This window comes from Eriocheir sinensis, unplaced genomic scaffold (genome assembly GCF_024679095.1).
Source record: "Eriocheir sinensis breed Jianghai 21 unplaced genomic scaffold, ASM2467909v1 Scaffold233, whole genome shotgun sequence".
NCBI classification, from domain to species: domain Eukaryota; kingdom Metazoa; phylum Arthropoda; class Malacostraca; order Decapoda; family Varunidae; genus Eriocheir; species Eriocheir sinensis.
This window is the reverse complement of record NW_026111536.1, coordinates 289879-434057: the sequence shown is the minus strand read 5'-3', so window position 1 is coordinate 434057 and position 144179 is coordinate 289879.

Below are 144179 nucleotides of genomic sequence, written 5' to 3'. Positions count from 1 at the left end.
AAAGTAAATTTGTTTCAAAATATATATACGAATACGCATAAAATAACGTAGATTTCTATATAAATATATATATAAAATACACATGAAATTATGTAAATACGTATAAAAATATATATACAAAATACATATCTAGGTAAATTCGTGTCAAAATAAATAAACAAAATATCATGAAAAGAATGTGTATTTGTATGAAAATAAATAATAGATAATAAATTTGTATGAAATATATATGCAAGATACACATTAAATAATGTAAATATGTATAAAGAAATATATACTAAAAACAAATAGAATAATGTGAAATCGTATCAAAATAAATACACCGAATATTAAAAAAATAATGTAAATTTGTATGAAAATAAAGATGCAAAATTCCCATCAAATAGCGCATTTCTTATAAAAATATATATACCAAAATACACATAAAATATTTAAATTTGTATTGAAATAAATATACAAAATGCACATACAATAATGTAAACTTGTATTGAAGGAGATATGCAAAAATACATATAAAACAATGTAAATTTGTTTCAAAATATATATACGAATACACTAAATAACGTAGATTTCTATAAAAATATATATACAAAATACACATAAAATTAAGTAAATACGTATAAAAATAGATATACAAAATACACATAGAATAATGTAAAATTGTTTAAAAAAAATAAACAGAATATAAATAAAATAATGTAAATTTGTATGAAAATAAAAATGCAAAATACCTATAAAATAAAGCATATTTTTATAAAAATACATATACAAAAATACACAAAGCATAATTAAATTTGTATTAAAATTATTATACAAAATGCATATACAATAAGGTAAATTTGTATTGAAAAAATATGCAAAATACACATAAAACAGTGTAAATTTATTTCAAAATCTATATACGAATACTCATAAATCAACGTAGATTTCTATAAAAATATATATACAAAATACACATCAAATGATGTAAACACGTATAAAAATATATATATAAAATACACATTAAATAATGTAAATTCGCGTCAAAATAAATAAACAAAATATCAATAAAAGAATGTGTATTTGTATAAAAATAGATGTACAATATACTCATAAAATCACCTAAATTTGAATAAAACTATATAAAAAAATACACAAAAATAATTTTAGTTTGTATGAAAATAAATATACAAAATACACATAAAATTAGGTAAATTTGTATTGAAATACATTTACAAAATACACATAAAATAATGTAAATTTGAATGAAAATATATAAACAAATATACATAAAATAACGTAAATTTGTATAAAATATATATAAAAAATACACATTAAATAATGTAAATATGTATAAAAAAATATATACAAAACACAAATAGAATAATATAAAATCGTATCAAAATAAATACACAGAATATTAATAAAATAATGTAAATTTGTATGAAAATTATGATGGAAAATACCCATAAAATAACGCATTTTTTATATAAATATATATACCAAGACACAAATATATATACAAATACACATAAAATAACGTAGATTTCTATGAAAATAAATATACAAAATACACATAAAATGAAGTAAATACGTATAAAAAAGGTATACAAAATACACATAAAATAATGTAAACTCGTATCAAAATAAATAAACAAAATACTAATAAAAGAATGTGTTTTGTATAAATATAAATATACAAAATACAAATAAAATAACGTAAATTTATATAAAACTATATGCAAAAATACACAAAAGTAATTAAATTTGTGTGAAAATAGATATACAAAATACATGTGTATTTTGTATATTTATTTTCATACAAATTGAAATTATTTTTGTTTATTTTTTTATATATTTTCAAACAAATTTTCGTTATTTTATGTGTATTTTGTATGTTTATTTTTTCTACAAATATACGTTCTTTTATCTGAATTCTGTTTATTGAATTTGAAACGAATTTACCTTATTTTGTATATCTATTTTCATACAAATTAAAATACTTCTGTGTATTTTTGTATATAGTTTTATATAAATTTACGTTATTTTATGTGTATTTTGTATATTTATATTTATACAAATACACATTCTTTTATTGGTGTTTTGTATATTTATTTTGATGCGAATTTACATTATTTTATGTGTATTTTGTATACATTTTTTATACGTATTTAATTCATTTTATGTGTATTTTGTATATATATTTTTATAGAAATCTACGTTATTTTATGTGTATTTGTATATATATTTTGAAACAAATTTACATTGTTTTATATGTAAATATAAATATCTATTGCATATCTATTTTAATACAAATTTACCTTATTGTATGTGTTTTTTATATATTTATTTTAATACAAATTTAATTTTTTTATGTGTATTTTGGTATATATAGTAAGGTAAATTTGTATTGAAAGAGATATTCAAAAATACATATAAAACAATGTAAATTTGTTTCAAAATATATATACGAATAAACATAAAATAACGTACATTTCTATAAAAATATATACAAAATACACATAAAATGAAGTAAATACGTATAAAAAAATTAATACAAAATACACATAAAAATCGTATCAAAATAAATGAACAAAATACCAGTAAAAGAATGTGTATTTGTATCAATATAAATATACAAAATACACAAAAAATATCGTAAATTTGTATAAAACTATATACAAAAATACACAGAAGTAATTAATTTTGTATGAAAATATATATACAAAATACAGCTAAAATAAGCTAAATTTGAATTGAAATGTACATACAAAATACATAAAATAATGTAAATCTGTATCAAAATATTTATACAAATACATATAATAACGTAGATTTGTTTAAAAATATATAAACAAAATACACATTAAGTAATGTAAATACGTATAAAAAATATGTACAAAATACACATATAATCATGTAATTCGTATCAAAATAAATAAACAAAATAGCAATAAAATAATGTAAATTTGTATGAGAAAACATATGGAAATAACGCAAATTTCTATAAAAATATATGTACAAAAATGCACAAAAACATAAAGTAAATTTGCATAAAAATATATATACAAAACACACACTAAATAATGTAAATGCGTACATAAAATAACCTAAATTTGTATAAAACTATATACAAAAATACACAAAAACAATTTAAATTTGTTTGAAAAGAAATATACAAAATACACATAAAATTAGGTAAATTTGTATTGCAATACATATACAAAATACACATCAAATAATGTAAATTTGAATGAAAATATATAAACAAATACACTTAAAATAACGTAAATTTGTATAAAATATATATGCAAGATACACATTAAATAATGTAAATGTGTATAAAAAATATATACAAAAACAAATAGAATAATGTAAAATCGTATCAAAATAAATACACAGAATATCAATAAAATAATGTAAATTTATATGAAAATAAAGATGCAAAATTCCCAAAAATTATCGCATTTTTTATAAAATATTTAAATTTGTATTGAAATAAATATACAAAATGCACATACAGTAAGGTAAATTTGTATTGAAAGAGATATTCAAAAATACACATAAAATATTTAAATTTGTATTGAAATATATATACAAAATACACATAAATAAAGTAAATTTCTATTGAAATATATATACAAAATACATATAAAACAATGTAAATTTGTTTAAAATATATACACATAAAATAATAAATTTGTATAAAATATATATGCAAGATACACATTAAATAATGTAAATATGTATAAAAAAAAGTATATACAAAAAACAAATAGAATAATGTAAAATCGTATTGTAACGGTCCGAATGTGAATGAACGAGAGAATGTGAGTAAGTCAGTGAGTAACAAGAGTGAGTAAGTGTAAGAGTGCATGAATGAATGAGAGAATGTGAGTAAGTCGGTGAGTGACAGTGAGTAAGTGTGAGCGAGTGGGAGCGTGAGTGAGTGAAAGAGTGAATGGGTAGCTGAGGAATGTAAGTGCGTAAAAGGTTATGAGAAGATAACACGGCGAGCGAATGAGCGGATATATGAACGAGTTACTGAAATCCCTCATCTCGAAGCCTCGAACCCCTCTAAGAAACCAATAACTAGTTAGTTAGGTAGGGTTTGATTGTAATGCCGAGAGGGAGTCACGTGAAGAAGGGGGAGGAGCTTAGCGAGGAGGAGAGGCGAGAAGGCGAGGACAAGGAGACCCACGAGTCAGTGAGGAGGAAGGACGAGAAGCTGGGTAGACTTGAGGCGAGCACCACGGCAGCAAGGCAGAAGCTGGGTAGACCGGAGACGAGCACCACGGCAGCAAGCCAGAAGCTTGGAGAACGTACACACCACCCACGGCCTACTGTGTGAGGCGGGCTAGCAGGAGACGAGCAGCAGCCCTAGCAAGGAAAGGCAGCGAGTTGAGTAAGAGCGGTGTCCACCTCCACTCAGCCCCCGAAAGACCACCCACGGCCTGCGGGGTGAGACGGACTACAGGATGGGAACTTGTATGGCGGGGTAACCTGCCCCTCGACTGTCCTGGGGGCTCCAATACCACTGCCCCAAGCTGCTCCCTACATCAAAGGGCGCCCGCCTCTCCACACCACCCGAGCCGCTCCATCTCTACATCAAGCGGCGCCCGTCTGTCCATCACCAGGATCGCCCATTCCCATCGTGGACGTCCTCTGCCGAGCCAGACACTCACGCAGCTCCTCCTCCTCCGCATCCAGCAACTACAGAGCTAAGCATTCTGTGTATTCCCCAAATCTCCCTTGTGCCGGTAGTTAGCTAGTTTAGAGGCCTACAGCCTGTCGGTCATTCATTTTTTTTTTTTCATATTTTTTATTAGCACTCCGCTAACCTTTAAAGTAAACCAAATACATATTTATATCTAACCTTACTGAGTGTTATCATTTGGAGCCTGTTTTGCTGCTCATTGGAAATTACTGAACCATACACACATCCCCTCCATAGTACATAATCACCATCCAATTTCTTAATGCTGTCTCAAAAAGTGGTTCCCACGGAAATCCTCCCACCCTCCATAATTAACCACACAAGTAACGCCCTTCTGGTCACAAACTTCGGAACGAGTGTTCACTTGTCCTGAGGCCTTAACATCCGGGACCAGCGCTCGACAACTACCACGCTACCACATACCATTCACTACCCTAGTGGTTGTCATAATAAAAAGGGATGTAGCTTTCATTTATTTATTTAATTTAATTTATTATTATTTTTTCTCTATTTTCCACGCTACATATGGTGGCAGCGGTGGGATTTCCCTGTGAACCATTCCCCCCCCCCCCCCCCTTGTTAAAGCGGAAGTTAGGAGTGAAGTGGCTAGGTCAGTACAAGGTTAAAGAAATAATTAGAGATGGGGAGTGCCTATACATTAGAAAATGTCTTTAACGGAACTAAGATACAACAAGCGGCAGATAAAGTAACACCATATGGAGGACAAGAACAAATCCTCATAGAACAGGAGGAAGTAATAGTGCCACCGGTGGACAGTATCGATGAAGATGAAGTCGAACAACGTCCAACCAGAGAGAGAAGTCCTCCATGAAGGCTAAGTGAAGAAGTTTAGGTTGGCTCCTGGAAGAGATCTGTGCGGTGCAGGATAGTTGGTAATAGACCCTCCTTTTGTTGCAGTGCAATACGGCACTGGTAAATCTCTCCCGTATCCGGGGGTGGCGAAGCCCGATGAAACGTGGAGACCCAGAAGAGCATCGTCAACCCCACCAGTAATCTCTGGGACGACCTGGGCTCCCCGCGGAAGGTGTGGGAGTGGCTAGGAAGGCCATACCACGCCACCCCGGATGCCAGGGGAGGTGGGGGAGGAACCAACCTGACACCCCGCCAGGATGCCGGGTCCCGATGAGACCCCAGGGCACTCGTGCCCATACCAGTGGATAGCCATGATATTTTTTTTTGTTGTTGTTGTTGTTGGCCGCTGTTAAAGACTATTCTGTTGTAAGTTCTTGACTTAATCAAGGGATGGAATGTTTTGCATCTAGAAGTTTTACTGGTTTTTATCTAATGTTTTATATGATATAACAACGTTTTATATGGAGTGAGTAGTAATATGATTGTTTTTTAGACAGGTTACCCATGGGTTCAAGACTTTGAGAAAGGGATTTCAGTCTCAGGAAGGAGGGAGCCGTGTAACGGTCCGAATGTGAATGAACGAGAGAATGTGAGTAAGTCAGTGAGTAACAAGAGTGAGTAAGTGTAAGAGTGCATGAATGAATGAGAGAATGTGAGTAAGTCGGTGAGTGACAGTGAGTAAGTGTGAGCGAGTGGGAGCGTGAGTGAGTGAATGAGTGAAAGAGTGAATGGGTAGCTGAGGAATGTAAGTGCGTAAAAGGTTATGAGAAGATAACACGGCGAGCGAATGAGCGGATATATGAACGAGTTACTGAAATCCCTCATCTCGAAGCCTCGAACCCCTCTAAGAAACCAATAACTAGTTAGTTAGGTAGGGTTTGATTGTAATGCCGAGAGGGAGTCACGTGAAGAAGGGGGAGGAGCTTAGCGAGGAGGAGAGGCGAGAAGGCGAGGACAAGGAGACCCACGAGTCAGTGAGGAGGAAGGACGAGAAGCTGGGTAGACTTGAGGCGAGCACCACGGCAGCAAGGCAGAAGCTGGGTAGACCGGAGACGAGCACCACGGCAGCAAGCCAGAAGCTTGGAGAACGTACACACCACCCACGGCCTACTGTGTGAGGCGGGCTAGCAGGAGACGAGCAGCAGCCCTAGCAAGGAAAGGCAGCGAGTTGAGTAAGAGCGGTGTCCACCTCTCCACTCAGCCCCCCCCCCCCCCCCGAAAGACCACCCACGGCCTGCGGGGTGAGACGGACTACAGGATGGGAACTTGTATGGCGGGGTAACCTGCCCCTCGACTGTCCTGGGGGCTCCAATACCACTGCCCCAAGCTGCTCCCTACATCAAAGGGCGCCCGCCGCTCCCCCCACCCCGAGCCGCTCCATCTCTACAGCAAGCGGCGCCCGTCTGTCCATCACCCGGCTCGCCCATTCCCATCGGGGACGTCCTCTGCCGAGCCAGACACTCACGCTCCTCCTCCTCCGCATCCATCAACCACAGAGCTAAGCATTCTGTGTATTCCCCAAATCTCCCCTTGTGCCGGTAGTTAGCTAGTTTAGAGGCCTACAGCCTGTCGGTCATTCATTTTTGTTCATATTTTTTATTAGCACTCCGCTAACCTTTAAAGTAAACCAAATACATATTTATATCTAACCTTACTGAGTGTTATCATTTGGAGCCTGTTTTGCTGCTCATTGGAAATTACTGAACCATACACACATCCCCTCCATAGTACATAATCACCATCCAATTTCTTAATGCTGTCTCAAAAAGTGGTTCCCACGGAAATCCTCCCACCCTCCATAATTAACCACACAAGTAACGCCCTTCTGGTCACAAACTTCGGAACGAGTGTTCACTTGTCCTGAGGCCTTAACATCCGGGACCAGCGCTCGACAACTACCACGCTACCACATACCATTCACTACCCTAGTGGTTGTCATAATAAAAAGGGATGTAGCTTTCATTTATTTATTTAATTTAATTTATTATTTTTTTTTCTTCTCTATTTTCCACGCTACAGTATCAAAATAAATACACCGAATATTAATAAAATAATGTAAATTTGTATGAAAATAAAGATGCAAAATTCCCATAAAATAGAGCATTTCTTATAAAAATATATATACCAAAATACACATAAAATATTTAAATTTGTATTGAAATAAATATACAAAATGCATATACAATAAGGTAAATTTGTATTGAAAGAGATATGCAAAAATACATATAGAACAATGTAAATTTGTTTCAAAATATATATATGAATACAAACAAAAAAACGTAGATTTCTATAAAAATATATATACAAAATACACATAAAATTAAGTAAATACGTTTAAAAAATGTATACAAAATACACATGAAATAATGTAAATTCGAGTTAAAATAAATAAACAAAATACCAATAAAAGAATGTGTATTTGGATAAATATAAATATACAAAATACACATGCAAAATAAACATAAAATAAGGTAGATTTGTAATAAAATATATGTACAAAATACACATAAAATAATGCAAATTTATATGAAAATATATATACAAATACTCAAAAATACCATGAATTTGTATAAAAATATATATTCAAAATAAATATTAAATAATGTTAAAGCGTATAAAAATATATATACAAAGTACATATAAAATAATGTAAATTCGTATCAATATAAATCAACAAAACACCAATAAAATAATATATATTTGAATGAAAATAAATTTACAAAATACAAATAACATAACTAAAATTTGTATTAAAATATATACAAAAATACTTAGAAATAATTTGAGTTTGTATAAAAATAGTATACAAAATACACATAAAACTAGGTAAATTTCTTTTGAAATGTATATACAAAATAGCCATAAAATATTGTAAACTTGTGTCAAAATATATAAACAAATACACATAAAATAACGTAAATTTGTATGAAAAATATATACAAAATACACATAGAATAATGTCAATTCGTATCAAAATGAATGAGCAGAATATCAATAAAATAATGTAAATTTGTATGAAAATAAAGATGGAAAATACCCATAAAATAACGCATATGTTTATAAAAATACTGATACAAAAATACACATCGAATAATTAAATTTGTATTAAAATTAATATACAAAATGCGTATATAATAAGGTAAATTTGTATTGAAAAAATATACAACATACAAGTTTACTCATACAAATTTATATCATTTTATTGGTATTTTGTTTATTTACTTTGATACGAATTACATGATTATATATGTATTTTGTACATATTTTTTTACACGTATTTACATTATTTAATGTGTATTTTGTTTATATATTTTCATACAAATTTACCTTATTATATGTGTATTTGTATAAATATTTTGATACAAATTTACTTTATTTCATGTATTTTGTATATATATTTCAATTCAAATTTAGCTTATTTTATCTGTATTTTGTATATCTATTTTCATACGAATTTAGCTATTTTGTATATTTATATTTATACAAATACACATTCTTTTATTGGTATTTTGTTTATTTATTTTGATACGAATTTACATTATTTTATGTGTATTTTGTATACATTTTTTTATACGTATTTACTTCATTTTATGTGTATTTTGTATATATATTTTTATACAAATCTACGTTATTTTATGTGTATTTGTATATATATTTTGAAACAAATTTACATTGTTTTATATGAATTTTGCATATCTATTTCAATACAGATTTACCTTATTGTATGTGTATTTTGTATATTTATTTTAATACAAATTAATTTTTTTATGTGTATTTTGATATATATATTTTTATAAAAAAAATGCGTTATTTTATGGGTATTTTGCATCTTTATTTTCATACAAATTTACATTATTTTATTAATATTCTGTGTATATATTTTGATACGATTTTACATTATTCTATTTGTGTTTTGTATATATTTTTTTATACAAATTTACGTTATTTTACGTTATTTTAAGTGTATTTGTTTATGTATTTTCATTCAAATTTACATTATTTTATGTGTGTTTTGTATATGTATTTCAATACAAATTTACCTAATTTTATGTGTGTTTTGTATATTTATTTTCATACAAATTTAAATTATTTTTCTGTATTTTTGTATATAGTTTTATACAAATTTAAGTTATCTTATGTGTATTTTGTATACGAGTTTATATTATTTTATGTGTATTTTGTATGCATTTTTTTATACGTATTTACTTCATTTTATGTGTATTTTGTATATATATTTTTATAGAAATCTACGTTATTTTATGTGTATTCGTATATATATTTTGAAACAAATTTACATTGTTTTATATGTATTTTGCAGATCTATTTCAATACAAAATTACCTTATTGTATGGGTTTTTTATATATTTATTTTAATACAAATTTTTTTTTTATGTGTATTTTGGTATATATATTTTTATAGACAAAAAAAATGCGTTATTTTATCGGTATTTTGCCTCTTTATTTTCATACAAATTTACATTATTTTTTTAATATTCTGTTTATTTATTTTGATACGATTTTACGTTATTCTATTTGTGTTTTGTATATATTTTTTTTATACAAATTTACGTTATTTTAAGTGTATTTGTTTATGTATTTTCATTCAAATTTACATTATTTTATGTGTATTTTGTATATGTATTTCAATACAAATTTACCTAATTTTATGTGTATTTTGTATATTTATTTTCATACAAATTTAAAATATTTTTGTGTATTTTTGTATATAGTTTGATGCAAAGTTAGGTTATTTTATGTGTATTTTGTATATCTATTTTCATACAAATACACTTTCTTTTATTGATATTTTGTTTATTTATTTTGACGCGAATTTACATTATTTAATGTGTATTTTGTATATATATTTTTATACGTATTTACATCATCTCATGTGTATTTTGTATATATATTCCTATAGAAATCAACGTTATTTTATGTGTATTCGTATATATTTTCTGAAACAAATTTACACTGTTCTATGTGTATTTTGCGTATTTTTTGAATACAAATTAACCTTATTGTATATGCTTTTTGTATATTAATTTTAATACAAATTTAATTATTCTATGTGTATTTTTGTATATGTATTTTTTTAAAAAAATATGCTTTATTTTATGGGTATTTTGCATCTTTATTTTCATACAAATTAAAATTATTTTATTGATATTCTGTGTACTTATTTTGATACGATTTTACATTATTCTATGTGTATTTAGTAAATATATATTTTATACAAATTTACGTTATTTTATGTGTATTTGTTTTCATTTCATACAAATTTACATTATTTTACGTGTATTTTGTACATGTATTTAAATATAAATTTAACTAATTATATGTGTATTTTTTATATCTATTTTCATACAAATTGAAATTATTTTTGTTTTTTTTTGTATATATTTTTATATAAATTTTCGGTATTTTATGTGTATTTTCGGTATTTATTTTCCTACAAATAAACGTTTTTTATCGGAATTTTGTTTATTTATTTTGATACGAATTTACATTATTTTAGGTGTATTTGATATATATATTTTTATACTTATTTACATCATTTGATATGTATTGTGTATGTATATTTTCATAGAAATTTACTCTATTTTAATTGTATTCGTATATATATTTTGATACAAATTTACATTATTTATGTGTATTTTGCATATCTATTTCAATACAAATTTACTTTATTGTGTATATATATTTTTATACATTATTTAATGTTTATTTTGAATATATATTTTTATACTAATTCATGTTATTTTAAGTGTATTTGTATTTATATTTTCATACAAATTTATATTATTTTATGTGTATTTTGTACATTTATTTCATTACAAATTTACCTTATTTATGTTTATTTTGTATATTTATTTAATTCAATTTTAAATTATTTTATGTGTATATTTGTATTTGTATTTAGGTTATTTTATGTATTCTATATATATTTTCATCCAAAATTCCATTATTTTTTTGGTATTTTGTTAATTTGATTCGATATAAATTTAGATTATTTCATTGATATTTTGTATACATATTTTTATACGCATGTACATTATTTAATATGTGTTTTGTATATATATTTTTATGCAAATTTACATTATTTTATTGATATTCTGTGTATTTATTTTGATACGATTTTACATTATTCTATGTATATTTTATATATATTTTATACAATTGTACGTTATTTTATGTGAATTTGTTTTAATTTCATACAAATTTACATTATTTTATGTGTATTTTGTATATGTATTTCAAAACAAATTTACTTAATTTTATGTGTATTTTGTATATTTATTTTCATACAAATTTAAAATATTTCTGTGTATTTTTGTATATAGCCTGATACAAATTTAAGTTATTTTATGTGTATTTTGTATATCTATTTTCATACAATTACACATTCTTTTATTGATATTTTGTTTATTTATTTTGACGCGAATTTACATTATTTAATGTGTGTTTTGTATATATATTTTTATACGTATTTACATCATTTCATGTGTATTTTGTATATATATTCCTATAGAAATCAACGTTATTTTATGTGTATTCGTATATATATTTTGAAACAAATTTACACTGTTTTATGTGTATCTTGCGTATTTTTTCAATACAAATTTACCTTATTGTATTTGCATTTTGTATATTAATTTTAATACAAATTTAATTATTCTATGTGTATTTTTGTATTTGTATTTTTTAAAAAAATATGCTTTATTTTATGGGTATTTTGCATCTTTATTTTCATACAAATTTAAATTATTTTATTGATATTCTGTGTACTTATTTTGATACGATTTTACATTATTCTATGTGTATTTTGTATATATATTTTTTACAAATGTACGTTATTTTATGTTATATGTTTTCATTTCATAAAAATTTACATTATCTTATATGTATTTTGTATATATATTCGTATATATATTTTGAAACAAATTTACACTGTTTTATGTGTATTTTGCGTATTTTTTCAATACAAATTTACCTTATTGTATGTGCATTTTGTATATTTATTTTAATACAAATTCAAATATTTTATGTGTATTTTGGTATATATAATTTTATAAAAAATGCGTTATTTTATAGGTATTTTGCATCTTAGTTTTCATACAAATGTAAATTATTTTATTAATATTCTGTGTATATATTTTGATACGATTTTATATTATACTATTTGTGTTTTGTATATATTTTTTTATACATATTTTCATTATTTAATGTGTATTTTTATATATATTTTATACAAATTAACGTTATTTTAAGTGTATTTGTTTATATAATTTCATTCAAATTTACATTATTTTAAGTGTATTTTGTATATGTATTTCAATACAAATTTACCTAATTTTATGTGTATTTTGTATATTTATTTTCATACAAATTTAAATTATTTTTGTGTTTTTTTGCATAAACATATAGAGTAAATTTCTATGAAAATATATATTCAAAATACATATAAAATTATGTAAATAAGTATAAAAATATATATATCAAATACACCTAAAAAAATGAAAATTCGTATCAAAATAAATAAACAAAATTCCGATAAAAGAACGCATATTTGTAGGAAAATAAATATACAAAATACACATAAAATTACGAAAATTTGAATAAAAATAAATACAAAAAACAAAAAAATAAATTTCAATTTGTATGAAAATAGATATACAAAATACACATATAATTAGTTAAATTTGTATTTAAATACATGTACAAAATACACATAAAATAATGTAAATTTGTATGAAATGAAAACAAATTCACATAAAATAACGTACATTTGTATAAAATACATATACAAAATATACATAGAATAATGTAAAATCGTATCAAAATAAGTACACAGAATATCAATAAAATAATGTAATTTTGTATGAAAATAAAGATGCAAAATACCCATAAAATAAAGCATATTTTTTTAACAATACATATACAAAAATACACATAGAATAATTAAATTTGTATTAAAATTAATATACAAAATGCACGTACAATAAGCTAAATTTGTATTGAAAAAATATACAAAATGCACATAAAAGTGTAAATTTGTTTAAAAATCTATATACGAATACACATAAAATATCGTAGATTTCTATAGAAATATATATACAAAATACACATGAAATGACGTAAATACGTATAAAAATATATATATATATATATATATATATATATATATATATATATATATATATATATATATATAAAAATATATATATATTATATAAATATACAGAATATTAATAAAATAATGTAAATTTGTATGAAAATAAAGATGCAAAATAGCCATAAAATAACGCATTTTTAAAAAAAAATATATATACCAAAATACACATAAAATATTAAAATTTGTATTAAAATAAATATAAAAAATGCACATACTATGAGGTAAATTTGTATTGAAATAGATATGCAAAATACATATAAAACAATGAAAATTTGTTTCAAAATATATATACGAATACACATAAAATAACGTAGATTTCTATAAAAATATATACAAAATACACATAAAACGAAGTAAATACGTATAAAAAAATGAATACAAAATACACATAAAAATCGTATCAAAATAAATAAACAAAATACCAGTAAAAGAATGTGTATTTGTATAAATATAAATATACAAAATACACATAAAATATCGTAAATTTGTATAAAACTATATACAAAAGTACACAGAAGTAATTAAATTTGTATGAAAATATATATACAAAATACAGCTAAAATAAGCTAAATTTGAATTGAAATGTACATACAAAATACATAAAATAATGTAAATCTGTATCAAAATATTTATACAAATACATATAATAACGTAGATTTGTTTAAAAATATATAAACAAAATACACATTAAGTAATGTAAATACGTATAAAAAATATGTACAAAATACACATATAATCATGTAATTCGTATCAAAATAAATAAACAAAATAGCAATAAAATAATGTAAATTTGTATGAGAAAACATATACAAATAACGCAAATTTCTATAAAAACATATGTACAAAAATGCACATAAAATAAAGTAAATTTGCATAAAAATATATATACAAAACACACACTAAATAATGTAAATGAGTACATAAAATAACCTAAATTTGTAGAAAACTATATATAAAAATACACAAAAATAGTTTAAATTTGTTTGAAAAGAAATAAACAAAATACACATAAAATTAGGTAAATTTGTATTGAAATACATATACAAAATACACATCAAATAATGTAAATTTGAATGAAAATATATAAACAAATACACTTAAAATAACGTAAATTTGTATAAAATATATATGCAAGATACACATTAAATAATGTAAATGTGTATAAAAAAAATATATACAAAAAACAAATTGAATAAGTATTTTTGAATATCTCTTTCAATACATATTTACCTTACTGTATATGCATTTTGTATATTTATTTCAATACAAATATAAATATTTTGTGTGTATTTTTGTATATATATTTTTATAAAAAATGCGCTATTTTATGCGAATTTTGCATCTTTCTTTGCATACAAATTTACATTATTTTATTGATATTCTGTGTATTTATATTGATAGGATTTTACATTATTCTATTTCTTTTTTGTATATATTTTTTATACACATTTACATTATTTAATGTGTATCCTGCATTTATATTTTATACAAATTTACGTTATTTTAAGTGTATTTGTTTATATATTTTCATTCAAATTTACATTATTTTATGTGTATTTTGTATGTGTATTTCAATACAAATTTACCTAATTTTATGTGTATTTTGTATATTTCTTTTCATACAAATTTTAAATATTTTTGTGTATTTTTGTCTTGGAGATCGGCCCAACATTCTAGACCTCTTCCTTACCTCAAACCCTTCTGCTTATTCTGTCAAACTGTTCTCTCCGTTGGGCTCCTCCGATCACAATCTTATTTCTGCATCCTGTCCTATCGCTCCTGTACACCCTCTGGACCCACCGAAGAGGCGATGCTTCTGGCATTTTGCTTCAGCTCGGTGGGACGACCTGAGGATGTACTTTTCCGATTTCCCGTGGAATGATTATTGCTTCCAGGATAGAGACCCCTCTGTGTGTGCTCAGCGCATCACAGAGGTGATTGTCTCTGGAATGGAGGCATACATTCCTCGTTCTTTCTCTACTCCTCACGCTAAAAAGCCTTGGTTTAATCATGCTTGTTCTCGTGCTGTCAATGATAGAGAGGTAGCTCACAAAAGGTACCAGAGCCTTCAAACTAATGCTAATTATGAACTTTACATTTCTGCCCGAAATCGTGCCAAATCTATTCTCCGACTAACCAAAAATTCTTTCATTAATAAAAAATGTCAAAACCTTGCTTTCTCTAACTCTTCCCGTGACTTCTGGCATCTAGCCAAAAACATCTTCTCCAACTTCACTTCTTCATCTTTCCATCCACTCCTCAGTCCTGACGGCAACACTGCCGTCTCATCTATCTCTAAGGCTGAACTCTTCTCTCAAACTTTTTCTAAAAACTCAACTCTGGACGATTCTGGGCATATTCCTCCTACTCATCCCCCCTCTGACTCCTTTATGCCTGTTATAAAGATTCTTCAAAATGATGTTTTCTATGCCCTATCTGGCCTCAATCCTCAGAAGGCTTATGGACCTGATGGAGTGCCTCCTATTGTCCTTAAAAACAGTGCCTCCGTGCTGTCACCCTGCCTGGTCAAACTCTTTCGCCTCTGCCTGTCAACATCTACCTTTCCTTCTTGCTGGAAGTATGCCTTCATACAGCCTGTACCTAAGAAGGGTGACCGCTCCAATCCCTCAAACTACCGTCCTATTGCTTTACTTTCTTGTCTATCTAAAGCTTTTGAATCAATCCTTACCCGGAAGATTCAAAAGCACCTTTCCACTTCTGACCTTCTATCTGATCGCCAGTATGGGTTCCGCAAGGGGCGTTCTACTGGTGATCTCCTAGCCTTCTTAACTGACTCTTGGTCATCCTCTCTTAGCCGTTTCGGTGAAACTGTTGCTATTGCGCTGGACATATCAAAAGCTTTTGATAGGGTCTGGCACAAATCTTGGCTTTCTAAACTACCCTCCTACGGTTTCTATCCTTCTCTCTGTACCTTTATCTCCAGTTTCCTTTCTGACCGTTCTATTTCTGCCGTGGTAGACGATCACTGTTCTTCCCCTAAATCTATTAACAGTGGTGTCCCACAGGGTTCTGTCTTATCTCCCACTCCTTTTCTGTTGTTCATTGATGATCTTCTTTCCAAAACGAACTGTCCTATCCATTCCTACGCCGATGATTCCACTCTGCATTATTCAACTTCTTTTAATAGAAGACCCACCCTTCAGGAACTTAACGACTCAAGGCTGGAGGCTGCAGAACGCTTAGCCTCAGTCCTTATTATTATTTCCGATTGGGGCAAGAAGAACCTGGTGTCCTTCAATGCCTCAAAAACACAGTTTCTCCACCTATCCACTCGACACAATCTTCCAAACAACTATCCCCTATTCTTTGACAACACCCAGCTATCACCTTCCTCAACACTAAACATCCTCGGTCTATCCTTAACTCAAAATCTTAACTGGAAACTTCATATCTCATCTCTTACTAAATCAGCTTCCTCGAGGCTGGGCGTTCTGTACCGTCTCCGCCAGTTCTTCTCCCCTGCACAGTTGCTGTCCATATACAGGGCCTTGTCCGCCCTCGTATGGAGTATGCATCTCATGTGGGGGAGCTCCACTCACACAGCTCTTCTGGACAGAGTGGAGGCTAAGGCTCTTCGTCTCATCAGCTCTCCTCCTCATACTGATAGTCTTCTACCTCTTAAATTCCGCCGCAATGTTGCCTCTCTTTCTATCTTCTATCGATATTTCCACGCTGACTGCTCTTCTGAACTTGCTAACTGCATGCCTCCCCCCCTCCCGCGGCCCCGCTGCACTCGACTTTCTACTCATGCTCATCCCTATACTGTCCAAACCCCTTATGCAAGAGTTAACCAGCATCTTCACTCTTTCATCCCTCACGCTGGTAAACTCTGGAACAATCTTCCTTCATCTGTATTTCCTCCTGCCTACGACTTGAACTCTTTCAAGAGGAGGGTATCAGGAAACCTCTCCTCCCGAAATTAACCTCTGATTTTGGACACTCCTTTAACCTCTGTTCGGGAGCAGTGAGTAGCGGGCCTTTTTTTCTTTTTTTTTCTTTGCGCCCTTGAGCTGTCTCCTTAGCTGTAAAAAAAAAATATATATATAGTTTTATACAAATTTAGGTTATTTTATGTACGCATTTACATTATTTAATGTGTGTTTTGTATATATATTTTTATTCAAATTTAATCTATTTTATGTGCATTTTTGTACATATATTTTTTTAGAAATTTGCGTTATTTTATGTGTATTTGTATATGTTTTCTCATACAAATCTACATTATTTCATTGCTATTTTGTTTATTTATTTTGATACGAATGAAAATAGATATACAAAATATACATAAAATAAACAAAATTTGTATTGAAATATATATAAAAAATACATAAAATAATGTAAATTTGTATCAAGATATTTTAACAGATGCGCATAAAATAACGTAAATTTGTTTTAAAATATACAAAATACACATTAAATAATGTAAATATGTATAAAAAATATATACAAAACACAAATAGAATAATGTAAAATCGTATCAAAATAAATACACAGAATATTAATAAAACAATGTAAATTTGTAAGAAAATAAAGATGCAAAATACCCATTAAATAACGCATTTTTTATAAAAATATATATACCAAAATACACATAAAATATTTAAATTTGTATTACAATAAATATACAAAATGCACATACAATCAGGTAAATTTGTATTGAAATAGATATGCAAAAAACACATAAAACAATGTAAATTTGTTTCAAAATATATATACGAATACACATAAAATAACGTAGATTTCTATAAAAATATATATACAAAATACACATAAAATTAAGTAAATACGTATAAAAAATGTATACAAAATACACATAAAATAATGTAAACAAAATACCAATAAAAGAATGTGTATTTGTATAAATATAAATATACAAAATGCACATAAAATAACGTAAATTTATATAAAACTATATATAAAAATACACAGAAGTAATTAAATTTGTTTGAAAATAGATAAACAAAATACACACAAAATAAGCTAAATTTGAGTTGAAATATATATACAAAATACATAAAATAAAGTAAATTTGTATCGAAATATTTTTAACAAATACTCATATAATAACGTAGATTTGTATAAAAAATATATAAACAAAAAACACATTAAGTAATGTAAATACGTATAAAAAAATATGTAAAAAATACACATATAATCATGTAATTCGTATCAAAATAAATAAAAAAAAAACAATAAAATAATGTAAATTTGTATGAGAAAACATATACAAAATACACATAAAATAACGTAAATTTCTATAAAAATATATGTACAAAAATGCACATAAAATTAATTTGCATAAAAAAATATATACAAAATACACATTAGATAATGCAAATGAGTATAATAATATGTATACAAAATACCTATGAAATAATCTAAACTCGTATCGAGTTAAATTAAGAAAATACCAATAAAATAATATAGTTTTTGATGAAAATATATATAGAAAACACAAATAACCTAACAAAATAACCTAAATACAAATACAAATATACACATTAAATAATTTAAAATTGAATAAAATAAATATACAAAATAAACATAAAATAAGGTAAATTTGTAATGAAATATATGTAAAAATACACATAAAATAATTAAAATTTGTATGAAAATATATATACAAACACACATAAAATAACATGAATTTGTATAAAATTTGTATCAAAATATATACGAATACACACAATAAAATAACGTAAATTTTTATGAAAATGTATATATAAAATACACATAAAACAATTTAAATACGTAGAAAAATATATATACAAAATACACATAAAATAATGTAAATTCGTAAAAAAATAAATACACAAAATTCCAATAAAATAATGTATATTTGTAGGAAAATATATATACAAAATACAAATAAAATAACTAAAATTTGTATAAAAATATATAAAGTTACGTAAATACAAATACAAATATACACATAAAATAATTTAAAATTGAATGAAATAAATATACAAAATAATCATAAAATAAGGTAAATTTGTAATGAAAAATATATAAAAATACACATAAAATAATATAAATTTGTATGAAAATATATATACAAATACACATAAAATAACATGAATTTGTATAAAATTTGTATCAAAATAAATACGAATACACACAATAAAATAATGTAAATTTTTATTAAAATATATATAAAATAAATAAAATAAATTTGCATGAAAATAAAGATGCAAAATACCCATAAAATAACGCATTTTTTATAAAAATATATATACCAAAACACACATAAAATATTTGAATTTGTATTAAAATAAATATACGAAATGCACACACAATAAGGTAAATTTGTATTCAAATAGATATGCAAAATACATATAAATCAATGTAAATCTGTTTCAAAATATATATACGAATACACATAAAATAACGCAGATTTAACTAATTATATGTGTATTTTGTATATCTATTTTCAAACAAATTGAAATTATTTTTGTGTTTTTTTTTGTATAAATTTTAATACAAATTTTCGTTATTTTATGTATATTTTGTAATAATATTGTATATATAATATTGTAATAATTTAAAATTGTATTGAAATACATATACAACATACACATAAAATAATGTAAATTTGTATGAAATTAAAACAAATTCACATAAAATAACGTACATTTGTATAAAATATATATACAAAATATACATAGAATAATGTAAAATCGTATCAAAATAAACACACAGAATATCAATAAAATAATGTAAATTTGCATAAAAATATATATACAAAACACACATTAAATAATGTACATGCGTATGAAAATATGTATACAAAATACCAATGAAATAATCTAAATTCGTATCGAATCAAATTAACAAAATACCAAAAAAATAATGGAATTTTGGATGAAAATATATATAGAAAATACACATAAAATAACCTAAATACAAATACAAATATACACATAAAATAATTTAAAATTGAATGAAATAAATATACAAAATAAACATAAATAAGGTAAATTTGTAATGAAATATAACAACAAAATACACATAAAATAATATAAATTTGTATGAAAATATAAATACAAATACACATAAAATAACATGAATTAGTATAAAAATATATATTCAAAATAAACATTAAATAATGTATAAAAATATATATACACAATAAAGTAAATTTGTATTGAAATAGATATGCAAAATACACATAAATAATGTAAATTTGTATCAAAATATATATACGAATACACCTAAAATAGAGTAAATTTCTATGAAAATATACATACACAATACATATCAAATGCTGTAAATAAGTATAAAAATATATATATATCAAATACACCTAAAATAATGTAAATTCGTATCAAAATAAATAAACAAAATTCCGATAAAAAAAGTATATTTGTAGGAAAATAAATACCCAAAATACACATAAAATAACGAAAATTTAATAATAAAATAAAAAAATAATATCAATTTGTATGAAAATAGTTATACAAAATACACATATAATTAGTTAAATTTGTATTTAAATACATGTACAAAATACACGTAAAATTATGTAAATTTGCATGAAATGAAAACAAATACATAAAATAACGTATATTTGTATAGAATATATATACTAAATACACATAGAATAATGTAAAATCGTATCAAAATAAGTACACAGAATATCAATAAAATAATTTAAATTTGTATGAAAATAAAGATGTAAAATACCCATAAAATAAAGCATATTTTTTAAAAAAATACATATACAAAAATACACATAGAATAATTAAATTTGTATTAAAATTAATATACAAAATGCACATACAATAAGGTTAATTTGTATTGAAAAAATACGCAAAATTCACATAAAACAGTGTAAATTTGTTTAAAAAAAATATATACAAATACACATAAAATAACGTTGATTTCTATAGGAATATATATACAAAATACACATGAGATGATGTAAATACGTATAAAAATATATATAGAAAATACACATTAAATAATGTAAATTCGCGTCAAAATAAATAAACAAAATATCAATAAAAGAAAGTGTATTTGTATGAAAATAGATATACAAAATACACATAAAATAACCTAAATTTGCATCAAACTATATACAAAAATACACAAAAATATTTTAAATTTGTATGAAAATAATATACAAAATACATATAAAATTCGGTAAATTTGTATTGAAATACATATTCAAAATACACATAAAATAATGTAAATTTTAATGAAAATACATAAAGAAATACAGTTAAAATAACGTAAATTTGTATAAAAAAATATATACAAAACAGAAATAGAATAATGTAAAATCGTATCAAAATAAATACACAGAATATTAATAAAATAATGTAAATTTGTATGAAAATAAACAGGCAAAATACCCACAAAATAACGCATTTTTTTTATTTATAAAAATATATATACCAAAATACACATAAAAAAATTGAATTTGTATTAAAATAAATATATAAAAAACCCATACAATAAGGTAAATTTGTATTGAAATAGATATGCAAAATACATATAAAACAATGAAAATTTGTTTCAAAATAAATATACGAATACACATAAAATAACGTAGATTTCTATAAAAATATATATACAAAATACACATAAAATGAAGTAAATACGTATAAAAAAATGGATACAAAATACACATAAAATAATATAAATTCGTATCAAAATAAATAAACAAAATACCAATAAAAGAATGTGTATTTGTAATAAACATATAATTAGTTAAATTTGTATTTTAATACATGTTCTAAATACACATAAAATTATGTAAATTTATATGTGATGAAAACAAATACAAATAAAATAACGTACATTTGTATAAAATATATATACAAAATACACATAGAATAATGTAAAACCGTATCAAAATAAGTACACAGAATATCAATAAAATAATTTAAATTTGTATGAAAACAAAGATGCAAAATACCCATCAAAAAAAAGCATATTTAAAAAAAAAAATTACATATACAAAAATACACATAGAATAATTAAATTTGTATTAAAATTAATATACAAAATGCACATACAATAAGGTAAATTTGTATTGAAAAAATACGCAAAATACACATAAAACAGTGTAAATTTGTTTCAAAATATATATACGAATACACATAAAATAACGTTGATTTCTATAGGAATATTTATACAAAATACACATGAAATGATGTAAATACGTATAAAAAAAATAATATATATATATATATATATATATATATATATATATATATATATATATATATATATATATATATATATATATATATATATATATATATATATATAATACACATTAAATAATGTAAATTCGCGTCTAAATAAATAAACAAAATATCAATAAAAGAATGTCTATTTGTATGAAAATAGATATTCAAAATACACATGAAATAACCTAAATTTGTATCAAACTATATACAAATATACACAAAAATATTTTAAATTTGCATGAAAATAAATATACAAAATACACATAAAATTAGGTAAATTTGTATGGAAATACATATACAAAATACACATAAAATAATGTAAATTTGAATGAAAATACATAAACAAATACACTTAAAATAACGTAAATTTGTATAAAAAAATATATACAAAACACAAATAGAATAATGAAAAATCGTATCAAAATAAATACACAAAATATTAATAAAATAATGTAAATTTGTATGAAAATAAAGAGGCAAAATACCCATAAAATAACACATTTTTTTTATTTATAAAAATATATATACCAAAATACACATAAAAAAATTAGATTTGTATTAAAATAAATATATAAAAAACACATACAATAAGGTAAATTTGTATTGAAATAGATATGCAAAATACATATAAAGCAATGTAAATATGTTTCAAAATATGTATACGAATACACATAAAATAACGTAGATTTCTATAAAAATATATATACAAAATACACATAAAATGAAGTAAATACGTATAAAAAAATGTATACAAAATACACATAAAATAATGTAAATTCGTATCAAAATAAATAAACAAAATACCAATAAAAGAATGTGTATTTTTATAAATATAAATATACAAAATAGACATAAAATAACGTAAATTTATATAAAACTATATTCAAAAATACCCAGAAGTAATTAAATTTATATGAAAATATATACAAAATACACACAAAATAAGCTAAATTTGAATTGAAATATATATACAAAATACATGAAATAAAGTAAATTTGTATCAAAATATTTATACAAATACACATATAATAACGTAAATTTTTATGAAAATATATAAACAAAATACACATTAAATAATGTAAATACGTATGAAAAAATATGTACAAAATACACATATAATCATGTAGTTCGTATCAAAATAAATAAACAAAATACCAATAAAATAATATAAATTTGTATGAGTAAACGTGTATGTTGCATATTTTTTCAATACAAATTTACCTCATTATATACGCATTTTGTATATTAATTTTAATACAAATTTAATTATTCGATGTGTATTTTTGTATCTGTATTTTTATAAACATATGCTTTATTTTTTGGGTATTTTACATCTTTATTTTCATACAAATTTACATTATTTTATTGATATTCTGCTCATTCATTTTGATACGAATTGACATTACTTTATATGTATTTTTGTATATATTTTACATACAAATTTACGTTATTTTATGTGTATTTGTTTATATATTTTGACACAAATTTACAATATTTTATGGCTATTTTGTACATACATTTCAAAAGAAATTTACCTAGTTTTATGTGTATTTTTTATATCTATTTTCACACAAACTCAAATTATTTCTATGTATTTTTGTATATATTTTAATACAAATTTTAGTTATGTTATGTGTATTTTGTAAATTTATTTTCATTCAAATGTATATTATTTTATTGGTGTTTTGTTGATTTATATTGATACGAATTTACATTATTTTATATGTACTTTGTATATATATTTTTATACGCTTTTACATTATTTAATATTTATTTTGAATATATATTTTTATACAAATTCATTGTATTTTATGTGTATTTGTATATATATTTTCATATAAATTTACATTATTTTATGTGTATTTTGTACATATATTTTATTACAAATCTACCTTATTTTATGTTTATTTTGTATGTGTATTTTGTATATTTATATTTATCCAAATACACATTCTTTTATTGGTATTTTGTTTATTTGTTTTAAATCGAATTTACATTATTTTATGTGTATTTTGTATACATTTTTTATACGTATTTACTCAATTTTATGTGTATTTTGTATATATATTTTTATAGAAATCTACGTTTTTTTACTTGTATTCGTATATATTTTTTGAAACAAATTTGCATTGTTTTATATATATTTTTGCATATCTCTTTCAATACAAATTTATCTTATTGTATGTGCATTTTGTATATTTATTTCAATACAAATTTAAATATTTTATGTGTATTTGGTATATATATTATTATAAGAAATGCTCTATTTTATGGGAATTTTGCATCTTTATTTTCATACAAATTTACATTATTTTATTAATATTCGGTGTATTTATTTTGATACGATTTTACATTATTCTATTTGTTTTTTGTATATACTTTTTTTATACATATTTACATTATTTAATGTGTATCTTACATATATATTTTATACAAATTTATTATCTATTATCTATTTTCATACAAATACACATTCTTTTCATGATATTTTGTTTATTTATTTTGACACGAATTTACGTTATTTGATATGTATTTTGTATATATATTTTTATACGTATTTACATAATTTCATATGTATTTTGTATATATATTTCTATAGAAATCTACTATATTTTATGTGTTCGTATATATATTTTGAAACAAATTTACATTGTTTTATATGTATTTTTGAATATCTCTTTTAATACAAATTTACCTTACTGTATATGCATTTTGTATATTTATTTGAATATCTATTTTCATACAAATTGAAATTTATTTTTAATTTTATGTGTATTTTTTATATTTAATTATTCTATGTGTATTTTGTATATATATTTTATATAAAATGTATTTGTTTTCATTTCATACAAATCTACATTATTTTATGTTTTTTTTGTACATGTATTTAAATACAAATTTAACTAGTTATATCTGTATTTTGTATATCTATTTTGTATGTATATTTTCATAGAAATTTACTCTATTTTATGAGTATTCGTATATATATTTTGATACAAATTTACATTAATAATGTGTATTTTGCATATCTATTTCAATACAAATTTACTTTATTGTACCTGCATTTTGTATTTTTATTTTAATACAAATTTAATTATTTTATATGTATTTTTGTATATATGCTTTTATGCAAATATGCGTTATTATATGGATATTTTGCATCTTTATTTTCATAAAATTTACATTATTTTATTGATATTCTCTTTATTTATTTTGATACGATTTAACATTATTCTATGTGTTTTTTGAATATATTTTTTTATACATATTTACATTATTTAATGTTAATTTTGTATATATATTTTATCCAAATTTACATTATTTTATGTGTATTTGTTTATATATTTTCATACATATTTACATTATTTTATGTGTTTTTTGTATATATATTTTTCTACGTATTTAAATTATTTTATGTGTATTTTGTATATACATTTTCATAAATAAATTACGTTATTTTATTGTGTGTATAAGTATATATTTTGATACAAATTTTATTCAAATTCATGTTATTTAATGTGTATTTGTATATATATTTTCATACAAATTAATATTATTTTATGTGTATTTTTTCATATATTTCATTACAAATTTACCTTATTTTATGTTTATTTTGTATATTTATGTCATTCAATTTTAAATTATTTTATGTGTATATTTGTATTTGCATTTAGGTTATTTTATGTGTATTTTGTATATATATTTTCATCCAAAATTACATTATTTTATTGGTATTTCTTAATTTAATTCGATACGAATTTAGATTATTTCATAGGTATTTTGTATACATATTTTTATACTCATTTTCATTATCTAATGTGTGTTTTGTATATATATTTTTATGCAAATTTATTTAATGTTCATTTTTGTACATATATTTTTATAGAAATTTGCGTTATTTTATGTATATAGTTTTAAATAAATTTACGTTATTTTATGTGCATTTTGTATATTTATATTTATACAAATACACATTCTTTTATTGGTATATTGTTTATTTCCATTTATACGAATTTACATTATTTTATGTGTATTTTGTATACATTTTTTTATACGTATTTACTTAATTTTATGTGTATTTTGTATATGTATTTTTATAGAAATCTACGTTATTTTATGTGTATTCGTATATATATTTTGAAACAAATTTACATTATTTTATATGTATTTTGCATATCTATTTCAATACAAATTTACCTTATTGTATGAGCATTTTGTATATTTATTTTAATACAAGTTCAAATATTTTATGTGTATTTTGGTATCAATAATTTTATAAAAAATGCGTTATTTTATAGGTATTTTGCATCTTAATTTTCATACAAATTTACATTATTTTATTAATATTCTGTGTATATATTTTGATACGATTTTACATTATTCTATTTGTGTTTTGTATATATATTTTTATACATATTTACATTATTTAATGTGTATTTTGTATAAATATTTCATACAAATTAACGTTATTATATGTTTATTTGTTTATATATTTTCTTTCAAATTTACATTATTTTATGTGTATTTTGTATATGTATTTCAATACAAATTACCCTAATTTTATGTGTATTTTGTATATTTCTTTTCAGACAAATTTAAATTATTTTTGTGTATTTTTGTATATAGTTTTATACAAATTTAGGTTATTTTACGTACGCATTTACATTATTTAATGTGTGTTTTGTATATATATTTTTATCCAAAGTTACTTTATTTTATGTTCATTTTTGGACATATATTTTTATAGAAATTAGCGTTATTTTGTATGTATTTGAATATGTTTTCTCATACAAATTTACATTATTTTATTGATATTTTGTTTATTTAGTTTGATACGAATTACATGATTATATGTGTATTTTGTACATATTTTTTATACATATTTACATTACTTAATGTGTATTTTGTTTATATATTTTTAAACAAATATACGTTATTATATGTATTTTTATAAATATTTTGATACAAATTTATATTATTTTATGTATTTTGTATGTACATTTCAATTCAAATTTAGCTTATTTTATCTGTATTTTGTATATCTATTTTCATACGAATTTAATTACTTCTGTGTATTTTTGTATATAGTTTTATACAAATTTACGTTATTTTATGTGTATTTTGTATATTTATATTTATACAAATACACATTCTTTTATTGGTATTTTGTTTATTTATTTTGATACGAATTTACATTATTTTATGTGTATTTTGTATACATTTTCTTATACGTATTTACTTAATTTTATGTGTATTTTGTATATATATTTTTATACAAATCTACGTTATTTTATGTGTATTCGTATATATATTTTGAAACAAATTTACATTATTTTATATGTATTTTGCATATCTATTTCAATACAGATTTACCTTATTGTATGTGTATTTTGTATATTTATTTTAATACAAATTCATTTTTTCATGTGTATTTTGGTATATATATTTTTATAAAAAATGCGTTATTTAATGGGTATTTTGCATCTTTATTTTCATACAAATTTACATTGTTTTATTAATATTCTGTGTATTTATTTTGATACGATTTTACATTATTCTATTTGTTTTTGTATATATTTTTTTATACATATTTACATTATTTAATGTGTATTTTGTATATTTTAAAACAAATTTACGTTATTTTATGCGCATCTGTTAAAATATTTTGATACAAATTTATATTATTTTATGTATTTTGTATATATATTTCAATACAAATTTAGTTTATTTTATGTATATTTTGTATATCTATTTTCATTCGTATCAAAATAAATAAACAAAATAACAATAAAATAATGTAAATTTGTATGAGAAAACATATACAAATACACATAAAATAACGCAAATTTCTAAAAAAATATATGTACAAAAATGCACATAAAATAAAGTAAATTTGCATAAAAATATATATACAAAACACACATTAAATAATGTAAATGCGTACATAAAATAACCTAAATTTGTATTAAACTATATACAAAAATACACAAAAATATTTAAAATTTGTATAAAAAGAAATATACAAAATTCACATAAAATTAGGTAAATTTATATTGAAATACATATACAAAATACACATAAAATAATGTAAATTTGAATGAAAATATATAAACAAATACACATAAAATAACGAAAATATTTATAAAATATATATGCAAGATACACATTAAATAATGTAAATGTGTATAAAAAAATATATACAAAAAAGAAATAGAATAATGTAAAATAAAATAAATAAAATAATGTAAATTTGTATGAAAAGAAAGATGCAAAATTCCCACAAAATAGCGCATTTTTTATAAAAATATATATAACAAAATACACATAAAATATTTAAATATGTATTGAAATAAATATACAAAATGCATATACAGTAAGGTAAATATGTAATGAAAGAGATATTCAAAAATACATATAAAACAAAGTAAATTTGTTTCAAAATATATATACGAATACACATAAAATAACGTAGATTTCTATAGAAATATATATACAAAATACACATGAAATTATGTAAATACGTATAACAATATATATACAAAATACATATCTTGGTAAATTCGTGTCAAAATAAATAAACAAAATATCATGAAAAGAATGTGTATTTGTATGAAAATAAATAATAGATAATAAATTTGTATGAAATATATATGCAAGATACACATTAAATAATGTAAATATGTATAAAAAAATATATATACAAAAAACAAATAGAATAATGTGAAATCGTATCAAAATATTTACACCGAATATAAATAAAATAATATAAATTTGTATGAAAATAAAGATGCAAACTTCCCATCAAATAGCGCATTTCTTATTAAAAATATATATACCAAAATACACATAAAATATTTAAATTTGTATTGAAATAAATATACAAAATGCACATACAATAAGGTAAACTTGTATTGAAAGAGATATGCAAAAATACATATAAAACAATGTAAATTTGTTTCAAAATATATACACGAATACACATAAAATAACGTAGATTTCTATAAAAATATATATACAAAATACACATAAAATTAAGTAAATACGTATAAAAATAGATATACAAAATACACATAGAATAATGTAAAATTGTTTAAAAAAAATAAACAGAATATAAATAAAATAATGTAAATTTGTATGAAAATAAAAATGCAAAACACCCATAAAATAAAGCATATTTTTATAAAAATACATATACAAAAATACACATAGCATAATTAAATTTGTATTAAAATTAATATACAAAATGCATATACAATAAGGTAAATTTGTATTGAAAAAATATGCAAAATACACATAAAACAGTGTAAATTTATTTCAAAATCTATATACGAATACTCATAAATCAACGTAGATTACTATAGAAATATATATACAAAATACACATCAAATGATGTAAACACGTTTAAAATATATATTAAAAATACACATTAAATAATGTAAATTCGCGTCAAAATATATAAACAAAATATCAATAAAAGAATATGTATTTGTATGAAAATAGATATACAATATACACATAAAATCACCTAAATTTGTATAAAACTATATACAAAAATACACAAAAATAATTTTAATTTTTATGAAAATAAATATACAAAATACACATAAAACTAGGTAAATTTGTATTGAAATACATTTACTAAATACTCATAAAATAATGTAAATTTGAATGAAAATATATAAACAAATACACTTAAAATAACGTAAATTTGTATAAAATATATATAAAAAATACACATTAAATAATGTAAATATGTATAAAAAAATACATACAAAACATAAATAGAATAATATAAAATCGTATCAAAATAAATACACAGAATATTAATAAAATAATGTAAATTTTTATGAAAATTAAGATGCAAAATACCCATAAATAACGCATTTTTTATAAAAATATATATACCAAGACACACATAAAATGTTTGAATTTGTATTAAAATAAATATACAAAATGCACATAAAATAAGATAAATTTGTATTGAAATAGATATGCAAAATACGTATAAAACCATGTAAATTTTTTTTAAAATATATATGCGAATACACATAAAATAACGTAGATTTCTATGAAAATAAATATACAAAATACACATAAAATGAAGTAAATACGTATAAAAAAAGGTATACAAATACACATAAAACAATGTAAACTCGTATCAAAATAAATAAACAAAATACTAATAAAAGAATGTGTATTGTATAAATATAAATATACAAAATACAAATAAAATAACGTAAATCTATATAAAACTAAATGCAAAAATACACAAAAGTAATTAAATTTGTGTGAAAATAGATATACAAAATACATGTGTATTTTGTATATTTATGTTCATACAAATTGAAATTATTTTTGTTTATTTTTTTATATATTTTCATACAAATTTTCGTTATTTTATGTGTATTTTGTATATTTATTTTTTCTACAAATATACGTTCTTTTATCTGAATTATGTTTATTGAATTTGAAACGAATTTACCTTATTTTGTATATCTATTTTCATACAAATTAAAATACTTCTGTGTATTTTTGTATATAGTTTTATATAAATTTACGTTATTTTATGTGTATTTTGTATATTTATATTTATACAAATACACATTCTTTTATTGGTATTTTGTATATTTATTTTGATACGAATTTACATTATTTTATGTGTATTTTGTATACATTTTTTTATACGTATTTACTTCATTTTATGTGTATTTTGTATATATAATTTATAGAAATCTACGTTATTTTATGTGTTTTCGTATATATATTTTGAAACAAATTTACATTGTTTTATATGTATTTTGCATATCTATTTCAATACAAATTTACCTTATTGTATGTGTTTTTTATATATTTATTTTAATACAAATTTTTTTTTTATGTGTATTTTGGTATATATGTTTTAATAAATAAAAAAAAAGCCTTATTTTATGGGTATTTTGCCTCTTTATTTTCATACAAATTTACATTATTTTATTAATATTCTGTGTATTTATTTTGATACGATTTTACATTATTCTATTTGGTTTTGTATATATTTTTTTATACAAATTTACGTTATTTTAAGTGCATTTGTTTATGTCTTTTCATTCAAATTTACATTATTTTATGTGTATTTTGTATATGTATTATATATATATATATATATATATATATATATATATATATATATATATATATATATATATATATATATATATATATATATATATATATATATATATATATATATATATATATATATACAAAGTACATATAAAATAATACAAATTTAAGTATTCTATGTGTATTTTTGTATATGTATTTTCATAAGAAAATCCTTTATTTTATGAGTATTTTGTATCTTTATTTTCATACAAATTTACATTATTTTTTTGATATTCTGTGTATTTATTTTGATACGATTTTACATTATTCTATGTATATTTTGTATATATATTTCATACAAATGAACGTTATTTTATGTGAATTTGTTTTCATTTCATACAAATTTACATTATTTTATGTGTATTTTGTACATGTATTTAAATGCAAATTTAACTAATTATATGTGTATTATGTATATCTATTTTCATACAAATCGAAATTAATTTTGTGTATTTTAGTATATATTTTTATTCAAATTTTCGTAATTTTATGTGTATTTTGTATATTTATTTTCCTACAAATATACGTTCTTTTATCGGAATTTTGTTTATTTATTTTGATACGAATTTTCATTATTTTAGGTTTATTTGATATATATATATATATATATATATATATATATATATATATATATATATATATATATATATATATATATATATATATATATATATATATATATATATTTTTTTTTTTCTACTTATTTACATAATTTACATAATTATATATTTTCATAGAAATTTACTCTATTTTATGTGTATTCGTATATATACTTTGATACAAATTTACATTATTTATGTGTATTTCGCATATCAATTTCAATACAAATTTTCTTTATTGTATGTGCGTTTTGTATATTTATTTTGATACAAATTTAATTATTTTATGTGTATTTTTGTATATATATTTTTAAACAAATATGCGTTATTATATGGGTATTTTGCATCTTTATTTTCATTCAAATTTACATTATTTTATTGATAGTTTGTTTATTTATTTTGATACGATTTTACGTTATTCTGTGTATTTTGTATATATATTTTTAGACATATTTACATTATTTAATGTATATTTTGTACATATATTTTATGGAAATTTACGTTATCTTGTGTGTATTTGTTTATATATTTTCATACAAATTTACATTATTTTATGTGTATTTTGTATATGTATTTCAATAAAAATTTGCCTAATTTCAATTGTATTTTGCATATCTATTTTCAAACAAATTTAATTTATTTTTGTGTATTTTTGTATATATTTTTATACAAATTTTTGTTATTTTATTTGTATTTTGTATATATATTTTCCTACAAATATACATTCTTTTAGAGGAAATTTTGTTTATTTATTTTGATACGAATTTACATTATTTTATGTGTATTTTGTATATATATTTTTCTATATATTTACATTATTTTATGTGTATTTTGTATATATATTTTCATAAAAATTTACGTAATTTTATTGTGTGTATTCGTATATATTTTGAAAAAAAAAAATCATTATTTTATGTGTTTTTTGCATATCTATTCAATAAAAATCTACCTTATTGTATGTGTATTTTGTATATTTATTTTAATACAAATTCAATTATTTTATGTGTATTTTTGTATATATTTTTTTTAAATATGAGTTATTTTATTGATATTTTGCATCTTTAATTTTATAAATTTTTACATTACGTACATATCTTTTATACGTATTTACATTATTTAATGTGTATTTTGTTTATATTTTTTATACAAATTTACGTTATTATGTGTATTTGAATATATATTTTGATACAAATTTACATTATTTTATGTATTTTCTATATTTATTTCAATTCAAATTTAGCTTATTTTATGTGTCTTTTGTATATCTATTTTCATACAAATTTAATTATTTTTGTTTATTTTTGTATATAGTTTTATACAATTTTACGTTATTTTATGTGTATTTTGTATATTTATATTTATACAAGTAAACATTCTTTTATTGGCATTTAGTTTATTTATTTTGATACGAATTTACATTATTTTAGGTGTATTTTGTATACATTTTCTTATACGTATTTACTTCATTTTATGTGTATTTTGTATATATATTTTTATAGAAATCTACGTTATTTTTTGTGTATTCGTATATATATTTTGAAACAAATTTACATTGTTTTATGTTTTTTTGCATATCTATTTCAATACAAATTTGCTTTATTGTATGTGCATTTTGTATATTTATTGTAATACAAATTTAAATATTTTATGTGTATTTTGGTATATATATTTTCATAAAAAATGCGTTGTTTTATGGGTATTTTGCATCTTTATTTTCATACAAATTTACATTATTTGATTAATATTCTGTGTATTTATTTGTATACTATTTTACATTATTCTATTTCTGTTTTGTATATATATTTTTTATACATATTTACATTATTTAATGTGTATTTTCTATATATACTTCATACAAATTTACGTTATTTTAAGTGTATTTGTTTATATATTTTCATTCAAATTTACATTATTTTATGTGTATTTTGTATATGTATTTCAATAGAAATTTACCTAATTTTATGTGTATTTTGTATATATATTTTTATACAAATTAAAAAAAAAATTTGTGTATTTTTGTATAGAGTTTTATACAAATTTACAATATTTTATGTGTATTTTGTATATCTATTTTCATACAAATACACATTCTTTTATTGATATTTTGTTTATTTATTTTGATGCGAATTTACATTATTTAATGTGTATTGTGTATATATATTTTTATACGTATTTGCGTCATTTCATGTGTATTTTGTATATATATTTATATTTTGAAACAAATATACATTGTTTTATGTGCATTTTGTATATTTTTTCAATACAAATTTACCTTATTGCACGTGCATTTTGTATATTAATTTTGATACAAATTTAATTATTCTATGTGTATTCTTGTATATGTATTTAAAAAAAAATATGCTTTATTTTATGGGTATTTTGCATCTTTATTTTCATACAAAATTACATTATTTTATTGATATTCTGTGTATTTATTTTGATACGATTTTACATTATTCTATGTATATTTTGAATATCTATTTTATACAAATGTACGTTATTTTATGTGAATTTGTTTTCATTTCATACAAATTTACATTATTTTATGTGTATTTTGTACATGTATTTAAATACAAATCTAACTAATTATATGTGTATTTTGTATATCTATTTTCTTACAAATTGAAATTCATTTTTTTGTTTTTTTGTATATATTTTTATTCAAATTTTCGTAATTTTATGTGTATTTTGTATATTTATTTTCCTACAAATATACGTTCTTTTATCGGAATTTTGTTTAATTATTTTGATACGAATTTTCCTTTGTTTTAGGTGTATTTGATATATATATTTTTATACTTATTTACATAAATCTATATGTATTTTGAATATATATTTTCATAGAAATTTACTCTATATGTATATGTATAGAAAATACACATGAAATAATCTAAATTCGTATCGAAATAAATGAACAAAATACCGATAAAATAATGTAATTTTGAATGAAAATATATATAGAAAATACACATAAAATAACGTAAATACAAATACATATATACACATAAAATGATTTGAATTTGAATGAAAATATATATAAAAATAAACATAAAATAAGGCAAATTTGTAATGAAATATATATACAAAATACACATAAAATAATGTAGCTTTGTTTCAAAATATATATACGAATACACATAAAATAACGTAGATTTCTATAGAAATATATACAAAATACATGAAATGATGTAAATACGTATTAAAATATATATACAAAACACACATTAAATAATGTAAACTCGTGTCAAAATAAATAATTAAAATATCAATAAAGAATGTGTATTTGTGAAAATACATATACAAAATACACATAAAATAACGTAAATTGTATAAAACTATATATAAAAATACAAAATAAATAAATTTGTATAGAAATACATATACAAAATACACATAAAATAATGTAAATTTGAATGAAAATATATAAACAAATACACTTAAATTATCGTAAATTTGTATGAAATATATATACAAGAAAACTCATTAAATAATGTAAATATGTATCAAAAATATATATACAAAACACAAATAGAATAATGTAAAATCGTATCAAAATAAATACACTGAATGTAAATAAAATAATGTAAATTTGTATGAAAATAAAGATGCAAAATACCCATAAAATAACGCATTTTTTATAAATATACAAAATACACATGAAAGGATGTAAATACGTATAAAAATATATATACATTAAATAAATTAATGTCAAAATAAATAAACAAAATATCAATAAAAGAATGTGTATTTGTATAAAAATAAATATACAAAATTCACATAAGATAACATAATTTTGTATAAAACTATATACAAAAATACACAAAAATAATTTAAATTTGTATGAAAATAAATATACAAAATACACATAAAATTAGGTAAATTTGTATTGAAATACATATACAAAATACATATAAAATACTGTAAATTTGAATGAAAATACATAAACAAATACACTTAAAATAACGTAAATTTGTATAAAAAAATATATACAAAACACAAATAGAATAATGTAAAATCGTATCAAAATAAATACACAGAATATTAATAAAATAATGTAAATTTGTATGAAAATAAAGAAGCAAAATACCCATAAAATAACGCTTTTTTTTTAGATATATATACAAAAATACACATAAAAAAATTTATTTGTATTAAAATAAATATACAAAATACACATACAATAAGGTAAATTTGTATTGAAATAGATATGCAAAATACATATAAAACAATGTAAATTTCTTTCAAAATATATATACGAATACACATAAAATAACGTAGATTTGTATAAAAATATGTATACAAAATACACATAAAATGAAGTAAATACGTATAAAAAAATGTATACAAAATACATATAAAATAATGTAAATTTGTATCAAAATAAATAAACAAAATACCAATAAAAGAATATGTATTTGTATAAACATTATTCTATTTGTTTTTTGTATATAAAAATTTTTATACATATTTACATTATTTAATGTGTATCTTGCACATATATTTCATACAAATTTATTATCTATTATTTATTTTCATACAAATACACATTCTTTTCATGATATTTTGTTTATTTATTTTGACACGAATTTACATTATTTGATATGCATTTTGTATATATATTTTTATACGTATTTACATAATTTCATATGTATTTTGTATATATATTTCTATAGAAATCTACTTTATTTTATGTGTATTCGCATATATATTTTGAAACAAATTTACATTGTTTTATATGTATATTTGAATATCTCTTTCAATACAAATTTACCTTACTGTATATGCATTTTGTATATTTAATTCAATACAAATTTAAATATTTTATGTGTATTTTGGTAAATATATTTTTATAAAAAATGCGATAATTTTTGGGAATTTTGCATCTTTATTTTCATACAAATTTACATTATTTTATTGATATTCTGTGTATTTATTTTGATACGATTTTACATTATTCTATTTGTTTTTTGTATATATTTTTTATACACATTTACATTATTTAACGTGTATCTTGCATATATATTTTATACAAATTTACGTTATTTTAAGTGTATTTGTTTATATATTTTCATTCAAATTTACATTATTTGATGTGTATTTTGTATATGTATTTCAATACAAATTTACATAATTTTATGTGTATTTTGTATATTTCTTTTCAAACAAATTTAAATTATTTGTGTGTATTTTTGTATATAGTTTTATACAAATTTAGGTTATTTTATGTACGCATTTACATTATTTAGTGTGTGTTTTGTATATATATTTATATGTAAATTTACTTTATTTTATTTGCATTTTTGTACATATATTTTTATAGAAATTTCCGTTATTTGTATATGTTTTCTCATACAAATTTACATTATTTTATTGCTATTTTGCTTATTTATTTTGATACGAACTACATGATTATATGTGTATTTTGTACATATTTTTTATACGTATTTACATTACTTAATGTGTATTTTGTTTATATATTTTTTAAACAAATCTACGTTATTATATGTATTTGTATAAATATTTTGATACAGATTTACATTATTTTATGTATTTTGTATGTACATTTCAATTTAAATTTAGCTTATTTTAGCTGTATTTTGTATATATTTTCATACAAATTTAATTACTTCTGTGTATTTTTGTATATAGTTTTATACAAATTTACGATATTTTTTGTGTATTTTGTATATTTATATTTATACAAATACACATTCTTTTACTGGTATTTTGTTTATTTATTTTGATACGATTTTTATGTGTATTTTGTATTCATTTTTTTATACGTATTTACTTCCTTATATGTGTATTTTGTATATATTTTTATAGAAATCTACGTTATTTTATGTGTATTCGTATATATATTTTGAAACAAATTTACATTGTTTTATATGTATTTTTGAATATCTCTTTCAATACAAATTTACCTTACTGTATATGCATTTTGTATATTTATTTCAATACAAATTTAAATATTTTATGTGTATTTTGGTATATATATTTTTTTTAAAAATGCGATATTTTTTATGAATCTTGCATCTTTATTTTCACACAAATTTACATTATTTTATTGATATTCTGTGTATTTATTTTGATACGATTTTATATTATTCTATTTGTTTTTTGTATATATTTTTTTTATACACATTTACATTACTTAATGTGTATTTTGTATATATAATTTATACAAATTTACGTTATTTTAAGTGTATTTGTTTATATATTTTCATTCAAATTTACATTATTTTAAGTGTATTTTGTAAATGTATTTCAATACAAATTTACCTAATTTTATGTGTATTTTGTATACTTATTTTCAAACAAATTTAAATTATTTTTGTGTATTTTTGTATATAGTTTTATACAAATTTACGTTATTTTATGTGTATTTTGTATATCTATTTTCATACAAATACACATTCTTTTATTGATATTTTGTTTATTTATTTTGACACGAATTTACATTATTCAATGTCTATTTTGTATGTATATTTTTATACGTATTTACAGCATCTCAAGTGTATTTTGTATATATATTTCTATAGAAATCTGCGTTATTTTATGTGTATTCGTATATATATTTTGAAACAAATTTGCATTGTTTTAGTGTATTTTGCATTTTTTTTAATAAAAATTTACCTTATTGTATATGCATTTTGTATATTAATTTTACTACAAATTTAATTATTGAATGTGTATTTATGTATATGTATTTTTATAAAAATATGCATTATTTTATTGGTATTTTGCATCTTTATTTTCATACAAATTTACATTATTTTATTGATATTTTGTTTATTTATTTTGATACGATTTTACATTATTTTCTATGTGTATTTTGTATATATATTTAATACAAATGTACGTTATTTTATGTGTATTTGTTTTCATTTCATACAAATTTTCATTATTTTATGTGTATTTTGTACATGTACAAATTTGTACAAGTTTAACTAATCATATGTGTATTTTGTATATCAATTTTCATAAAAATTGAGATTATTTTTGTTTTGTTTTTCTATATATTTTTATACAAATTTTCGTTTTTCATGTGTATTTTGTATATTTATTTTCCTACAAATATACGTTCTTTTATCGGAATTTTGTTTGTTTATTTTGATACGAATTTACATTATTTTAGGTGTATTTGGTATATATATTTTTATACTATTTACATCATTTTATATGTATTTTGTATGTATATTTTCATAGAAATTTACTCTATTTTATGTGTAATCGTATATATATTTTGATACAAATTTACATTATTGATGTGTATTTTGCATATGTATTTCAATACAAATTTACTTTATTGTATATGCATTTTGTATATTTATTTCAATACAAATTTAATTATTTCATGTGTATTTTTGTATATATATATTTTTATGCATATATGCGTTATTATATGGGTATTTTGCATCTTTATTTTCATACAAATTTAAATTATTTTATTGATATTCTGTTTATTTATTTTGATACGATTTAACATTATTCTATGTGTATTTTGTATATATATTTTTATGCATATTTTCATTATTTAATGTATATTTTGTATATATATTTTATCCAAATTTACGTTATTTTATGTGTATTTGTTTATATATTTTCATACAAATTTACATTATTTTATGTGTATTTTGTATATGTATTTCAATACAAATTTGCCTAACTTTATATGTATTTTGCATATCTATTTTCAAACAAATTTAAACTATTTTTGCGTATTTTTGTATTTATTTTTTTACAAATTTTAGTTATTTTATTTGGGTTTTGTATATATATTTTCCTACAAATATACAATCTTTTATTATAATTTTGTTTATTTATTTTGATACGAGTTTACATTATTTTATGTGTATTTGTATATATATTTTTCTACGTATTTACATTATTTTATGTATATTTTGTATATATATTTTAATAAAAATTTACATTATTTTATTGTGTGTATTCCTATTTATTTTGATACAGATTTTATACAAATTCATGTTATTTTATGTGTATTTGTATATATATTTTCATACACATTTATATTATTTTACGTGTATTTTTACATATTTTTCATTACAAATTTACCTTATTTTATGATTGTTTTGTATATTTATTTCATTCAATTTTAAATTATTTATGTGTATATTTGAATTTGTATTTACGTAATTTTATGTGTATTTTCTATATATATTTTCATCCAAAATTACGTTATTTTATTGGTATTTTCTTTATTTAACTCGATACGAATTTAGATTTTTTCATAGGTATTTTGTATACATATGTTTATACTCATTTACATTTTATAATGTGTGTTTTGTATATATTTTTTAATGCAAATTTATTTTATGTGCATTTTTGTACATATATTTTTATAGAAATTTATTTATTTTATGTGTATTTTGTATATGTTTTCTCATAAAAATTTACATTATTTTATTGGTATTTTGTTTATTTATTTTGATACGAATTACATGATTATATGTGTATTTTGTATATATTTTTTTATACGTAATTACATTATTTAATGTGTATTTTGTTTATATATTTTTATATAAAATTTACGTAATTATATGTGTATTTGTAAAAATATTTTGATAAAAATTTACTTTATTTTATGTATTTTGTACATATATTTCAATTCAAATTAAGCTTATTTTGTGTGTATACATTGTTTTATATGTATTTTGCATATCAATATAAATTTACCTTATTGTATGTGCATTTTGTATATTTATTTTAATACAAATTAAAAAAAATTATATGTATTTTGGTATATATATTTAAAAAAAATGCGTTATTTTATGGATATTTTGCTCCTTTATTTTCATACAAATTTACATTATTTTATTAATATTCTGTGTATTTATTTTGTTACGATTTTACATTATTCTATTTGGGTTTTGTATATATTTTTTTATACATATTTACATTACTTAATGTGTATTTTGTATATATATTTTATACAAATTTACGTTATTTTAAGTGTATTTGTTTATATATTTTCATTCAAATTTACATTATTTTATGTGTATTTTGTAAATGTATTTCAATACAAATTTACCTAATTTTATGTGTATTTTGTATACTTATTTTCAAACAAATTTAAATTATTTTTGTGTATTTTTGTATATAGTTTTATACAAATTTACGTTATTTTATGTGTATTTTGTATATCTATTTTCATACAAATACACATTCTTTTATTGATATTTTGTTTATTTATTTTGACACAAATTTACATTATTTAATGTCTATTTTGTATATATATTTTTATACGTATTTACAGCATCTCAAGTGTATTTTGTATATATATTTCAATAGAAATCTGCGTTATTTTATGTGTATTCGTATATATATTTTGAAACAAATTTACATTGTTTTATGTGTATTTTGCATATTTTTTAAATAAAAATTTATCTTATTGTATGTGCATTTTGTATATTAATTTTACTACAAATTTAATTATTGAATGTGTATTTATGTATATGTATTTTTATAAAAATATGCTTTATTTTATTGGTATTTTGCATCTTTATTTTCATACAAATTTACATTATTTTATGGATATTTTGTGTATTTTTTTTTATACGATTTTACATTATTTTCTATGTGTATTTTGTATATATATTTAATACAAATGTACTTTATTTTATGTGTATTTGTTTTCATTTCATACAAATTTTCATTATTTTATGTGTATTTTGTATATGTACAAATTTGTACAAATTTAACTAATCATATGTGTATTTTGTATATCAATTTTCATAAAAATTGAAATTATTTTTGTTTTTTTTGTATATATTTTTATACGAATTTTCGTTATTTTATGTGTATTTTGTATATTTATTTTCCTACAAATATACGTTCTTTTATCGGAATTTTGTTTGTTTATTTTGATACGAATTTTTATTATTTTAGGTGTATTTGGTATATATATTTTTATACTATTTACATCATTTTATATGCATTTTGTATGTATATTTTCATAGAAATTTAGTCTATTTTATGTGTATTCGTATATATATTTTAATAAAAATTTACATTATTGATGGGTATTTTGCATATGTATTTCAATACAAATTTACTTTATTGTATATGCATTTTGTATATTTATTTCAATACAAATTGAATTATTTCATGTGTATTTTTGTATATATATTTTTGTGCATATATGCGTTATTATATGGGTATTTTGCATCTTTATTTTCATACAAAATTAAATTATTTTATTGATATTCTGTTTATTTATTTTGATACGATTTAATATTATTCTATGTGTATTTTGTATATATATTTTTATACATATTTACATTATTTAATGTATAGTTTGTATATATATTTTATCCAAATTTACGTTATTTTATGTGTATTTGTTTATATATTTTCATACATTATTTTATGTGTATTTTGTATATGTATTTCAATACAAATTTGCCTAACTTTATGTGTATTTTGCATATCTATTTTCAAACAAATTTAAATTATTTTTGTGTATTTTTGTATTTATTTTTATACAAATTTTAGTTATTTTATTTGTATTTTGTATATATATTTTCCTACAAATATACAATCTTTTATTATAATTTTGTTTATTTATTTTGATACGAGTTTACATTATTTTATGTGTATTACACAATAAATACACATAAAATAAAGTAAATTTCCATAAAAATAAATATACAAAACACACATTAAATAATGTAAATGCGTATAAAAATATGTATACAAAATACCTATGAAATAATCTAAATTCGTATCGAATTAAACTAACAAAATACCAATAAAATAATGTAATTTTTGATGAAAATATATATAGAAAATACACATAAAATAACCTAAATACAAATACATATATACACATAAAATAATTTAAAATTGAAGGAAATAAATATTCAAAATAAACATAAAATAAGGTAAATTTATAATGAAATATATGTAAAAATGCACATAAAATAATGTAGATTTGTATGAAAATATTTATACAAATACACATAAAATAACATGAATTTGTATAAAATTTGTATAAAATTATATACGAATACACACAATAAAATAAAATAATTTTTTATGAAAATATATATACAAAATACACATAAAATAATGTAAATACGTAGAAAAATATATATACAAAATACACATAAAATAAAGTAAATTCGTATCAGAATAAATAGATAAAATTCCAATAAAAGAATGTATATTTGTAGGAAAATATATATAGAAAATACAAATAAAATAACTAAAATTTGTATAAAATATATACAAAAACACACAAAAATGATTTAAATTTGTTTGAAAATAGATATGCAAAATACACATAAAATTAGGCAAATTTGTATTGAAATACATATACAAAATACACATAAAATAATGTAAGTTTGAATGAAAATATATAAACAAATACACTTAAAATAACGTAAAATTGTATGAAATATATATACAAAATACACATTAAATGATGTACATATGTATAAAAAAATATATACAAAACACAAATAAAATCGTATCAAAATAAATACACAGAATATTAATAAAATAATATAAATTTGCATGAAAATAAAGATGCAAAATACCCATAAAATAACGCATTTTTTTATAAAAATATATATACCAAAACACACATAAAATATTTGAATTTGAATTAAAATAAATATACGAAATGCACACACAATAAGGTAAATTTGTATTGAAATAGATATGCAAAATACATTTAAAACAATGTAAATTTGTTTCAAAATATACGAAAACACATAAAATAACGCAGATTTCTATAAAGATATATATACAAAATACACATAAAATGAAGTAAATACGTATAAAAAAATGTGTACAAAATACACATAAAATAATGTAAACTCGTATCGAAATAAATAAACAAAATACTAATAAAAGAATGTGTATTTGTATAAATATAAATATACAAAATACACATAAAATAACGTAAATTGATATAAAAGTATATAAAAAAATAAAAAAAATTAATTAAATTTTTATTAAAATATATATAAAAAATACACATAAAATAACTCATATTTAAAAAAAAAAAAATATATATATATATATATATATATATATATATATATATATATATATATATATATATATATATATATATATATATATATATATATATATATAGATAGATATATAGATATAGATATATATATATATATATATATATATATATATATATATATATATATATATATATATATATATATATATATATATATATATATATATATATATATATATATATATATATATATGTATTGAAAGAATATGCAAAATACACATAAAACAATGTATATTTGTTTCAAAATATATATACGAATGCACATAAAATAATGTAGATTTCCATACAAATATATATACAAAAAATAGATGAAATGACGTAAATACGTATAAAAATATATATACACAATACACATTAAATAATGTAAATTCGTGTCAAAATAAATAAACAAAATACCAATAAAAGAATGTGTATTTGTATGAAAATAGATATACAAAATACACATTAAATATTGTAAATTTGTATAAAACTCTATACAAAAATACACAAAAAATAATTTAAATTTGTATGAAAATTAATATACAAAATACACATAAAATTAGGTAAATTTGTATTGAAATACATATTCAAAATACACTTAAAAATAATGTAAATTTGAATGAAAATATATAAACAAATACACTTAAAAAAACGTAAATTTGTATGAAATATATATATAAAATACACATAAAATAATGTAAATATGTATAAAAAAATATATACAAAAGACAAATAGAATAATGTAAAATAGCATCAAAATAAATACACAGAATATTAATAAAATAATGTAAATTTGTATGAAAATAAAGATGCAAAATACACATTAAAGAACGCATTTTTTATGAAAATATATATACCGAAATACACATAAAATATTTAAATTTGTATTACAATAGATATACAAAATGAACATACAATAAGGTAAATTTGTATTGAAATAGATATGCAAAATACATATAAAACAATGTAAATTTCTTTCAAAATATATATACGAATACACATAAAATAACGTAGATTTATATAAAAAATATATATACAAAATACACATAAAATGAAGTAAATACGTATAAGAAAATGTATACAAAATACACATAAAATAATGTAAATTCGTATCAAAATAAATAAACTAAATGCCAATAAAAGAATGTGTACTTGTATAAATATAAATATACAAAATACACATAAAATAACGTAAAATTGTAAAACTATTTACAAAAATAAACAAAACAAAAAATTTGTATGAAAATAGATATACAAAAGACACATAAAATAAGCTAAATTTGAATTGAAATAAATATAGAAAATACATCAAATAATGTAAATTTGTGTCAAAATATATATTCAAATACACATATAATAACGTAAATTTGTATAAAAATATATAAACAAAATACACATTAAATAATGTAAATACGTATAAAAGATATGTACGTAATGTAAAAATTTATAAAATTGAAGATGCAATATACCCATAAAATAACTCATATTTAAAAAAAAAATATATACAAAAATACACATAAAATAATTAAATTTGTATTAAAATAAATATACAAAATACACATACAATAAGGTAGATTTTTATTGAAACAGATATGCAAAACACACATATAATAAAGTAAATTTGTATCAAAATATATACGAATACACACAATAAAATAACTTAAATTTTTATGAAAATATATATACAAAATACACATTAAATAATGTAAATACATAGAAAAATATATATACAAAATACACATAAAATAATGTAAACTCGTATCAAAATAAATAAACAAAATTTCCTCTAAAAGAATGTATATTTGTAGGAAAATATATATACAAAATACAAATAAAATACCAAAAATTTGTATAAAAATATATACAAAAATACACAAAAATAATTTAAATTTGTTTGAAAATAGATATGCAAAATACACATGAAATTAGGCAAATTTTTATTGAAATACATATACAAATTACACATAAGATAATGTAAATTTGTATGAAACTATATAAACAAATACACATAAGATAACGTAAATTTCCATAAAATATATGTACAAAATATACATTAAATAATGTAAATATGTCTAAAAATATGTATAGAAAATACACAGAATAACGTAAAATCGTATCAAAATAAATAAACAGACTATCAAAAAAATAATGTAAATTTGTATGAAAATAAAGATGCAAAATACCCATATAATAACGCATATTTGTTTAAAAATATATAGGTATACAAAAATACACATAAAATAATTAAATTTGTATCAAAATAAATATACAAAAGGCACATACAATAAAGAAAATTTGTATTGAAATAGATATGCGAAATACACATAAATAATGTAAATTTGTATCAAAATATATATACGAATACACATAAAATAGAGTAAATTTCTATGAAAATATATATTAAAAATTCATATAAAATTATGTAAATAAGTATAAAAATATATATATATCAAATACACCTAAAATAATGAAAATTCGTATCAAAATCAATAAACAAAACTCCGATAAAAGAACGTAAAAATTTACATTATTTTATGTGTATTTTGTACATATATTTAAATACAAATTTAACTAATTATATGTGTATTTTGTATATCTATTTTCATACAAATTGAATTTTTTTTTGTATATATTTTTATTCAAATTTTCGTAGTTTTATGTGTATTTTGTATATTTATTTTCCTTCAAATATACGTTCTTTTATCGGATTTTCATTTTTTTAGGTGTATTTGATATATGTATATTTTTATCCTTATTTACATAATTTTATATGTATTCTGAATATCTATTTTCATAGAAATTTACTCTATATGTATATACAAAAAAACACAAAAATAATTTAAATTTGTATGAAAATAGATATACAAAATACACATAAAATTAGGTAAATTTGTCTTTAAATACATATACAAAATATACTTAAAATAATGTAAATTTGAATGAAATTATATAAACAAATACACTCAAAATAACGTTAATTTGTATAAAATATATATAAAAATACACATTAAATAATGAAAATATGTATAAAAAATATATACAAAACACAAATAGTATAATATAAAATCGTATCAAAATATATACACAGAATATTAACAAAATAATGTACATTTGTATGAAAACTAAGATGCAAAATACCTATAAAATAACGCATTTTTTATAAAATTATATATACCAAAATACACATCAAATATTTCAATTTTATTAAAATAAATATACAAAATGCACATACAATAAGTTAAATTTGTATTGAAATAGATATGCAAAAAACATATAAAACAATGTAAATTTGTTTCAAAATATATATACGAATACACATAAAATAACGTAGATTTCTATAAATATATATATATATATATATATATATATATATATATATATATATATATATATATATATATATATATATATATATATATATATATATATATACAAAATACAAATAAAATTAAGTAAATACGAATCAAAAATGTATACAAAATACACATAAAATAATGTAAATTCGTATAAATATAAATAAACAAAATACCAATAAGAGAATGTGTATTTGTATAAATATAAATATACAAAATGCACATAAAATAACGTAAATTTGTATAAAACTATATACAAAAATACACAGAAGTAATTAAATTTGTATGAAAATAGATATACAAAATACACAAAATAAGCTAAATTTGAATTGAAATATATATACAAAATACATAAAATAAAGTAAATTCGTTTCAAAATATTTTTAACAAATACACATATAATAACGTAAATTTGTAAAAAAATATAAACAAAATACACATTAAGTAATGTAAATACGTATAAAAAAATATTTACAAAATACACAAATAATCAAGTCATTCGTATCAAAATAAATAAACAAAAAACTAATTAAATAATGTAAATTTGTATGAGAAAACATATACAAAATACACATAAAATAACGTTTTAAGTTTCTATAAAAATATATGTACAAAAATGCACATAAAATTAGTTTGCATAAAAAAATATATACAAAACACACATTAGATAATGTAAATGAGTATAAAAATATGTATACAAAATACCTATGAAATAATCTAAATTCGTATCGAGTTAAATTAAGAAAATAACAATAAAATAATGTAATTTTGGATGAAAATATATAGAAAACACACATAAAATAACCTAAATACAAATACAAATATACACATTAAATAATTTAAAATTGAATGAAATAAATATACAAAATAAACATAAAATAAGGTAAATTTGTAATAAAATATATGTAAGAATACACATGAAATAATATAAATTTGTATGAAAATATATATACAAATACACATAAAATAACATAAATTTGTATAAAATTTGTTTCAAAATATATACGAATACACACAATAAAATAACGTAATTTTTTATGAAAATGTATATATAAAATACACATAAAATAATTTAAATACGTAGAAAAATATATATACAAAATACACATAAAATAATGTAAATTCGTAAAAAATTAAATACACAAAATTCCAATAAAAGAATGTATATTTGTAGGAAAATATATATACAAAAAACAAATAAAATAACTAAAATTTGTATAAAATATATACAAAAAAACAAAAAAATAATTTAAATTTGTTTGAAAATAGATATGCAAAATACACATAAAGTTAGGCAAATTTGTATTGAAATATATATACAAAACTCACCTAAAATAATGTAAATTTGTATGAAAATATATAAACAAATACATATAAAATAACGTAAATTTGGATAAAATATATATACAAAATATACATTAAATATTTTAAATATGTATAAAAATATATTATATTATATATATTTTTATTGATATTTGCGTTAATTATGTGTATTTTGTATATGTTTTCTCATAGAAATTTACATTATTTTATTGGTATTTTGTCTATTTATTTTGATACGAATTACATGATTATTTGTGTATTTTGTACATTTTTTTTATACGCATTTACATTATTTAATGTGTATTTTGTTTATATATTTTTATACAAATTTACGTTATTATATGTGTATTTGTATAAGTATTTTGATACAAATTTACATTATTTTATGTATTTTGTATATATATTTCAATTCAAATTTAGCTTATTTTATGTGTATTTTGTATCTATTTATTTTAATACAAAATAAAATATTTTATGTTTCTTCGTATATATATTAAAAAAAAAAAGCGTTATTTTATGGGTGTTTTGCATCTTAATTTTCATACAAATTTACATTATTTTATTAATATTTTCTGTATTTATTTTGATATGATTTTACATTATTTTATTTGTGTTTTGTATATATTTTTTTTATACATATTTACATTCTTTAATATGTTTTTTGTATATATATTTGATACAAATTTACATTATTTTAAGTCTAGATGTTTATATATTTTCATTCAAATTTACAATATTTTATGTGTATTTTGTATATGTATTTCAATACAAATTTACCTAATTTATATGTTTTTTGTATATTTATTTTCATACAAATTTAAATTATTTTTGTGTATTTTTGTATATAGTTTTATACAAATTTAGGTTATTTTATGTGTATTTTGTATATCTATTTTCATACAAATACACATTCTTTTCATGATATTTTGTTTATTTATTTTGACACGAATTAACATTATTTAATGTGTATTTTGTATATATATTTTTATACGTATTTACATTATTTCAAGTGTATTTTGTATATATATTTCTATAGAAATCTACGTTATTTTATGTGTATTCGTATATATATTTTGAAACAAATCTACATTGTTTTATGTGTATTCTGCATATTTTTTCAATACAAATTTACCTTATTGTATGTGCATTTTGTATATTAATTTTAATACAAATTTGATTAATCTATGTGTATTTTTGTATATGTATTTTTATAAAAATATGCTTTATTTTACGGGTATTTTGCATCTTTATTTTCATACAAATTTACATTATTTTATTGATATTCTGTGTATTTATTTTGTTTTGATTTTACATTATTCTATGTGTATTTTGTATATATATTTTATATAAAATGTATTTGTTTTCATTTCATACAAATCTACATTATTTTATGTGTTTTTTGTACATGTATTTAAATACAAATTTAACTAGTTATATGTTTATTTTGTATATCTATTTTGTATGTATATTTTCATAGAAATTTACTCTATTTTATGAGTATTCGTATATATATTTTGATACAAATTTACATTATTGATGTGTATTTTGCATATCTATTTCAATACAAATTTACTTTATTGTACGTGCATTTTGTATATTTATTTTAATACAAATTTAATTATTTTATATGTATTTTTGTATATATATTTTTATGCAAATATGCGTTATTATATGGATATTTTGCATCTTTATTTTCATACAAATTTACATTATTTTATTGATATTCTCTTTATTTATTTTGATTCGATTTAACATTATTCTATGTGTATTTTGTATATATTTTTTTATACATATTTACATTATTTAATGTTCATTTTGTATATATATTTTATCCAAATTTACATTATTTTATGTGTATTTGTTTATATATTTTCATACAAATTTACATTATTTTATGTGTTTTTTGTATATATATTTTTCTACGTATTTAAATTATTTTATGTGTATTTTGTATATACATTTTTATAAAAAAATTACGTTATTTTATTGTGTGTATAAGTATATATTTTGATACAAATTTTATACAAATTCATGTTATTTAATGTGTATTTGTATATATATTTTCATACAAATTTATATTATTTTATGTGTATTTTTTCATATATTCCATTACAAATTTACCTTATTTTATGTTTATTTTGTATATATATTTCATTCAATTTTAAATTATTTTATGTGTATATTTGTATTTGTATTTAAGTTATTTTATGTGTATTTTGTATATATATTTTCATCCAAAAATACAATATTTTATTGGTATTTTCTTAATTTAATTCGATACGAATTTAGATTATTTCATAGGTATTTTGTATACATATTTTTATACTCATTTACATTATCTAATGTGTGTTTTGTATATTTATTTTTATGCAAATTTATTTTATGTTCATTTTTGTACATATATATTTATAGAAATTTGCGTTATTTTATGTATATAGTTTTATATAAATTTACGTTATTTTATGTGCATTTTGTATATTTATATTTATACAAATACACATTCTTTTATTGGTATATTGTTTATTTACATTTATACGAATTTACATTATTTTATGTGTATTTTGTATACATTTTTTTATACGTATTAACTTAATTTTATGTGTATTTTGTATATGTATTTTTATAGAAATCTACTTTATTTTATGTGTATTCGTATATATATTTTGAAACAAATTTACATTATTTGATATGTATTTTGCATATCTATTTCAATACAAATTTAGCTTATTGTATTTGCATTTTGTATATTTATTTTAATACAAATTCAAATATTTTATGTGTATTTTGGTTTCAATAATTTTATAAAAAATGCGTTATTTTATAAGTATTTTGCATCTTAATTTTCATACAAATTTACATTATTTTATTAATATTCTGTGTATATATTTTGATACGATTTTACATTATTCTATTTGTGTTTTGTATATATTTTTTTATACATATTTACATTATTTAATGTGTATTTTGTATATATATTTCATACAAATTTACGTTATTATATGTGTATTTGTTTATATATTTTCTTTCAAATTTACATTATTTTATGTGTATTTTATATATGTATTTCAATACAAATTAACCTAATTTTATGTGTATTTATTATATTTCTTTTCATACAAATTTAAATTAAATTAATATATATTTGAATGAAAATAAATTTACAAAATACACATAACATAACTAAAATTTGTATTAAAATATGTACAAAAATACATAGAAATAATTTGAGTTTGTATGAAAATAGATATACAAAATACACATAAAACTAGGTAAATTTCTTTTGAAATGTATATACAAAATACCCATAAAATATTGTAAATTTGTGTCAAAATATATAAACAAATACACATAAAATAACGTAAATTTGTATGAAAAATATATACAAAATACACATAGAATAATGTCAATTCGTATCAAAATGAATGAGCAGAATATCAATAAAATAATGTAAATTTGTATGAAAATAAAGATGCAAAATACCCAAAAAATAAAGCATATGTTTATAAAAGTACAGATACAAAAATACACATCGAATAATTAAATTTGTATTAAAATTAATATACAAAATGCGTATATAATAAGGTAAATTTGTATTGAAAAAATATGCAACATACACGTTTACTCATACAAATTTATATTATTTTATTCGTATTTTGTTTATTTATTTTGATACGAATTATATGATTATATGTGTATTTTGTACATATTTTTTTATACGTATTTGCATTATTTAATGTGTATTTTGTTTATATATTTTCATACAAATTTACGTTAATATATGTGTATTTGTATAAATATTTTGATACAAATTTACTTTATTTCATGTATTTTGAATATATATTTCAATTCAAATTTAGCTTATTTTGTGTGTATTTTGTATATATTTTCATACAAATTTAATTACTTCTGTGTATTTTTGTATATAGTTTTATATAAATTTACGTTATTTTATGTGTATTTTGTATATTTATATTTATACAAATACACATTCTTTTATTGGTATTTTGTTTATTTATTTTGATACGAATTTTGTATATTACTTTCAATACAAATTTAATTATTCGATGTGTATTTTTGTATCTGCATTTTAATGAACATATACTTTATTTTTGGGGTATTTTGCATCTTTATTTTTATACAAATTTACATTATTTTATTGATATTCTGCTCATTCATTTTGATACGAATTGACATTATTTAACGTAGATTTCTATAGAAATATATATACAAAATACACATGAAATTATGTAAATACGTATAAAAATATATATACAAAATACATATCAAGGTAAATTCGTGTCAAAATAAATAAACAAAATATCATGAAAAGAATGTGTATTTGTATGAAAATAAATAATAGATAATAAATTTGTATGAAATATATATGCAAGATACACATTAAATAATGTAAATATGTATAAACAAATATATACAAAAAACAAATAGAATTATGTGAAATCGTATCAAAATAAATACACTGAATATTAATAAAATAATGTAAATTTGTATAAAAATGAAGATGCAAAATTCCCATTAAATAGCGCATTTCTTATAAAAATATAAATACCAAAATACACATAAAATATTTAAATTTTTATTGAAATAAATATACAAAATGCACATACAATAAGGTAAACTTGTATTGAAAGAGATATGCAAAAATACATATAAAACAATGTAAATTTGTTTCAAAATATATATACGAATACACATAAAATAACGAAGATTTCTATAAAAATATATATACAAAATACACATAAAATTAAGTAAATACGTATAAAAGTAGATATACAAAATACACATAGAATAATGTAAAATTGTTTAAAAAAAACAAAAACAGAATATATATAAAATAATGTAAACTTGTATGAAAATAAAAATGCAAAATACCCACAAAATAAAGCATATTTTTTTAAAAATACATTTACAAAAATACATAAAGCATAATTAAATTTGTATTAAAATTAATATACAAAAAGCATATACAATAAGGTAAATTTGTATTGAAAAAATATGTAAAATACTCATAAAACAGTGTAAATTTATTTCAAAATCTATATACGAATACTCATAAATCAACGTAGATTTCTATAGAAATATATATACAAAATACACATCAAATGATGTAAACACGTATATATATATATATATATATATATATATATATATATATATATATATATATATATATATATATATATATATATATATATATAAATATATATATATATATATATATATATATATATATATATATATAATACACATTAAATAATGTAAATTCGCGTCAAAATAAATAAACAAAATATCAATAAAAGAATGTGTATTTGTATGAAAATAGATATACAATATACACATAAAATCACCTAAATTTATATAAAACTATATACAAAAATACACAAAAATAATTTTAAATTGTATGAAAATAAATTTACAAAATACACATAAAATTAGGTAAATTTGTATTGAAATACATTTACAAAATACACATAAAATAATGTAAATTTGAATGAAAATATATAAACAAATACACTTAAAATAACGTAAATTTGTACAAAATATATATAAAAAATACACATTAAATAATGTAAATATGTATAAAAAAATATATACAAAACACAAATAGAATAATATTAAATCGTATCAAAATAAATACACAGAGTATTAATAAAATAATGTAAATTTGTATGAAAATTAAGATGCAAAATACCCATAAAATAACGCATTTTTTATAAAAATATATATACCAAGACACACATAAAATATTTGAATCTGTATTAAAATAAATATACAAAATGCACATACAATAAGGTAAATTTGTATTGAAATAGATATGCAAAATACATCTTAACCCATGTAAATTTTTTTCAAAATATATATACAAATACACATAAAATAACGTAGATTTCTATGAAAATAAATATACAAAACACACATAAAATGAAGTAAATACGTATAAAAAAAGTATACAAAATACACATAAAATAGTGTAAATTCGTATGAAAATAAATAAAGAAAATACTAATAAAAGAATGTGTATTGTATAAATATAAATATTCAAAATACAAATAAAATAACGTAAATTTATATAAAACTATATGCAAAAATACACAAAAGTAATTAAATTTGTGTGAAAATAGATGTACAAAATACATGAGTATTTTGTATATTTATTTTCATACAAATTGAAATTATTTTTGTTTATTTTTTATATAATTTCATACAAATTTTTGTTATCTAATGTGTATTTTGTATATTTATTTTTTCTACAAATATACGTTCTTTTATCTGAATTTTGTTTATTGAATTTCAAACGAATTTACCTTATTTTGTATATCTATTTTCATACAAATTAAAATACTTCTGTGTATTTTTGTATATAGTTTTATATAAATTTACGTTATTTTATGTGTATTTTGTATATTTATATATATATATACAAATACACATTCTTTTATTGGTATTTTTTTATTTATTTTGATACGAATTTACATTATTTTATGTGTATTTTGTATACATTTTTTATACGTATTTACTTCATTTAATGTGTATTTTGTATATATATTTTTATAGAAATCTACGTTATTTTATGTGTATTCGTATATATATTTTGAAACAAATTAACATTGTTTTATATATGTATTTTGCATATCTATTTCAATACAAATTTACCTTATTGTATGTGTTTTTTATATATTTATTTTAATACAAATTTAATTTTTTTATGTGTATTTTGGTATATATATTTTTATAAATAAAAAAAATGCGTTATTTTATGGGAATTTTGCCTCTTTATTTTCATACAAATTTACATTATTTTATTAATATTCTATGTATTTATTTTGATACGATTTTACATTATTCTTTTTGTGTTTTGTATATATTTTTTTTATACAAATTTACGTTATTTTAAGTGTATTTGTTTATGTCTTTTCATTCAAATTTACTTTATTGTATGTGTATTTTGTATATGTATTTCAATACAAATTTAACTAGTTTTATGTGTATTTGTTTATTTATTTTCATACACATTTAAAATATTTTTGCGTATTTTTGAATATAGTTTGATACAAATTTAGGTTATTTTATGTGTATTTAGTATATCTATTTTCATACAAATACACATTCTTTTATTGATATTTCGTTTATTTATTTTGACGCGAATTTACAGTATTTAATGTGTATTTTGTATATATATTTTTATACGTATTTACATAATTTCATGTGTATTTTGTATATATATTCCTATAGAAATCCACGTTATTTTATGTGTATTCGTATATATATTTTGAAACAAATTTACACTGTTTTATGTGTATTTTTCAATACTAATTTACCTTATTGTATGTGCATTTTGTATATTAATTTTAATACAAATTTAATTATTCTGTGTGTATTTTTGTATATGTATTTAAAAAAAAAAATGCTTTATTTCATGGGTATTTTGCATCTTTATTTTCATAAAATTTAAAATATTTTATTGATATTCTGTGTACCTATTTTGATACGATTTTACATTATTCTATGTATAACAAAAATAAATACAGAATACACAAAAATAGATATGCAAAATACATATAAACAATGTAAATTTGTTTCAAAATATATATACGAATACACATGAAATAAGGAAGATTTCTATAAAAAATATATATACAAACTACACATAAAATTAAGTAAATACGTATAAAAAATGTATACAAAATACACATAAAATAATTTAAATTAGTATCAAAATAAAGAAACAAAATACCAATAAAAGAATGTGTATTTGTATAAATATATATCTTCAAAATACACATTAAATAATATAAATTTATTTAAAACTATACAATAAACACATGAAATGATGTAAACACGTATAAAAATATATATACAAAATACACATTAAATAATGTAAATTCGCGTCAAAATAAATAAACAAAATATCAATAAAAGAATGTGTATTTGTATGAAAATAGATATACAAAATACACATAAAATAACCTAAATTTGTATCAAACTATATACAAAAATACACAAAAATATTTTAAATTTGTATGAAAATAAATATACAAAATACACATAAAATTAGGTAAATTTGTATTGAAATACATACATAAAATACACATAAAATAATGTAAATTTGAATGAAAATACATAAACAAATACACTTAAAATAACGTAAATTTGTATAAAAAATATGTACAAAACACAAATAGAATAATGTAAAATCGTATCAAAATAAATACACAGAATATTAATAAAATAATGTAAATTTGTATGAAAATAAAGAAGCAAAATACCCATAAAATAATGCATTTTTTTTATTTATAAAAATATATATACCAAAATACACATCAAAAAATTAAATTTGTATTAAAATAAATATACAAAAAACAAATATAATAAGGTAAATTTGTATTGAAATAGATATGCAAAATACATATAAAACAATGTAAATTTGTTTAAAAATATATATACGAATACACATAAAATAACGTAGATTTCTATAAAAATATATATACAAAATACACATAAAATGAAGTAAATACGTATAAAAAATGTATAGAAAATACACATAAAATAATGTAAATTCGTATCAAAATAAATAAACAAAATACCAATAAAAGAATGTGTATTTGTATAAATATAAATATACAAAATACATTATTATTATTATTATTATTACCATATTTTTGTTATCATTATTGTCATTTTAACGCATAGAATCTCCACCACCTGAAGTAAAGTAACTTTAAGACGGACGACAAAAAAACATGCCCAGCACAGACCGCGTAAACGACCGGAGTATTACTGCAGAGCGCGGACCGCACCTGTTACTAGCTCTGCAAAATACACATAACATAACGTAAATTTATATAAAACTATATACAAAAATACACAGAAGTAATTAAATTTGTATGAAAATATATACAAAATACACACAAAATAAGCTAAATTTGAATTGAAATATATATACAAAATACATGAAATAAAGTAAATTTGTATCAAAATATTTATACAAATACACATATAATAACGTAAATTTGTATGAAAATATATAAACAAAATACACATTAAATAATGTAAATACGTATAAAAAAATATGTACAAAATACACATATAATCATGTAATTCGTATCAAAATAAATAAACAAAATACCAATAAAATAATATAAATTTGTATGAGTAAACGTGTATATCAAAATATTTATACAAATACATATAATAACGTAGATTTGTTTAAAAATATATAAACAAAATAAACATTAAGTAATGTAAATACGTATAAAAAATATGTACAAAATACACATATAATCATGTAATTCGTATCAAAATGAATAAACAAAATTACAATAAAATAATGTAAATTTGTATGAGAAAACATATACAAATAACGTAAATTTCTATAAAAATATATGTACAAAAATGCACATAAGATAAAGTAAATTTGCATAAAAATATATATACAAAACACACATTAAATAATGTAAATGAGTACATAAAATAACCTAAATTTGTATAAAACTATATACAAATATACACAAAAATAATTTAAATTTGTATGAAAAGAAATATACAAAATACACGTAAAATTAGGTAAATTTGTATTGAAATACATATACAAAATACACATCAAATAATGTAAATTTGAGTGAAAATATATAAACAAACACACTTAAAATAACGTAAATTTGTATAAAGTATATATGCAAGATACATATTAAATTATGTAAATGTGTATAAAAAAATATATACAAAAAACAAATAGAATAATGTAAAATCGTATCAAAATAAATACACAGAATATCAATAAAATATTGTAAATTTGTATGAAAATAAAGATGCAAAATTCCCCAAAAATATCGCATTTTTTATAAAAAATATATATACCAAAATACACATAAAATATTTAAATTTGTATTGAAATAAATATACAAAATGCATGTATTGTATAAATATAAATATACAAAATACAAATAAAATAACGTAAATTTATATAAAACTATATGCAAAAATACACAAAAGTAATTAAATTTGTGTGAAAGTAGATATACAAATTGAAACTATTTTTGTTTATTTTTTTATATATTTTCATACAAATTTTCGTTATTTTATGTGTATTTTTAATATTTATTTTTTCTTCAAATATACGTTCTTTTATCTGAATTTTGTTTATTGAATTTGAAACGAATTTACCTTATTTTGTATATCTTTTTCATACAAATTAAAATACTTCTGTGTATTTTTGTATATAGTTTTATATAAATTTACGTTATTTTATGTGTATTTTGTATATTTTTATTTATACAAATACACATTCTTTTATAGGTATTTTGTATATTTATTTTGATACAAATTTACATTATTTTATGTGTATTTTGTATATATATTTTTATAGAAATCTACGTTATTTTATGTGTATTCGAATATATATTTTGAAACATATTTACATTGTTTTATATGATTTTGCATATCTATTTCAATACAAATTTACCTTTTTGTATGTTTTTTTATATATTTATTTTAATTCAAATTTAATTTTTTTATGTGTATTTTGGTATATATATTTTTATAAATAAAAAAAAATGCGTTATTTTATGGGTATTTTGCCTCTTTATTTTCATAGAAATTTACATTATTTTATTAATATTCTGTGTATTTATTTTGATACGATTTTACATCCTTCTATTTGTGTTTTGTATATATTTTTTTATACAAATTTACGTTATTTTAAGTGTATTTGTTTATGTCTTTTCATTCAAATTTACATTATTTTATGTGTATTTTGTATATGTATTTCAATACAAATTTACCTAATTATATGTGTATTTTGTATATTTATTTTCATACAAATTTAAAATATTTTTGCGTATTTTTGTATATAGTTTGATACAAATTTAGGTTATTTTATGTGTATTTTGTATATCTATTTTCATACACATTCTTTTATTGATATTTTGTTTATTTATTTTGACGCGAATTTACAATATTTAATGTGTATTTTGTATATATATTTTTATACGTATTTACATCATTTCATGTGTATTTTGTATATATATTCCTTTAGAAATCAACGTTATTTTATGTGTATTCGTGTATATATTTTGAAACAAATTTACACTGTTTTATGTGTATTGTCCGTTTTTTTTCAATGCAAACTTACCTTATTGTATGTGCATTTTGTATATTAATTTTAATACATGTTTAATTATTCTATGTGTATTTTTGTATAAGTATTTTTTTTTAAAATATGCTTTATTTTATGGGTATTTTGCATCTTTATTTTCATACAAATTTAAATTATTTTATTGATATTTATTACTTATTTTGATACGATTTTAAATTATTCTATGTATAACAAAAATAAATACAGAATACACAAAAATAGATATGCAAAATACATATAAACAATGTAAATTTGTTTCAAAATATATATGCGAATACACATGAAATAAGGTAGATTTTTATAAAAATATATATACAAAATACACATAAAATTAAGTAAATACGTATAAAAAATGTATACAAAATACACATAAAATAATGTAAATTAGTATCAAAATAAATAAACAAAATACCAATAAAAGAATGTGTATTTGTATATATATATATATATATATATATATATATATATATATATATATATATATATATATATATATATATATATATATATATATATATATATATATATATATATATATATATATATATATATATATATATACAAAATACACATTAAATAATATGAATTTGTTTAAAACTATACAAAATACACATGAAATGATGTAAATTCGTATAAAAATATATATACAAAATACACATTAAATAATGTAAATTCGCGTCAAAATAAATAAACAAAATATCAATAAAACAATGTGTATTTGTATGAAAATAGATATACAAAATACACATAAAATAACCTAAATTTTTATCAAACTATATACAAAAATACACAAAAATATTTTAAATTTGTATGGAAATAAATATACAAAATACACATAAAATTAGGTAAATTTGTATTGAAATACATACGCAAAATACACATAAAATAATGTAAATTTGAATGAAAATACATAAACAAATACATTTAAAATAACGTAAATTTGTATAAAAAATATGTACAAAACACAAATAGAATAATGTAAAATCGTATCAAAATAAATACACAGAATATTAATAAAATAATGTAAATTTGTATGAAAATAAAGAAGCAAAATACCCATAAAATAACCCATTTTTTTTTAATTATAAAAATATATATACCAAAATACACATCAAAAAATTAAATTTGAATTAAAATAAATATACAAAAAACATATACAATAAGGTAAATTTGTATTAAAATAGATATGCAAAATACATATAAAGCAATGTAAATTTGTTTCAAAATATATATACGAATACACATAAAATAACGTAGATTTCTATAAAAAATATATATACAAAATACAAATAAAATGAAGTAAATACGTATAAAAAAATGTATACAAAATACACATTAAATAATGTAAATTCGTATCAAAATAAATAAACAAAATACCAATAAAAGAATGTGTATTTGTATAAATATAAATATACAAAATACACATAAAATAACGTAAATTTATATAAAACTATATACAAAAATACACAGAAGTAATTAAATTTGTATGAAAATATATACAAAATACACACAAAATAAGCTAAATTTGAATTGAAATATATATACAAAATACATGAAATAAAGTAAATTTGTATCAAAATATTTATACAAATACACATATAATAACGTAAATTTGTATGAAAATATATAAACAAAATACACATTAAATAATGTAAATACGTATAAAAAAATATGTACAAAACAAATTTACATTGTTTTATGTGTATTTTGCATATTTTTTCAATACAAATTTACCTTATTGTATGTGCATTTTGTATATTAATTTTAATACAAATTTGATTAATCTATATGTATTTTTGTATATGTATTTTTATAAAAATATGCTTTATTTTATGGGTATTTTGCATCTTTATTTTCATACAAATTTACATTATTTTTTTGATATTTTGTGTATTTATTTTGATATGATTTTACATTATTCTATATGTATTTTGTATATATATTTTATATAAAATGTATTTGTTTTCATTTCATACAAATCTACATTATTTTATGTGTTTTTTGTACATGTATTTAAATACAAATTTAACTAGTTATATGTGTATTTTGTATATCTATTTTGTATGTATATTTTCATAGAAATTTACTCTATTTTATGAGTATTCGTATATATATTTTGATACAAATTTACATTATTGATGTGTATTTTGCATATCTATTTCAATACAAATTTACTTTATTGTATGTGCATTTTGTATATTTATTTTAATACAAATTTAATTATTTTATATGTATTTTTGTATATATATTTTTATGCAAATATGCGTTATTATATGGATATTTTGCATCTTTATTTTCATACAAATTTACATTTTTTTATTGATATTCTCTTTATTTATTTTGATCCGATTTAACATTATTCTATGTGTATTTTGTATATATTTTTTTATACATATTTACAATATTTAATGTTCATTTTGTATATATATTTTATCCAAATTTACATTATTTTATGTGTATTTGTTTATATATTTTCATACAAATTTATACTATTTTATGTGTTTTTTGTATATATATTTTTCTACGTATTTAAATTATTTTATGTGTATTTTGTATATACATTTTCATAAAAAAATTACGTTATTTTATTGTGTGTATAAGTATATATTTTGATACAAATTTTATACAAATTCATGTTATTTAATGTGTATTTGTATCAAAATTTGTATCAAAATAAATAAACAAAATTCCGATAAAAAACGTATATTTGTAGGAAAATAAATACCGAAAATACACATAAAATAACGAAAATTTGTATAAAAATATATACAAAAAAAAAATCAATTTGTATGAAAATAGATATACAAAATACACATATAATTAGTTAAATTTGTATTTAAATACATGTACAAAATACACGTAAAATTATGTAAATTTGTATGAAATGAAAACAAATACACATAAAATAACGTACATTTGTATAAAATATATATACTAAATACACATAGAATAATGTAAAATCGTATCAAAATAAGTACACAGAATATCAATAAAATAATTTAAATTTGTATGAAAATAAAGATGAAAAATACCCATAAAATAAAGCATTTTTTTTAAATACATATACAAAAATACACATAGAATAATTAAATTTGTATTAAAATTAATATACAAAATGCATATATAATAAAGTTAATTTGTATTGAAAGAATACGCAAAATACACATAAAACAGTGTAAATTTGTTTCAGAAAATATATACGAATAGACATAAAATAACTTTGATTTATATAGGAATATATATACAAAATACACATGAGATGATGTAAATACGTATAAAAATATATATACAAAATACACATTAAATAATGTAAATTCGCGTCAAAATAAATAAACAAAATATCAATAAAAGAAAGTGTATTTGTATGAAAATAGATATACAAAATACACATGAAATAACCTAAATTTGCATCAAACTATATACAAATATACACAAAAATATTTTAAATTTGTATGAAAATAAATATACAAAATACACATAAAATTAGGTAAATTTGTATTGAAATACATATACAAAATACACATAAAATAATGTAAATTTGAATGAAAAGACATAAACAAATACACTTAAAATAACGTAAATTTGTATAAAAAAATATATTCAAAACACAAATAGAACAATGTAAAATCGTATCAAAATAAATACACAGAATATTAATAAAATAATGTAAATTTGTATGAAAATAAAGAGGCAAAATACCGATAAAATAACGCACTTTTTTATTTATAAAAATATATATAACAAAATACACATAAAAAAATTAAATTTGTATTAAAATAAATATATAAAAAACCCATACAATAAGGTAAATTTGTATTGAAATAGATATGCAAAATACATATAAAACAATGTAAATTTGTTTCAAAATATATATACGAATACACATAAAATAACGAAGATTTCTATAAAAATATATATACAAAATACACATAAAATGAAGTAAATACGTATAAAAAAATGATTACAAAATACACATAAAATAATATAAATTCGTATCAAAATAAATAAACAAAGTACCAATAAAAGAATCTGTATTTGTAATACACATATAACTAGTTAAATTTGTATTTTAATACATGTACAAAATACACATAAAATTATGTAAATTTGTATGAAATGAAAATAAATACACATAAAATAACGTACATTTGTATAAAATATATATACAAAATACACATAAAATAATGTAAAACCGTATCAAAATAAGTACACAGAATATCAATAAAATAATTTAAATTTGTATGAAAACAAAGATGCAAAATACCCATAAAATAAAGCATATTTAAAAAAAAAATACATATACAAAAAACACATAGAATATTTAAATTTATATTAAAATTAATATACAAAATGCATATACAATAAGGTAAATTTGTATTGAAAAAATACACAAAATACACATAAAACAGTGTAAATTTGTTTCAAAATATATATACGAATACACATAAAATAACGTTGATTTCTATAGGAATAAATATACAAAATACACATGAAATGATGTAAATACGTATAAAAATATATATACAAAATACACATTAAATAATATAAATTCGCGTCAAAATAAATAATCAAAATATCAATAAAAGAATGTGTATTTGTATGAAAATAGATATTCAAAATACACATAAAATAACCTAAATTTGTATCAAACTATATACAAAAATACACAAAAATATTTTAAATTTGTATGTAAATAAATATACAAAATACACATTAAATTAGGTAAATTTGTATTGAAATACATATACAAAATACACATAAAATAATGTAAATTTGAATGAAAATACATAAATAAATACACTTAAAATAACGTAAATTTGTGTAAAAATATATATAAAACACAAATAGAATAATGTAAAATCGGATCAAAATAAATACACAGAATATTAATAAAATAATGTAAATTTGTATGAAAATAAAGAGGCAAAATACCCATAAAATAACGCATTTTTTTATTTATAAAAATATGTATACCATAATACACATAAAAAAATTAAATTTGTATTAAAAAAAATATATAAAAAACACATACAATAAGGTAGATTTGTATTGAAATAGATATGCAAAATACATATATAACAATGTAAATTTGTTTTAAAATATGTATACGAATACACATAAAATAACGTAGATTTCTATAAAAATATATATACAAAATACACATAAAATGAAGTAAATACGTATAAAAAAATGTATACAAAATACACATAAAATAATGTAAATTCGTATAAAAAAATAAAAAAAATACCAATAAAAGAATGTGTATTTGTATAAATATAAATATACAAAATACACATAAAATAACGTAAATTTTTATAAAACTATATACAAAAATACACAGAAGTAATTAAATTTGTATGAAAATAGATATACAAAATAAGGTAAACTCGTATCAAACTCAATAAACAAAATTCAGATAAAAGAACGTATATTATTAGAAAAATAAATATACAAAATACACATAAAATAACGAGAATTTGTATGAAAATATATACAAAAATAAACAAAAATAATTTCAATTTGTATGAAAATAGATATTCAAAATACACATAATTAGTTAAAATTGTCTTTAAATACATGTACAAAATACACATTAAATAATGTAAATTTGTAAGAAATTAAAACAAATACACATAAAATAACGTACATTTGTATAAAATATATATAAAAAATACACATAGAATAATGTAAAATCGTATCAAAATAAATACACAGAATATCAATAAAATAACGTAAATTTGTATGAAAATAAAGGTGCAAAATACATATAAAATTAAGCATATTTTTATAAAAAATATATATACAAAAATACACATTCAATAATTAAATTTGTATTAAAAGTAATATACAAAATGCACATACAATAAGGTAATTATTTTTTTTAAATATGCAAAATACACATAAGACAATGTAAATTTGTTTCAAAATATATATACGAATACACATAAAATAACGTAGATATCTATAGAAATATATATACAAAATGCACTTGAGATGCTGTAAATACGTATAAAAATATATATACAAAATAGACATTAAATAATGTAAATTCGAGTCAAAATAAATAAACAAAATATCAATAAAAGAATGTGTATTTGTATGAAAATACATATACAAAATACACATAAAATAACGTAAATTTGTATAAAACTATGTAAATTTGTATGAAAATATATAAACAAATACACATAAAATAACGTAAATTTTAATAAAATATATATACAAAATATACATTAAATAATGTAAATATGTATAAAAATATTTTTACAAAATACACATAGAATAATGTTAAATCGTATCAAAATAAATAAAGAGAATATCAATTAAATAATGTAAATTTGTATGAAAATAAAGATGCAAAATACCCATATAATAACGCATATTTGCATAAAAATATATATACAAAAATACACATGAAATAATTAAATTTATATTGAAATAAATATACAATAAAGTAAATTTGTATTGAAATAGATATGTAAAATACACATCAATAATGTAAACTTGTATCAAAATATATGTATGAATACACATAAAATAGAGTAAATTTCTATGAAAATATAGATACAAAATACACATAAACTTATGTAAATAGTAAAAAATATATATACCAAATACACCTAAAATAAAGTAAATTCGTATCAAAATAAATAAACAAAATTCCGATGAAAGAACGTATAATTGTAGGAAAATAAATATACAAAATATACATAAAATAACGAGAATTTGTATAAAAATTTATACCAAAAACAAACAAAAATAATTTCAATTTGTTTGAAAATAGATATACAAAATACACATATAATTAGTTAAATTTGTCTTTAAATACATATACAAAATACATATAAAATAATGTCAATTTTTATGTGCATTTTTGTACATATATTTTAATAGAAACTTAAAACGTTATTTTATGTGTATTTTGTATATGTTTTCTCATACAAATCTACATTATTTAATTAGTTTTTTTTTATTTATTTTGATACGAATGACTTGATTATTTGTGTATTTTGTAAATATTTTTTATACGTATTTACATTACTTAATGTGTATTTTGTTTATATATATTTTTTTACAAATTTACGTTATTATATGTATATTTGTTAAAAATATTTTGAAACGAATTTACTTTATTTTATGTATTTTGTATATATATTTCAATTCAAATTTAGCTTATTTTGTGTGTATTTTGTATATCTATTTTCATACAAATTTAAATACTTCTGTGTATTTTTGTATATAGTTTTTTTACGAATTTACGTTATTTTATGTGCATTTTATATATTTATATTTATACAAATACACATTCTCTTATTGGTATTTTGTTTATTTATATTTATACGAATTTACATTATTTTATGTGTATTTTGTATACATTTTTGATTCGTATTTACTTAATTTTATTTGTATTTTCTTTATATATATTTATAGAAATCTACGTTATTTTATGAGTATTCGTATATATATTTTGAAACAAATTTACATTGTTTTATATGTATTTTGCATATCTATTTCAATACAAATTTACCTTATTGTATGTGCATTTTGTATATTTATTTTAATACAAATTGAAATATTTTATGTGTATTCTGGTATATATAGTTTTATAAAAAATGCGTTATTTTATAGGTATTTTGCATCTTAGTTTTCATACAAATGTACATTATTTTATTAATATTCTGTGTATATATTTTGATACGATTTTATATTATACTATTTGTGTTTTGTATATATATTTTTATACATATTTTCATTATTTAATGTGTATTTTTATATATATATTTTATACAAATTAACGTTATTTTAAGTGTATTTGTTTATATAATTTCATTCAAATTTACATTATTTTAAGTGTATTTTGTATATGTATTTTATTACAAATTTACCTAATTTTATTTGTATTTTGTATATTTATTTTCATACAAATTTAAATAACTTTTGTGTTTTTTTGTATATACATATAGAGTAAATTTCTATGAAAATATATATTCAAAATACATATAAAATTATATAAATAAGTATAAAAATATATATATCAAATACACCTAAAATAATGAAAATTCGTCTCAAAATAAATAAACAAAATTCCGATAAAAGAACATATATTTGTAGGAAAATAAATATACAAAATACACATAAAATTACGAAAATTTAAATAAATAAACAAAATATCATGAAAAGAATGTGTATTTGTATGAAAATAAATAATAGATAATAAATTTGTATGAAATATATATGCAAGATACACATTAAATAATGTAAATATGTATAAAAAAAAATATATACAAAAAAAAAAATAGAATAATGTGAAATCGTATCAAAATAAATACACCGAATATTAATAAAATAATGTAAATTTGTATGAAAATAAAGATGCAAAATTCCCTTTAAATAGCGCATTTCTTATAAGAATATATATACCAAAATACACATAAAATATTTAAATTTGTATTTAAATAAATATACAAAATGCACATGCAATAAGGTAAACTTGTATTGAAAGAGATATGCAAAAATATATATAAAACAATGTAAATTTGTTTCAAAATACGAATACACATAAAATAACGTAGATTTCTATAAAAATATATATACAAAATACACATAAAATTAAGTAAATACGTATAAAAATAGATATACAAAATACACATAGAATAATGTAAAATTGTTTAAAAAAAAATAAACAGAATATAAATAAAATAATGTAAATTTGTATGAAAATAAAATGAAAAATACCCATAAAATAAAGCATATTTTTATAAAAATACATATACAAAAATACACTTAGCATAATTAAATTTGTATTAAAATTAATATACAGAATGCATATACAATAAGGTAAATTTGTATTGAAAAAATATGCAAAATACACATAAAACAGTGTAAATTTATTTCAAAATCTAAATACGAATACTCATAAATCAACGTAGATTTCTATAGAAATATATATACAAAATACACATCAAATGATATAAACACGTATAAAAATATATATAAAATACACATTAAATAATGTAAATTCGCGTCAAAATAAATTAACAAAATATCAATAAAAGAATGTGTATTTGTATGAAAATAGATATACAATATACAGATAAAATCACATAAAATTTGTATAAAACTATATACAAAAATACACAAAAATAATTTTAATTTGTATGAAAATAAATATACAAAATACACATAAAATTAGGTAAATTTGTATTGAAATACATTTACAAAATACACATAAAATAATGTAAATTTGAATGAAAATATATAAGCAAATACACTTAAAATAACGAAAATTTGTATAAAATATATATAAAAAACACACATTAAATAATGTAAATATGTATAAAAAAATATATACAAAACACAAATAGAATAATATAAAATCGTATCAAAATAAATACACAGAATATTAATAAAATAATGTAAATTTGTATGAAAATTAAGATGCAAAATACCTATAAAATAACGCATTTTTTATAAAAATATATATACCAATTAAAATAAATATACAAAATGCACATACAATAAGATAAATTTGTAATGAAATAGATATGCAAAATACATATAAAACCATGTAAATTTTTTTAAAAATATATATACGAATACACATAAAATAACGTAGATTTCTATGAAAATAAATATACAAAATACACATCAAATGAAGTAAATACGTATAAAAAAAGGTATACAAAATACACATAAAATAATGTAAACTCGTATCAAAATAAATAAACAAAATACTAATAAAAGAATGTGTATTGTATAAATATAAATATACAAAATACAAATAAAATAACGTAAATTTATATAAAACTATATGCAAAAATACACAAAAGTAATTAAATTTGTGTGAAAATAGATATACAAAATACATGTGTATTTTGTATATTTATTCATACAAATTGAAATTATTTTGTTTATTTTTTATATATTTTCATACAAATTCTCGTTATTTTATGTGTATTTTGTATATTTATTTTTCTACAAATATACGTTCTTTTATCTGAATTTTGTTTATTGAATTTGAAACGAATTTACCTTATTTTGTATATCTATTTTCATACAAATTAAAATACTTCTGTGTATTTTTGTATATAGTTTTATATAAATTTACGTTATTTTATGTGTATTTTGTATATTTATATTTATACAAATACACATTCTTTTATTGGTATTTTGTATATTTATTTTGATGCGAATTTACATTATTTTATGTGTATTTTGTATACATTTTTTTATACGTATTTACCTCATTTTATGTGTATTTTGTATATATATTTTTATAGAAATCTACGTTCTTTTATGTGTATTCGTATATATATTTTGAAACAAATTTACATTGTTTTATATGTATTTTGCATATCTATTTCAATACAAATTTACCTTATTGTATGTGTTTTTTATATATTTATTTTAATACAAATTTAAATTTTTTATGTGTATTTTGGTATATATGGTAAGTTAAATTTGTATTGAAAGAGATATTTAAAAATACATATAAAACAATGTAAATTTGTTTCAAAATATATATACGAATACACATAAAATAACGTAGATTTCTATAAAATATATACAAAATACACATAAAATTAAGTAAATACGTATAAAAAAATTAATACAAAATACACATAAAAATCGTATCAAAATAAATAAACAAAATAACAGTAAAAGAATGTGTATTAATATTTTGTATAAATATAAATATACAAAATACACAAAAAATATCGTAAATTTGTATAAAACTATATACAATAATACACAGAAGTAATTAAATTTTTATGAAAATATATATACAAAATACAGCTAAAATAAGCTAAATTTGAATTGAAATGTACATACAAAATACATAAAATAATGTAAATCTGTATCAAAATATTTATACAAATACATATAATAACGTAGATTTGTTTAAAAATATATAAACAAAATACACATTAAGTAATGTAAATACGTATAAAAAAATATGTACAAAATACACATATAATCATGTATTTCGTATCAAAATAAATAAACAAAATAGCAATAAAATAATGTAAATTTATATGAGAAAACATATACAAATAACGCAAATTTCTATAAAAATATATGTACAAAAATGCACATAAAATAAAGTAAATTTGCATAAAAATATATATACAAAACACACACTAAATAATGTAAATGCGTACATAAAATAACCTAAATTTGTATAAAACTATTTACAAAAATGCACAAAAATAATTTAAATTTGTTTGAAAAGAAATATACAAAATACACATAAAATTAGGTAAATTTGAATTGAAATACATATACAAAATACACATCAAATAATGTAAATTTGAAAGAAAATATATAAACAAATACACTTAAAATAACGTAAATTTGTATAAAATATATATGCAAGATAAACATTAAATAATGTAAATGTGTATAAAAAAATATATACAAAAAACAAATAGAATAATGTAAAATCGTATCAAAATAAATACACAGAATATCAATAAAATAATGTAAATTTGTATGAAAATAAAGATGCAAAATTTATAAAAATTATCGCATTTTTTATAAAAATATATTTACCAAAACACACATAAAATATTTAAATTTGTATTGAAATAAATATACAAAATGCATATACAGTAAGGTATATTTGTATTGAAAGAGATATTCAAAAATACATATAAAACAATGTAAATTTGTTTCAAAATATATTTACGAATACACATAAAATAATGTAGATTTCTATAGAAATATATATACGAAATACATATGAAATTATGTAAATACGTATAAAAATATATATACAAAATACATATTAAATAATGTAAATTCGTGTCAAAATAAATAAACAAAATATCATGAAAAGAATGTGTATTTGTATGAAAATAAATAATAGATAATAAATTTGTATAAAATATATATAAAAGATACACATTAAATAATGTATATATGTATAAAAAAGTATATACAAAAAACAAATAGAATAATGTAACATCGTATCAAAATAAATACACCGAATATTAATAAAATAATGTAAATTTGTATGAAAATAAAGATGCAAAATTCCCATAAAATAGCGCATTTCTTATAAAAATATATATATCAAAATACACATAAAATATTTAAATTTGCATTGAAATAAATATACAAAATACACATACAATAAGGTAAATTTGTATTGAAAGAGATATGCAAAAATACATATAAAACAATGTAAATTTGTTTCAAAATATATATACAAATACAAATAAAAAAAACGTAGATTTCTATAAATATATATATACAAAATACACATAAAATTAGGTAAATACGTATAAAAAAATGTAAACAAAATACACATAAAATAATATAAATTCGAAACAAAATAAATAAACAAAATACCAATAAAAGAATGTGTATTTGTTCTGTGTATTTTTGTAAATAGTTTTATACAAATTTACGATATTTTATGTGTATTTTGTATATTTATATTTATATAAATACACATTCTTTTACTGGTATTTTGTTTATTTATTTTGATACGATTTTTATGTGTATTTTGTATTCATTTTTTTATACGTATTTACTTCATTTTATGTGCATTTTGTATATATTTTTATAGAAATCAACGTTATTTTATGTGTATTCGTATATATATTTTGAAACAAATTTACATTGTTTTATATGTATTTTGCATATCTATTTCAATACAAATTTACCTTACAGTATGTGCATTTTTTATATTTATTTTAATACAAATTTTAATATTTTATGTGTATTTTGGTATATATATTTTTACAAAAAAAAATGCGTTATTTTATGGCTATTTTGCATCTTTATTTTCATACAAATTTACATTATTTAATTAATATTCTGTGTATTTATTTTGATACGATTTTACATTATTCTATTTGTGTTTTGTATATATTTTTTTATACATATTTACATTATTTAATTAGTATTTTGTATATATTTGATACAAATTTACGTTATTTTAAGTGTATATGTTTATATATTTTCATTCAAATTTCCATTATTTTATGTGTATTTTGTATATGTATTTCAATACAAATTTACCTAATTTTATGTGTATTTTGTATATTTAAATTTCATACAAATTTAAACTATTTTTGTGTATTTTTGTATATAGTTTAATACAAACTTTGGTTATTTTATGAGTATTTTGTATATCTATTTTAAAACAAATACACATTCTTTTTTTGATATTTTGTTTATTTATTTTGACGAGAATTTAAAGTATTTAATGTGTATTTTGTATATATATTTTTAAACGTATTTACATCATTTCATGTGTATTTTGTATATATATTTCTATAGAAATCTACGTTATATTATGTGTATTCGTATATAGATTTTTAAACAAATTTACACTTTTATGTGTATTTTGCATATTTTTTCAATATAAATTTACCTTATTGTATATGCATTTTGTATATTAATTTTAATACAAATTTAATTATTCTGTGTATTTTTGTATATGTATTTTTATAAAAATATGCTTTATTTTATGGGTATTTTGCATCTTTATTTTCATACAAATTTACGTTATTTTATTGATATTCTGCTCATTCATTTTGATACGATTTGACATTATTCTATGTGTATTTTGTATATATTTTTCATACAAATTTACGTTATTTTATGTGTATTTGTTTATATATTTTGAAACAAATTTACAATATTTTATGGGTATTTTGTATATATATTTAAAAAGAAATTTACCTAATTTTATGTGTATTTTGTATATCTATTTTCATACAAACTCAAATTATTTATATGTATTTTTGTATATATTTAAATACATATTTTAGTTATGTTATGTGTATTTTGTAAATCTATTTTCATTCAAATATATATTATTTTATTGGTATTTTGTTGATTTATATTGATACGAATTTACATTATTTTATATGTACTTTTTATATATATATTTTTATACGCATTTACATTATTTAATATTTATTTTGAATATATGATTATATACAAATTCATGGTATTTTATGTGTATTTGTATATATATTTTCATATAAATTTACATTATTTTATGTGTATTTTGTACATATATTTCATTACAAATTTACCTTATTTTATGTTTATTTTGTATGTAGAAAAATATATATACAAAATACACATAAAATAATGTAAATTCGTAAAAAAATAAATACACAAAACTCCAATAAAAGAATGTATATTTGTAGGAAAATATATATACAAAAAACAAATAAAATAACAAAAATTTGTATAAAAATATATACAAAAATACACAAAAATAAATACACATAAAGCTAGGCAAATTTGTATTGAAATACATATACAAAACTCACATAAAATAATGTAAATTTGTATGAAAATATATAAACAAATACATATAAAATAACGTAAATTTGGATAAAATATATATATATAAAATTTACATTAAATATTTTGAATATGTATAAAAATATATTATATTATATATATTTTTATTGATATTTGCGTTATTTATGTGTATTTTGTATATGTTTTCTCATAGAAATTTACATTATTTTATTGGTATTTTGTCTATTTATTTTGATACGAATTACATGATTATTTGTGTATTTTGTACATTTTTTTTATACGTATTTACATTATTTAATGTGTATTTTGTTTATATATTTTTATACAAATTTACGTTATTATATGTGTATTTATATAATTATTTTGATACAAATTTACATTATTTTATGTATTTTGTATGTATATTTCAAGTCAGATTTAGCTTATTTTATGTGTATTTTGTATATCTATTTATTTTAATACAAAATCAAATATTTTATGTTTTTTCGTATATATATTTTAAAAAAAAATGCGTTATTTTATGATTATTTTGCATCTTAATTTTCATACAAATTTACATTATTTTATTAATATTTTCTGTATTTATTTTGATACGATTTTACATTATTTTATTTGTGTTTTGTATATATTTTTTTATACATATTTACATTATTTAATGTGTTTTTTGTATATATATTTGATACAAATTTACGTTATTTTAAGTCTATATGTTTATATATTTTCATTCAAATTTACATTATTTTATGTGTATTTTGTATATGTATTTCAATACAAATTTACCTAATTTTACATGTTTTTTGTATATTTATTCTCATACAAGTTTGAATTATTTTTGTGTATTTTTGTATATAGTTTTATACAAATTTAGGTTATTTTATGTGTATTTTGTATATCTATTTTCATACAAATACACATTCTTTTCATGATATTTTGTTTATTTATTTTTACACGAATTAACATTATTTAATGTGTATTTTGTATATATATTTTTATACGTATTTACATTATTTCAAGTGTATTTTGTATATGTATTTCTATAGAAATCTGCGTTATTTTATGTGTATTCGTATATATATTTTGAAACAAATTTACATTGTTTTATGTGTATTTTGCATATTTTTTTAATACAAATTTACCTTATTGTATGTGCATTTTGTATATTAATTTTAATACAAATTTGATTAATCTATGTGTATTTTGTATATGTATTTTAATAAAAATGTGCTTTATTTTATGGGTATTTTTCATCTTTATTTTCATACAAATTTACATTATTTTATTGATATTCTGTGTATTTATTTTGATATGATTTTACATTATTCTATGTGTATTTTGTATATATATTTTATATAAAATGTATTTGTTTTCATTTCATACAAATCTACATTATTTTATGTGTTTTTTGTACATGTATTTAAATACAAATTTAACTAGTTATATGTGTATTTTGTATATCTATTTTGTATGTATATTTTCATAGAAATTTACTCTATTTTATGAGTATTCGTATATATTTTGATACAAATTTACATTATTAATGTGTATTTTGCATATCTATTTCAATACAAATTTACTTTATTATACGTGCATTTTGTATATTTATTTTAATACAAATTTAATTATTTTATATGTATTTTTGTATATATATTTTTATGCAAATATGCGTTATTATATTGATATTTTGCATCTTTATTTTCATACAAATTTACATTATTTTATTGATATTCTCTTTATTTATTTTGATACGATTTAACATTATTCTATGTGTTTTTTGTATATATTTTTTTATATATATATTTACATTATTTAATGTTCATTTTGTATATATATTTTATCCAAATTTACATTATTTTATGTGTATTTGTTTATATATTTTCATACATATTTACATTATTTTATGTGTTTTTTGTATATATATTTTTCTACGTATTTAAATTATTTTATGTGTATTTTGTATATACATTTTCATAAAAATTAAGTTATTTTATTGTGTGGATAAATATATATTTTGATACAAATTTATACAAATTCATGTTATTTAATATGTATTTGTATATATATTTTCATACAAATTAATATTATTTTGTGTATTTTTTCATATATTTCATTACAAATTTACCTTATTTTATGTTTATTTTGTATATTTATTTCATTCAATTTTAAATTATTTTATGTGTATATTTGTATTTGTATTTAGGTTATTTTATGTGTATTTTGTATATATATTTTCATCCAAAATTACATTATTTTATTGGTATTTCTTAATGTAGTTCGATACGAATTTAGATTATTTCATTGGTATTTTGTATACATATTTTTATACTCATTTACATTATCTAATATATTTTTTATATATTTTATTTTAATTTATCTTCACATCATTTCTATTTTATTTATTTTGCGTTTTTTATTATTTATATATATTTATATAAATTTACGTTATTTTATGTGCATTTGTATATTTATATTTATACAAATTCATTATTTTTATAGTATATTGTTTTTATTTACATTTATAATTTACATTATTTTTTATGTTTTTTGTATACATTTTTTATACGTATTTACTTAATTTTATGTGAATGTTGTATATGTATTTTTATAGAAATCTACGTTATTTTATGTGTATTCGTATATATATTTTGAAACAAATTTACATTATTTTATATGTATTTTGCATATCTATTTCAATACAAATTTACCTTATTGTATGTGCATTTTGTATATTTATTTTAATACAAGTTAAAATATTTTATGTGTATTTTGGTATCAATAATTTTATAAAAAATGCGTTATTTTATAGGTATTTTGCATCTTAATTTTCATTTTATATGTACTTTGTATATATATTTTTATACGCTCTTACATTATTTAATATTTATTTTGAATATATATTTTCATACAAATTCATGTTATTTCATGTGTATTTGTATATATATTTTCATATAAATTTACATTATTGTATGTGTATTTTGTACATATATTTTATTACAAATCTACCTTATTTTATGTTTATTTTGTATGTGTATTTTGTATATTTTTATTTATCTAAATACACATTCTTTTATTGGTATTTTGTTTATTAATTTTAATTCGATATTACATTATTTTATGTATATTTTGTATACATTTTTTTATACGTATTTACTTAATTTTATGTGTATTTTGTATATATATTTTTATAGAAATCTACGTTTTTTTATTTGTATTCGTATATATATTTTGAAACAAATTTACATTGTTTAATATGTATTTTTGCATATCTCTTTCAATACAAATTTACCTTATTGTATGTGCATTTTGTATATTTATTTCAATACAAATTTAAAATTTTATGTGTATTTTGGTATATATATTTTTATAAGAAATGCGCTATTTTATGGGAATTTTGCATCTTTATTTTCATACAAATTTACATTATTTTATTAATATTCGGTGTATTTTTTTGATACGATTTTACATTATTCTATTTCTTTTTTGTATATACTTTTTTATACATATTTATATTATTTAATGTGTATCTTGCATATATATTTTATACAAATTTATTATCTATTATCTATGTTCATACAAATACACATTCTTTTCATGATATTTTGTTTATTTATTTTGACACGAATTTACATTGATATGTATTTTGTATATATATTTTTATACGTATTTACATAATTTCATAAGTATTTTGTATATATATATTTAATAGATATTCAAAATACACATAAAATAACCTAAATTTGTATCAAACTATATACAAAAATACACAAAAATATTTTAAATTTGTATGAAAATAAATATACAAAATACACATAAATTTAGGTAAATTTGTATGGAAATACATATACAAAATTCACATAAAATAATGTAAATTTGAGTGAAAATACATAAACAAACACACTTAAAATAACGTAAATTTGTATAAAAAAATATATACAAAACACAAATAGAATAATGTAAAATCGTATCAAAATAAATACACAGAATATTAATAAAATAATGTAGATTTGTATGAAATTAAAGAGGCAAAATACCCATAAAATAACGCATTTTTTTTATTTATAAAAATATATATACCAAAATACACATAAAAAAATTAGATTTGTATTAAAATAAATATATAAAAAACACATACAATAAGGTAAATTTGTATTGAAATAGATATGCAAAATACATATAAAGCAATGTAAATTTGTTTCAAAATAAGTATACGAATACACATAAAATAACGTAGATTTCTATAAATATATATATATACAAAATACACATAAAAGGAAGTAGATACGTATAAAAAAATGTATACAAAATACACATAAAATAATGTAAATTCGTATCAAAATAAATAAACAAAATACCAATAAAGGAATGTTTATTTGTTTAAATATAAATATACAAAATACACATAAAATAACGTAAATTTATATAAAACTATATACAAAAATACACAGAAGTAATTAAATTTGTATGAAAATATATACAAAATACACACAAAATAAGCTAAATTTGAATTGAAATATATACAAAATACATGAAATAAAGTAAATTTGAATAAAAATATTTATACAAATACACATATAATAACGTAAATTTGTATGAAAATATATAAACAAAATACACATTAAATAATGTAAATACGTATAAAAAAATGTGTACAAAATACACATATAATCATGTAATTCGTATCAAAATAAATAAACAAAATACCAATAAAATAATATAAATTTGTATGAGTAAACGTGTATAAATATAAATGTACAAAATACACATACAAAATAAACATAAAATAAGGTAAATTTGTAATGAAATATATGTACAAAATAAACATAAAATAATGTAAATTTATATGAAAATATATATACAAATACACATAAAATACCATGAATTTGTATAAAATTATATATTCAAAATAAATATTAAATAATGTAAATGCGTATAAAAATATATATAAAAAGTACTTATAAAATAATGTAAATTCGGATCAATATAAATCAACAAAATACCAATAAAATAATATATATTTGAATGAAAATAGATTTACAAAATACTCATAGCATAACTAAAATTTGTATTGAAATATATACAAAAATACATATAAATAATTTGAGTTTGTATTAAAATAGATATTCAAAATACTTGTATTGAAATAGATATGCAAAAAACATATAAAACAATGTAAATTTGTTTCAAAATAATGTAAATGAGTATAAAAATATGTATACAAAATACCTATGAAATAATTTAAATTCGTATCGAATTAAATTAAGAAATAGCAATAAAATAATGTAATTTTGGATGAAAATATATATACAAAAAACACATAAAATAACCTAAATACAAATACAAATATACACATAAAATAATTTAAAATTGAATGAATTAATATACAAAATAAACATAAAATAAGGTAAATTTGTATTGAAATATATGAAAAAATACACATAAAATAATATAAATTTGTATGAAAATATATATACAAAGACACATTATATAACATGAATTTGTATAAAATTTGAATTAAAATATATACTTATACACACAATAAAATAACGTAATTTTTTTATGAAAATGTATATACAAAATAAACATAAAATAATTTAAAAACGTAGAAAAATATATATACAAAAAACACATAAAATAATGTAAATATGTATGAAAATATATAAACAAATACACATAAAATAATGTAAATTTTTTAAAAGTATATATACAAAATGAACATTAAATAATGTAAATATATATATATATATATATATATATATATATATATATATATATATATATATATATATATATATATATATATATATATATATATATATATATATATATATATATATATATATATATATATATATATATATATATATATATATATATATATATATATATATATATATATATATATATATATATATATATATATCTATATAAATATATACAAAAAACACATAGAATAATGTTAAATCGTATCAAAATAAATAAAGAGAATATCAATAAAATAATGTAAATTTGTATGAAAATAAAGATGCAAAATATCCATATAATAACGCATATTTGCATAAAAATATATGTACAAAAATACATATAAAATAATTAAATTTGTATTAAAATAAATATACAAAATGCACGTACAATAAAGTAAATTTGTATTGAAATAGATATGCAAAATACACATTAATAATGTAAATTTGTATCAAAATATATACACGAATACTTATAAAATAGAGTAAATTTTTATGAAAATATACATACAAAATAGATATACAAAATACACATATAACTAGTTAAATTTGTATTTAAATACATGTACAAAAAACACATAAAATAATGTAGATTTGTATGAAATGAAAACAAATACATTTTATATAAAATATATATACAAAATACACATAGAATAATGTAAAATCATATCAAAATAAATACACAGAATATCAATAAAATAATGTAAATTTGTATGAAAATAAAGATGCAAAATACCCATAAAATAAAGCATATTTTTATAAAAATACATATACAAAAATACACATAGATTAATCAAATTGGTATTAAAATTAATATACAAAATGCACATGTATTTTGTATATATATCTTTATACAAATCTACGTTATTTTATGTGTATTCGTATATATATTTTGAAACAAATTTACATTGTTTTATATGTATTTTGCATATCTATTTCAATACAGATTTACCTTATTATATGTGTATTTTGTATATTTATTTTAATACAAATTAATTTTTTCATGTGTATTTTGGAATATATATTTTTATAAAAAAAATGCGTTATTTAATGGGTATTTTGCATCTTTATTTTCATACAAATTTACATTGTTTTATTAATATTCTGTGTATTTATTTTGATACGATTTTACATTATTCTATTTGTGTTTTTTATATATTTTTTTATACATATTTTCATTATTTAATGTGTATTTTGTATATTTCAAAACAAATTTACGTTATTTTATGCGCATCTGTTAAAATATTTTGATACAAATTTACATTATTTTATGTATTTTGTATATATATTTCAATAGAAATATAGTTTATTTTATGTATATTTTGTATATCTATTTTCATTTGTATCAAAATAAATAAACAAAATAGCAATAAAATATTGTAAATTTGTATGAGAAAACATATACAAATACACATAAATTAACGCAAATTTCTAAAAAAATATATGTACAAAAATGCACATCAAATAAAGTAAATTTGCATAAAAATATATATACAAAACACACATTAAATAATGTAAATGCGTACATAAAATAACCTAAATTTGTATAAAACTATATACAAAAATACACAAAAATATTTAAAATTTGTATGAAAAGAAATATACAAAATACACATAAAATTAGGTAAATTTGTATTGAAATACATATACAAAATACACATAGAATAATGTAAATTTGAATGAAAATATATAAACAAATACACTTAAAATAAAGTAAATTTGTATAAAATATATATGCAAGATACACATTAAATAATGTAAATGTGTATAAAAAAATATATACAAAAAACAAATAGAATAATGTAAAATCCTATCAATATAAATACACAGAATATCAATAAAATAATGTACATTTGTATGAAAAGAAAGATGCAAAATTCCCATAAAATAGCGCATTTTTTATAAAAATATATATACCAAAATACACATAAAATATTTAAATTTGTATTGAAATAAATATACAAAATGCATATACAGTAAGGTAAATATGTATTGAAAGAGATATTCAAAAATACATATAAAACAAAGTAAATTTGTTTCAAAATATATATACGAATACACATAAAATAACGTAGATTTCTATAGAAATATATATACAAAATACACATGAAATTATGTAAATACGTATAAAAATATATATACAAAATACATATCTAGGTAAATTCGTGTCAAAATAAATAAACAAAATATCATGAAAAGAATGTGTATTTGTATGAAAATAAATAATAGATAATAAATTTGTATGAAATATATATGCAAGATACACATTAAATAATGTAAATATGTATAAAAAAAAATATATACTAAAAACAAATAGAATAATGTGAAATCGTATCAAAATAAATACACCGAATATTAATAAAATAATGTAAATTTGTATGAAAATAAAGATGCAAAATTCCCATCAAAAAGCGCATTTCTTATAAAAATATATATACCAAAATACACATAAAATATTTAAATTTGTATTGAAATAAATATACAAAATGCACATACAATAAGGTAAACTTGTATTGAAAGAGATATGCAAAAATACATATAAAACAATGCAAATTTGTTTCAAAATATATATACGAATACATATAAAATAACGTAGATTTCTATAGAAATATATATACAAAATACACATAAAATTAAGTAAATACGTATAAAAATAGATATACAAAATACACATAGAATAATGTAAAATTGTTTCAAAAAAAAAATAAACAGAATATAAATAAAATAATGTAAATTTGTATGAAAATAAAAATGCAAAATACTTATAAAATAAAGCATATTTTTATAAAAATACATATACAAAAATACACATAGAATAATTAAATTTGTATTAAAATTAATATACAAAATGCATATACAATAAGGTAAATTTGTATTGAAAAAATATGCAAAATACACATAAAACCGTGTAAATTTATTTCAAAATCTATATACGAATATCATAAATCAACGTAGATTTCTATAGAAATATATATACAAAATACTCATCAAATGATGTAAACACGTATAAAAAAAAAAAATATATACACATATATATATATATATATATATATATATATATATATATATATATATATATATATATATATATATATATATATATATATATATATATATATATATATATATATATATGTATATATATAAAATACACATTAAATAATGTAAATTCGCGTCAAAATAAATAAACAAAATATCAATAAAAGAATGTGTTTTTGTATGAAAATTGATATACAATATACACATAAAATCACCTGAATTTATATAAAACTATATACAAAAATACATATAAATAATTTTAAATTGTATGAAAATAAATATACAAAATACACATAAAATTAGGTAAATTTGTATTAAAATACATTTACAAAATACACATAAAATAATGTAAATTTGAATGAAAATATATAAACAAATACACATAAAATAACGTAAATTTGTATAAAATATATATAAAAAATACACATTAAATAATGTAAATATGTATAAAAAAAATATATACAAAACACAAATAGAATAATATAAAATCGTATCAGAATAAATACACAGAATATTAATAAAATAATGTAAATTTGTATGAAAATTAAGATGCAAAATACCCATAAAATAACGCATTTTTTATAAAAATATTTATTCCAAGACACACATAAAATATTTGAATTTGTATTAAAATAAATATACAAAATGCACATACAATAAGGTAAATTTGTATTGAAATAGATATGCAAAATACATATAAAACCATGTAAATTTGTTTCAAAATATATATACGAATACACATAAAATAACGTAGATTTCTATGAAAATAAATATACAAAATACACATAAAATGAAGTAAATACGTATAAAAAAAGGTATACAAAATACACATAAAATAATGTAAACTCAAATCAAAAAATAAATAAACAAAATACTAATAAAAGAATGTGTATTGTATAAATATAAATATACAAAATACAAATAGAATAACGTAAATTTATATGAAACTATATGCAAAAATACACAAAAGTAATTAAATTTGTGTGAAAATAGATATACAAAATACATGTGTATTTTGTATATTTATTTTCATACAAATTGAAATTATTTTTGTTTTTGTTTTTTTATATATTTTCATACAAATTTTCGTTATTTTATGTGTATTTTGTATATTTATTTTTTCTACAAATATACGTTCTTTTATCTGAATATTGTTTATTGAGTTTGAAACGAATTTACCTTATTTTGTATATCTATTTTCATACAAATTAAAATACTTCTGTGTATTTTTTTATATAGTTTTATATAAATTAAAGTTATTTTATGTGTATTTTGTATATTTATATTTATACAAATACACATTCTTTTATTGGTATTTTGTATATTTATTTTGATACGAATTTACATTATTTTATGTGTATTTTGTATACGTATTTACTTCATTTTATGTGTATTCGAATATATATTTTGAAACAAATTTACTTTGTTTTATATGTATTTTGCATATCTATTTCAATACAAATTTACCTTATTGTATGTGTTTTTATATATTTATTTTAATTCAAATTTTTTTTTTTTATGTGTATTTTGGTAAAAATATTTTTATAAATAAAAAAAATGCGTTATTTTATGGGTATTTTGCCTCTTTATTTTCATACAAATTTACATTATCTTATTAATATTCAAAATAAACATAAAATGAAGTAAATACGTATAAAAAAAATGAATACAAAATATACATAAAAATCGTATCAAAATAAATTAGCAAAATACCAGTAAAAGAATGTGTATTTGTATAAATATAAATATACAAAATACACAAAAAATATCGTAAATTTGTATAAAACTATATACAAAAATACACAGAAGTAATTAAATTTGTATGAAAATATATATACAATATACAGCTAAAATAAGCTAAATTTGAATTGAAATGTACATACAAAATACATAAAATAATGTAAATCTGTATCAAAATATTTATACAAATACATAACGTAGATTTGTTTAAAAATATATAAACAAAATACACATTAAGTAATGTAAATACGTATAAAAAATATGTACAAAATACACATATAATCATGTAATTCGTATCAAAATAAATAAACAAAATAGCAATAAAATAATGTAAATTTGTATGAGAAAACATATACAAATACCGCAAATTTCTATAAAAATATATGTACAAAAATGCATATAAAATAAAGTAAATTTGCAAAAAAATATATATACAAAACACACTAAATAATAATGTACATAAAAATAAATAAAATTTGTATAAATATATAAAAAAAATACAAAAAATAATTTAGTTTGTTTTTGTTTGAATATACAAAACACACACTAAATAAAATTAGGTAAATTTGTATTGAAATACATATACAAAATACACATAGAATAATGTAAATTTGAATGAAAATATATAAACAAATACACTTAAAATAACGTAAATTTGTATAAAATATATATGCAAGATACACATTAAATAATGTAAATGTGTATAAAAAATATATATACAAAAAACAAATAAAATAATGTAAAATCGTATCAAAATAAATACACAGAATATCAATAAAATAATGTAAATTTGCATAAAAATAAAGATGCAAAATTCCCAAAAATTATCGCATTTTTTTTAAAAAATATATTTACGAAAATACACATAAAATATTTAAATTTGTATTGAAATAAATATACAAAATGCATATACAATAAGGTAAATTTGTATTGAAAGAGATATTCAAAAATACATATAAAACAATGTAAATTTGTTTCAAAATATTTATACGAATACACATAAAATAAAGTAGATTTCTAAAGAAATATATATACAAAATACACATGAAATTATGTAAATACCTATAAAAATATATATACAAAATACATATCAAATAATGTAAATTCGTGTCAAAATAAATAAACAAAATATCATGAAAAGAATGTGTATTTGTATGAAAATAGATAATAGATAATAAATTTGTATAAAATATATTTGCAAGATACACATTAAATAATGTAAATATGTATAAAAAAGTATATACAAAAAACAAATAGAATAATGTATAATCGTATCAAAATAAATACACCGAATATTAATAAAATAATGTAAATTTGTATGGAAATAAAGATGCAAAATTCCCATAAAATAGCGCATTTCTTATAAAAATATATATACCAAAATACACATAAAATATTTAAATTTGTATTGAAATAAATATACAAAATGCACATACAATAAGGTAAATTTGTATTGAAAGAGATATGCAAAAATACATATAAAACAATGTAAATTTGTTTCAAAATATATATACGAATACAAATAAAAAAACGTAGATTTCTAAAAAAAATATATATACAAAATACACATAAAATGAAGTAAATACGTATAAAAAACTGTTTACAAAATACATATAAAATAATGTAATTTCTAATTAAAATAAATGTAAATTTGAATGAAAATATATAAACAAATACACTTAAAATAACGTAAATTTGTATAAAATATATATGCAAGATACACATTAAATAATGTAAATGTGTATAAAAAAATATATACAAAAAACAAATAGAATAATGTAAAATCGTATCAAAATAAATACACAGAATATCAATAAAATAATGTAAATTTGTATGAAAATAAAGATGCAAAACTCCCAAAAATTATCGCATTTTTTTAAAAAATATATATAACAAAATACACATAAAATATTTAAATTTGTATTGAAATATATATACAAAATGCATATACAGTAAGGTAAATTTGTATTAAAAGAGATATTCAAAAATACATATAAAATAATGTAAATTTGTTTCAAAATATATATACGAATACACATAAAATAAAGTAGATTTCTGTAAAAATATATATACAAAATACATATGAAATTATGTAAATACGTATAAAAATATATATACAAAATACATATCAAATAATGTAAATTCGTGTCAAAATAAATAAACAAAATATCATGAAAAGAATGTGTATTTGTATGAAAATAGATAATAGATAATAAATTTGTATAAAATATATATGCAAGATACACATTAAATAATGTAAATATGTATAAAAAAGTATATTCAAAAAACAAATAGAATAATGTATAATCGTATCAAAATAAATACACCGAATATTAATAAAATAATGTAAATTTGTATGAAAATAAAGATGCAAAATTCCCATAAAATAGCGCATTTCTTATAAAAATATATATACCAAAATACACATAAAATATTTAAATTTGTATTGAAATAAATATACAAAATGCACATACAATAAGGTAGATTTGTATTGAAAGAGATATGCAAAAATACATATAAAACAATGTAAATTTGTTTCAAAATATATATACGAATACAAATAAAAAAACCTAGATTTCTATAAAAATATATATACAAAATACACATAAAATTAAGTAAATACGTATAAAAAATGTATACAAAATACACAAAAAATATGTAAATTCGATTTAAAATAAATAAACAAAATACCAACAAAAGAATGTGTATTTGGATAAATATAAATATACAAAATACATATCCAAAATAAACATAAAATAAGGTAGATTTGTAATAAAATATATGTACAAAATACACATAAAATAATGTAAATTTATATGAAAATATATATACAAATACACATAAAATACCATGAATTTGTATAAAAATATATATTCAAAATAAATATTAAATAATGTAAATGCGTATAAAAATATATATACAAAGTACATATAAAATAATGTAAATTCGTATAAATATAAATCAACAAAACACCAATAAAATAATATATATTTGAATGAAAATAAATTTACAAAATACACATAACATAACTAAAATTTGTATTAAAATATATACAAAAATACATAGAAATAATTTGAGTTTGTATGAAAATAGATATACAAAATACACATAAAACTAGGTAAATTTCTTTTGAAATATATATACAAAATAGCCATAAAATATTGTAAATTTGTGTCGAAATATATAAACAAATACACATAAAATAACGTAAATTTGTATGAAAAATATATACAAAATACACATAGAATAATGTCAATTCGTATCAAAATGAATGAGCAGAATATCAATAAAATAATGTAAATTTGTATGAAAATAAAGATGCAAAATACCCAAAAAAATAAAGCATATGTTTATAAAAATACAGATACAAAAATACACATCGAATAATTAAATTTGTATTAAAATTAATAAACAAAATGCGTATATAATAAGGTAAATTTGTATTGAAAAAATATGCAACATACACGTTTACTCATACAAATTTATATTATTTTATTGGTATTTTGTTTATTTATTTTGATACGAATTACATGATTATATGTGTATTTTGTACACATTTTTTTATACGTATTTACATTATTTAGTGATTATTTTGTTTATATATTTTCATACAAATTTACGTTATTATATGTGTATTTGTATAAATATTTTCATACAAATTTACTTTATTTCATATATTTTGTATATATATTTCAGTTCAAATTTAGCTTATTTTGTGTGTATTTTGTATATATTTTCATACAAATTTAATTACTTCTGTGTATTTTTGTATATAGTTTTATATAAATTTACGATATTTTATGTGTATTTTGTATATTTATATTTATACAAATACACATTCTTTTATTGGTATTTTGTTTGTTTATTTTGATACGAGTTTACATTATTTTATGTGTATTTTGTATACATTTTTTTATACGTATTTACTTCATTTTATGTGTATTTTGTATATATATTTTTATAGAAATCTACGTTATTTTATGTGTATTTGTATATATATTTTGAAACAAATTTACATTGTCTTATATGTATTTTGCATATCTATTTCAATACAAATTTACCTTATTGTATGTGTTTTTTGTATATTTATTTTAATACAAATTTAATTTTTTGATGTGTATTTTGGTATATATATTTTTATAAATAAAAAAAATGCGTTATTTTATGGGTATTTTGCTTCTTTATTTTCATACAAATTTACATTATTTTATTAATATTCTGTGTATTTATTTTGATACGATTTTACATTATTCTATTTGTGTTTTGTACATATTTTTTTTATACAAATTTACGTTATTTTAAGTGTATTTGTTTATGTATTTTCATTCAAATTTACATTATTTTTTGTGTATTTTGTGAATGTATCTCAATACAAATTTACCTAATTTTATGTGTATTTTGTATATTTATTTTCATACAAATTTAAAATATTTTTCTGTATTTTTGTATATAGTTTGATACAAATTTTGGTTATTTTATGTGTATTCTGAATATCTATTTTCATACAAATACAAATTCTTCTATTGATATTTTGTTTATTTATTTTGACGCGAATTTACATTATTTAATGTGTATTTTTTATATATTTTTATACGTATTTACATCATTTCATGTGTATTTTGTATAGTTTTAAACAAATTTATATTATTTAATGTGTATTATATATATATATATATATATATATATATATATATATATATATATATATATATATATATATATATATATATATATATATATATATATATATATATATATATATATATATATATATATATATATATATATATTTATACAAATACACATTCTTTTATTGGTATTTTGTTAATTTATTTTGATACTAGTTTACATTATTTTATGTGTTTTTTGTATACATTTTTTATATGTATATACTTAATTTTATGTGTATTTTGTATATATATTTTTATAGAAATCTACGTTATTTTATGTGTATTTGTATATATATTTTGAAACAAATTTACATTGTTTTATATGTATTTTGCATATCTATTTCAAAACAAATTTACCCTATTGTATGTGTTTTTTGTATATTTATTTTAATACAAATTTAATTTTTTGATGTGTATTTTGGTATATATATTTTTAAAAAAATGCGTTATTTTATGGGTATTTTGCTTCTTTATTTTCATACAAATTTACATTATTTTATTAATATTCTGTGTATTTATTTTGATACGATTTTACATTATTCTATTTGTGTTTTGTACATATTTTTTTATACAAATTTACGTTATTTTAAGTGTATTTGTTTATGTAATTTCATTCAAATTTACATTATTTTTTGTGTATTTTGTGAATGTATCTCAATACAAATTTACCTAATTTTATGTGTATTTTGTATATTTTTCATACAAATTTAAAATATTTTTCTGTATTTTTGTATATAGTTTGATACAAATTAAGGTTATTTTATGTGTATTTTGAATATCTATTTTCATACAAATACAAATTCTTTTATTGATTTTTTGTTTATTTATTTTGACGCAAATTTACATTATTTAAAGTGTATTTTTTATATATATATTTTTATGCGTATTTACATCATTTCATGTGTATTTTGTATAGTTTTAAAGAAATTTATATTATTTAATGTGTATTTTATATATATATATATATATATATATATATATATATATATATATATATATATATATATATATATATATATATATATATATATATATATATATATAAATATTTATACAAAAACACATTCTTTTATGGGTATTGTGTTAATTTATTGTGATACTATTTTAGTTTATTTTATGTGTATTTTGTATACATTTTTTATATGTATATACTTAATTTTATGTGTATTTTGTATATATATTTTTATAGAAATCTACGTTATTTTATGTGTATTTGTATATATATTTTGAAACAAATTTACATTGTTTTATATGTATTTTGCATATCTATTTCAATACAAATTTACCCTATTGTATGTGTTTTTTGTATATTTATTTTAATACAAATTAAATTTTTTGATGTGTATTTTGGTATATATATTTTTATAAATAAAAAAAATGCGTTATTTTATGGGTATTTTGCTTCTTTATTTTCATACAAATTAACATTATTTTATTAATATTCTGTGTATTTATTTTGATACGATTTTACATTATTCTAGTTGTGTTTTGTACATATTTTTTTTATACAAATTTACGTTATTTTAAGTGTATTTGTTTATGTATTTTCATTCAAATTTACATTATTTTATGTGTATTTTGTGAATGTATCTCAATACAAATTTACCTAATTTTATGTGTATTTTGTATATTTATTTTCATACAAATTTAAAATATTTTTCTGTATTTTTGTATATAGTTTGATACAAATTTAGGTTATTTTATGTGTATTCTGAATATCTATTTTCATACAAATACAAATTCTTTTATTGATATCTTGTTTATTAATTTTGACTCGAGTTTACATTATTTAATGTGTATTTTTTATATATATTTTTATACGTATTTACATCATTTCATGTATATTTTGTATAGTTTTAAACAAATTTATATTATTTAATGTGTATTTTGTATATATATATATATATATATATATATATATATATATATATATATATATATATATATATATATATATATATACAAATACACATTCTTTTATTGGTATTTTGTTTATTTATTTTGATACTAATTAATATTATTTTATGTGTATTTTTTTATACATTTTTTATATGTATTTACTTAATTTTATGTGTATTTTGTATATATATTTTTTTAGAAATCTACCTTATTTCATGTGTATATATATGTATATGTATATGTATAAAAAAATTTTTTTACAAAAAACAAATAGAATAATGTAAAATCGTATCAAAATAAATACACCGAATATTAATAAAATAATGTAAATTTGTATGAATATAAAGATGCAAAATTCCCATCAAATATCGCATTTCTTATAAAAATATATATACCAAAATACACATAAAATATTTAAATTTGTATTGAAATAAATATACAAAATGCACATACAATAAGGTAAACTTCTATTGAAAGAGATATGCAAAAATACATATAAAACAATGTAAATTTGTTTCAAAATATATATACGAATACACATAAAATAACGTAGATTTCTATAAAAATATATATACAAAATACACATAAAATGAAGTAAATACGTATAAAAAAATGTAAACAAAATACACATAAAATAATATAAACTCGAAACAAAATAAATAAACAAAATATCAATAAAAGAATGTGTATTTGTATAAATATAAATGTACAAAATACACATACAAAATAAACATAAAATAAGGTAAATTTGTAATGAAATATATGTACAAAATACACATAAAATAATGTAAATTTATATGAAAATATATATACCAAATACAGCTAAAATAAGCTAAATTTGAATTGAAATGTACATACAAAATACATAAAATAATGTAAATCTGTATCAAAATATTTATACAAATACATATAATAACGTAGATTTGTTTAAAAATATATAAACAAAATACATATTAAGTATTGTAAATACGTATAAAAAATATGGACAAAATACACATATAATCATGTAATTCGTATCAAAATAAATAAACAAAATAACAATAAAATAATGTAAATTTGTATGAGAAAACATATACAAATGCACATAAAATAATGTAAATTCGTATCAAAATAAATAAACAAAATACCAATAAAAGAATGTGTATATGTATAAATATAAATATACAAAATACACATAAAATAACGTAAATTTATATAAAACTATATACAAAAATACACAGAAGTAATTAAATTTGTATGAAAATATATACAAAATACACACAAAATAAGCTAAATTTGAATTGAAATATATATACAAAATACATGAAATAAGGTAAATTTGTATCAAAATATTTATACAAATACACATATAATAACGTAAATTTGTATGAAAATATATAAACAAAATACACATTAAATAATGTAGATACGTATAAAAAAATGTGTACAAAATACACATATAATCATGTAATTCGTATCAAAATAAATAAACAAAATACCAATAAAATAATATAAATTTGTATGAGTAAACGTGTATAAATATAAATGTACAAAATACACATACAAAATAAACATAAAATAAGGTAAATTTGTAATGAAATATATGTACAAAATACACATAAAATAATGTAAATTTATATGAAAATATATATACAAATACACATAAAATACCATGAATTTGTATATAATTATATATTCAAAATAAATATTAAATAATGTAAATGCGTATAAAAATATATATAAAAAGTACATATAAAATAATGTAAATTCGTATCAATATAAATCAACAAAATACCAATAAAATAATATGTATTTGAATGAAAATAGATTTACAAAATACACATAACATAACTAAAATTTGTATTGAAATATAGACAAAAATACATATAAATAATTTGAGTTTGTATGAAAATAGATATTCAAAATACTTGTATTGAAATAGATATGAAAAATACATATAAAACAATGTAAATTTGTTTCAAAATATATAAACGAATACACATAAAATAACGTTGATTTCTATAAAAATATATACAAAATACACATAAAATACACATACAAAATAAACATAAAAAAAGGTAAATTTGTAATGAAATATATGTACAAAATACACATAAAATAATGTAAATTTATATGAAAATATATATACAAAATACAGCTAAAATAAGCTAAATTTGAATTGAAATGTACATACAAAATACATAAAATAATGTAAATCTGTATCAAAATATTTATACAAATACATATAATAACGTAGATTTGTTTAAAAATATATAAACAAAATACACATTAAGTAATATAAATACGTATAAAAAATATGTACAAAATACACATATAATCATGTAATTCGTATCAAAATAAATAAACAAAATAGCAATAAAATAATGAATACAAAATACACATAAAAATCGTATCAAAATAAATAAACAAAATACCAGTAAAAGAAAGTGTATTTGTATAAATATAAATATACAAAATACACATAAAATATCGTAAATTTATATAAAACTATATACAAAAATACACAGAAGTTATTAAATTTGTATGAAAATATATATACAAAATACAGCTAAAATAAGCTAAATTTGAACTGAAATGTACATACAAAATACATAAAATAATGTAAATCTGTATCAAAATATTTATACAAATACATATAATAACGTAGATTTGTTTAAAAATATATAAACAAAATACACATTTAGTAATGTAAATACGTATAAAAAATATGTACAAAATACACATATAATCATGTAATTCGTATCAAAATAAATAAACAAAATAGCAATAAAATAATGTAGATTTGTATGAGAAAACATATACAAATAACGCAAATTTCTATAAAAATATATGTACAAAAATGCACATAAAATAAAGTAAATTTGCATAAAAATATATATACAAAACACACACTAAATAATGTAAATGCGTACATAAAATAACCTAAATTTGTATAAAACTATATACAAAAATACACAAAAATAATTTAAATTTGTTTGAAAAGAAATATACAAAATACACATAAAATTAGGTAAATTTGTATTGAAATACATATACAAAATACACATCAAATAATGTAAATTTGAATAAAAATATATAAACAAATACACTTAAAATAACGTAAATTTGTATAAAATATATGTGCAAGATACATATTAAATAATGTAAATGTGTATAAAAAAATATATACAAAAAACAAATAGAATAATGTAAAATCGTATCAAAATAAATACTTTGTGGCACAGAAAACAGTATATACCTTGTCTCACCAGCCAAAGTAAGATGTTGTACCAGGAATACCAACAGGCATATAATGACGATCCATTCTCTGAAAACACCATAGAACTTGGCGAGTCACTGCTCGACCTGATAAGCACAGGAAAAAAGGACAGATGGCAGGAACTAATAACCGGAATAGATATGACTCACAATAGTAAACAGGCCTGGAAAACAATTCGGAAACTAAACACCGAGAAGAATACCAACATAAGCGTAGCTGCAGTTACCCCGGACAAAGTTGCACACCAACTACTATTGAATGGCAAACCCAAAAATAAGGAAAGGGGACACAAAAAGAACATGAAAGTTGAAATGACCGACTATATGAACAATAGTGAAGAACAATTCTTCCCATTTTCGACAGAGGAACTGGATGAAGGCATAAAAACAATTAAACTTGGCAAAGCATCTGGATTAGACGGCATCACAGCAGAAATGATACATAATTTCGGACCTAAAACTCGTCAATGGCTCCTTGAGTTGCTGAACACCTGTGTAACAACTCTAAAGATACCAAAAACATGGAAAAAAGCCAAAGTCGTAGCTCTCTTAAAACCGGAAAAAGACCCAACATCCCCTAAGAACTACAGACCAATCTCTCTACTGTGTTGTCTGTATAAGCTGTATGAACGCTTGATTATGATCCGAATTCTACCCACAGTGGATGACCAACTGTCCCACGACCAGGCAGGTTTTAGACCTGGCCGCTCCTGCTGCGGCCAGGTCCTGAACCTCACACAATACATAGAAGACGGCTTTGAAAAACAACTGAAAACTGGAGCAGTCTTCGTTGACCTCACTGCGGCATATGACACGGTGAATCACAGGGCTCTCCTATTTAAGGTAGCCAAATTAGTGAAAAATTCAACCGTTGTCCGGGTGATAGAGTCCCTCCTGAACAACCGGAGGTTCTTTGTAGAGATGAACAGCAAAAAAAGCAGGTGGAGGCTACAAAGGAACGGATTACCACAGGGATCGGTGTTGGCTCCAATGTTATTCAACATTTACACCAATGACCAGCCGCAATTCCAGAACATCCGCAGATTTATCTATGCAGACGATCTTTGCATTGCGATGCAAGCAAAATCCTTCCATGCCATCGAAACCAGCCTCACAGATGCACTGCAGTCTCTATTAACCTACTACAAACGTTGGTTCCTAAATGCCAACCCAGGAAAAACCCAAGTCTGCACATTCCATCTTAACAACAGCCAAGCAGAAAGAAGCCTCAAGGTCAATTGGGAAAACAAAACACTTGAAAACACCAAGTATCCTGTATATCTGGGTGTGACTCTGGATAGGACATTGTCTTTTAAAGAGAACACAAGGAAACTTAAAGAAAAAGTCGCAACCCGAAACAACCTATTACAAAAAATTGCAAACTCTTCATGGGGAACCGACCCACAAACCCTAAAAACAACCGCCATGGCACTGTGCTACTCCACCGCGGAATACTGTGCCCCCGTGTGGGCACGGTCCTGCCATGCAACAACTGTGGACCCAGAATTAATCCGGGCTTGCCGAATAATAACAGGCAACCTGAAGTCGACCCCACTACCGGCCCTATATAGCCTTGCAAGCATTGCGCCACCCTCCATCAGACGTGACGCCATCACCAAGCAGGAGCGGGACAAGCAAGTGACCGACAACCGACACCCACTGTATGGTCACCAAGAAATGCGGCGAAGGCTTGTCTCACGCAAGAGCTTCGCCACTGTTATAGGGCTACAAGGACGCACACCAACTCAGTATCGGCATGGGCAGTGGATGGAGATTAGTAGGACTCCACCACATGGGCCACTCCCCCCACCATCTGAAAACCTCCCGAACGGAACATCGTTTAACAGGAAAGAGTGGGTAACCCTAAACCGTGCCAGGGCTGGAGTTGGCAAGACAAACGGCAACCTTCAGAGGTGGGGACTGGCGGCTAGCGCAGCCTGCCCCTGTGGTGAGCCCAATCAAACAATGGAACATATTCTCCGAGGCTGCGTGTTGGGCCCAAGCTGCTCCAACCAAGATCTCCTGGAAGCAAACGAAAGATCCCTACAGTGGTGCCAGTGGTGGAGTGACAAGATATGATGATGAAAATAAATACACAGAATATCAATAAAATAATGTAAATTTGTATGAAAATAAAAATGCAAAATTCCCTAAAATTATCGCATTTTTTATAAAAATATATATACCAAAATACACATAAAATATTTAAATTTGTATTGAAATAAATATACAAAATGCATATACAGTAAGGTAAATTTGTATTGAAAGAGATATTCAAAAATACATATAAAACAATGTAAATTTGTTTCAAAATATATATACGAATACACATAAAATAAAGTTGATTTCTATTGAAATATATATACAAAATACATATGAAATTATGTAAATACGTATAAAAATATATATACAAAATACATATCAAATAATGTAAATTCGTGTCAAAATAAATAAACAAAATATCATGAAAAGAATGTGTATTGGTATGAAAATAGATAATAGATAATAAATTTGTATAAAATATATATGCAAGATACACATTAAATAATGTAAATATGTATAAAAAAGTATATACAAAAAACAAATAGAATAATTTAAAATCGTATCAAAATAAATACACCGAATATTAATAAAATAATGTAAATTTATATGAAATTAAAGATGCAAAATTCCCATAAAATAGCGCATTTCTTATAAAAATATATATACCAAAATACACATAAAATATTTAAATTTGTATTGAAATAAATATACAAAATGCACATACAATAAGGTAAATTTGTATTGAAAGAGATATGCAAAAATACATATAAAACAATGTAAATTTGTTTCAAAATATATATACGAATACAAATAAAAAAAAACGTAGATTTCTATGAAAATATATATACAAAATACACATAAAATTAAGTAAATACGAATAAAAAAAATGTATACAAAATACACATAAAATAATGTAAATTCGAATTAAAATAAATAAATAAAATACCAATAAAAGAATGTGTATTTGGATAAATATAAATATACAAAATACACATACAAAATAAACATAAAATAAGGTAGATTTGTAATAAAATATATGTACAAAATACACATAAAATAATGTAAATTTACATGAAAATATATATACAAATACACATAAAATACCATGAATTTGTATAAAAATATATATTAAAAATAAATATTAAATAATGTAAAAGCGTATAAAAATATATATACAAAGTACATATAAAATGAAAATTAAGATGCAAAATACCTATAAAATAACGCATTTTTTATAAAATTATTGATACCAAAATACACATAAAATATTTGAACTTGTATTAAAATAAATATACAAAATGCACATACAATAAGATAAATTTGTATTGAAATAGATATGCAAAATACATATAAAATAATGTAAATTTGTTTCAAAATATATATACGAATACACATAAAATAACGTAGATTTCTATAAAAATACATATACAAAATACACATAAAAGTAAGTAAATACGTATAAAAAAATGTATACAAAATACACATAAAATAATGTAAATAAACAATATACCAATAAAAGAATGTGTATTTGTATAAATATAAATATACAAAATGCACATAAAATAACGTAAATTTATATAAAACTATATACATAAAATAACGCAAATTTCTATAAAAATATATGTACAAAAATGAACATTAAATAAATTTGCATAAAAATATATATAAAAAACACAAATTAGATAATGTAAATGAGTATAAAAATATGTATACAAAATACCTATGAAATAATCTAAATTCGTATCGAATTAAATTAAGAAATACCAATAAAATAATGTAATTTTGGATGAAAATATATATACAAAATACACATAAAATAACCTAAATACAAATACAAATATACACATAAAATAATTTAAAATTGAATGAAATAAATATACAAAATAAACATAAAATAAGGTAAATTTGTAATGAAATATATGAAAAAATACACATAAAATAACATAAATTTGTATGAAAATATATATACAAATACACATTAAATAACATGAATCTGTATAAAATTTGTATCAAAATATATACTTATACACACAATCAAATAACGTAATTTTTTTATGAAAATGTATATACAAAATACACATAAAATAATTTAAATACGCAGAAAAATATATATACAAAAAACACATAAAATAATGTAAATATGTATGAAAATATATAAACAAATACACATAAAATAATGTAAATTTGGATAAAATATATATACAAAATGAACATTAAATAATGTAAATATGTATAAAAAAATATATACAAAAAACACATAGAATAATGTTAAATCGTATCAAAATAAATAAAGAGAATATCAATAAAATAATGTAAATTTGTATGAAAATAAAGATGCAAAATATCCATATAATAACGCATATTTGCATAAAAATATATATACAAAAATACATATAAAATAATTAAATTTGTATTAAAATAAATATACAAAATGCACGTACAATAAAGTAAATTTGAATTGAAATAGATATGCAAAATACACATTAATAATGTAAATTTGTATCAAAATATATATACGAATACTCATACAATAGAGTAAATTTCTATGAAAATATACATACAAAATAGATATACAAAATACACATAAAAGTAAGTAAATACGTATAAAAAAATGTATACAAAATACACATAAAATAATGTAAATAAACAATATACCAATAAAAGAATGTGTATTTGTATAAATATAAATATACAAAATGCACATAAAATAACGTAAATTTATATAAAACTATATACATAAAATAACGCAAATTTCTATAAAATATATGTACAGAAATGAGCATTAAATAAATTTGCATAAAAATATATATACAAAACACACATTAGATAATGTAAATGAGTATAAAAATATTTATACAAAATACATATTAAATAATCTAAATTCGTATCGAATTAAATTAAGAAATACCAATAAAATAATGTAATTTTGGATGAAAATATATATACAAAATACACATAAAATAACCTAAATACAAATACAAATATACACATAAAATAATTTAAAATTGAATGAAATAAATATACAAAATAAACATAAAATAAGGTAAATTTGTAATGAAATATATGAAAAAATACACATAAAATAATATAAATTTGTATGAAAATATATACAAATACACATTAAATAACATGAATCTGTATAAAATTTGTATCAAAATATATACTTATACACACAATAAAATAACGTAATTTTTTTATGAAAATGTATATACAAAATACACATAAAATAATTTAAATACGTAGAAAAATATATATACAAAAAACACGTAAAATAATGTAAATATGTGTATATAAACAAATACACATAAAATAATGTAAATTTGGATAAAATATATATACAAAATGAACATTAAATAATGTAAATATGTATAAAAAAATATATACAAAAAACACATAGAATAATGTTAAATCGTATCAAAATAAATAAAGAGAATATCAATAAAATAATGTAAATTTGTATGAAAATAAAGATGCAAAATATCCATATAATAACGCATATTTGCATAAAAATATATATACAAAAATACATATAAAATAATTAAATTTGTATTAAAATAAATATACAAAATGCACGTACAATAAAGTAAATTTGAATTGAAATAGATATGCAAAATACACATTAATAATGTAAATTTGTATCAAAATATATATACGAATACTCATACAATAGAGTAAATTTCTATGAAAATATACATACAAAATAGATATACAAAATACACATATAACTAGTTAAATTTGTATTTAAATACATGTACAAAAAACACATAAAATAATGTAGATTTGTATGAAATGAAAACATATACATTTTATATAAAATATATATACAAAATACACATAGAATAATGTAAAATCATATCACAATAAATACACAGAATATCAATAAAATAATGTAAATTTGTATGAAAATAAAGATGCAAAATACCCATAAAATAAAGCATATTTTTATAAAAATACATATACAAAAATACACATAGATTAATCAAATTTGTATTAAAATTAATATACAAAATGCACATACAATAAGGTAAATTTGTATTGAAAAAATATGCAAAATACACATAAAACAATGTAAATTTGTTTCAAAATATATATACGAATACACATAAAATAACGCAGATTTCTATAGATATATATATATACAAAATACACTTGAAATAATGTAAATACGTATAAAAATATATATACAAAATACACATTAAATAATGTTAATTCGTGTCAAAATAAATAAACAAAATATCATGAAAAGAATGTGTATTTGTATGAAAATAGATATGCAAAATACACATAAAATAACCTAAATTTGTATAAAACTATAAACAAAAATACAGAAAAATAATTTAAACTTGTATGAAAATAAATATACAAAAAACATATAAAATTAGGTAAATTTGTATTGAAATACATATACAAAATACACATAAAATAATGTAAATTTGAATGAAAATATATAAACATATAGACTTAAAATAACGTAAATTTGTATCAAATATATATACAAAACACAAATAAAATAATGTAAAATCGTATCAAAATAAATACAAAAAATATTAATAAAATAATGTAAATTTGTATGAAAATTAAGATGCAAAATACCCAAAAAATAACACATTTTTAAAAAAAATATATATACGAAAAAACATAAAATATTTGATTTTGTATTAAAATAAATAGATATACAAAATACACATAAAATAAGCTAAATTTGAATTGAAATATATATACAAAATACATAAAATTATGTAAATTTGTATCAAAATACTTATACAAATACACATATAATAACGTAAATTTGTATAAAAATATATAAAGAAAATTCACATTAAATAATGTAAATACGTATAAAAAAAATGTACAAAATACACAAATAATCATGTAATTCGTATCAAAATAAATAGACAAAATACCAATAAAATAATGTAAATTTCTATGAGAAAACATATACAAAATACACATAAATAACGCAAATATCAATAAAAATATAAATAATATAATATATTTTTATACATATTTAAAATATTTAATGTATATTTTGTATATATATTTTATCCAAATTTACGTTATTTTAGATGTATTTGTTTATATATTTTCATACAAATTTACATTTTTTTATGTGAGTTTTGTATATATATTTCAATACAAATTTGCCTAACTTTATGTGTATTTTGCATATCTATTTTCAAACAAATTTAAATTATTTTTGTGTATTTTTGTATATATTTTATTACAAATTTAAGTTATTTTATTTGTTTTTGTATATATATTTTCCTACAAATATACATTCTTTTATTGGAATTTTGTGTATTTAATTTTTTACGAATTTACATTATTTTATGTGTATTTTGTATATATATTTTTCTACGTATTTAAATTATTTATGTGTATTTTATATATACATTTTCATAAAAATTTACGTTATTTTATTTTGTGTATTCGTATATATTTTGAAACAAATTTTATACAAATTCATGTTATTTTATGTGTATTTGTATATATATTTTCATACAAATTTATATTATTTTATGTGTATTCTTACATATATTTTATTACAAATTTACCTTATTTTCTGTTTATTTTGTATATATATTTCATTCAATATAATCAAATTTAAATTTATTGAATATGCATTTTGTATATTAATTTAATACAAATTTAATTATTCTATGTGTATTTTTCTATATGTATTTTTATAAAAATATGCTTTATTTTATGGGTATTTTGCATCTTTATTTTCATAAAAAATTTACGTTATTTTATTGATATTCTGCTCAATTATTTTGATACGATTTGACATTATTCTATGTGTATTTTGTATATATTTTTCATACAAATTTACGTTATTTTATGTGTATTTGTTTATATATTTTGACACAAATTTACAATATTTTATGGGTATTTTGTATATATATTTCGAAAGAAATTTACCTAGTTTTATGTGTATTTTGAATATCTATTTTCATACAAACTCATGTGTATTTTGTATACCTTTTTTTATACGTATTTACTTCATTTTATGTGTATTTTGTATATATATTTTTATAGAAATCTACGTTATTTTATGTGTATTCGTATACATATTTTGAAACAAATTTACATTGCTTTATATGTATTTTGCATATCTATTTCAATACAAATTTACCTTATTGTACATATAAAACAATGTAAATTTGTTTCAAAATATATGTACGAATACACATAAAATAACGTATATTTCTATAAAAATATATATACAAAATACACATAAAATTAAGTAAATACGTATAAAAAAATATAAACAAAATACACATAAAATAATGTAAATTCGAAACAAAATAAATAAACAAAATACCAATAAAAGAATGTATATTTGTATAAATATAAATGTACAAAATACACATACAAAATAAACAAAAAATAAGGTAAATTTGTAATGAAATATATGTACAAAATACACATAAAATAATGTAAATTTACATGAAAATATATATACAAATACACATAAAATACCATGAATTTGTATAAAATTATATATTCAAAATAAATATTAAATAATGTAAATGCGTATAAAAATATATATAAAAAGTACATATAAAATAATGTAAATTCCTATCAATATAAATCAACAAAATACCAATAAAATAATATATATTTGAATGAAAATAGATTTACAAAATACACATAACTAAAATTTGTATTGAAATATATACAAAAATACATATAAATAATTTGAGTTTGTATGAAAATAGATATTCAAAATACACATAAAACTAGGTAAATTTCTTTTGAAATATATATACAAAATACCCATAAAATATTGTAAATTTGTGTCAAAATATATAAACAAATACACATAAAATAACGTAAATTTGTATGAAAAATATATACAAAATACACATAGAATAATGTCAAATCGTATCAAAATGAATGAGCAGAATATCAATAAAATAACGTAAATTTGTATGAAAATAAAGATGCAAAATACCCATAAAATAAAGCATATTTTTATAAAAATACATATACAAAAATACACATAGAATAATTAAATTTGTATTAAAATTAATATACAAAATGCATATACAATAAGGTAAATTTGTATTGAAAAAATATGCTAAATACACATATAAGTGTAAATTTGTTTGAAACTCTATATACGAATACACATAATATAACGTAGATTTCTATAGAAATATATATACAAAATACACATGAAATTATATAAATACGTATAAAAATATATATACAAAATACACATTAAAAATTTAAATTCTCGTCAAAATAAATAAACAAAATATCAATAAAAGAATGTGTATTTGTATGAAAATAGATATACAAAATACTCATAAAATAACCTAAGTTTGTATAAAACTATATACAAAAATACACAAAAATTATTTAAATTTGTATGAAAATAAATATACAAAATACACATAAAATAAGGTAAATTTGTATTAAAATACATATACAAAATACACATGAAATAATGGAAATTTGAATGAAAATATATAAACATATACACTTAAAATAACGTAAATTTGTATCAAATATATATACAAAATACTAATTAAATAATGTAAATATGTATAAAAAAAATATATACAAAACACAAATAGAATAATGTAAAATCGTATCAAAATAAATACAGAAAATATTAATAAAATAATGTAAATTTGTATGAAAATAAAAATGCAAAATAGCCATAAAATAAATATATAAACCAAAATACACATAAAATATTAAAATTTGTATTAAAATAAATATAAAAAATGCACATACTGTAAGGTAAATTTGTCTTGAAATAGATATGCAAAATACATATAAAACAATGTAAATTTGTTTCAAAATATATATACGAATACACATAAAATAACGTTGATTTCTATAAAAATATATACAAAATACACATAAAATGAAGTAAATACGTATAAAAAAATGAATACAAAATACGCATAAAAATCGTATCAAAATAAATAAACAAAATACCAGTAAAAGAATGTGTATTTGTATAAATATATATATATATATATATATATATATATATATATATATATATATATATATATATATATATATATATATATATATATATATATATATATATATATATATATATATATATATATATATATATATATATATATATATATATATATATATATATATATACAAAATACACAAAAAATATCGTATATTTGTATAAAACTATATACAAAAATACACAGAACAAATACACATTCTTTTATTGGTATTTTGTTTATTTATTTTGTTTCGAATTTATATTATTTTATGTGTATTTTGTTTACATTTTTTTATACGTATTTACCTAATTTTATGTGTATTTTGTATATATATTTTTATAGAAATCTACGTTATTTTATGTGTATTCGTATATATATTTTGAAACAAATTTACATTGTTTTATATGTATTTTTGCATATCTCTTTCAATACAAGTTTACCTTATTGTATGTGCATTTTGTATATTTATTTCAATACAAATTTAAATATTTTATAGTATTTTGGTATATATATTTTTATAAGAAATGCGCTATTTGATGGGAATTTTGCATCTTTATTTTCATACAAATTTATATTATTTTATTAATATTCGGTGTATTTATTTTGTTACGATTTCACATTATTCTATTTGTTTTTTGTATATATTTTTTTTTATCCATATTTCCATTATTTAATGTATATCTTGCATATATATTTCATACAAATTTATTATCTATTATTTATTTTCATGCAAATACACATTCTTTTCATGATATTTTGTTTATTTATTTTGACACGAATTTACCTAGATATGTATTTTGTATAATTATTTTTATACGTATTTACATAATTTCATGTGTATTTTGTATATATATTTCTATAGAAATCTACATTATTTTATGTGTATTCGTATATATATTTTGAAACAAATTAACTTTGTTTTATATGTATTTTTGAATATCTCTTTCAATACATATTTACCTTACTGTATATGCATTTTGTATGTATTATACAAAATATCAATAAAAGAATGTGTATTTGTATGAAAATAGATATACAAAATACTCATAAAATAACCTAAGTTTGTATAAAACTATATACAAAAATACACAAAAATTATTTAAATTTGTATGAAAATAAATATACAAAATACACATAAAATTAGGTAAATTTGTATTAAAATACATATACAAAATACACATGAAATAATGGAAATTTGAATGAAAATATATAAACATATACACTTAAAATAACGTAAATTTGTATCAAATATATATACAAAATACTAATTAAATAATGTAAATATGTATAAAAAAATATATACAAAACACAAATAGAATAATGTAAAATCGTATCAAAATAAATACACAGAATATTAATTAAATAATGTAAATTTGTATGAAAATAAAAATGCAAAATAGCCATAAAATAAATATATAAACCAAAATACACATAAAATATTAAAATTTGTATTAAAATAAATATAAAAAATGCACATACTGTAAGGTAAATTTGTATTGAAATAGATATGCAAAATACATATAAAACAATGTAAATTTGTTTCAAAATATATATACGAATACACATAAAATAACGTTGATTTCTATAAAAATATATACAAAATACACATAAAATGAAGTAAATACGTATAAAAAAATTAATACAAAATACGCATAAAAATCGTATCAAAATAAATAAACAAAATACCAGTAAAAGAATGTGTATTTGTATAAATATATATATATATATATATATATATATATATATATATATATATATATATATATATATATATATATATATATATATATATATATATATATATATATATATATATATATATATATATATATATATATATATATATATATATATATATACAAAATACACAAAAATATCGTATATTTGTATAAAACTATATACAAAAATACACAGAACAAATGCACATTCTTTTATAGGTATTTTGTTTATTTATTTTCTTTCGAATTTATATTATTTTATGTGTATTTTGTTTACATTTTTTTATACATATTTACCTAATTTTATGTGTATTTTGTATATATATTTTTATAGAAATCTACGTTATTTTATGTGTATTCGTATATATTTTGAAACAAATTTACATTGTTTTATATGTATTTTTGCATATCTCTTTCAATACAAGTTTACCTTATTGTATGTGCATTTTGTATATTTATTTCAAGACAAATTTAAATATTTTATAGTATTTTGGTATATATATTTTTATAAGAAATGCGCTATTTGATGGGAATTTTGCATCTTTATTTTCATACAAATTTATATTATTTTATTAATATTCGGTGTATTTATTTTGTTACGATTTCACATTATTCTATTTGTTTTTTGTATATATTTTTTTTTATCCATATTTCCATTATTTAATGTATATCTTGCATATATATTTCATACAAATTTATTATCTATTATTTATTTTCATGCAAATACACATTCTTTTCATGATATTTTGTTTATTTATTTTGACACGAATTTACCTAGATATGTATTTTGTATAATTATTTTTATACGTATTTACATAATTTCATGTGTATTTTGTATATATATTTCTATAGAAATCTACATTATTTTATGTGTATTCGTATATATATTTTGAAACAAATTAACTTTGTTTTATATGTATTTTTGAATATCTCTTTCAATACATATTTACCTTACTGTATATGCATTTTGTATATTTATTTCAATACAAATTTAAATATTTTATGTGTATTTTGGTATATATATTTTAATAAAAAATGCGCTATTTTATGGGAATTTTGCATCTTTCTTTTCATACAAATTTACATTATTTTATTGATATTCTGTGTATTTATATTGATAGGATTTTACATTATTCTATTTATTTTTTGTATATATTTCTTTATACACATTTACATTATTTAATGTGTATCTTGCATATATATTTTATACAAATTTACGTTATTTTAAGTGTATTTGTTTATATATTTTCATTCAAATTTACATTATTTTATGTGTATTTTGTATATGTATTTCAATACAAATTTACCTAATTTTATGTGTATTTTGTATATTTCTTTTCATACAAATTTTAAATATTTTTGTGTATTTTTGTATATAGTTTTATACAAATTTAGGTTATTTTATGTACGCATTTACATTATTTAATGTGTGTTTTGTATATATATTTTTATGCAAATTTACTTTATTTTATGTGCATTTTTGTACATATATTTTTTTTAGAAATTTGCGTTATTTTATGTGTATTTGTATATGTTTTCACATACGAATTGACATTATTTTATTGCTATTTTGTTTATTTATTTTGATACGAATGAAAATAGATATACAAAATATACATAAAATAAACTAAATTTGTATAGAAATATACATAAAATAATGTAAATTTGTATCAAAATATTTTAACAGATGCGCATAAAATAACGTAAATTTGTTTTAAAATATACAAAATACACATTAAATAATGTAAATATGTATAAAAAAATATATACAAAACACAAGTAGAATAATGTAAAATCGTATCAAAATAAATACACAGAATATTAATAAAACAATGTAAATTTGTATGAAAATAAAGATGCAAAATACCCATTAAATAACGCATTTTTTTTTAAATATATATTCCAAAATACACATAAAAAAATGAATTTGTATTAAAATAAATATACAAAATACACATACAATAAGGTAAATCTGTATTGAAATAGATATGCAAAATACATATAAAACAATGTAAATTTGTTTCAAAATATACGTATATAAGAATGCACATAAAATAACGTAGATTTGTATAAAAATATATATACAAAATACACATAAAATGAAGTAAAAACGTATAAGAAAATGTATACAAAATACACATAAAATAATGTAAATTCGTATAAAAATAAATAAACAAAATACCAATAAAAGAATGTGTATTTGTATAAATATAAATATACAAAATACACATAAAATAACGTAAATTTGTATAAAACTATATACAGAAAATACACAGAAGTAATTAAATTTGTATGAAAATAGATATACAAAATACAGATAAAAAATAAGCTAAATTTGAATTGAAATGTATATACAAAATACATAAAATAATGTAAATTTGTATCAAAATATTTATAAAAATACATATAATAACGTAAATTTGTTTAAAAATATATACACAAAATACACATTAAGTAATGTAAATACGTATAAAAAATATGTACAAAATACACATATAATCATGTAATTCGTATCAAACTAAATAAACAAAATATCAATAAAATAATGTAAATTTGTATGAGAAAACATATACAAATACATATAAAATAACGCTAATTTCCATAAAAATATATGTCCAAAAATGAACGTAAAATAAAGTAGCTTTGGATAAAAATATATATACAAAACACACATTAAATAATGTAAATGCGTACATGAAATAACCTAAATTTGTATAAAACTATGTACAAAAATACACAAAAATAATTTAAATTTGTATGAAGAGAAATATACAAAATACACATAAAATTAGGTTAATTTGTATTGAAATCATAGACCCCTTATTTAAGGGGTCTATGATTGAAATACATATACAAAATACACATAAAATAATGTAAATTTAAATGAAAATATATAAACAAATACACTTAAAATAACGTAAATTTGTATAAAATATATATAAAAAATACACATCAAATTTACGTTATTATATGTGTATTTGTATAAATATTTTGATACAAATTTACTTTACTTCATGTATTTTGTATATATATTTCAATTCAAATTTAGCTTATTTTGTGTGTATTTTGTATATATTTTCATACAAATTTAATTACTTCTCTGTATTTTTGTATATAGTTTTATATAAATTTACGTTATTTTATGTGTATTTTGTATATTTATATTTATACAAATACACATTCTTTTATTGGTATTTTGTTTATTTATTTTGATACGAATTTACATTATTTTATGTGTATTTTGTATAATTTTTTTTATACGTATTTACTTCATTTTATGTGTATTTTGTATATATATATTTTTATAGAAATCTACGTTATTTTATGTGTATTCGTATACATATTTTGAAACAAATTTACATTGCTTTATATGTATTTTGCATATCTATTTCAATACAAATTTATCTTATTGTACATATAAAACAATGTAAATTTGTTTCAAAAAATATGTAAGAATACACATAAAATAACGTATATTTCTGTAAAAATATTTATACAAAATACATATAAAATTAAGTAATTACGTATAAAAAAAATGTAAACAAAATACACGTAAAATAATGTAAATTCGAAATAAAATAAATAAACAAAATACCAATAAAAGAATGTGTATTTGTATAAATATAAATGTACAAAATACACATACAAAATAAACATAAAATAAGGTAAATTTGTAATGAAATATATGTACAAAATACACATAAAATAATGTAAATTTATATGAAAATATATATACAAATACTCATAAAATACCATAAATTTGTATAAAATTATATATTCAAAATAAATATTAAATAATGTAAATGCGTATAAAAATATATGTACAAAGTACATATAAAATAATGTAAATTCGTATCAATATAAATCAACAAAATACCAATAAAATAATATATATTTGAATGAAAATAGATTTACAAAATACACATAACCTATCTAAAATTTGTATTTAAATATATACAAAAATACATATAAATAATTTGAGTTTGTATGAAAATAGATATTCAAAATACACATAAAACTAGGTAAATTTCTTTTGAAATATATATACAAAATACCCATAAAATATTGTAAATTTTTGTCAAAATATATAAACAAATACACATAAAATAACGTAAACTTGTATGAAAAATATATACAAAATATATATAGAATAATGTCAAATCGTATCAAAATGAATGAGCAGAATATCAATAAAATAACGTAAATTTGTATGAAAATAAGGATACAAAATTCCCATATAATAAAGCATATTTTTATAAAAATACATATAGAAAAATACACATTGAATAATTAAATTTGTATTAAAATTAATACACAAAATGCATATACAATAAATTTAAATTTGATTATATTAAATGAAATAAATATACAAAATAAACATAAAATAAGGTAAATTTGTAATAAAATATATGTAAGAATATTCATAAAATAATATAAATTTGTATGAAAATATATATACAAATACACATAAAATAACATGAATTAATATAAAATTTGTTTCAAAATATATACGAATACACAATAAAATAACGTAAATTTTTATGAAAATGTATATATAAAATACACATAAAATAATTTAAATACGTAGAAAAATATATATACAAAATACACATAAAATAATGTAAATTCGTAAAAAATTAAATACACAAAATTCCAACAAAAGAATGTATATTTGTAGGAAAATATATATACAAAAAACAAATAAAATAACTAAAATTTGTATAAAAATATATACAAAAATACACAAAAATAATTTAAATTTCTTTGAAAATATATATGCAAAATACACATAAAGCTAGGCAAATTTATATTGAAATACATATAAAAAACTCACATAAAATAATGTAAATTTGTATGAAAATATATAAACAAATACATATAAAATAACGTAAATTTGGATAAAATATATATATACAAAATATACATTAAATATTTTAAATATGAATAAAAATATATTATATTATATATATTTTTTTTGATATTTGCGTTATTTATGTGTATTTTGTATATGTTTTCTCATAGAAATTTACATTATTTTATTGGTATTTTGTCTATTTATTTTGATACGAATTACATGATTATTTGTGTATTTTGTACATTTTTTTTATACGTATTTACATTATTTAATGTGTATTTTGTTTATATATTTTTATACAAATTTACGTTATTATATGTGTATTTGTATAAGTATTTTGATACAAATTTACATTATTTTATGTATTTTGTATATATATTTCAATTCAAATTTAGCTTATTTTATGTGTATTTTTTTATGTCTATTTATTTTAATACAAAATCAAATATTTTATGTTTTTTCGTATATATATTTTTATAAAGAATGCGTTATTTTATGGGTATTTTGCATCTTAATTTTCATACCAATTTACATTATTTTATTAACATTTTCTGTATTTATTTTGATACGATTTTACATAATTTTATTTGTGTTTTGTATATATTTTTTTATACATATTTACATTATTTAATGTGTTTTTTGTATATATATCTGATACAAATTTACGTTATTTTAAGTCTATATGTTTATATATTTTCATTCAAATTTACATTATTTTATGTGTATTTTGTATATGTATTTCAATATAAATTTACCTAATTTTATATGTTTTTTGTATATTTATTTTCATACAAGTTTAAATTATCTTTGTGTATTTTTGTATATAGTTTTATACAAATTTAGGTTATTTTATGTGTATTTTGTATATCTATTTTCATACAAATACACATTCGTTTCATGATATTTTGTTTATTTATTTTGACACGAATTAACATTATTTAATGTGTATTTTGTATATATATTTTTATACATATTTACATTATTTCAAGTGTATTTTGTATATATATTTTTATAGAAATCTGCGTTATTTTATGTGAATTCGTATATATATTTTGAAACAAATTTACATTGTTTTATGTGTATTTTGCATATTTTTTTAATACAAATTTACCTTATTGTATGTGCATTTTGTATATTAGTTTTAATACAAATTTGATTAATCTATGTGTATTTTTGTATATGTATTTTTATAAAAATATGCTTTATTTTATGGGTATTTTGCATCTTTATTTTCATACAAATTTACATTATTTTATTGATATTCAGTGTATTTATTTTGATATGATTTTACATTATTCTATGTGTATTTTGTATATATATTCTATATAAAATGTATTTGTTTTCATTTCATACAAATCTACATTATTTTATGTTTTTTTTAACATGTATTTAAATACAAATTTAAGTAGTTATATGTGTATTTTGTATATCTATTTTGTATGTATATTTTCATAGAAATTTACTCCATTTTATGAGTATTCGTATATATATTTTGATACAAATTTACATTATTAATGTGTATTTTGCATATCTATTTCAATACAAATTTACTTTATTGTACGTGCATTTTGTATATTTATTTTAATACAAATTTAATTATTTTAAATGTATTTTTGTATATATATTTTTATGCAAATATGCGTTATTATATGGATATTTTGCATCTTTATTTTCATACAAATTTACATTATTTTATTGATATTCTCTTTATTTATTTTGATACGATTTAACATTATTTTATGTGTTTTTTGTATATATATATATATATATATATATATATATATATATATATATATATATATATATATATATATATATATATATATATATATATATATATATATATATATATATATATATATATATATATATATATATATATTTACATTATTTAATGTTCATTTTGTATATATATTTTATCCAAATTTACATTATTTTATGTGTATATGTTTATATATTTTCATACATATTTACATTATTTTATGTGTTTTTTGTATATATATTTTTCTACGTATTTAAATTATTTTATGTGTATTTTGTATATACAATTTCATAAAAAAATTACGTTATTTTATTGTGTGTATAAATATATATTTTGATACAAATTTTATACAAATTCATGTTATTTAATGTGTATTTGTATATATATTTTCATACAAATTTATATTATTTTATGTGTATTTTTTCATATATTTCATTACAAATTTACCTTATTTTATGTTTATTTTGTATATTTATTTCATTCAATTTTAATTTATTTTATGTGTATATTTTTATTTGTATTTAGGTTATTTTATGTGTATTTTGTATATATATTTTCATCCAAAATTACATTATTTTATTGGTATTTCTTAATTTAATTCGATACGAATTTAGATTATTTCATAGGTATTTTGTATACATATTTTTATACTCATTTACATTATCTAATGTGCGTTTTGTATATATATTTTTATGCAAATTTATCTAATGTTCATTTTTGTACATATATTTTTATAGAAATTTGCGTTATTTTATGTATATAGTTTTATATAAATTTACGTTATTTTATGTGCATTTTGTATATTTATATTTATACAAATTCACATTCTTTTATTGGTATATTGTTTATATACATTTATACGAATTTACATTATTTTATGTGTATTTTGTATACATTTTTTTATACGTATTTACTTAATTTTATGTGTATTTTGTATATATATTTTGAAACAAATTTACATTATTTTATATGTATTTTGCATATCTATTTCAATACAAAATTACCTTATTGAATGTGCATTTTGTATATTTATTTTAATACAAGTTCAAATATTTTATGTGTATTTTGGTATCAATAATTTTATAAAAAATGCGTTATTTTATAGGTATTTTGCATCTTAATATGTTATATGTACTTTGTATATATATTTTTATACGCTCTTACATTATTTAATATTTATTTTGAATATATATATTTATACAAATTCATGGTATTTTATATGTATTTGTATATATATTTTCATATAAATTTACATTATTGTATGTGTATTTTGTACATATATTTTATTACAAATCTACCTTATTTTATGTTTATTTTGTATGTGTATTTTGTATATTTATATTTATCAAAATTCTTTTATTGGTATTTTGTTTATTTATTTTAATTCGAATTTACATTATTTTATGTGTATTTTGTATACATTTTTTATACGTATTTACTTAATTTTATGTGTATTTTGTATATATATTTTTATAGAAATCTACGTTTTTTTATTTGTTTTCGTATATATATTTTGAAACAAATTTACATTGTTTTATATGTATTTTTGCATATCTCTTTCAATACAAATTTACCTTATTGTATGTGCATTTTGTATATTTATTTCAATACAAATTTAAAAATTTTATGTGTATTTTGGTATATATATTTTTATAAGAAATGCGTTATTTTATAGGAATTTTGCATCTTTATTTTCATACAAATTTACATTATTTTATTAATATTCGGTGTATTTATTTTGATACGATTTTACATTATTCTATTTGTTTTTTGTATATACTTTTTTATACATATTTACATTATTTAATGTGTATCTTGCATATATATTTTATACAAATTTATTATCTATTATCTATTTTCATACAAATACACATTCTTTTCATGATATTTTGTTTATTTATTTTGACACGATTTTACATTATTTGATATGTATTCTGTATATATATTTTTATACGTATTTACATAATTTCATATGTATTTTTTATATATATATATATATATATATATATATATATATATATATATATATATATATATATATATATATATATATATATATATATATATATATATATATATATATATATATATATATATATATACACATAAATATTCAATATATACAAAAATACACAAAAATATTTTAAATTTTATGAAAATAAATATACAAAATACACATAATATTAGGTAAATTTGTATGGAAATACATATACAAAATTCATATAAAATAATGTAAATTTGAATGAAAATACATAAACAAATACACTTAAAATAACGTAAATTTGTATAAAAAATATATATACAAAACACAAATAGAATAATGTAATCGTATCAAAATAAATACACAGAATATTAATAAAATAATGTAAATTTGTATGAAAATAAAGAGGCAAAATACCCATAAAATAACGCATTTTTTTATTTATAAAAATATATATACCAAAATACACATAAAAAAATTAGATTTGTATTAAAATAAATATATAAAAAACACATACAATAAGGTAAATTTGTATTGAAATAGATATGCAAAATACATATAAAGCAATGTAAATTTGTTTCAAAATATGTATACGAATACACATAAAATAACGTAGATTTCTAAAAATATATATACAAAATACACATAAAATGAAGTAAATACGTATAAAAAAATGTATACAAAATACACATAAAATAATGTAAATTCGTATCAAAATAAATAAACAAAATAGCAATAAAAGAATGTGTATTTGTATAAATATAAATATACAAAATACACATAAAATAACGTAAATTTATATAAAACTATATTCAAAAATACACAGAAGTAATTAAATTTGTATGAAAATATATACAAAATACACACAAAATAAGCTAAATTTGAATTGAAATATATATACAAAATACATGAAATAAAGTAAATTTGTATCAAATTATTTATACAAATACACATATAATAACTTAAATTTGTATGAAAATATATAAACAAAATACACATTAAATAATGTAAATACGTATAAAAAAATGTGTACAAAATACACATATAATCATGTAATTCGTATCAAAATAAATAAACAAAATACCAATAAAATAATATAAATTTGTGTGAGTAAATGTGTATGTTGCATATTTTTTCAATACAAATTTACCTTATTATATACGCATTTTGTATATTAATTTTAATACAAATTTAATTATTTGATGTGTATTTTTGTATCTGTATTTTTATAAACATATGCTTTATTTTTTGGGTTTTTTGCATCTTTATTTTCATTCAAATTTACATTATTTTATTGATATTCTGCTCATTCATTTTGATACTAATTGACATTATTCTATGTGTATTTTGTATATATTTTTCATACAAATTTACGTTATTTTATGTGAATTTGTTTATATATTTTGACACAAATTTATAATATTTTATGGCTATTTTGTATATACATTTCAAAAGAAATTTACCTAGTTTTATGTGTATTTTGTATATCTATTTTCATACAAACTCAAATTATTTCTATGTATTTTTGTATATATTTTAATACAAATTTTAGTTATGTTATGTGTATTTTGGAAATTTATTTTCATTCAAATATATATTACTTTATTGGGGTTTTGTTGATTTATATTGATACGAATTTACATTATTTTATATGTACTATGTATATATATTTTTATACCCTTTTATATTATTTATTATTTATTTTGAATATATATTTTTATACAAATTTATGGTATTTTATGTGTATTTGTATATATATTTTCATATAAATTTACATTATTTTATGTGTATTTTGTACATATATTTTATTACAAATCTACCTTATCTTATGTTTATTTTGTATATGTATTTTGTATATTTATATTTATCGAAATACACATTCTTTTATTGGTATTTTGTTTATTTATTTTAAATCGAATTTACATTTTTTTATGTGTATTTTGTATACATTTTTTTATACGTATTTACTTATTTTTATGTGTATTTTGTATATATATTTTTATAGAAATCTAGGTTTTTTTTATTTGTATTCGTATATATATTTTGAAACAAATTTACATTGTTTTATATGTATTTTTGCATATCTCTTTCAATACAAATTTACCTTATTGTATGTGCATTTTGTATATTTATTTAAATACAAAATTAAATATTTTATGTGTATTTTGGTATATATATTTTTATAAGAAATGCGCTATTTTATGGGAATTTTGCATCTTTATTTTCATACAAATTTACATTATTTTATTAATATTCGGTGTATTTATTTTGATACGATTTTACATTATTCTATTTGTTTTTTGTATATACTTTTTTATACATATTTACATTATTTAATGTGTATCTTGCATATATATTTTATACAAATTTATTATCTATTATCTATTTTCATACAAATACACATTCTTTTCATGATATTTTGTTTATTTATTTTGACACGAATTTACATTATTTGATATGTATTTTGTATATATATTTTTATACGTATTTTCATAATTTCATATGTATTTTGTATATATATTTCTATAGAAATCTACTTTATTTTATGTGTATTCGTATATATATTTTGAAACAAATTTACATTGTTTTATATGTATTTTTGAATATCTCTTTTAATACAAATTTACCTTACTGGATATGCATTTTGTATATTTATTTCAATACAAATTTAAATATTTTATGTGTATTTTGGTATGTATATTTTTATAAAAAATGCGATAATTTTTGGGAGTTTTGCATCTTTATTTTCATACAAATTTACATTATTTTATTGATATTCTGTTTATTTATTTTTATACGATTTTACATTATTCTATTTGTTTTTTGTATATATTTTTTTATAGACATTTACATTATTTAATGTGTATCTTGCATATATATTTTATACAAATTTACGTTATTTTAAGTGAATTTGTTTATATATTTTCATTCAAATTTACATTTATTTTAATTCGAAATTACTTTATTTTATGTGTATTTTGTATACATTTTTTATACGTATTTACTTAATTTTATGTGTATTTTGTATATATATGTTTTTTTAGAAATCTACGTTTTTTTATTTGTATTCGTATATATATTTTGAAAGAAATTTACATTGTTTTATATGTATTTTTGCATATCTCTTTCAATACAAATTTACCTTATTGTATGTGCATTTTTTATATTTATTTCAATGCAAATTTAAATATTTTATGTGTATTTTGGTATATATATTTTTATAAGAAATGCGCTATTTTATGGGAATTTTGCATCATTATTTTCATACAAATTTACATTGTTTTATTAATATTCGGTGTATTTATTTTGATACGATGTTACATTATTCTATTTGTTTTTTGTATATACTTTTTTATACATATTTACATTATTTAATGTGTATCTTGCATATATATTTTATACAAATTTATTATCTATAATCTATTTTTATACAAATACACATTCTTTTTATGATATTTTTTTTTTTGACACGAATTTACATTATTTGATATGTATTTTGTATATATAATTTTATACGTATTTACATAATTTCATATGTATTTTGTATATATATTTCTATAGAATTCTACTTTATTTTATGTGTATTCGTATATATATTTTGAAACAAATTTACATTGTTTTATATGTATTTTTGAATATCTCTTTCAATACAAATTTACCTTACTGTATATGCATTTTGTATATTCATTTCAATACAAATTTAAATATTTTATGTGTATTTTGGTAAATATATTTTTATAAAAAATTCGATAATTTTTGGGAATTTTGCATCTTTATTTTTATACAAATTTACTACATTTTATTGATATTCTGTGTATTTATTTTGATACGATTTTACATTATTCTATTTGTTTTTTGTATATATATTTTTTATACACATTTTCATTATTTAATGTGTATCTTGCATATATATTTTATACAAATTTACGTTATTTTAATTGTATTTGTTTATATATTTTCATTCAAATTTACATTATTTGATGCGTATTTTGTATATGTATTTCAATACAAATTTACCTAGTTTTATGTCTATTTTGTATATTTCTTTTCAAACAAATTTAAATTATTTTTGTGTATTTTTGTATATAGTTTTATACAAATTTAGGTTATTTTATGTACGCATTTACATTATTTAGTGTGTGTTTTGTATATGTATTTTTTTGCAAATTTACTTTATTTTATGTGCATTTTTGTACATATATTTTTATAGAAATTTGCGTTATTTGTATATGTTTTCTCATACAAATTTACATTATTTTATTGCTATTTTGTTTATTTATTTTGATACGAATTACATGATTATATGTGTATTTTTTTACATATTTTTTATACGTATTTACATTACTTAATGTGTATTTTGTTTATATATTTTTAAACAAATCTACGTTATTATATATATTTGTATAAATATTTTGATACAGATTTACATTATTTTATGTATTTTGTATGTACATTTCAATTCAAATTTAGCTTATTTTAGCTGTATTTTGTATATATATTTTCATACAAATTTAATTACTTCTGTGTATTTTTGTATATAGTTTTATACAAATTTACGATATTTTATGTGTATTTTGTATATTTATATTTATACAAATGCACATTCTTTTACTGGTATTTTGTTTATTTATTTTGATACGATTTTTATGTATATTTTGTATTCATTTTTTTAAATGTATTTACTTCATTTTATGTGTATTTTGTATATATTTTTATAGAAATCTACGTTATTTTATGTGTATTCGTATATACATTTTGAAACAAATCTACATTGTTTTATATGCATTTTACATATCTATTTCAATACAAATTTACCTTATAGTATGTGCATTTTTTATATTTATTTTAATACAAATTTTAATATTTTATGTGTATTTTGGTATATATATTTTTATAAAAAATGCGTTATTTTATGGCTATTTTGCATCTTTATTTACATACAAATTTACATTATTTTATTAATATTCTGTGTATTTTTTGTTGATACGATTTTACATTTTTCTCTTTTTGTTTTGTATATATTTTTTTATACATATTTACATTATTCAATGTGTATTTTGTATATATATTTGATACAAATTTACGTTATTTTAAGTGTATATGTTTATATATTTTCATTCAAATTTCCATTATTTTATGTGTATTTTGTATATGCATTTCAATACAAATTTACCTAATTTTATGTGTATTTTGTATATTTATTTTCATCCAAATTTTAATTATTTTTCTGTATTTTTGTATATAGTTTTATACAAACTTAGGTTATTTTATGAGTATTTTGTATATTTATTTTCATACAAATACACATTCTTTTATTGATATTTTGTTTACTTATTTTAACGAGAATTTAAATTATTTAATGTATATTTTGTATATATATATTTTTATACGTATTTACATCATTTCAAGTGTATTTTGTATATATATTTCTATAGAAATCTACGTTATTTTATGTGTATTCGTATATAGATTCTTAAACAAATTTACACTTTTATGTGCATTTTGTATATTTTTTCAATACAAATTTACCTTATTGTACGTGCATTTTGTATATTAATTTTAATACACATTTAATTATTCTATGTGTATTTTTGTATATGTATTTTAAATTTTTATTTTATTTTATGGGTATTTTGCATCTTTATTTTCATACAAAATTACATTATTTTATTGATATTCTGTGTATTTATTTTGATACGATTTTACATTATTCTATGTAAATTTTGTATATGTATTTTATACAAATGTACGTTATTTTATGTGAATTTGTTTTTATTTCATACAAATTTACATTATTTTATGTGTATTTTGTACATGTATTTAAATACTAGTTTAACTAATTATATGTGTATTTTGTATATTTATTTTCATACAAATTGAATTTTTTTTTTTTGTATATATTTTTATTCAAATTTTCGTAAATTTATGTGTATTTTGTATATTTATTTTTCTACAAATATACGTTCTTTTATCGAAATTTTGTTTATTTATTTTGATACGAATTTTATTTTTTTCAGGTGTATTTGATATATTTATTTTTATACTTATTTACATAATTTTATATGTATTTTGAATATACTCTAATTTACTCTATATGTTTATACGAAAAAACACAAAAATAATTTAAATTTGTATGAAAATAAATATACAAAATACACATAAAATTAGGTAAATTTCTATTTAAATACATATACAAAATACACTTAAAATAATGTTAATTTGAATGAAATTATATAAACAAATACACTTAAAATAACGTTAATTTGTATAAAATATATATAAAAAATACACATTAAATAATGAAAATATGTATAAAAAAATATATACGAAACACAAATAGTATAATATAAAATAGTATCAAAATATATACACAAAATATTAATAAAATAATGTACATTTGTATGAAAACTAAGATGCAAAATACCTATAAAATAAAGCATTTTTTTTAATTATATATACCAAAATACACATAAAATATTTGAATTTGTATTAAAATAAATATACAAAATGCAAATGCAATAAGGAAAATTTGTATTGAAATAGATATGCAAAATACATATAAAACAATGTAAATTTGTTTCAAAATATATAAACGAATACACATAAAATAACGTAGATTTCTATAAATATATATATACAAAATACAAATAAAATTAAGTAAATACGAATCAAAAATGTATACAAAATACACATAAAATAATGTAAATTCGTATAAATATAAATAAACAAAATACCAATAAGAGAGTGTGTATTTGTATAAATATAAATATACAAAATGCACATAAAATAACGTAAATTTGTATAAAACTATATACAAAAAATACACAGAAGTAATTAAATTTGTATGAAAATATATATACAAAATACAGCTAAAATAAGCTAAATTTGAATTAAAATATATATACAAAATACATAAAATAAAGTAAATTCGTTTCAAAATATTTTTAACAAATACACATATAATAACGTAAATTTGTAAAAAATATATATAAACAAAATACACATTAAGTAATGTAAATACGTATAAAAAAATATTTACAAAATACACAAATAATCAAGTCATTCGTATCAAAATAAATAAACAAAAAACTAATTAAATAATGTAAATTTGCATAAAAAAATATATACAAAACACACATTAGATAATGTAAATGAGTATAAAAATATGTATACAAAATACCTATGAAATAATCTAAATTCGTATCGAGTTAAATTAAGAAAATAACAATAAAATAATGTAATTTTGGATGAAAATATATATAGAAAACACACATAAAATAACCTAAATACAAATACAAATATACACATTAAATAATTTAAAATTGAATGAAATAAATATACAAAATAAACATAAAATAAGGTAAATTTGTAATAAAATATATGTAAGAATACACATAGAATAATATCAATTTGTATGAAAATATAATATACAAATACACATAAAATAACATGAGTTTGTATAAAATTTGTTTCAAAATATATACGAATACACACAATAAAATAACGTAACTTTTTATGAAAATGTATATATAAAATACACATAAAATAATTTAAATACGTAGAAAAATATATATACAAAATACACATAAAATAATGTAAATTCGTAAAAAATTAAATACACAAAATTCCAATAAAAGAATGTATATTTGTAGGAAAATATATATACTAAAAACAAATAAAATAAATAAAATTTGTATAAAAATATATACAAAAATACACAAAAATTGTTTAAATTTGTTTGAAAATAGATATGTAAAATACACATAAAGTTAGGCAAATTTGTATTGAAATACATATATAAAACTCACATAAAATAATGTAAATTTGTATGAAAATATATAAACAAATACATATAAAATAACGTAAATTTGGATAAAATATATATACAAAATATACATTAAATATTTTAAATATGTATAAAAATATATTATATTATATATTTTTTTTGATATTTGCGTTATTTATGTGTATTTTGTATATGTTTTCTCATAGAAATTTACATTATTTTATTGGTATTTTGTCTATTTATTTTGATACGAATTACATGATTATTTGTGTATTTTGTACATTTTTTTATACGTATTTACATTATTTAATGTGTATTTTGTTTATATATTTTTGTACAAATTTACGTTATTATATGTGATTATATTTTGATATAAATTTACATTATTTTATGTATTTTGTATATATATTTCAATTCAAATTTAGCTTATTTTATGTGTATTTTGTATATCTATTTATTTTAATACAAAATCAAATATTTTATGTTTTTTCGTATATATATTTTTATAAAAAATGCGTTATTTTATGGGTATTTTGCATCTTAATTTTCATACAAATTTACATTATTTTATTAATATTTTCTGTATTTATTTTGATACGATTTTACATTATTTTATTTGTGTTTTGTATATATATTTTTTATACATATTTACATTATTTAATGTGTTTTTTGTATATATATTTGATACAAATTTACGTTATTTTAAGTCTATATGTTTATATATTTTCATTCAAATTTACATTATTTTATGTGTATTTTGTATATGTATTTCAATACAAATTTACCTAATTTTATATGTTTTTTGTATATTTATTTTCATACACGTTTAAATTATGTTTGTGTATTTTTGTATATAGTTTTATACAAATTTAGGTTATTTTATTTGTATTTTGTATATCTTTTTTTCATACAAATACACATTCTTTTCATGATATTTTGTTTATTTATTTTGACACGAATTAACATTATTTAATGTGTATTTTGTATATATATTTTTATACGTATTTACATTATTTCAAGTGTATTTTGTATATATATTTCTATAGAAATCTGCGTTATTTTATCTGTATTCGTATATATATTTTGAAACAAATTTACATTATTTTATGTGTATTTTGCATATTTTTTCAATACAAATTTACGTTATTGTATGTGCATTTTGTATATTAATTTTAATACAAATTTGATTAATCTATGTGTATTTTTGTATATGTATTTTTATAAAAATATGCTTTATTTTATGGGTATTTTGCATCTTTATTTTCATACAAATTTACATTATTTTATTGATATTCTGTGTATTTATTTTGATATGATTTTACATTATTCTATGTGTATTTTGTATATATGTTTTATATAAAATGTATTGGTTTTCATTTCATACAAATCTACATTATTTTATGTGTTTTTTGTACATGTATTTAAATACAAATTTAACTAGTTATATGTGTATTTTGTATATCTATTTTGTATGTATATTTTCATAGAAATTTACTCTATTTTATGAGTATTCGTATATATATTTTGATACAAATTTACATTATTGATGTGTATTTTGCATATCTATTTCAATACAAATTTACTTTATTGTACGTGCATTTTGTATATTTATTTTAATACAAATTTAACTATTTTATATGTATTTTTGTATATATATTTTCATGCAAATATGCGTTATTATATGGATATTTTGCATCTTTATTTTCATACAAATTTACATTATTTTATTGATATTCTCTTTATTTATTTTGATACGATTTAACATTATTCTATGTGTATTTTGTATATTTTTTTATACATATTTACATTATTTAATGTTCATTTTGTATATATATTTTATCCAAATTTACATTATTTTATGTGTATTTGTTTATATATTTTCATACAAATCTACATTATTTTATGTGTTTTTTGTATATATATTTTTCTACGTATTTAAATCATTTTATGTGTATTTTGTATATACATTTTCATAAAAAAATACGTTATTTTATTGTGTGTATAAGTATGTATTTTGATACAAATTTTATACAAATTCATGTTATTTAATGTGTATTTGTATATATATTTTCATTCAAATTTATTTTATTTTATGTGTATTTTTTTATATATTTCGTTACAAATTTACCTAATTTTATGTTTATTTTGTATATTTATTTCATTCAATTTTAAACTATTTTATGTGTATATTTGTATTTGTATTTAGGTTATTTTATGTGTATTTTGTATATATATTTTCATCCAAAATTACATTATTTTATTGATATTTTATTAATTTAATTCGATACGAATTTAGATTATTTCATAGGTATTTTGTATACATATTTTTATACTCATTTACGTTATCTAAAGTGTGTTTTGTATATATATTTTTATGCAAATTTATTTTATACTCATTTTTGTACATATATTTTTATAGAAATTTGCGTTATTTTATGTATATAGTTTTATATAAATTTACGTTATTTTATGTGCATTTTGTATATTTATATTTATACAAATACACATTCTTTTATTGGTATATTGTTTATTTACATTTATACGAATTTACATTATTTTATGTGTATTTTGTATACATTTTTTGTACGTATTTACTTAATATTATGTGTATTTTGTATATGTATTTTTAGAGAAATCTACGTTATTTTATGTGTATTCGTATATATATTTTGAAACAAATTTACATTATTTTATATGTATTTTGCATATCTATTTCAATACAAATTTACCTTATTGTATGTGCATTTTGTATATATTTTAATACAAATTCAAATATTTTATGTGTATTTTGGTATCAATAATTTTATAAAAAATACGTTATTTTATAGGTATTTTGCATCTTAATTTTCATACAAATTTACATTATTTTATTAATATTCTGTGTATATATTTTGATACGATTTTACATTATTCTATTTGTGTTTTGTATATATTTTTTTTATACATATTTACATTATTTAATGTGTATTTTGAATACATATTTCATACAAATTTACGTTATTAAATGTGTATTTGTTTATATATTTTATTTCAAATTTACATTATTTTAAGTGTAATTTGTATATGTATTTCAATACAAATTAACCTAATTTTATGTGTATTTTGTATATTTCTTTTCATAGAAATTTAAATTATTTTTGTGTATTTTTGTATATAGTTTTATACAAATTTAGGTTATTTTATTTACGCATTTACATTATTTAATGTGTGTTTTGTATATATATTTTTATCCAAAGTTACTTCATTTTACGTTCATTTTTGGACTTATATTTTTATGGAAATTAGCGTTATTTTATATGTATTTGTATCTGTTTTCTCATACAAATTTACATTCTTTTATTAATATTTTGTTTATTTAGTTTGATACGAGTTACATGATTATATGTGTATTTTGTACATATTTTTTATACGTATTTACATTACTTAATGTTTATTTTGTTTATATATTTTTAAACAAATTTACGTTATTATATGTATTTTTATAAATATTTTTATACAAATTTATATTATTTTATGTATTTTGTATATACATTTCAATTCAAATTTAGCTTATTTTATCTGTATTTTGTATATCTATTTTCATACGAATTTATTTACTTCTGTGTATTTTTGTATATAGTTTTATACAAATTTACGTTATTTTATGTGTATTTTGTATATTTATATTTATAAAAATACGCATTCTTTTATTGGTATTTTGTTTATTTATTTTGATACGAATTTACATTATTTTATGTGTATTTTGTATACATTTTCTTATACGTATTTACTTCATTTTATGTGTGTTTTGTATATATATTTTTATACAAATCTACGTTATTTTATATGTATTCGTATATATATTTTGAAACAAATTTACATTGTTTTATATGTATTTTCCATATCTATTTCAATACAGATTTACCTTATTGTATGTGTATTTTGTATATTTATTTTAATACAAATTAATTTTTTCATGTGTATTTTGGTATATATATTTTTATAAAAAAAATGCGTTATATAACGGGTATTTTCCATCTTTATTTTCATACAAATTTACATTGTTTTATTAATATTCTGTGTATTTATTTTGATACGATTTTACATTATTCTATTTGTGTTTTGTATATATTTTTTTTATACATATTTACATTATTTAATGTGTATTTTGTATATTTTAAAACAGATTTACGTTATTTTATGCGCATCTGTTAAAATATTTTGATACATATTTACATTATTTTATGTATTTTGTATATATATTTTAATACAAATTTAGTTTATTTTATGTTTATTTTGTATATCTATTTTCATTCGTATCAAAATAAATAAACAAAATAGCAATAAAATAATGTAAGTTTGTATGAGAAAACATATACAAATACACATGAAATAACGCAAATTTCTAAAAAAATATATGTACAAAAATGCACATAAAATAAAGTAAATTTTCATAAAAATATATATACAAAACACACATTAAATAATGTAAATGCGTACATAAAATAACGTAAATTTGTATAAAACTATATACAAAAATACACAAAAATATTTAAAATTTGTATGAAAAGAAATATACAAAATACACATAAAATTAGGTAAATTTATATTGAAATACATATACAAAATACACATAAAATAATGTAAATTTGAATGAAAATATATAAACAAATACACTTAAAATAACGTAAATTTGTATAATATATATATCCAAGATACACATTAAATAATGTAAATGTGAATAAAAAAATATATACAAAAAAAAAAATAGAATAATATAAAATCCTATCAATATAAATACACAGAATATCAATAAAATAATGTAAATTTGTATATAAGAAAGATGCAAAATTCCCATAAAATAGCGCATTTTTTAAAAAAATATTTATACCAAAATACACATAAAATATTTAAATTTGTATTAAAATAAATATACAAAATGCATATACAGTAAGGTAAATATGTATAGAAAGAGATATTCAAAAATACATATTAAACAAAGTTAATTTATTACAAAATATATATACGAATACACATAAAATAACGTAGATTTCTATAGAAATATATATACAAAATACACATGAAATTATGTAAATACGTATAAAAATATATATACAAAATACATATCTAGGTAAATTCGTGTCAAAATAAATAAACAAAATATCATGAAAAGAATGTGTATTTGCATGAAAATAAATAATAGATAATAAATTTGTATGAAATATATATGCAAAATACACATTAAATAATGTAAATATGTATAAAAAATATATACAAAAAACAAATAGAATAATGTGAAATCGTAACAAAATAAATACACCGAATATTAATAAAATAGTGTAAATTTGTATGAAAATAAAGATGCAAAATTCCCATCAAATAGCGTTTTTTCTTATAAAAATATATATACCAAAATGCACATAAAATATTTAAATTTGTATTGAAATAAATATACAAAATGCACATACAATAAGGTAAACTTGTATTGAAAGAGATATGCAAAAATACATATAAAACAATGTAAATTTGTTTCAAAATATATATACGAATACACATAAAATAACGTAGATTTCTATAAAAATATATATACAAAATACACATAAAATTAAGTAAATACGTATAAAAATAGATATACAAAATACACATAGAATAATGTAAAATTGTTTAAAAAAAAATAAACAGAATATAAATAAAATAATGTAAATTTGTATAAAAATAAAAATGCAAAATACCCATAAAATAAAGCATATTTTTATAAAAATACATATACAAAAATACACATAGCATAATTAAATTTGTATTAAAATTAATATACAAAATGCATATACAATAAGGTAAATTTGTATTGAAAAAATATGCAAAATATTCATAAAACAGTTTAAATTTATTTCAAAATCTATATACGAATACTCATAAATCAACGTAGATTTCTATAGAAATATATATACAAAATACACATCAAATGATGTAAACACGTATAAAAATATATATATAAAATACACATTAAATAATGTAAATTCGCGTCAAAATAAATAAACAAAATATCAATAAAAGAATGTGTATTTGTATGAAAATAGATATAGAATATACACATAAAATCACCGAAATTTGTATAAAACTATATACAAAAATAATTTTAATTTATATGAAAATAAATATACAAAAGACACATAATATTAGGTAAATTTGTATTGAAATACATTTACAAAATACACATAAAATAATGTAAATTTGAATGAAAATATATAAACAAATACACTTAAAATAACGTAAATTTGTATAAAATATATATAAAAAATACACATTAAATGATGTAAAAATGTATAAAAAAAATATATACAAAACACAAATAGAATAATATAAAATCGTATCAAAATAAATACACAGAATATTAATAAAATAATGTAAATTTGTATGAAAATTAAGATGCAAAATACCCATAAAATAACGCATTTTTTTTATAAAAATATATATACCAAGACACACATAAAATATTTGAATTTGTATTAAAATAAATATACAAAATGCACATACAATAAGGTAAATTTGTATTGAAACAGATATGCAAAATACATATAAAACAATGTAAATTTTTTTCAAAATATATATTCAAATACACATAAAATAGCATAGATTTCTATGAAAATAAATATACAAAATACACATAAAATGAAGTAAATACGTATAAAAAAAGATATACAAAATACACATAAAATAATGTAAACTCGTATCAAAATAAATAAACAAAATACCAATAAAAGAATGTGTATTGTATAAATATAAATATACAAAATACAAATAAAATAACGTAAATTTATATAAAACTATATGCAAAAATACGCAAAAGTAATTAAATTTGTGTGAAAATAGATATACAAAATACATGTGTGTTTTGTATATTTATTTTTCTACAAATATACGTTCTTTTATCTGAATTTTGTTTATTGAATTTGAAACGAATTTACCTTATTTTGTATATCTATTTTCATACAAATTAAAATACTTCTGTGTATTTTTGTATATAGTTTTATATAAATTTACGTTATTTTATGTGTATTTTGTATATTTATATTTATACAAATACACATTCTCTTATTGGTATTTTTTTTATTTATTTTGATACGAATTTACATTATTTTATGTGTATTTTGTATACATTTTTTTATACGTATTTATTTCATTTTATGTGTATTTTGTATATATATTTTTATAGAAATCTACATTATTTTATGTCTATTCGTATATATATTTTGAAACAAATTTACATTGTTTTATATGTATTTTGCATATCTATTTCAATACAAATTTACCATATTGTATGTGTTTTTTATATATTTATTTTAATACAAATTTAATTTTTTTGTGTATTTTGGTATATATATTTTTATAAAAAAAAGCGTTATTTTATGGGTATTTTGCCTCTTTATTTTCATACAAATTTACATTATTTTATAAATATTCTGTGTATTTATTTTGATACGATTTTACATTATTCTATTTGTGTTTTGTATATATTTTTTATACAAATTTACGTTATTTTAAGTGTATTTGTTTATGTCTTTTAATTCAAATTTACATTATTTTATGTGTATTTTGTATATGTATTTCAATACAAATTTACCTAATTTTATGTGTATTTTGTATATTTATTTTCATACAAATTTAAAATATTTTTGAGTATTTTTGTATATAGTTTGATACAAATTTAGGTTATTTTATGTGTATTTTGTATATCTATTTTCATACAAATACACATTCTTTTATTGATATTTTGTTTATTTATTTTGACGTGAATTTACAGTATTAAAATTTTAATGTGTATTTTGTATATATATATTTTTATACGTATTTACATAATTTCATGTGTATTTTCTATATATCCTTATTGTATGTGCATTTTGTATATTTATTTCAATACAAATTTAAATATTTTATGTGTATTTTGGTATATATATTTTTATAAGAAATGCGCTATTTGATGGGAATTTTGCATCTTTATTTTCATACAAATTTACATTATTCTATTAATATTCGGTGTATTTATTTTGATACGATTTTACATTATTCTATTTGTTTTTTTGTATATATATTTCATACAAATTTATTATCTATTATTTATTTTCACACAAATACACATTCTTTTCATAATATTTTGTTTATTTGTTTTGACACGAATTTACATTAATTAATATGTATTTTGTATATATATTTTTATACGTATTTACATAATTTCATGTGTATTTTGTATATATATTTCTATAGAAATCTACGTTATTTTATGTGTATTCGTATATATACTTTGAAATAAATTTACACTGTTTTATTTGTATTTTGCGTTTTTTTTCAATACAAATTTACCTTATTGTATGTGTGCATTTTGTATATTAATTTTAATACAAATTTAATTATTCTATGTGTATTTTTGTATATGTATTAAAAAAATGCTTTATCTTATGGGTATTTTGCATCTTTATTTTCATACAAATTTAAATTATTTTATTGATATTCTGTGTATTTATTTTGATACGATTTTACATTATTCTATGTATAACAAAAATAAATATATACAAAAATACACATAAATAACTTAAATTTGTTTGAAAATAGATATGCAAATTATGTGTATTTTGTATATATATTTCAATTCAAATTTAGCTTATTTTGTGTGTATTTTGTATATATTTTCATACAAATTTAATTACTTCTGTGTATTTTTGTATATAGTTTTATATAAATTTTCGTTATTTTATGTGTATTTTGTATATTTATATTTATACAAATACACATTCTTTTATTGGTATTGTGTTTATTTATTTTGATACGAATTTACATTATTTTATGTGTATTTTGTATACATTTTTTTATACGTATTTACTTCATTTTATGTGTATTTTGTATATATATATTTATCGAAATCTACATTATTTTATGTGTGTTCGTATATATATTTTGAAACAAATTTACATTGTTTTATATGTATTTTGCATATCTATTTCAATACAAATTTACCTTATTGTATGTGTTTTTTGTATATTTATTTTAATACAAATTTTTATTTTTGAAGTGTATTTTGGTATATTTATTTTTATAAATAAAAAAAATGCGTTATTTTATGGGTATTTTGCTTCTTTATTTTCATACAAATTTACATTATTTTATTAATATTCTGTGTATTTATTTTGATACGATTTTACATTATTCTATTTGTGTTTTGTACATATTTTTTTATTCAAATTTACGTTTTTTTATAAAATTATTGATACCAAAATACACATAAAATATTTCAATTTGTATTAAAATAAATATACAAAATGCACATACAATAAGGTAAATTTGTATTGAAATAGATATGCAAAATACATATAAAATAATGTAAATTTGTTTCAAAATATATATACGAATACACAAAATAACGTAGATTTCTATAAAAATACATATATAAAATACACATAAAATTAAGTAAATACGTATAAAAAATGAATACAAAATACACATAAAATAATGTAAATTCGTATAAATGTAAACAAACAATATACCAATAAAAGAATGTGTATTTGTATAAATATAAATATACAAAATGCACATAAAATAACGTAAATTTATATAAAACTAATTACATAAAATAACGCAAATTTCTATAAAAATATATGTACAAAAATGAACATGAAAAAAATTTGCATAAAAACATATAAACAAAACACACATTAGATAATGTAAATGAGTATAAAAATATGTATAGAAAATACCTATGAAATAGTCTAAATTCGTATCGAATTAAATTAAGAAAATACCAATAAAATAATGTAGTTTTTAGTTGAAAATATATATACAAAATACACATAAAATAACCTAAATACAAATACAAATATACACATAAAATATTGTATTTTGTATATACATTTCAATTCAAGTTTAGCTTATTTTATCTGTATTTTGTATATCTATTTTCATACGAATTTAATTACTTCTGTGTATTTTCGTATAGTTTTATACAAATTTACGTTATTTTATGTGTATTTTGTATATTTCTATTTATACAAATACACATTCTTTTATTGGTATTTGGTTTATTTATTTTGATACGAATTTACATTATTTTATGTGTATTTTGTATACATTTTCTTATACGTATTTACTTCATTTTATGTGTATTTTGTATATATATTTTTATACAAATCTACGTTATTTTATGTGTATTCGTATATATATTTTGAAACAAATTTACATTGTTTTATATGTATTTTGCATATCTATTTCAATACAGATTTACCTTATTGTTTGTGTATTTTGTATATTTTTTTTAATACAAATTAATTTTTTCATGTGTATTTTGGTATATATATTTTTATTAAAAATGCGTTATTTAATGGTTATTTTGCATCTTTATTTTCATACAAATTTACATTTTTTTATTAATAATCTGTGTATTTATTTTGATACGATTTTACATTATTCTATTTGTGTTTTGTATATATTTTTTTATAAATATTTACATTATTTAATGTGTATTTTGTATATTTTAAAACAAATTTACGTTATTTTATGCGCATCTGTTAAAATATTTTGATACAAATTTACATTATTTTATGTATTTTGTATATATATTTCAATACAAATTTAGTTTATTTTATGTATATTTTGTATATCTATTTTCATTCGTATCAAAATAAATAAACAAAATAGCAATAAAATAATGTAAATTTGTATGAGAAAACATATACAAATACACATAAATTAACGCAAATTTCTAAAAAAATATATGTACAAAAATGCACATAAAATAAAGTAAATTTGCATAATAATATATATACAAAACACATATTAAATAATGTAAATGCGTACATAAAATAACCTAAATTTGTATAAAACTATATACAAAAATACACAAAAATATTTAAAATTTGTATGAAAAGAAATATACAAAATACACATAAAATTAGGTAAATTTGCATTGAAATACATATACAAAATACACATAGAATAATGTAAATTTGAATGAAAATATATAAAATAAAATATATATGCAAGATACACATTAAATAATGTATATATGTATAAAAAAAATATATACAAAAAACAAATAGAATAATGTGAAATCGTATCAAAATAAATACACCGAATATTAATAAAATAATGTAAATTTGTATAAAAATAAAGATGCAAAATTCCCATCAAATAGCACATTTCTTATAAAAATATATATATCAAAATACACATAAAATATTTAAATTTGTATTGAAATAAATATACAAAATGCATATACAATAAGGCAAACTTGTATTGAAAGAGATATGCAAAAATACATATAAAACAATGTAAATTTGTTTCAAAATATAGTATATACGAATGCACATAAAATAACGTAGATTTCTATAAAAATATATATACAAATACACATAAAATTAAGTAAATACGTATAAAAATAGATATACAGAATACACATAGAATAATGTAAAATTGTTTAAAAAAAATAAACAGAATATAAATAAAATAATGTATATTTGTATGAAAATAAAAATGCAAAATACCCATAAAATAAAGCATATTTTTATAAAAATACATATACAAAAATACACATAGCATAATTAAATTTGTATTAAAATTAATATACAAAATGCATATACAATAAGGTAAATTTGTATTGAAAAAATAAGCAAAATACACATAAAACAGTGTAAATTTATTTCAAAATCTATATACGAATACTCATAAATCAACGTAGATTTCTATAGAAATATATATACAAAATACACATCAAATGATGTAAACACGTATAAAAAATATATATATATATATATATATATATATATATATATATATATATATATATATATATATATATATATGTATATATATATATATATATATATATAAAATACACAAAAAAATAATGTAAATTCGCGTCAAAATAAATAAACAAAATATCAATAAAAGAATGTGTATTTGTATGAAAATAGATATACAATATACACATAAAATCACCTAAATTTGTATAAAACTATATACAAAAATACACAAAAATAATTTTAATTTGTATGAAAATAAATATACAAAATACACATAAAATTAGGTAAATTTGTATGGAAATACATTTAAAAAATACACATAAAATAATGTAAATTTGAATGAAAATATATAAACAAATACACTTAAAACAACGTAAATTTTTATAAAATATATTTAAAACATACACATTAAATAATGTAAATATGTATAAAAAATATATACAAAACACAAATAGAATAATATAAAATCGTATCAAAATAAATACACAGAATATTAATAAAATAATGTAAATTTCTATGAAAATTAAGATGCAAAATACCCATAAAATAACGCATTTTTTATAAAAATATTTATACCAAGACACACATAAAATGTTTGAATTTGTATTAAAATAAATATACAAAATGCACATACAATAAGGTAAATTTGTATTGAAATAGATATGCAAAATACATATAAAACCATGTAAATTTTTTTCAAAATATATATACGAATACACATAAAATAACGTAGATTTCTATGAAAATAAATATACAAAATACACATAAAATGAAGTAAATACGTATAAAAAAAGGTATACAAAATACACATAAAATAATGTAAACTCGTATCAAAATAAATAAACAAAATACTAATAAAAGAATGTGTATTGTATAAATATAAATATACAAAATACAAATAAAATAACGGAAATTTATATAAAACTATTATGCAAAAATACACAAAAGTAATTAAACTTCTGTGAAAATAGATATACAAAATACATGTGTATTTTGTATATTTATTTTCATACAAATTGAAATTATTTTTGTTTATTTTTTTTTTATATTTTCATACAAATTTTCGTTATTTTATGTGTATTTTGTATATTTATTTTTTCTAGAAATATACGTTCTTTTATCTGAATTTTGTTTATTGAATTTGAAACGAATTTACCTGATTTTGTATATCTAATTTCATACAAATTAAAATACTTCTGTGTATTTTTGTATATAGTTTTATATAAATTTACGTTATTTTATGTGTATTTTGTATATTTATATTTATACAAATACACATTCTTTTATTGGTATTTTGTATATTTATTTTGATACGAATTTACATTATTTTATGTGTATTTTGTATACATTTTTTTTTATGTATTTGTATTTTGGTATATATATTTTTATAAATAAAAAAAAATGCTTTATTTTATGGGTATTTTGCCTTTTAATTTTCATACAAATTTACATTATTTTATTAATATTCTGTGTATTTATTTTGATACGATTTTACATTATTCTATTTGTGTTTTGTATATATTTTTTTTATACAAATTTACGTTATTTTAAGTGTATTTGTTTATGTTTTTTCATTCACATTTACATTATTTTATGTGTATTTTGTATATGTATTTCAATACAAATTTACCTAATTTTATGTGTATTTTGTATATTTATTTTCATACAAATTTAAAATATTTTTGTGTATTTTTGAATATAGTTTGATACAAATTTAGGTTATTTTATGTGTATTTTGTATATCTATTTTCATACAAATACATATTCTTTTATTGATATTTTGTTTATTTATTTTGACGCGAATTTACAGTATTTAATGTGTATTTTGTATATATATTTTTATACGTATTTACATCATTTCATGTGTATTTTGTATATATATTCCTATAGAAATCAACGTTATTTTATGTGTATTCGTATATATATTTTGAAACAAATTTACACTGTTTTATGTGTAATTTTCAATACAAATTTACCTTACTGTATGTGCATTTTGTATATTAATTTTAATACAAATTTAATTATTCTATGTGTATTTTTGTATATGTATTTTTTAAAAAAATATGCTTTATTTTATGAGTATTTTGCATCTTTATTTTCATACAAATTTAAATTATTTTTTTGATATTCTGTGTACTTATTTTGATACGATTTTACATTATTCTATGTATAACAAAAATAAATACAGAATACACAAAAAAAGATATGCAAAATACATATAAACAATGTAAATTTGTTTCAAAATATATATATACGAATACACATGAAATAAGGTAGATTTCTATAAAAATATATATACAAAATACACATAAAATTAAGTAAATACGTATAAAAAATGTATACAAAATACACATAAAATAATGTAAATTACTATCAAAATAAATAAACAAAATACCAATAAAAGAATGTGTATTTGTACAAATATATATATATATATATATATATATATATATATATATATATATATATATATATATATATATATATATATATATATATATATATATATATATATATATATATATATATATATATATATATATATATATATATATATATATATATATATATATATATATATATACAAAATACACATTGAATAATGTAAATTCGCGTCAAAATAAATAAACAAAATATCAATAAAAGAATGTGTATTTGTATGAAAATAGATATGCAAAATACACATAAAATAACCTAAATTTGTATCAAACTATATACAAAAATACACAAAAATATTTTAAATTTGTATGAAAATAAATATACAAAATACACATAAAATTAGGTAAATTTGTATTGAAATACATACACAAAATACACATAAAATAATGTAAATTTGAATGAAAATACATAAACAAATACACTTTAAGTAACGTAAATTTGTATAAAAAAATATGTACAAAACTCAAATTGAATAATGTAAAATCGTACCAAAATAAATACACAGAATATTAATAAAATATTGTAAATTTGTATGAAAATAAAGAAGCAAAATACCCATAAAATAACGCATTTTTTTTCATTTATAAAAATATATATACCAAAATACACATCAAAAAATTAAATTTGTATTAAATTAAATATACAAAAAACACATACAATAAGGTAAATTTATATTGAAATAGATATGCAAAATACATATAAAACAATGTAAATTTATTTCGAAATATATATACGAATACACATAAAATAACGTAGATTTCTATAAAAATATATATACAAAATACACATAAAATGAAGCAAATACGTATAAAAAAATGTATACAAAATACACATAAAATAATGTAAATTCGTATCAAAATAAATAAACAAAATACCAATAAAAGAATGTGTATTTGTATAAATATAAATATACAAAATACACATAAAATAACGTAAATTTATATAAAACTATATACAAAAATACACAGAAGTAATTAAATTTGTATGAAAATATTTACAAAATACACACAAAATAAGTTAAATTTGAATTGAAATATATATACAAAATGCATGAAATAAAGTAAATATGTATCAAAATATTTATACAAATACACATATAATAACGTAAATTTGTATGAAAATATATAAACAAAATACACATTAAATAATGTAAATACGTATAAAAAAATATGTACAAAATACACATATAATCATGTAATTCGTATCGAAATATATAAACAAAATACTAATAAAATAATATAAGTTTGTATGAGTAAACGTGTATGTTGCATATTTTTTTAATACAAATTTACCTTATTATATACGCATTTTGTATATTAATTTTAATACAAATTTAATTATTCGGTGTGTATTTTTGTATCTGTATTTTTATAAACATATGCTATTCTTTTTAGGTATTTTTCATCTTTATTTTCATACAAATTTACATTATTTTATTGATATTCTGCTCATTCATTTTGATACGAATTGACATTATTCTATGTGTATTTTGTATATATTTTTCATACAAATTTACGTTATTTTATGTGTATTTGTTTATATATTTTGACACAAATTTACAATATTTGATGGGTATTTTGTATATACATTTCAAAAGAAATTTACCTAGTTTTATGTGTATTTTGTATATCTATTTTCATACAAACTCAAATTTTTCAATGTATTTTTGTATATATTTTAATACAAATTTTAGTTATGTTATGTGTATTTTGTAAATTTATTTTCATTCAAATATATATTATTTTATTGGTGTTTTGTTGATTTATATTGATACGAATTTACATTATTTTATATGTACTTTGTATATGTATATATTTTTATACGCTTTTACATTATTTAATATTTATTTTGAATATATATTTTTATACAAATTCATCGTATTTTATGTGTATTTGTATATATATTTTCAAATAAATTTACATTATTTTATGTGTATTTTGTACATATATTTTATTACAAATCTACCTCATTTTATGTTTATTTTGTATGTGTATTTTGTATATTTATATTTATCCAAATACACATTCTTTTAATGGTATTTTGTATATTTATTTTATTTCGAATTTACATTATTTTATGTGTATTTTGTATACATTTTTTTATACGTATTTACTTAATTTTATGTGTATTTTGTATATATATTTTTATAGAAAGCTACGTTTTTTTATTTGTATTCGTATATATATTTTGAAACAATTTTTACATTGTTTTTTATGTATTTTTGCATATCTCTTTCAATACAAATTTACCTTATTGTATGTGCATTTTGTATATTTATTTCAATGCAAATTTAAATATTTTATGTGTATTTTGGTATATATATTTTTATAAGATTACGAAAATTTTAATAAAAATATATACAAAAAACAAAAATAAATTTCTATTTGTATGAAAATAGATATACAAAATACACATATAATTATTTAAATTTGTATTTAAATACATGTACAAAATACACATAAAATAATGTAAATTTGTATGAAATGAAAACAAATTCACATAAAATTCGCGTCAAAATAAATAAACAAAATATCAATGAAAGAATGTGTATTTGTATGAAAATAGATATCCAAAATACACATAAAATAACCTAAATTTGTATAAAACTATATACAAAAATACACAAAAATAATTTAAATTTGTATGAAAATAAATATACAAAATACACATAAAATTAGGTAAATTTGTATTGAAATACATATACAAAATACACATAAAATAATGGAAATTTGAATAAAAATATATAAACATATACACTTAAAATAACGTAAATTTGTATCAAATATATATACAAAATACTAATTAAATAATGTAAATATGTATAAAAAAATATATACAAAACACAAATAGAATAATGTAAAATCGTATCAAAATAAATACACAGAATATTAATTAAATAATGTAAATTTCTATGAAAATAAAGATGCAAAATAGCCATAAAATAACGCATTTTTTATAAAAATATATATACCAAAATACACATCAAATATTAAAATTTGTATTAAAATAAATATAAAAAATGCACATACAATGTAAATTTGTTTCAAAATATATATACGAATACACATAAAATAACATTGATTTCTATAAGAATATATACAAAATACACATAAAATGAAGTAAATACGTATAAAAAAATGAATACAAAATACACATAAAAATCGTATCAAAATAAATAAACAAAATACCAGTAAAAGAATGTGTATTTGTTTAAATATAAATATACAAAATACACATAAAATATCGTAAATTTGTATAAAACTATATACAAAAATACACAGAACAAATACACATTCTTTTATTGGTATTTTGTTTGTTTATTTTGTTTCGAATTTATATTATTTTATGTGTATTTTGTTTACATTTTTTTATACGTATTTACCTAATTTTGTATAGAAATCTACGTTTATATAGAAATTACGTTATTTTATGTATTCGTATATATATTTTGAAACAAATTTACATTGTTTTATATATTTTGCATATCTCTTTCAATAGAAGTTTACCTTATTGTATGTGCATTTTGTATATTTATTTCAATACAAATTTAAATATTTTATGTGTATTTTGGTATATATATTTTTATAAGAAATGCGCTATTTGATGGGAATTTTGCATCTTTATTTTCATACAAATTTACATTATTTTATTAATATTCGGTGTATTTATTTTGATACGATTTGACATTATTCTATTTGTTTTTTGTATATATTTTTTTTATACATATTTACTTTATTTAATGTGTATCTTGCATATATATTTCATACAAAATTTATTATCTATTTATTTATTTTCATACAAATACACATTCTTTTCATGATATTTTGTTTATTTATTTTGACACGAATTTACATTACTTAATATGTATTTTATATATATATTTTTATACGTATTTACATAATTTCATGTGTATTATATATATATATTTCTATAGAAATCTACGTTATTTTATGTGTATTCGTATATATACTTTGAAATAAATTTACACTGTTTTATTTGTATTTTGCGGTTTTTTTTTCAATACAAATTTACCTTATGGTATGTGTGCATTTTGTATATTAATTTTAATACAAATTTAATTATTCTATGTGTATTTTTGTATATGTATTTTTTTTTTAAATATGCTTTATCTTATGGGTATTTTGCATCTTTATTTTCATACAAATTTAAATTATCTTAATGATATTCTGTGTACTTATTTTGATACGATTTTACATTATTCTATGTATAACAAAAATAAATACAGAATACACAAAAATAGATATACAAAATACATATAAACAATGTAAATTTGTTTCAAAATATCTATACGAATACACATGAAATAAGGTAGATTTCTATAAAAATATATATACAAAATACACATAAAATTAAGTAAATACGTATAAAAATATATACAAAATACACATAAAATTATGTAAATTAGTATCAAAATAAATAAACAAAATAACAATAAAAGAATGTGTATTTGTATAAATATATATATACAAAATACACATTAAATATTAAAAAAAAAAACTATACAAAATACATATGAAATGATGTAAATACGTATAAAAATATATATACAAAATACACAATAAATAATGTAAATTCGCGTCAAAATAAATAAACAAAATATCAATAAAAGAATGTGTATTTGTATGAAAATAGATATACAAAATACACATAAAATAATCTAAATTTGTATCAAACTATATACAAAAATACACAAAAATATTTTAAATTTGTATGAAAATAAATATACAAAATACACATAAAATTAGGTAAATTTGTATTGAAATACATACACAAAATACACATAAAATAATGTAAATTTGAATGAAAATACATAAACAAATACACTTAAAATAACGTAAATTTGTATAAAAAAAATATGTACAAAACACAAATAGAATAATGTAAAATCGTATCAAAATAAATACACAAAATATTAATAAAATAATGTAAATTTTTATGAAAATAAAGAAGCAAAATACACATAAAATAACGCATTTTTTTTATTTATAAAAATATATATACCAAAATACACATCAAAAAAATAAATTTGTATTTAAATAAATATACAAAAAACACATACAATAAGGTAAATTTGTATTGAAATAGATATGCAAAATACATATAAAACAATGTAAATTTGTTTCAAAATATATATACGAATACACATAAAATAACGTAGATTTCTATAAAAATATATATACAAAATACACATAAAATGAAGTAAATACGTATAAAAAAATGTATACAAAATACACATAAAATAATGTAAATTCGTATCAAAATAAATAAACAAAATACCAATAAAAGAAAGTGTATTTGTATAAATATAAATATACAAAATACACATAAAATAACGTAAATTTATATAAAACTATATACAAAAATACACAGAAGTAATTAAATATGTATGAAAATATATACAAAATACACACAAAATAAGCTAAATTTGAATTGAAATATATATACAAAATACATGAAATAAAGTAAATTTGCATCAAAATATTTATACAAATACACATATAATAACGTAAATTTGTATGAAAATATATAAACAAAATACACATTAAATAATGTAAATACGTTTAAAAAAATATGTACAAAATACACATATAATCATGTAATTCGTATCAAAATAAATAAACAAAATACCAATAAAATAATATAAATTTGTATGAGTAAACGTGTATGTTGCATATTTTTTCAATACAAATTTACCTTATTATATACGCATTTTGTATATTAATTTTAATACAAATTTAATTATTCGATGTGTATTTTTTTATCTGTATTTTATAAACATATGCTTTATTTTTGGGTATTTTGCATCTTTATTTTCATACAAATTTACATTATTTTATTGATATTCTGCTCATTCATTTTGATACGAATTGAGATTATTCTATGTGTATTTTGTATATATTTTTCATACAAATTTACGTTATTTTATGTGTATTTGTTTATATATTTTGACACAAATTTACAATATTTTATGGATATTTTGTATATACATTTCAAAAGAAATTTACCTAATTTTATGTGTATTTTGTATATCTATTTTCATATAAACTAAAATTATTTCTATGTATTTTTGTATATATTTTAATACAAATTTTAGTTATGTTATGTGAATTTTGTAAATTTATTTTCATTCAAATATATATTATTTTATTGGTGTTTTGTTGATTTATATTGATACGAATTTACATTATTTTATATGTACTTTGTATATATATTTTTATACGCTTTTACATTATTTAATATTTATTTTTTTATATATATTTTTATACAAATTCATAGTATTTTATGTGTATTTTTTTTATATATTTTCATATAAATTTACATTATTTTATGTGTATTTTGTACATATATTTTATTACAAATCTACCTTATTTTATGTTTATTTTGTATGTGTATTTTTATATTTATATTTATCCAAATACACATTCTTTTATTGGTATTTTGTTTATTTATTTTAACTCGAATTTACATTATTTTATGTGTATTTTGTATACATTTTTTATACGTATTTACTTAATTTTATGTGTATTTTGTATATATATTTTTATAGAAATCTACGTTTTTTTATTTGTATTCGTATATATATTTTGAAACAAATTTTCATTGTTTTATA